The sequence below is a fragment of the Lutra lutra genome, chromosome 11 (assembly GCF_902655055.1).
Source record: "Lutra lutra chromosome 11, mLutLut1.2, whole genome shotgun sequence".
In the NCBI taxonomy this organism is placed as follows: domain Eukaryota; kingdom Metazoa; phylum Chordata; class Mammalia; order Carnivora; family Mustelidae; genus Lutra; species Lutra lutra.
The window spans coordinates 87971568-88093463 of record NC_062288.1 but is presented as its reverse complement, the minus strand read 5'-3'; the positions used below and the strand labels follow the sequence as shown (position 1 = coordinate 88093463).

General features: G+C 46.4%; 1 pseudogene; it reads left to right on the top strand.

Annotated features, from left to right (window-relative positions):
- Nucleotides 1-332: 332 nt before the first annotated feature.
- LOC125080527 (protein LZIC-like) lies at nt 333-71077 on the top strand (annotated as a pseudogene).
- The last annotated feature ends 50819 nt before the right edge of the window (nt 71078-121896 follow it).

Sequence of the window (121896 nt, the reverse complement as noted above, 5' to 3'; positions counted from 1 at the left end):
AGGGTCGTCATCGTCGCCTCTCGTTCCTTTGATCACGGACCCTAACAGCCTCTTCGTAAGAGACAGCCCCTACCAGTCAGTTTGGTTTCTGATGCCGGCACGAAATAAAGCTTTGCTTGACTTTCGCTTTGCATCAGTCTCGTTCCTTTGATCACGCCATGAGTGGACTCACCGGAGCGGCATCATTCTGGGGAGTGGCCCCAACCAGGGAGTGGCCTTGCCGGAGCAGCCTCATTCTGGGGAGTGGCCCTGTCCGGGGAGCGGCCTCGTCCTGGGAGCAGCCTCTTCTTGGGAGCAGCCTCGTCCAGAGCGGCCTCGTTGGGAGCAGCGTCATGGGGAGCAGAGTCTGCGTCATCAGGGCTGTCATCCTCGTCGTCGTCGCCTCTTCGTCGTTGGGAGCGACCTCCTCGGCAAGCGGCCTCGTCCTGGGAGCGGCCTCGTCTGGAGTGGCCTCGTCTGGGGAGCAGCCTCGTCCAGAGCGGCCTTCTTGGGAGTGGCCTTGTCGAGGTAGTCGTCATCTCTTCATAAGAGACGGCCCCTACCAGTCGGTTTAATTTTCGATGCTTGGCGCGAAATAAAGCTTTGCTTGACTTTCGCTTTGCATCAGTCTCGTTCCTTTGATCATGGACCCTAAAACTGAGTACTGATGTTAATGATGGAATTACTCTCTTGAAATCCACATCTATGTGTGGGTAATATCACAAAGGGGAAGTCACTTTGCTTGGTAATGACTGAACACTGCTCTTTGCTCCTTTAGACATTTATATTTTAGGTGTCCAGAGTCTTCTGAGCTCTAGACTCAAGTCCTTAAAATAGGAGAAAAGGCTTCTGACAGAAAAGGCAGCCCATCTATCAGGTTCTGCCAGGAGCTCAGAGCTGGGAACCAGGAGCTAGACTGAAGCCAGCATGTAAGCTATTGGCTCTGTTTTCTAATCCCATCGTGGAGGCCTGGAGAGGCAAGGCAAATGAGCTGTCCCCAGCCCTGGGCCAGCTGGGGCCAGGAGAGGAGAAGGCAGGAGGCTGATGCCAGCTGCCCTTTGCTGTCCTTCAAGGCTCAGGGACCGTACTCAGACAAGTACTTGGCTCGTGGTCAAAGATTTTGTGTGTTCTGAGTGCGAAAGACAGTCTCAGCGATGCAGTTGGTAAGCCAGAGATTCCAGAACTTAGGGACATTCTGAAGGTTTGTGGAAACATTCAAGCAGCCTGTGTGTCATAGCCAGCCCATCCTGGACACTCCAGGATGTTTGTTCATCCTTTACACCAAACTCATTTCTCACCAGATTTGTCTTTGACCCCATGGTTCCTGGAGGAGTTCCTGGTAGCAGGGACCAGCATCTGCCAGTTACCTTCAGAAGTGAGCTCAGAAGCCCAAAAGGAGATTTCCTCTTGAGAATTGTGCCTTCTTTGGGCATAATTAGGTTCTGTGTTTGGACTTGCAGAGCTGGATGGGGGACAGTCTGTTTCTTTGGATGACTATACCAATTGGAGAGAAACCAAGTACCCTTCCTGACCCCAGGCAGCAAGATTGGGATAAGAGGTGTTCTGCACATCGCAGGAGTCCTTCTGGCAGAAGAACATTAGGGAAAGAGAATTATTAGAATTAATGTTTAAGATTCCGACATCCAGACAGGATCTCACACTCAGAATGTTCTGGCCCACCATGAAAGTAGACAGCAAGGGAGAAGTGCATCAGAGAGTGATTTATCTCCCTCCCCAAGAAGCCTGCAAAGCATCACAATGCTTATCTCTTCTAGGTGGATCTGGGGCACTAAGACTTCCAGATTCCAAGATGGCCCCACACTTCTGGCCCAGGACAAAGAACTGTGCCAGAGGCCCTAGGGTTTGAGCACTGACTATCCTGTTAAACCTTACCAGCTGTATGCTCCCCGAGGGCTACTTCTCTTCTTACAAAGGGAAAGAATTAAAGACTCCCCTTTCAGCCAAAAACCATGGAGCCAGAGACTCTGCCCCGGCTACTTGTGCCCCTGAGGCAATCCCACTCTCCTGTCAGAAGCTGCCTGGCAAGGGGTCAGGAATAGATGTGACAGACTGGGATTACCAGGATCTAGATGTAGATAGAAGGCCAGGAAGGGCAGCGCAACAGGGCAGGAAGCATCTGGATGGTTCCTGCCTCCCCCAACGGCTTCAGGGGAGGGAGGGGTTTATCCTGTCTGGTCTCAGATAGCAGAGCTCTCCTCATGAGCTCCAAGGATCTGATGCAGAGCTGTCAGCCACAGCAGCACCGAGAAGAACAAGAAGCAGGCCTGGGGGGAAGAAGTGGAAGCCCATCTCAGGAGTGGGGTACTGATTCAGGGCTTAAATAGATCAGTGGGAGGAGGTCAGTAATGGGACCAAGGAATAAAGTCAGCATGAGAGCAGAAAGAGCTACTTGATGCTGGGTGCTGGGTTGGGGAACTCTTAGCATAAGATCAAGATGGGGTAACTTAATAGCCAAACACAGTACCAATGGTAAAAACAGGGCTTCATTCTTCTAGCATTCAGCAGCCTTGCCATGCTCTGGAGATACAGGTAAATGAGACCATTCCCTGCCTACCAAGGAACTCACATCACAGCAGGGTCGGGGAAGACATCTTTGTGAACTGGTCATCCTAACAGAGTTACTGGAGTGTGGGGCACAACCACAGAGTATGAGCATTAGAACAGAGATAAGTGGGGAGGGGCGTTGGCTCTCAAGGGGAGCCAGGACCAAGTCAGGGGGTGACTGACGCTACAGTAGGTCTCAGCCTGTGGCTAAATGCCCACCCCTCGGTTGGCAGAGCCACCAAGACTAGGCAATGTGAGCGGCCCTTCCCCAAAAGAAACCTGGGGTTCCAGAGCCCAGAGGAGGGGATGGACTCTTGGGTGGCCAAAAATGAATTGAGAGCATGCCTTCAGTGTTTAGGCTGGGGAGTGACATAAACACATGTACAGTTTAGAGCAGAGGGTCACCAAACATTGTCTACAGAGGGCCGGAGAGTAAATATTTTCAGCCTTGTGGGCCATACATATGGTTTCTGCTGTATCTCTTCAACTTGGCAGCTGTAGCACGAAAGCAGACAGACAGTATATATATACGAATGGGCGAGGCTGCCCTCGGTAGAACTGTATTTATAAACAGAGGCGGTGAGCCAGCCTGGGTGCTCTCAGCCAAGGACACCCCGAGGGATGCCATTTAGTGTAGAAGAGAGGTCCAGGAGGGGAGACAAAGAAAGCAAAGAGAACACACACGAAACCATTGTCTCCATGAAAATGTGCCCTGTGGGGTTTCTAGCTGAGTGCAGCCTATTGGAGAAAATTCCCAATCTCTCTCTCTCCCCTTGGGATAAAACTACCCCAAGGTAAATAGTCCCTTTATAAACTTCATTTTTGTGAACAATAAATTCAGCTTCCCCTTGCATTTAACTTGTTTCTTAATTGTTGGTTTCTGTAGGGGGCTCTATTTGTTTTCTAGGGGGTTCTATTTGTTTTCTATCTTTCAGAGGCTTTTCATTCTGGCAAAGGCAGCAGCAATCGTCCTCCCCCCCCCCCCCGCCCCCGGCAGGAAGCCAGCAGCGAACTGACTTTCTCCCCCTACCCCCTATTATTATACTGGAACCATGGGTTTCCCAGTGTGGGACACCTGTATTTATCCGAGTCCATTTTTAAAAATACTAACATGACCACCTCCTCGCTTTGTGAGCTGCTGTCTTGCTCACTGCTGGCAACCCTGAGAACCTTCCTCCGTACTGCGTCTTAGTCATTCCGCAGCTCAGCCAAAGAGAAGGCACGGGGGACTCGGAGGCAGCGTGTACGATCGTAGCAAGGCAAAAACCTAGCCCCTCTTTTGTAATAACCTCTTCGGGATGAGGCAATGCGCTGTGAATTAGTGTGTTCCAGGCCTGGAGTGGTAACATATGGTGTATCTCTGCTCATTCTACATTAAATCCTGACATTTTGCAGCTGTCAAGATAAAGCTGTTTATATGAGTAACATTGTAGTTTGTTTATAGGGAAATAATGTGTAGCAAGTTATGATTAATCAAGGTGTCTGAAATCTGCTGGAGGCTTCTAAATAGATTTGTTTTCACTGATGGGCTTTCTGGCTCTTAAATCAGGGGTTTAGTAGCCCCCCAACCCTCTTTACACCTCACACCCTTCTTGGTCCTGTCCCCTGCGGTCTTGTCCCCTATGAGGCCAGGCCACGGTTGCAGAAGCAAAAGAGTGGGGACATTGCCCAGAATGAGGAGACAGAACATAGTCGCCTTCATTTCCAAACTCCAGGAAGCTCGTTAAAGAGCTGACATCGCTTCATTCCTGTATTTCTGTGTTGAGAACCCAAGTCTCGGATTGGATAGTCACCTGAAGAACTGTCAGCAGGTGACTGTGTCTCCAGGGAAACACAGAGTGCATTTACCTTCGGTTTTCCTGGGTCCCAGGGGTCCTGGGGCCTGCAGACATGGCAAATTTGAGGAGTCTCACCTTCTAGAGGTTATGTGAACTCCTTACATCTGTGGTTCCAGTTCCAATGTCCTCTTTGGAAGAGAACTGGTTAAAACCCCAGGCTCCTGAAAGTGACTCGGATGCGTCACCTTGCTGAGCTGTTGTTCCAACGCAAGAATCCTTCAACTAGGCTGACAGCCTGTGTCAGGCCACCGTCTGATCTGTATGACTGCGGGGAGGGTCAGATGCCAGGAGGGAAACTACCTTCGGGTCCCAGGCTCCAGCTGCCCTGGTTTGGCCCTCTGCAATAACTAGGGGCTGGCTAATGGTTTTCCCAAATGACAAACCCTCAGATCTTGTCTACCACCACCTCCTCTGCAGGCCAAACTTCACAGCCCCCCAGCGCTGCATACAGTGCCTAGCTCCCCTCTACCCTGGCCACACTCCCCCAACACCAGCTGGCTGGTCTTTATGCACCCAGAAATGTGGGCTCCAGAGTGGACCCACCTCAGTGTCTGAGATGACTGGAAGCCCCAACTGAGCTCTCTTGCTCCATTCCCAAGGCTCCACATGGAGTGTGGTCTGAGGCCAGTGGGAGCAAGAGAGTCTCAGAACAGTGACCATCATCACTATTGGCGCTGACATTTCTAGAAGCTTCTTAACATTTCCAAAGGACCTTCCCTTTGTTCAGGTAAGAATATTTCTCCCCAAATATCATCTTTATGTTAGAGGACCTCTTAGGTGTATACTTATGCTGTGCTTTTGAGCCAAATGTGCAGCTATTCCTCCAAAGTCAGTGCACGCACAGATGCGTGGTTGCGTGCACACAAGCGCATAGCCTCCATGCTGAGCGGCAAGCCATCCCTGTCCCACTGCTGGCCAGGCGGAGAGGTGGGCAGTCAGCCCCCACCAGAGGGGCACACAGAAACCCAGGACACTGTGGCGGTGGCTTCATCCACAGACCAGAAGCTGCACAAGCACAGATACATAGTCCTAGCAACACTTGGGGTGCAGCGCCGAGGACCAGCTGCCTTTTTGGCCATGGAGGCAGAACCAGCAGTAGTTGCAAGAAGAGGAAGTGAGTGACAGTGGCATCACAGCCCTGCTGCAGCCCTCGCCTTCTTGGGCGTGCAGAAGGCAGCTGGCAGGAAGGCAGGCAGGAAGAGAGGCAAGGAATTTGCTGCCTGTGAGAGCAGGGTGACGCCATGGCTTCAGAGGGGACCCTGAGTCATCCCCCAACTCATTTTCAGCAGAAAGCTTTCCTTCCTCCAAATCACTTGTAGCTCCAATGTACTTCTAGAAGTGTCCACTGGGAATGCTTACAGAAAAGAGCAGACAGCTCAGGCTGGAATCTTAGGAGATGCCCCAGTTCAGAACAGAGGGGAGGAAATGAAGCCACTGGTGGAGTCTGAGTAGGACTGGGCCAAAGGGCAGAAGGAGAACAATTTCAAGGCGTACTCAGTCCAGAGATGTGGGTTCGCTGACCTGGCCAGGGTCCAGCAGTTGACCTTGCTTTGGGAAATACTGAGTTTAGCATCACCAAACTTCCTCCTGGGGTTAGGAGAGTCCCCTCGCTGGTTCAGAGGTTACTTCATCTCCTGAACTGAAGATCTCAAAGATCCCCTCCAGTATCACCATGCGGCAGAGAGAGAAGCACCGAGGCGCCTGTTCCATGGGTGACAGAACACAGGAAGGACAAGGAAAGGGCAGAGGGCGCAGAGCCAGGGATGAAGGCTGCGGGATCACCACAGAAGGTGGTGCCTTCGGAAAACAAGGGGAACAAAGAACTGAATCCAATCAGGAACCTGGCACTCTCCCACCACCAACCCCCATCACCCCCTCCACCCCCTCTGCTCCTGTAGAGACAGCAGAGGGAGCCTCTTGTCGGAAATGAATATCGCAGTTAATCAAAGCTGAACCGCCCCTGCCCCTGTGAGTGATCAGTGCTCGGAGCAGAGTGGGCAGCTGGATAGACGGAGGGGAGGCAACCCCTCCCCCAGCACAGTCCACCTGCAAGTGGGGGTGCCACGGGGGGCACTGCAGGGGAAGCACAAAGCCAATTTCTTCCCATAAAAAATGATTCAAGGTGAAAAACCGTTTACTGCACATTAGGATCCACGGTTGGGCCATTTGTATGTTTTACTGGGATGGTTATGTCACTAAACGAAGCCTGAAAAATCCATCATGGGCAGGGAACCTGATGGTGGCACAGGCAGGGGAGGGGAGTGGGGGGATGAGGTGGCTGGGGGAAAGAGGAGGAATGGGAAGGGAGAGATATTGGTGTTTTGGGGGACTCATGTCCAAGCCGTGTCCCAGGTCCCCCGGGTTCACATCAAAGGGCCTGGTGGATCCCCCATCAGCTCCACAGTTACTGTTCTTCCTAAACAGGAAACTCAGAGCTTCTCTCTACCCTAGTCCCTCCTGGCTAGTTCTGGGGATGCACTGATCTACCACTTCGGACTCAACGAGAGACTTTGAGTTAAATGCCTATGTACTAGGGGGGGGGGGACCCTGTAATCCCCATCACCCATCAGGACCCTCCCTCTCCATCCTTTGAGCCATGACCAAACCATGCCTGTGGCTGGAAAAAGAAGTGACTAAGAAGACCCTGAAAGTTGGGGGGCGGGGATCGAAGGAGTGGAAAACGGCAGGAAGAAAGTGTAGGAATCCCATTTGAGTGACTGCATTTAATCAGACGCTCTGTCAATGAGTCACAGGGCCAGCCACCTAAGATGCCGGTTCCAACTTTAATTGTCCACTTGTACTTCTCCCCTTGCCTCTGACCAATGTCTGGCTTTAGCATACTGACCAGAAATTGGGGACCTTCCTGGCCTCAACGTACCACCAACCCTCTGCTATGTATGACCCTTGGATTCCAGAGCCAGATGGGCCAAGAGAATGTCATACTGCAGTCCTTCCTTATCCAGGTGAGAAACCAAGGCTGGTACTAGAGCCCTGTCCTCCTAATTCCCAGCCCAGCCTCCCACACCTCACTGCTGCCCCAGGGCCAATTTTGCAAGTGCAAGGGAGCCCCAGATCACTAAGAGCCATCTTCCCTGACCACCCAAGGTGCAGCCCACTCCATGGGAGTCACAAGCAGCCAGGGCACTTGCTAGAAAGCAAACCATTCTCATCCCAGCCTCCTGGTCCACCATCTCACTTTCCCCTTCCATAATACGTAATCCCCCCGCGGCACACCGAACTGAGAGATAAGGATGCAAACTGCACAGGCGTCCCCAGGGCCTGCGGGAAAAGGGCAGGGAGGGCACTGGACACGGGGCGGGTAGATGGGCTGCTGAGACAGCTGCCCCAACCCGAACCACAGACAGTCGTGAGGAGGATGGAGGACAAGATGGAGCAAACAGTCGTCGAAGGTCCTTGACCACCACTGGAAACAGTGTGCAGCCGCCAAGTGGACTGGCACGAGGCTGGGTTTTGCTACAAGTTCATCTAGGGACAAATCAGACACCGAGTTTTCACAGAATCGACTCAGCTGTCCGATTCATCCTTCCAGGTGAAGGCAATAGAGGCCGGAAGAAAAAAGTCCCATGCATCAGACGGGTAGCGAAGATGTTGTGTGTCATGTCCTGACACCTGCAATTTCCTGCGCAGTGAGAGTGAGTCAGGAATTTCCCCAGGACCTGAGCCCAAGGGTAGATGGTCCACAGCAAAGGAGCGGCCTCCCTGTGCCTGGAAGACAGCCCGGGATGGCGGCAGTCGCGCAAACTCTGGCGCCAGGAGGCCTGGGTTCTGCTCCCTCTTCTGCCACTTTCCAGATGTATAACCTTGAGCGACTTCATTAACTTCTCTCTGACTCACTTCTTCCGACTGTAACATGGGAGAGTAAGAGCACCCGCCCTGCAAGGCTGTCTAAGGGTGTCATCGATTCTTGTGTGCAAGCGTTTCCGACGGTGGCGGGCACGTGAAGTGCTCTAGGAGTGCTAGATGAAACACGTGAGTTTGTTGTGAGCCAAGGAAACCGGGCCCTGAGACAAAAGGCAGAAGTTCTCAAATGAGAACTACTCTGCAGGTGAAATGAGGGGTCGGGGAAGGGGCCACTCTGCCCGCACCCACAGTGACGGACACCGATGTCCTCACTGGTGTCGGCATCTGGCCTGCCTTGCCTGTGACATGAGTTCCTAAGACAGGCCTCTTATTTTCTTATTCAATTTCAAGATAAAATTAGGGCTGTGTCCCTTAGGGGAAAAATGTGGCCCCCCCCGCAACAAGAAATTCCCTAGAGGAAGCCTGTTAAAACCACATATTTAAAGGGACATCAATATTTTTCTGACAGAGTATTAGTCGCAATAAATAAATTGCCAAATCGGGCTGCAAACTAGCAGAACTGCTTGGTATGTAAGTGACAGTTCACATCTCACAGGAAATAGCAGTGACAGCTGAACATGTCACCAAAGACACGGCCTCGATTGCTCAGTGTGTGAGGGACTCCTTCTGGGAGATCGCGGTAGGCCAGGGCCGATGACAGCCAGGGCAGGGGACAGCCAAGCTGGAAAGGTGGGCTGTGCACTGCAGAACAGCCTATGGCCTAGGGTGCTGTGGCCAGGAGTCCAGGGATGGGAGCTGTGGGGACAGATGGGGGCCTTCTACGCCTGGTATCAATGAGCCAGAAGTTGACCTGAGTGGGGAGGCAGACAGGACATAATTTACCTCTTGTGGGGACTGATGGTGTTTGCACATCAGGTGGACATTCAGGCCACGTAGTGGAAGTGATGTGGGAGAATCCCAGAAACAAGAGCAAAGCCCAGGGAAAACAACTAGCCAAGGGGGTCAGGAGGCTGGGGCACGGACATAGAGCCCAAATTCTGCCCTAGGGACTGGTTAAGGGAGGAAAAGGAATAGGGAGGAAGACTAGGCACAAGATACCCAGATGGGAGACCAGTGAGGACTGGATAAGGAAGCCACTATTTTCAGTGGTCTACATCCAGCCCAAGGGACATGGCAGGAATGGGAGGGGAGAGAAGGGGGTGAGATCGGTACAGCAGGGGGATTCCAAACCCTTCCAGGCAGCAGAGAAAGGTCAGAATGATCAGGGCTGGGATGGTTGGAGACGGAGAAAGACTGTCAGCTACAGTGGTAGAACCCTTGAGTCTTGGAGCTTCTGCCAAATTTTCAGAGTGGGCTAATAGGGAGCCATCATCATAGCTTTAAGCCTGTCTTTAGCTTTAAAAGGATGCCCCAGAAGCATCTGTGTTTTAGAAATGAGGAAGTCAACCCGGAGATGCAGAAATCCGGCCAAAGCCAGACATGCCTGACACAGCAGGAAGAAAACAGGTAGAGGTGCACAAACACTAGAACTCGATGGGAAGACAGCAACGAAGCAGGTGTGCACCACCCAACTTGGACAGACAGCCCAGGGCACCTGCAAAGGGCCGGTTATATCATATCAACTTAGCAAGAGGGCACTAGACTACTCAGCTGACCCCTTGGTCCATAAATCTTGCTTATACAAATTGTTTAAAAGTATGCTGTGGACACAAAACTTATTCATGGACTTTTGGGTGGAAGAGAGACTGGGAACACCGATTAGAGAGTGCAGGGGGCTGTCCCTTGGTATGTTATGTATTTCTTTTGTGTTCTCATTTTTCACAATAATCATACGTTCCTTTCATCATAAAAGGACATATTAAAACAGAATGTGTTATGGGAAGACACACAGTACCTTTTGAAGTAACTTCTGGAAAGCTTATGTAAGAGTAGGTTGATGAGGTTTTCCGGTGGCCTCGCACCCCTGCAGGAGCTATGGGACCAGAAGGGAGAGAATTCTTAATAGGAGGTTGCAGTGGACCGCATGCTCCCTGCCCCTGGCCTCCTGCCTTACACCAAGAATTAGGTATTTGCACCCTTGCTAGAAAGTAACCTTTTGCCCATTCTGACCCTAGAACCAGCCTCTCCCCCTCAGAAAGGGGGAAAAACTATGACCTATGATGGGACTGGCAGGCTTCAGGCCCAGGCAGCTGCTCTTCTGTGCCTGGGAGAACGCATGTATTAAAAATCACATGTAAGGGGCGCCTGGGTGGCTCAGTGGGTTAAGCCTCTGCCTTCGGCTCAGGTCATGATCTCAGGGTCCCGGGATCAAGCCCCACGTTGGGCTCTCTGCTCAGCGGGGAGCCTGCTTCCTCCTCTCTCTCTGCCTGTCTCTCTGCTTACTTGTGATCTCTGTCTGTGAAATAAATTTTATGTAAAAATTTAAAAAAAAAATCACATGTACCTTGGCCTCTCTCTGTCTGACTCCTGCATTATCTTTGCTCTCCCCCACTCAACACCCCCTAGAGCAGCCCCCCATCTAGAGTTGGGGGAAATACTTGGGTCTTTAAGGGTCCAATGTCCTTTCCCTAATCCTGCTTTACTAGCAATGAGGCTGTTTGGTTTTTTTTTAATTTTTATCTGACTTCTGGTCTATTTCTGAAAGGATTCAGAACCCATGGAGGGACATGATTAAATGCCATATTTCTCATCCCTCAAAAACAAAAACAAAAACACCATTAAAACAGGTTGGCAAAGAAAGCTTCTGATTGGAGGAAAAGTGTCAGAAGGATTTATTACAAGTAACAACATCAACAGGAGAACAACTGATACTGTGATAAAATAAAGTCATATAGATTTGGTCTTCATATACTATTTTTGGCATCCAGCTCCTAAAACCCTTGGAATTTCATAAGTGAGGAGAGAGATCAAGGTGTCTTTTGTTATGTTAATGAGGTGACTTTTGGAAAGCCTCTAGATAACCAAAGGATGGGGAGCCTGTTGCCAGGGGAACCAACCCTGTGATTAGAGAGATGGAACTTTCAGTACTACCGACACCCCCCGCAACCTCCAAGGAGGATGAGGGGTTGAAGACTCAGTTCAATGATTTAATCGATAATGCCTAAGTAATGAGGCCTCTGTAAAAAAAAAAAAAAAAGAGGAGGGGTCTGGAGAGCTTCTGGGCTGGTGAGCACGTGGAGATTCAGGGAGAACAACTTACCTGGGAAGAACACAGCAGCTCTGAGCCCCTTCCCATACCTTGTCCCATGCTGTCCCTGAGTTATATCCTTTCATAATACACCAGCAATATCATAAATAAAAAGCTGTGAGTTTTGGGAGCTTGTTCTCTCAAATCAAAAAAGGAATCTTGGAAACCTCTGGTTTATAAGCAGTGGGTCAGAAACACAGGTGATAGCCTGCACCTTCAATGGCCTTCTCAGCCTTGTGGGACTGAGCCCCTACCCTGTGGGATCAGATGCCATCTCCAGGCAGCGTCAAAACTGAGTTGAACTGGGGGACACCCAACTGGGGTCCAAGAATTGCGTGGTGTGAGGAAAAACCCACATGGATCAGAATCAGTGAACAGAACCATTACTAACATTTACTTATTGAGTATTTACCAGAGGCCAGGCCCTGTGCTAAGTACTTCATGTGTTGTTTCTAATTCTTAACACAACTTGCTGGAAGAGGACCACGAGACTGAGCAGTGCCCAGGTGGGACTTGTTCCAGCAGAGCTGAGATTCACACCTAGGCTGACTTCTCAGGCCACCTTCTTAAACACCACCCAGTATGGTGGCTGATTTCACACTTTCCTTGTGACAGGGCAGTAGGTCTGCATCCCAGGCTGGTTGGACGGACAGCCAGTACAGGTAGGGGTCCTGACAGGGCAATGTTCAGGTCAGCAGCAGAAGGTAGAGAGGGACAAGGCCAGGCCAAATAAAGACCAAGAAATGTGTCCAGATGGCCACATGGCTGGGGGTGACGATCGGGGCAGTCTGGGGAGCAGGGCAGGCCTGGGCCATGATCCCCCAGAGATCTGCACAGATGCGGTCCCTCGGGAGGGAGGTCTACAGGAATCCCTCAGGTATCCCTCGGCCTTGAAGCTTAGGCTCATCCTCTTGGCCCCCCTTGGCCCTACTGCCAAGGGGCAGTAAAATCACGGACATTCACACTGCAAGGAACCTGAGGAAGTCATTCAACTCTCTGGTTCTAGGGATGAGCAAATGGGCCTAGAAAGGTGAACAAACTGCCAACAGCCACACCAATTGGGGAGAGAAACCCAAGAGTTCTGAGTCCCCTTCCCAGTGCTCCTTCCACAGTACCACCTTAAGGCTTCGCATTCTGCCACAGAAATGTGGAAAAATTTAGGAAACATCAACTTTGGGGTGGGCACTGGGATAAACTGGAACTTGTGAAAAGCCCAGCATTGACTTCCAGTCTCAACTACAGACTTCCAGTGAGCTTCATGAGGTTGTAGCCATGTTGTGAGAAACCCCAAGCATGTGCTCAGCTCTTTGGACTGGTAAACACAGCTCTTAAACCCTGTAGGTTGTAAACAGATGACTGCAAATGTGACAAATACAGGATTGGTTTTCTATATCAAGAGCTGCTCCTAATTTATACACTCCATAATGGTCAACATTCTGTATCTCCAGAAACATCTATTCTAGCAGCTCAAGATAGGATCTTACCTCCCTCTCCTCACCACCGCTCCCAAACACACAGCCCTTGTACTGCAAGAGTTCAATAGTCTTTCCAAGATCACAGAGCAAGCCAAGGGCAGGACAGATAGAGAAGAACGTCACATCCCGACTTCCCCTGTCTCTAGTGCTGAACTCCTCTCACGTTACCTCGCCTTGCACAGACTTCTGTCATTAGAGGAGAAAAGGTCATTCATAAGTTATGAAGGGTGGCTTCATGAGTCACTGGAATAAGGCACACACATGGGCCTCATCCTTGCGGAGGCCCAGTATAGATGGATAGGGATGCAAAGACAGAGTTTCAGGAAGTTAAGAGTGTCTGCAGGCCAGGCAGTACTGATTTAACAAAGGGTCTATTTGCAAAGATAGAAGACCCCAAACTCTGCCCCTCCCATCATGCAAGCCTCCCTGCTGTTCTTTTAATAGAAGCATTTTCCCTGCCTTCCTCCCTTCCCTCCAAAAAGCCTCACAAATATGTTGTGTGAAATATCAGAACTAATTAGACCAAATGGTGTTCATATCTGTCACTGGTTTTTCAGGGGGAGAGCAGGCTGTGTCGTGGAGGCAAATTTTGTTAACTAATTAAGGACGATTTTTAGGGGAGAGTGTCATGTTCCTGTGGGAAAGAGGGGTGGGACTATTGGAGAGGGCTCTTGGATGGGTCGAGGATGGAGACAAAGGACACAGTGACAGCCAGGTGACCTGGAAGGTGATGTGGGAGAGATGGATGGGGCTGAGTTAGCCCTGGGGGCAGCCTGTTCCAGAGTTGTTCATACAGTCAAAAGAGGGTGACACTGTTTGCACACAAGTGAAAGCATATTTACCACAGCAGTGAAAAAAAATCCATAGGAAAGAGGAGGTAGTTTATCCCAAGTTGGTACTTAGCAGTTGTTGCCACTGCTGCTCTTACACAACCAAGAGCAAAAACCATGTCCTAGCTTGTTTATAGTCTCCTGCTCTCAGCACAAGTGAGGTGGCGTTGGTAGTCATCCCCAAATTTTGGGACTGGAACACAGTAGTGTAAGAAGAGAACGCATTTATGTGAACCTAGTTTGTGCTGGAGACAAACTAAGATCCTTTGCTATTTTTTTCTCATTGAGGAATATCTAAATAGAAGTAAAAGAAAAGAGAACAGGAGGACGTCAAATCAGAAGACGAGAAGACAAGTGGCACTTCGAGCTGCCTTCATACATTCAAAATACTACCATGTGAAAAAGGGAATGAATTCATTCCAGGAGCTAAAACTAGGACTCAGGGATAGAAGATACCAGGAGAAGGACTTTGATCCAAAATAAGGAAGAACTTTTTCACAATTAGAACTCTCCCAGAAATGAAGCAGTGGGAAGCGGGCTGGAGGTGGCCCGCACGCTCCTGGGTGGTCGAGCCAAGCTGCCCACGGTCAGAGCCACTTGGGAAAATTCCTGCCAGAAGACTTGGACTCGGCATCTCCTGAAACATGGGCTCCCGTGAGCCTGCAGATGTGTGGCCGGAACACGCTGTATTACAGTCGTGCGCCAGCGAGATGATGTTCCCTAGGAAGGCACAGGGCTAAGGCCCAGCGAAAGTCTTTGACACCCTCTTCACAGGCAAGTCTTTAAAAATGCAAGGAGTGTAGGAGCACCTGGGTGACACAGCCAGTGAAGCATCTGCCTCTTCACTCCAGCTCAGGCCATGATCTTCAGGTTGTGAGATCGAGCCCCGTGTCCACACACCGTGTGGAGCTACTTAAGATTCTCTCCCTCTGTCCCTCCTCTTTCTCTATCTCTCTCCCTCTCAAAGAAAAAAAAAAATTTTTACTTAAAAAAAATGCAGAGGATAAACAGGAATCCTTCAGGAAAAATCAGGGTGTGGTGTGGCCCAGGCATACGGTGGGGTACCAGTGCCTGGGGACCCCACTTGAAGAGCTCTTCCACAGTCTCATTCCCCACAGCACCCAGACTTACAAGGCTGGGTAGCCCACGACCAGAAAGACACATTTTGTTCAGCTGGTGCTCAGCCCCACAGTGGTGCCGACAGCATCCTTACCCATCCCTCGGCCACTGCCCGGCCCGCAGCCTCCGGCCCGGAGTGACCGCTGATGAGGTCTGCACAGAGCAGCAGGGGGACTGAAGGTGCTCAGGAAGCAGATGGTGGGGGTGGGGGTACCCAGAGCACAACAGGTGGACCCTTCCCTAGACTGGATTCCGATGCTCCCTCTGCCCCTCCCCGGTGACATGGGCACGTTTCTTGACCTTTCTGGCCTCTGCTTGCTCTTAAAAGGGGGTGATGTCATGACTTAGTTCATGGGCTTGTTGTGAGGATTCTGAATCAGCACAGTGGACAAATGCGAACACACCAGACGCACAGCGCCATGGGAGCAGCCAGGTGTGGGAGGGCACTCGGCACTCTGCCCTCCAAAATGACACCACTGCCCTCGGAGGGGAGCAAACAGAGAGGCCAAAGCGGTCTTGGGTCACAGGAAGGCCTCTATCAAGGGACTGAGACATCACGCATAAAGCACTAAGCCAAGAGTGGGGATGGTTCCAGCAAAGCAAATTTCAAAGGAAAACAAAACCAATCAGGGAGTGATAGTAGAAAGAGAAGAGCAAAATGTTCCCTGGGGATTGGGGGACTGTCTGCATACTGTGTCTAGAACTGCTGTCCTTGCTCCAGAGGCCATGGGGCTGTGCTGCCGGAGGCTGCCAGGGAGCCCTCCTCCAGCAGCCAGGCCCCTCCCCGACCCCATGCAGTCATCCCTGGGCTTCCCCGCCAGCCTAAGGACTTCTGAGCATCTCCAAGATAGACGCCGCAGCTCATGGAAGGGATGAGGGAATTGAGCCGGGCAGCCTGGGCTTGCTCAGAGTCCCAGCCTGAGTGTGTGTTGGGCTTGGGACCAGCACTCCCCCTACAGCCCCCCACCCCTGCTGTCAGCAGGTTCCGCAGCCATGGCTCCTCTCTGCCTGCCTGTCTGCTCCACAGGCATCCCCTTTGCTGGTCCACGAACACTGCCCCTGCTCTTTGGCTCGGCTTACTTTAATATACACATAGATTACAGCTACATTAAAGAAGCCTGAAAATACCAAAGCAGAACTAAAGCAATTATTATAATGCAGCCTTAACAGCAGCTGTAATGAGACAGAATTAAAAATGTGCCAGCATAATCACAATTCACTGTTCCCAACGACCTTCCAGAGCTGCTTTCATTTGGAAAGTAACATCCAGTCCTGAACTGTCAGATGGAAAGGAAAAATTCAATTGTGCCTCCCAGCGTGGCCGGGTCCCTGGCTACCAGGAGATCTGGCTCTTCCACATGAAGACATCTGATCCCTGGCTGAAGCTACGTGGTATTACCCATCGGCTTAGTGGGGGGCAGAGGGAAGGGACACAGGGGCTGGGTGTTCCTTCCATGGCACGCAGGCTGGCTCGGGCCTCTCCCCGCCATTTGTCACCAGGCCCGCCCGTTCCACACTGGAGCAAATTCAAGTCTGAGCAGCCTCGCGCCTGCTCAGTGCAGGCGCTCCTGCTGCAGACAATGACAGCCCACATGACTCCAGTGAATCCCACAATAACCCTGAGAGGCAAGTTCCATCACTTCCCCTATGTGACAACCAAGGAAGCAGAGACTTGGAGAAGTGGCCGTTCAAAACCACATCCCATGGGGGCCAGAGCCACCGCTCAAATCCTTGTCTTCGGATCCCAGAGCACAAATCCTCACCCTGACTTTAGAAAGCTGATCTCCTAACAGAGGAGCAAAGGAGAAGCCTGCTTGGATCGACCCTAAGTTACCTTATTCTGATGGGAGAGACAAGCCCGGCGTGGGGCTGGGTGGTGGGGGACGGTGGGTGGTTAGGGTGAAGCGTGGGAGGAGACACAAAGCACACCTAGCCGGAGAGGCTTCCTCAAGGAGCCATTTCTGACAGAAGCGTCGCGCATCCATGGAACAGCAGCATTTCCTCGTTGGTCCTCCCGGGGTTCTGTGCGGGAGGGCAGAAATAAGAAGGCAGAGAGCCAGAAGCTAGAGCAGCCAGTGAGGAAAGACGCAGAGAAGGTACAGGCTTCTGTCCTCCAGGATGCTCAGGAGAAAACACTCCAGCTCATTGACTCTGCCAAGCCTGCCTGCAGCCGAATTCAGCTTTCTGGAGCCTTCCGCAAAGCCAAACCTGACCTTATCCTTCAGAGCATGCTAGTTTACTCAAGAGTCAGACATGGGGACATTCAGACTGAAATGGGGAAGTTACCTGGCTCTTCATTTGTGCTTGGTTTTCACAGAACTGCCTTCACCGCCTTCTATAATTGTGATATGGGTGTCATCTTGTCTCACTGGACCAGGAGCAGGCACGGCAGGGGGAAAGAGGGTGAGGTGCCATCCCTTAGCTTCCTCCCAATGCGGCGGCTCAGGGGGCAGTCAGCCTTCCTTCTTTTCCCCAGGACCAGGCATCTGGAGCCCTACAGCTCTGATGCAGGGGAAGGTGCCCTGAGGACTCTGGTTCTGGAAGCCCGACTTCTGACACATTTCACAGACGTTGAGAGCTCAGGAGGACTCTCTCTAGCTGGCCTTGTCTTCTGGGGAGGGTCTTGAGCTCCAGGCTGCAAGCTTTCCACGGGCCCCCTCCCCACTCCACTTTAATTAAGATTAGGAGCTACAATTTCCCCACCTGTGGCAAGCAGTGGAAACAAAGCACTTGACGGTTTGACAACAATCACGTATGGGGTCAGAGGCACCTCCAGGAGCCCAGATCCAAAAGGTCATTATAAAAGTGAGCTATTTGCCGTACCAAGGTTACGGGGCAGCTCACCCTGTGTTCCACGTGAGGCGGCTTCCGAATCCAGCCACACATGCTGGCCTCACTACGTGTCTTTGCTATGAAAACCATTAAGAGAAGCCACCTCCAGCTCTTCCCTAGGAGCCAGCAGTCCCTCTGTGGAAGTCCTCCCTTCCCCATCCCCATTTTATGACCGAGCAATGCGTGGGTAGTAATTTGATTCAAACCAAGTAGGACCACATGCGTAGTTACTACTAGTGCAGAACTACCTGGGAGGGAGGATGTGAGGAAGGTGGGAGGGTGGTACCCCCAGTCCTGGGGGCTGGAGGGGGCTCCTTCTTCCCTGGCCTCCCAAGTAAGAGGTCCCGGGGACCATAGCCATGGCTGTGAGGTGGGTCCCCACCTCAACTTCTAGCTCAAGCTGAGCTTTTTCAGAAGCCTGGGAACTTGGGAACACAAACATAGATGGATAAGGTAATGAGGGGGTCGGGGAAGAAGATGGAGACATTGCTGAGTTTTTGCTGAACAAATTGCTGAATTGGTTTTTTTGGTCTATAGTTTCCACCATAGAAAATGGAGCTCACCTTCTAGAGGTGAGAGGGTCCTAACTGCGGCGGTGAGTGGAGGCGTCTGGGAAGAGCACCATGACTTCCACCCAGCACGGCCAACTGTGGCAAGTCAGAGCCATGAGATCGACGGAACACACGACCTGCTGTGACCCACCTTGCTCCATGGAAATCATATGAAAACCCCAAGGTTCTTAGATGAAAAAAGATTTTCAAGCACTGGCTGGTTTGAGGAACATGAGACCAAAATAAGCCCTACACAATAGGGTTTAGGTTTCTGATACTTTGGGAGAAGATGCAATGCTAGGGAACAGATAAACAAGCCCAGCATTTGGAAGGCCTGCCATAAGCGGGGAGCTGGGGTGCCTCCTGTTCCACCCACCTCTACTGGCCTCCACTGGTTTACCGGAGTAGGTGCGGGCAGTGCTGCCAGCACCCCCTCCTCCCACCCCCAGGCGCTAATGAGATGCAGGGAGGGGTCTGCAGGCCCGATGGAGTGGCTTGCAATTTTTGTTGCTGTTGTTTTGAATATGTCTTTCTCTAGTGCTCTGCCAACAGCTTGTTAGCACATGGCTCTGCAGAGTGAGAAGGCTTTAGATGGTAGGATGCCCTGGCCCATGTGGGGGTCTGCAGGCCATTTGTCTGCACGGTCCCCAAACAGATGCCCTAGAGCCTCTCCAGCAAGCCACTGGCACTCGGACACCAGGACACCCCTGGCCCCATGTACAGGGAGCCAGATCTGAAAGCCCATCCCCCACCAAAGTTTCTTTTCCCATCTGGCTTGCAAAGGTGTGAATGGATTTGACAAAGGATGAGGAAGGAGGGAAAAGGAGAGAAATCAACTGCACCCCCAACTAGCATATCACCATCATCACCACACACACACACACACACACACACACACACACACACACACAACTTCCAAGAGCAGTCAGACATCTGCCAAAGTAGGCTAGGGCCCAAGCACTAAGTCCCCAAGGGCAACTGGACCAAGCTTCCCCACGATGGGGTGCAGTGGATACAGAGGGTAAGGAGATTCAGACTGAGGTCCCAGCTCTGTGGTGGGCTAGCTGACCTGAGACCAGTCTCTTCCTCTCTCCGGATTTCAGTGTCCTTCTCCCCACCATTATTGATGTCCGAGCTTTTCTAGAAGAACACCAGGATTGTACCACGCCACCTCTCACCTAATCCCCAGGCCCACTCCAGAGCCATCAATTCACAGAAGGCCCAACAGCGTGGGCATGTGATACAGATTTGAGGAGCAGAGAAAAGCACACAGGCCTTTATAGGGATGAGACCGCTGACCTTAGCCCCCGGCACTAACACTTCCAGTTGCCCAAACCCTGGGGTCCATGCTGCAAGTACTTTCTCCCTTTGTTTATAAAGTCCCCAAATACAGGGGCGCCTGGGTGGCTCAGTGGGTTAAGTCGCTGCCTTCGGCTCAGGTCATGATCTTGGGGTCCTGGGATCGAGCCCCGCATCGGGCTCTCTGCTTAGCAGGGAGCCTGCTTTCTCCTCTCTCTCTTCCTGCCTCTCTGCCTGCTTGTGATCTCTCTCTGTCAAATAAATAAATAAAATTTAAAAAAAAAAAAAGTCCCCAAATACATATTTCTGTGTCTCAAACAAGCTGAAATTGACTTGTTACTTACTTCCTGGGGCCTCCCTCATGCGGGACCTATCTAAAGCCGTATATTCCGTATCCAGAACCCATTTCTGGATCACTTCACCCAGATCCATCTCTGCCTCGTCCGGACTCAAAGTGCTTGCTGTTTGGACTTCTCAGCTGACACTCATCGTATGCTGCCTCATACTGGATTTGACTCTGTTTCCCCTCAGCTAGACTATTCTGTTTGTTGCAAGGTAATGTGTGTCATTCTGAATTAATGTGGAAGGTTTGGTTGTTTTTTGTTTTTTACCTTAAATATTTTTAATCCACTATTTATTGTAATGCCTCCATTTTGTTTAGGTTAGTATTTTCATAGTATGCCCTTCTTGATCACTGCTACTTTCAAACTTTCTGTATCTGTCTGATAGAGTTGTGAATGGATTTAACGAAGGATGAGGAAGGAGGGGAAGGAAAGAAACTAACTCCACTCCTCCCACTAGCACATCAACCTCACCACCAACACACACACTCACACGCACAAACGCACACACACACACACACACAAATATTCATATTACATAGGCAGCAAGATACCTGCCGAAATAGAATATGGTCAAACCACTAAGGTTAAAAAAAAAAAATTATGTGTTGGCTATGTCTTATACATTGCACAATTTAGACCCAAAGTTAGAAATTCTGTCTTTAAAAAGGCAAGGTTGGGGCGCCTGAGTGGCTCAGTTGGTTGGGCAGCTGCCTTCAGCTCAGGTCATGATCCTGAAGTCCTGGAATCAAGTCCCACATCAGGCTCCCTGCTCAGAGGGGAATGTGCTTCCCCCTCTGACATCTCCCCTCTCATGCTTGCTCTCTCTCATTCTCTCTCTCTCTCAAAAAATAAATAAATAAATGAAATATTTTAAAATAAGTAAAAAATAAATTTTTTAAAAGGCAAGGTTAATTGTTATTTATCATGATTTCTATTTATGGGATTGCTATTTTAATTCACTTCTAAAATCTTGGTTTGTGTTTGATCACTGTTTAAAGAGACACTCACTGTTCAGTGAGTCACCCAGGCCTCCCTATGTCTTACTGAGTAGACCAAGAAGGCAAGGCTCTGAGCTCGTAACCCGGCTCACTTCTCAGGGTTGTGTTCACGTAAAGAAATCTGGGAGAACAGGTGATGTCTCCCTTTGGGACACAGCGCATGCTCACTGCCTGCTCAGAGAGGAGTCCCCAAGCAAGGTGCTCCCGAGCTGCAACACACACTCACAGCACGTGCAACACCCCCACTGGGACCTCTCTGCTTCACCTTCTGCGGGCCACAGGGGCAACGATGAGCTGAAGCACACATGATTCTCATGATGGTTGCTGTGTGTGAATTGTTTTTTTAAGATTTATTGTTAGTAGGGGGCAAGGAGCAGAGGGAGAGAATTCTCAAGCCGACTCCCCACTGACTGTGGGGCCCGATTCAGGGCTCAATCCCAGGACCCCGAGATCACGACCTGAGCCGAAATCAGGAGCCGGCCACCTAACCAACTGAGCCACCCAGATGCCCCACTGTGTGCAAATCTTAAAGTCCTTCGTCTCTGATCTGAGATTCTCATGTCTTCCAACAGCATCCACAAAATAGCAACAGGCTAACTTGTTTGCATGTAGGTAGGATAAATCAAATCCCAGCCCCTTCACAGAACTGGTAATAACTACCATGGTTATTTCCTCCTTACTTCTTCCTATCACGCCTCCTATGGGAGTGATTCTGCTTTCTTTATTCCTTTTTAGCCTCTATGCTTTGGAAGTTGTGCATTATATTTCTTTTAGTGGTTATTCCTAAATAACCACTTCTTTAAAAGTTCAGTGTAAAAATGTTTAAAGTCAATCACTGCCTCTGTCCCCCTTTAGAACAGTAAGACACTTTCCCACCACACCTCCACTCCCATCCCCCACTCCTTACTGTCATCCAATAGTTCATGGTCACCTTGTTTGTAGTCCACTTTTCGTTACTGTCAATTTTGTAGTCAGTACTTATTTACAGTTACCAAAAAGTTTATCTTTTTGTGGCTATTTTTCTCACCACTGCTTCTGGCTTTCTACTCCTTCCATCTGGTTCCGTTGCCATCTCACTGAGTTACATTCTTTCGTTGTTCTTACCACTGGGATCTGTGGATAATAAATTCTCTTGGGCTTTGTTTGTGTTAAAAACTCCTTTCCCTTCATTTTTAAATGGTGGTTTGCTCTGGATCTGAATTTTAAGGTTCTAGTTGTCCTACAGCAATGTGAAGATACATCTCTCATTCTCTATTTTTGCCAGTGATAAGTCGGCTTTTACTTCGATTGTCATTCCTTTGTGTAATCTGACTTTTAGCTGTAAGTTTTTTAAATTTTTCTATTTTTTATTTTCTGTAGTGTATCTGCAATATGTCAAGATGTATATCTGTCTGTATTTATTATTCCTGGGACCTAATATTCTTCAATTTAAGAATTTAAATGTTCCTTTCATTCTGAAAAATTCTCTTCCAATATATTTCCAACTATTATCTCCTTCATGTATTCTCCATTCTCTCCTCTGGCACTTGACTAGATGTATTTTGACTATATATCTATTAACTCTCTTCCATATTTTCCATTTCAAATTCTAGGTGATAATCTTGATGTATCTTCCAGATCACTAATTCTCTCTTTGGCCAAATATATACTACCACAGTATACATACATGCATACATACATACACTACTACTATTATACTACTAATGTCTAATATTCTACTTTATACATCTAATAGATTTTTATAGTAATGATACAATTTTTATTTCTAGAAACCCTCTCTGTCTCCTTTTCAGATCTGTTTCTCTCGCTCTGCCCTGGTTCTTATAATTTTTGTCCCTCCTTCTATGTTTTTAAATAATTTAAATATACTCATCATAGTTTATTTAAGATTATTTCCCCTCGATCTTGGAATGCTAATTATCCAGGTTGCTGCTTCTTCTAAGTGTCCCTCTTCATAGCCTGTAGCTTTTCATGGATTCTACTTTTTTACTGTGAGTTCTTTGGTGGCATTTGTTTCCTTAGGTAATTTTATGTCCTTGGTATATAAATGGTAGCATCATCTGTCTACATAATACTGTATGTTTGCCTTTACAAGCACCCCACTGGTTTTAGCAGTTCTGAACTCATATGCATATTACTTTCTAAGTGTTACTTCTGTGGTGTAAATTTGTACACATAGTGAAGGCTTGGGTTTCCAATTTCTGGCATATGACTGTCTTCCATCTAAGGCACTGGTAGATGGCAAACTTTATTGAAACTTGCCCAAACAGATCTGCTGAGTTTTTTTTACTGCCTTCAGAAGCTCTCAATTTATGCCAGAAGTCCTCTATCACGTTCTCCCAATCTGAACCCCTAAGGCCTATGTCTGAGCCTTAACCTCCTTTGGACTATCATGGTCTCAGCTCACAAGCAACACTTGGGCTTTGAGTTCCTGCCTCATAAGTGCCACTGGGAGTTTCTGCAATTGAATTTATTTTTGTTATATGCAGATTTATATATGCATGGATGGAAGAAACACCTTTCCATATCCTCTCGGTCTGCCATATTGGTTGGAAGTCCTCCATTACCTTCTCCCCAACGAACAGCAGGAAGCATGTTTCATCTTTCTGTGCACGCCTCCACTGTAGAGCAGGCCCAGAATACACACAGAGTTAGAGCTCAAAAAGGGCTTCTAACAGTCTCAGGGGCTGACAATGGAGGCTTTGTTAACTGGATCACAGTACAACCATACAATGGAATATGGTGCAGCCATTTTAAAAGAAAAATGTGTGATATGGAAAAATACTGTCAATAACATTTTTAAGTGCAAGAGACAGATTTAGAGACTAGTATGCACTGTTCTATCGTCTAGAAAACAGACTAGAAGAAAATAACACCAAAATGTTACCACCAGTTTTGTCCCTAGACAGTGAGAGTATGGGCCATTTTTATTTTCTTGTTTTGATTTATATTTCCTGTAGTTGACACTGATTTCTTATATAATAAGTGTGATGCACATGAATTTAAGTTAAAAGCTGGTAAAACTCCAAATGCCAAATAAATAGGCAATCTGAGATGCACCCTTGGGTTCCTCCCTCCCTAGACCCTTTATGGGCTTACATCGTCTCAGAGGAGTGTCCATAGGACATCCACATGCTGGTGGGGGAGGTGGCTGCTTTCTGAGCAATTCACAAGTGCTCTGACTTCGCCCTGTCACTGGAGAGGGTTCTTGAGCATTGAGCACTGGCCTTCCCCAGACTAGCAGCTGCCCACTGGTCCTCTGCCATGATGCCTCTTTGGCCCATGTTCCCACGGTAGCCCTTGAGGGAGAATGACCCAAGGGCACTCCACAACTACTCTCTCTCTTCAGTTTCTACTCCCACCCTAATTATACCACACCCCCACATGCTCCCTGGGGTACAAGTGCCGTGCTAGGTAGCTGGGTCTGGCAGGGCTTCTGACAGCACCACAGGCCCTTACACAAACCTGCCTCCTCCAACCCCCTGGGCTCTTCCTCATTAACCCATGTTCTTTCCTTCTTCCAGTTTTGTTCTGGACCTCCCTACCCTGTCCTCCCATCAGACCTTGATGGGAAGCTCTATATTCTATCCTTAACAGATCTCCATGGCTTTGAACTTTAGGAAGCAGGGACTGAAGTATCTGTCATCCCTCCCCAGAAGGCCCTCTGTGCTCCTTTAGAAAATTAAGTCAACTTCTCCAGTGATCAGCTTTTCCAATTCCAGTCACAGTATCCTTGCTTGGGTCACAGAAGTGTTTTTATACCCTGCCTGCAGAAAGTTGGCTTCCTAGCCTCCATACAACCACCCAATAAGAAGGCAAATCAGGTAGCCCTATGATAGATAAATGACAGCATTTCATATATATGTATATATATATACACATATATATGAATTATTTATATATCTATAACTTTATAAAGTCATTAACATAATAAAGGACTCTAACTTAACTAACCAGCATAAGAATTTGTATGGAACCAGAAGAGACCCCGAATTGCTAAGGAAATGTTGAAACAAACAAACAAACAAACAAACAAACTTGGAGCATCACATTGCCTGATTTCAAGCTTCATTACAAAGCTGTGATCACCAGGACAGCATGGTTGGTACTGGCACAAAAACAGACACATAGACCAGTGGAACAGAGTAGAGAGTCCAGATATGGACCCTCAACTCTATGGTCAAATAATCTTTGACAAAGCAGGAAAAAATATATAGTGGAAAAATGACAGTCTCTTCAACAACTGGTGCTGGGAAAATTGGACAGCTATGGTGTAGAAGAATAAAACTCAACCATTCTCTTACACCATACACAAAGATAAAATCAAAATGGATAAAAGACCTCAATGTGAGGCAGCAATCTATCAAAATCCTAGAGGAGAACATAGGAGTAACCTCTTTGACATCAGCCACAGCAACTTCTTTCAAGATATGTCTCCAAAAGCAAAGGAAACAAAAGCCAAAGTGAACTTGGGACTTCATCAAGATCAAAAGCTTCTGCAGAGCAAAGGAAACAGTCAACAAAACAAAGAGACAACACACAGAATGGCAGAAGATATTCGCAAATGACACTACAGACAAAGGGCTGTTATCCAAGATCTATAAAGAACTCCTCAAACTCAACACACACAAAACAGATAATCACATCAAAAAAGTCAGCAGAGGACATGAACAGACACTTCTCCAAAGAAGACATACAAATGGCTAACAGACACATGAAAAAATGTTCATCATCATTAGCCATCAGGGAGATTCAAATGAAAACTACATTGAGATGTCACCTTACACCCGTTAGAATGGCCAAAATCAACAAGACAGTAAACAACAAGTGTAGGAGAGGAAGTGGAGAAAGGGGAACCCTCTTCCACTGTTGGTGGGAATGCAAGTTGGTGCAGCCACTTTGGAAAACAATGTGAAGACTCCTTAAGAAATTAAAAATAGAGCTTCCTTATGACCCTGCAATTGCACTACTGGGTATTTACCCGAGAGATACTGATGTAGTGAAAAGAAGGGCCATCTGTACCCCAATGTTCATAGCAGCAATGGCCAGGGTCGCCAAACTGTGGAAAGAACCAAGATGCCCTTCAACAGATGAATGGATAAAGAAGATATGGTCCATATATACAATGGAGTATTATGCCTCCATCAGAACGGATGAATACCCAACTTTTGTATCAACATGGACAGGACTGGAGATTATGCTGAGTGAAATGAGTCAGGCAGAGAGATATGGTTTCACTTACTTATGGAGCATAAGGAGTAACATGGAGGACATGGGGAGATGGAAAAGAGAAGTAAGTTGGGGGAAATTGGAGAGGGGGACAAACCATGAGAGACTGTGGACTCTGAGAAACAAACAGGGTTTTGGAGGGGAGGGGGTGGGGAGTTGGGTGAGCCTTGTGGTGGGTATTATGGAGGGCACGTATCGCATGGAGCACTGGGTGTAGCGCATCAACAATGAATTCTGGAACACTGAAAAGAAACAAAACATAACAAAACAAAACAAAAGAATTTGTACAGAGTCCTGTGGATGAGGCTGGGATTGTAGAATGCACAACCCATGACCCAGGAGAGAAGCCCAGTGGTGTTGAGGCTCCACCCTGGGACCTCCCACCAGCCCTAATCTAGGGGAGGCTAATGAGTTATGTCGAAATTAGTAGTTTAGATTCTCCCTGTAGCAAGGTCCTTCTTTTCCTGGCTCCATTTTTGGCTGTTTTTGTTCTCTGAAGCATCCTTCAGGCAGAAATCAATTAGTAGTAGGGGTAAGGACCACAGGAAGGACTGAGAAAAGAGATCTATGGGAAGCCCTGGAGTCCCTTTGTCTGAGGACTCATTTTCCCCGTACCTCTCTCCATTTTGCTCTCCTCCCACTCCTCCTCCTGCCTCTGGAAGTCAGGGAGGGGCAGACACTAAGCAGGTGGCTCTGGCTGGTGCTTTCATTGGTGGCAGGTTGGGCAGGAAGATGCTTGTCAGCATACGGGCCAAGGGAACACATGGCCCTGAGTTCCTGGGGACAGGAGGGGAACAGGCAGGAGCAGATGAACTGCTAAGCAACAGGGTTGATAATTTCAGCCAGGGAACTTTCCAGCGATAAGAAATAAGGGAAGGCAGCCAGTGGGGGAGCATGGGAAGGGAAGCTGAGGGACTCGGTCACCCATCTCTGCACAGTGAGATCTCTGTTTATTTTCTTGTAAAAATAAAACACTATTCTCTGTAGGAAGCTTTTGCTTTTCCCCACTTGCAAAGCTGAAAACAAAAGAAAACTATCAACACATGCCTTCACCACCATCCCTACCACCCTCCCCCAGAGGAAAAAGTTCCTCACACTCACATTCAAATGATTTCTGAGCTTCAGGAGGTGCAAGGACTGAACTTAAACACAGAATCAATATACAGGGAATGGAGCTGTTTGTTGGGGGGGGGGGGGGAGTTAAAAATAGCTCAGAAGGAAATATACCACAGTGTTAATAGCATTTGCTTCTAGGTAATGGGAAGATGGGTGATTTTTCCCTCCTTCTTCATACTCTTCCATACCTTTCATGCTTTTATGATGTGCATGTGTTGTTTTCCAACTTTTAAAAGCTATTTTAAAAACACAGACAAAAGCAACACTGATTAGTGAAAAGTGGAACACCTGTGGACTACTGGTATTTCCAGAACCTACCATGTGGCAGAATCTAGGGTTGATCTTTAAGCCTGTTATTTGAATTGACCACCACAAGCATCCAGTGATATTGACTGTACCCTTTGTACAGATGAGGAAACAGACTGGGGAAGTTAAGTAGTTTGCCTAAAGCTACATAGTGGTGACTGGCAAACTGACCCTCAGAAGCCTCCATCCGCTAAAATAACAGGCACCCAGCACAGAGCCAGCAAAGGTCTGCCCCAAGCTAAGTCATTTCTGCCACCTCTGGCCGGGGATCCTGGATAAGGCATTCCTACCCTGAGCCCCTGCACAGACCATAGAGACAGGGCAGCATGGGTCTGCAGTGGGGCAGTTGCTCTGTCTGTTCTCCCCCCAACCCCCACCCCAGTCCCTTAGCCCCCACGCTGGGTTGTCCTGGGCCTTTCTGAAAATCCACCACTTGCCACTCTGATGTTCACCAGATCTTAATTTCCTAGTGCCAGGAAGATCAAGTTCATGTGGCCAATCTCAGAAGCAGTATTTCTCTCTCTTATATAAGAGCCGATGACTCTGTTTCTACTTTGTCCCTTTCCCCAGCACCAGCCCCAGGCCAATAATCGTGGGGATAAGAAACAATATGCAACGACTCTGGCTCAGTCCCATATCTGTTTACATACTGGGTGCAGTGCACAGCTCATTTCCCCTCCAACGGAGCCCTGCACCTAAGCCACAGCAGCCCTCTCCTCCCTGGCTTCTTAGAGTCAAGCCCAGGACTCAAGTTCCCAGCTGCCAAATGAGGAGCAGCTATAGAATAAGAGTGGGAGTGGGCAGCTGCCCGCAGGACAGGACAGACCTTTGAGCGCAATACCTTGGTGGGGTAACATGCCATTATACTGGAATACAGGAACCCCGTCACTGAGGATGGGTCAGGGTGAGGAGGCTGCCTAGTTGTTGGGCAGTAGGAGTCTGAGTTTTTGCAATCCATTAGGGTACTGATCCTGAGTACATGGTTGTCAAGAACCATGAAGGGTGTGAGCTCAGTGTTACCCCACTTAGAGCTAGCAAGTCAGCCTGCCATGGATTCAGGTTCCATGGAATCCAGTTCCATGGATTCTGTCAGGAGACATGAGACTCGTCGGTCAGAGACAAAGGACTGTTGCTCGCAGCAGTAACAGTAGCCAGAGTGTCAGCACTGTCCTCACACCCCAGTTTCCACAGGGCAACATAAAGAGGAGACTTATGTGATTGATACCTGCAACTCAGGGGGTCGAGTTACAGGAGAAGAACCTAGAAGCTTAGGGAACTCAAATCTATTATAACAAGTGTAAGCTTGCTGGCCCTTTGTCCTGAAGGGAGACGTACTCTCGTATTAACTAGAGAGTAAATAGTACTGCCTTCTGCCCTGGAAGGAAAAACTATCTCTACCTGCCAAAGAGGTTTACTATACAAAAATCATTAAACAGCCCAGAACAAAAGCAGTCAGTGCTTCTCACAAGATGTACAGAAACACAAGAGACATGTTAAGAACTATCTCTTCATAACAGTTACACAGTGCCTGGTTTCAGGGAAAATCACTACCAGTGAGGTCAATAAATAGTACTGGGGGCTGACAGAACACAGAGAAGCTAAAATGTAATCCAGATATGCAAATATAAAGCCAAACATCGACCTACAGGTGTAGTGTTTACCATCGGTGTCTGATAACCAGGCAGTGCCCAACAAGTATGAACGTCAGTAAGAATGGGTCAGATAAACCTTTCAAGGGTTACACTTGACCACAAAGCTTATATATATACTAGATCACTTGATGTGGTCCCACAGTGAGGCTTATTCATTTTCCTCTCTCTTTTCTTCAGATTAGATGGTTTCTGTTGATTTCTTTTCAAGTTCAATAACACTTTCTTCTCTAACTCCAATCTAAAGCACTTATTATACTTTTTAGTTCTAATCTTTCTATTGGATTCTTTTCCTTCTTTTTTCTTTTTCATTTCTCTTCTAAGATCCCCCATCTGTTCATGTTAACCCTATTTTATGTCAGGGTCTTATACATATTTGTAATAGCCGTGTTAAAAATCTTGTGGCTAATTCCAATATCTGAGTCATCTTTGGTTATTTTTCTTTGGACTGTTTTTTCTCTTGACTGTGGGTCATATTTTCCTGCTTCTTCTACATCTAATAATTTTTTTATTCTACTCTGGGCCTCTCAAATGATGAGTTGCAGAGACTCTGCATTCTTCTTTCTTCCTCAGAGGAGTACTGATTTTCATTTCAGCAGGCAGTTAAATTTGACGAGACTCAGACTCCAAATTCGGTCTCTCCTTGTGGCGGGCAACACCTGAAATCTCTGCTCAGTTCTTCAACCTTCCAGCTTTGCTTTTTGCTGTGCTCTTTGGATGCCCAACTCAGAGGGTCATCTAAGGGTTTAGCCAAAGCTTATAAATGCACTTGAGAGTCCTCTTCCTCTGGCCCCTTTCTAAGATTTCCACCCTCAATTTTTAGTTATTCTGGCTACCCTAAACTTTGTCTCCTAACTCAGGGGTTCCCAGCTTTCTGCTTGAGTTCCAGCTGTCCCAACTACTCCATCTGGGACAGCATAATACTGATTATTTACATAAGATAGTTACCCAGAAGTGGAATTGCTGAATCAAATGGTGTGCACATATTTTTTTAAAGTTTTTGACTCATTTTTCAATATCAACCAGTAATCCTCCAGAAGGAGTACACCAACTCACCCTAAAGCAGCTGAATATGACAGTATACTTCCCACCCCCCCCCCAGCCTGCTAACACTGACCATAGTTGGTGTTTTTTTTCCATCTTTAAAAAATTTTTATTGATGAATAACAATACTTAGGCTTAATGAGAGTATCTTCCTTTACCCAGGGAGTTGAATATTTTTCATATATTTACCATAGTAAATGTCTTTTTAAAGTACTTGTTTATTTCCTTTGCTTTTTCAATTAAGATGACGCATCTTTTATTTAAAAATTAACTTGAAGAGCTCTTTCTATAGTATCTGCATCCTTTGTTTGACATGAATGTTACAAAAATGTTTTTCAGTTTATTATTTGCATCTTTATTTGTTGATGACATTTTCACACACACAGTATGTTTATGTCATCAAATTTATTAGTCATCTTCTGCATGGTTTCTGCCTTTAGAATTACACTTACAAACTCACTCTGCACCCTTAGATTATATAATCATATCAATGTTTTCTCTTAGGCCATTTACTTTACATTGAAATCTTTAATCCATCTGGGATTTATTATGATAAATTATGCAAGACAAAAATCTTATCACACACACGAAAGTATTATACATACATTTGGGACTGTTTCTGCATTTTCACTGAAATCCAGTGATCTGTTGAACTATCAGTGTTACTTACTATTACCATCTTCTAATTTTTTTGGCTGAATAATGCATTTTAACATGCGGTGTTACATTCCAAGAATGACATTGACAAACCAGAAAGCATTTAAATGTGGAGTTTGAAAAATACTTCATGTGATAAATATTTTAAAAACTTGGAATGTTTTACTTTGAGAAGAGAGGATTCACTGCCTGTCAAAAAGCAGGAATTCAGTAAGTAACCTAAGGGGGTTAGGGTATAGTCATTTCCCAAATAGTTAAAGATCCACTATATAGATTAGAATAGATCTGGATGACTCTAGAGGAAGGAACCAAGGCTAATAGGTGGAAACTAACAGAGGAAACTTCGCCTCAACATGGTCTTTCCTGACAATGGGGCTGTTCAGCAGGAGAACAGGCTGTCTTGGAGGGGGGGGGGGGTCAGAGGGGAGGGCTCCTGTTCACCGAAAAAGTTAAAGAACAGTTAACTAATTTTTCAAGGATGTAATAAAAGCAGCATTTACAACAAATAAGGGTCTGGGCTACTTGAAGGACATTCAAACTCTTAAAATCCTAGTGTCTATGATCTTATTTAAAAAAAAAAACAAAACAAAACAAAACAAAAAAATCCCACTGTCATAACTTAAAGGAAACCAAGCCTCAATAACTAGGAAACCAGCAGTGAGGGATCCCTAAGGCAGTAGGGCTGAACCACTGTTTTCTAAAACCTTAGAAGCTCTGGTCCATTTCTTCTTTGTCTAGGGGGTGGTGGGTGCAGGGCTGGGGCCGGGCTGCAGGATATAAAACATAGAGAAATTTAATAGGTCCCCACAAAGCCCTCTTTTTTGTTTACAGTTGGAGGCGTAACACAGGGTGTCTTGGGCACAAAGGGGTACTTCCCCCAAAAATGAGGAAAAAAGTGGCCCAAGAATCTTGGGATCTCATTTTCATCTTCTGCAGACATCAAAGCACTAAGCAAAGGTATATTCTGTCCCCTCTTCACCTCCATGAGATGTGAAGAAGAGAACTCTCCTTTAATTCCTTGGGAAAATATTCTGAGGTCCCAAGAGCTATCCTATTCAAATACAGTGATTTCATCTATTATTTATCCCATGGCTTGGGGAGAGGAGGTGTCTCAGCCATGCTGAGAGGCAGAGCTTTGAAGCAGCCCTCTTTGGGCTGGTTTCCCTGGAAAGTAAGCAGTAGCCCAGAACACAAGGGCAGGGTTGTCATCTCTCTGGGGCTGGCATCCCTGAGTAGGACATCTCATAGCTGAGGACATTGGCTCCTCAAGTGTCCAGTCATCTAAGCACTCCGGCTATAGTCTTCTGAAGACCTACAGTTCTGATTTCATTAAAGGCACTGGTAGAGGATAAAGTACCATATGCCATCAACTGTCCACCCCTCAGGGTAAAGATAAACACTTAGTGAGCATGAGACATGAGGCAGAATGTGGGCAGTACAAGGTGCCACAAACTACTAAGATGGACATAATTCAGCATTAAAATACAAAGAGAAAAGTTTATGGGGCTTATAAACAGAATGTTGAGTAGAAAAAAGCCAAACACAAAAGTTTTTGTATTAATCAATTTATGTGACATTTAAAACAAACACATTTATGGTGTTAGAAATCAAGATAATGGTTATCTGGGGATGGGTGGGGCAAGTGCCTGGGACACATGGCGGCTTCTGGGCTGCCATTCATATCTGTTTCTTTTTTTTTTTTTTTAATTTTCTTTTTAAAGATTTTATTTATTTATTTGACACTCAGAGATCACAAGTAGGCAGAGAGGCAGGCAGAGAGAGAGGAGGAAGCAGGCTCCCCGCCGAGCAGAGAACGAGATGCGGGGCTCGATCCCAGGACCCTGGGATTATGACCTGAGCCGAAGGCAGAGGCTTTAACCCACTGAGCCACTCAGGCACCCCCATTTCTGTTTCTTAAACCAAGTCCTCAGTTTGTGAAAATTCATTGAGTTTTACATTTTTTATTTATATACTCTTCTTTATATATTACACTTCAATAAAACATTCCAACCAAGAGGAAGGTGGTAACTTGGCCCTTCTCAGTCCTGTTCGGAGGACTCCCACAGGTTTATGCCATTTGATTCTCCCAACATCCATGTGTGAAGTAGGTTAGGCCTTCTTCCTCCCTCCAATGAAGTGTGGTGGAGGCACGGAGAAAGGATGGGACAGACTCAGGTGGCCGACAAGTCACCTCAACTCTTCGTTTTCCAGACTTGAACCTTAGGCTCAAGTTCTCACTAAGTATTTACTATCTAGAGAGCAAAGTAATAACCCCCAAAACCCAAGAAGAAGAGAGCTAGGATTTAGACCCTCTTTGGGCTTAGAAACTGGAATTCATGACCCCAAGGAGAATTTGCAAGTCAGGGAAGAGTCCAAGTGCTCCCAGAGCCCCAGTGGGTCCCTCGTTACTCAGAGACTGATTCCTAGTGGGCTCTGTGCAACACTGGAAACTTGTCTTGGGGATTCTCTATCACCAGACCATAGGGCTCCCTCCACCTAGAGCCATGGCTGCCTCACAGACTCTTCCAAGCCAGAGTAGGGGAGAGGGGTGGGGGAAGACATGCAGAAAACGCAGGTGGCCTGTCCCAATTCAGATACTTAATCAGATCAGTTAAGCAGAAACATGGCCTCAGACAAAATTAAATTATGGTTTCTTCATGCCCTAGTGGAAAGTTCATTGCCCAAGGCTTCAGGAAACTGTGCCAGTTACTGGCTCTGCCATTAAGTATCTGTTCTAATCTCTCTGGGCTTCGTTTTCTTCGTCTGTAAAATGAGAAATTTAGAAGACATTTTCTCTACATCCCTTTTAGCCCAGAATTAGGACCTAAAATGCTGGGACTTAAATTTCTGCCAGGAAAAAAACTGTAACCCCATATTTGAGTACAGGACTTTGAGACTGAGTTTAAGTCTTAATTCAGACTGTAAAGCTTTACATTCTCTTTGGAGTCTCCATTTCCTAGACCATAATAAAGGAAAAAGAACACTCCTAGGGATTGTTGCCAAGACTCAATGAGTTGATGCGTGATTCTCAAACTTGACCTTGCTACAGAATCACAATGGGGTCGGGGGGCTTATTAAACCCCCGGCTGGGCCTTCCTCCCAGTACCTTTGACTTATCAGGCCTGGAGTGGAGGCCAGAAGTTGTATTTCAGTCACATTTCCAGGTGACACTGATGCTTTTGGTCCCAGGGTCATACTTCAAGGACACCTGAGTTACTGTATTTAGAAGTTCATAATAGGGTATGAATCTAAAATGTTTTGACTTGATGCAGATGGGAAATGTTTCCTCAGTGCTGACATACAGCCATATAGATGATACATGTCTGTATCTGACAGGCAGCTGGAGTGTAAACCAAATGTCCCCAAGCTCCACCAGCCTATGGATTCCTTTGGGACAGTATAAGCACTGATAACCAAATCTACTGTCTCATAGCCCTGAGCTATAAATTCAGGAGCAAATATTTGGGGGACTCTCCACATGTCTATACCTGGGTCTCATGTTCTTCTACAAGGTTCTTTCCTTGTTGATGCTCCTCCTCTCATGCACCCCAAACCACTCAGTGGTAGTCTCTTGTCACAGCTATTCTTGCTGGCATATTCTGGAAGATGTTGCTTTCCTGGCCAAGAGCTGCTTCCCCACAATACTGCTGCTTCGAAACCCTAAAGGTGCCAAACAAGGGCTGCACTCCCTTCAGCCCTCCCAGAGAGATTATTTCCTCACAGAAAAACAAGAATGGCTTTCTCTTCCACCCGACCCCCCTTGTCACGGAGTCCTACTGTAGCACATTTGTGCCCTAAAGATCTCATTGCAGAGAACATGCCCCTTTCATTTCACAGGGCAGCAATTCCAAGCCTCTCTGCCAATGAAGTTGAAACCAGGTGACCAGTTCTGCCATTATTTTTTTTTTTTACTTTTCTTCTTTAAATTCAATTAATTAACATATAGAATATAATTAGTTTCAGAGATAGAGATCAGTGATTCATCAGTCTTATGTAACACCCAATGCTCATTTACATCGCTTTCCCTCCTTAGTGCCCATCCTCCAGTTATCCTCTCTCTCCCTCCCCCCCAGCACCCCTCAGTTTGTTTCCTATGATTAAGAGTCTCTTATGATTCGTCTCCCTCTCTGATTTCGTCTTGTTTCCTTTTTCCCTCTCTTCTTCCCCTATGATCCTGTGTTTTGTTTCTTAAATTCCAAATGTAAGTGAAATCATGATAACTGTCTCTCTCTGACGGACTTATTTCGCTTAGCATAACACCCTCTAGGGGGAAATGTGTGTGCAACTTCTGGGTCAAATCACCAAAGAGGGGCTGTGAGTTCTCCGCGCCCTTTGTTCCTTCCCCAGGGACGTCACATGTACCAGAGCACAGCAGAGGCAAGTGACCTGTATTCCCAAGTCGTTTTCTAGAGGGGAGCAGCCTTGGAGACATGCCGCCAACCCTGACTTAGTGAGAAATAAACCTTTATGTGTTCAACCACTGAGATCTTTGCCCTCAGCACAATTTAGCTTAAACCTGACACAAAGTTCCTTTAGCTTTGTTTGGACCTCTAAGGCCCAGCCAAAAAACTGGCAAGAGGCTGCAGAACAGATACCCTAAAGCCTTTCTCATCTCCAAATCTTTCCCATTTTCCCCCTAATGCATTTCTCTCTTAATCTACATAAATATCACCTGCAGAGAGTCCCAGAGCAGCCATGTCATGAAGCCTATTATTGCCCAGGAGACCAATCAAAATTTAATTTCCAGTTGGAGCTGGTTGGTGGTGGTGGTAATGCTAGTGGTGATGGGGGGGGGGGCGTGTCAGAGAGAATTTGGATTTTTTTGGGCAAAGGGGGTACAGCACCAACTCAGAAACCATTCCTCAGAATACGATGCTACCAGGTAGACCTGAAGACGGTCTGTATAGGAGAGAATCGCCTTTCCGGCAGGGAGACTGTATGGCCTTTTTCAGGGGACAATCTTACCAGAGCTATAAAAACATGTTGGTTTCCCTCCATCTTCAGTAACAAAGCAAAAGGGAACATTGGAACTTCTTATGTACTTAATTTCAGTATCCCCCAGTGGGAATGCTCTTATTATCTTGCTGAGATTCTGGCAAATGTGCATGGATCCGATTCTTGCTTCCCCCCCACCCACCACCCAATTGCTGGGCAAAAAAATATATCTGATTAGGCAAATCATTAGCCTGGTGGTCACACCAGCAGCGAATGGTCTTCAGAGTAAAGACAGAAAAGAATGCACGGCCCAAGAGGTAAAATGTAAATGAAGGGAAACTGTGGCTAGCCTGAGCTCTACGACCCAGTGGGCATGGCAATGGGGCCAGGATAGAGAGGTCAGAAGGCAGTACACATCTTCCAGAGTTTGGGCCTAACCATGGGTGGGCAAGTTCAGAATTCCGGAAGTGGGTGACAGAGAGATCGTCATAGTTGGGTCATACCTCTGCTCAATCATTCAAAGTCAATGAAGGCAGCAGCATCCGTAAGACAGATATAAAAGAACTGCTAACAAGTTTTACCTTGGGAATAGAAACTATTCAACATATAATAATGCTTCACTTTTGTAAAGTAGTTTTCTTCCTTTAAAAAATTTTTTTGCTTGTCCTTATGGTATCTTATCCTTAGAGCCACCATTATCTGGTAGATACAGTAAGCTGAGGAGCAAAAATAAGAACTAATATTTACCTGGCCTCCAACATTACCAGTAACCATGCATAGGACAAATGAACTCATTTAAGCGCTCTTTGTTTTTGTAAGAAATATTATCTCTAGTTGTAAAGGAAGAAAGTAGGTCTCCAAGAAGATCACTTGCCCACTATCATCGAGGCAGTAACAGTGTTACCCAGATTCCAAACTAAGTACATGTGACCTCAAAGCTCATCCTCTTTCCATGGACTTCATTGTGTTTGTTGACCAACGTCACAGAGCAATAGACAATGGAATCAGGCCCAGGGGCAGTTTCTGCCAATACCCAACACCTGGTTCTGAGCTCCATGTGACACGCCATAACTGTCAACATCTCACTATAGGGGCACCTGGGTGGCTCAGTGGATTAAGCCTCTGCCTTTGGCTCAGGTCATGATCTTAGGGTCCTGGGATCGAGCCCTGCATCAGGTTCTCTGCTCAGCGGGGAGACTGCTTCTCCCCTCTCTCTTTGCCTGCCTCTCTGCCTACTTGTGATCTCTGTCTGTCAAATAAATAAATAAAATCTTTTAAAAAAATAAAAAATAAAAAAATAAATCTCACTATAAACAAAACAGGCCCATTCAGTGTCACCCAGAAAATGCTCATAGTGCCAGAGAGTGGAGGGAAAGCCCTCCGCCCACCTCCCACCACGTCCCCACCCTCTCCCAGTGCCTGGTGGGCTCCAAGGCACACAACAAAGACATTTAAAGAGCAGTTATATAAAAGTGCATGCAAGGACCCAAACGTGAACATTATACCAATGACACCCTTCTATAATGCTGTTCAACTCGGAAATGGTAGGCGTGGTGAGTAAAGTGAAGGGTTTGCACCCTGATTATTACCCAAGTTCATTTTAGATGGTTTTCAGAATAAAATAGTATATGAAATAAGATTAGAAAAAAAAAGCACTCAAAAGATCAGGTACATGGAGACTATTAAGCACCTCAGATGAGTTAATTATCAATGTTGAGCCCAAAATTTAGCTGCATTTCCCAACAGGTAAAACATGGTTCTCACTACCTAATGAAGATAATTTTTATTATAATTTTTTAATTTTTTTATAAACATATAATGTATTATTAGCCCCAGGGGTACAGGTCTGTGAATCGCCAGGCTTACACAATAGCACATACCCTCCCTAATGTCCATAACCCAACCAACCTCTCCCTACTCCCCTCCCCTCGGCAACCCTCAGTTTGTTTTGTGAGATTAAGAGTCTCTTATGGTTTGTCTCCCTCCCGATCCCATCTTGTTTCCTAATGAAGATAATTTTTTATGTATTTTGTAGTTTGGGGTTTTTATTTAAATTCCACTTAGTTAACATGCAGTGTAAGATTAGTTCCAGGTGTAGAATTTAGTGTTTTATCACTTACTTTCCACACCCAGTGCTCATCACAGGTGCCCTCTTTAATACCCATCGTGGAGCTAGTCCATCCCCTGCCCACGTCCCCTCCAGCAACCCTCAGTGTGTTCTCTGTCGTTAAGAGTCTCTTACGGTTTGTTTCCTAACCCTTCTCTTTTTTCCCCCTCCCGTATGTTCATCTGTTTTGTCTCCTAAATTCCACATATGAGTGAGATCATATGGTATTTGTCTTTCTCTGACTTAATTTCACTTAGCGTCATACATTCCAGCTCCATCCATGTTGCTGCAAATGGCAAGATTTTGTTCTTTTTTATAGCTGAGTAATATTCCTCTGTGTGTGTGTGTGTGTGTGTGTGTGTGTGTGTGTGTGTACCACATATTTATCCAGTTTTCAATCAATGGACATCTGGGCTCTCTCCACTGTTTGGCTATTGTTGATAGTGCTGCTATAAATATTGGGGTAAACCTGTCCCTGCAAATCAAAATTTTTGTATCCTTTGGGTAAATAACATGGTAGTGCAATTGCTGAATCACAGGGTAGCTCTATTTTTGACTTTTTGAGGAATCTCCACACGGTCTTCCAGAGTGGCTACACCAGCTTGTATTCCCACCAAGAGTGTAAGAGGGTTCCCCTTTCTCCGCATCCTCACCAACATCTGTTGTTTCCTGAGTTGTTAATTTTAGCCATTCTGACATAATAATTTTTTAAATAATTAACAGTTTTTAAAAACTCTGTGTGTGTGTGTGTGTGTGTGTGCGTGTGATGTCACTGAAATGTTCCCTGTGGTTATTCATATGGAAGAGACATATAGTATAGTATTTCTTTCCTCCCTCTCTTCTTTCTTGCTATCTTGCTTTCCTTTGCTTTCTCTCTTCCTTCCTTCCTTTCTTCTCTTCTTCCTTCTCCTCTTTCTCTTCTTTCTTTGGTTTATGAAATACAGAACAGTACAGAATAGTATAGAATAATATGTACCCACTCAACACCCACAGGTAATTTATGCTATATTTTCCAAAAGAAGATAAATGTAACAATTTTAGAGGAAAACAATGGAAGCTGCTTCTCTTCTTGATCACAATTCATTTCCTATTCTCTGACCCACAGGTGCAATCACTATCATCAATTTAGTGTATATTTGTTCAGTCTTGTTTTTAGATTTTTAAATATAAATATAAGTAAATATATCTATACATAATATGTGTAAGTCTCATGTAAATGGTATATGTAACTGGTTTTATGTAAATGGTATCACTGAACACAGCATTCTGCAACTTGTATTTTCCACTCAACATTATGCATCTGATACCTATCTACGTTGACATACACAGATCTAGTTAATTCATTTTGCCTCCTAAATAATATTTCATTATATGACCATAGCACAGTTTATTTATCCCTTCATCCATCCCTACTGGACATACTTGTTTCCAATCTTTTAGCATTATGATAAAAAATTCTATGGATACTCATGTATGACTGCTTGTACACATCTTGCAGAATTTTTCTTTGGGATATATACCTAGACATGGAACTGTATATCTATTTCAAATTTTCCTAGGTTGCATACAACAGAATTCACTTGGGTTGGCATAAACAAAAAATGGCTTAACTGAAGATTAAATGGCTTATTTGAATTTTTGCAAGACAAGAAAAGTAGACTGGAACAATATTGCCAAGGATGTCCCTCTCTGGAGAAATACTTCAGTATACCACAGAACTGTTCTAATAGAAACACCAAAGTTGTTGCTTAGAGCCCATGACTCTTTGGTCTAGAACATCCAAATATTTGAGTTCAGCCACCCCAGAAGAACCAGACGTCCTTCTGTCATCATTCTGTAATGAACGTTTCCTTTATCAAATATCAAGGACCTATATATGGTTGGATCTGTGTTTGGTCTCCTATGTTCTATTAATATATTTGTCTGTTCCTATACCAATACTACACTGACTTAATCATCATGTCTTTATAATATATCTCTTTTTTTAGTGACTCAAATCCCCTCTTGTTCAGAATTATTTTGACTATTTTTGTACATTTATTCATATGAACTTTAGAATCAACATGTCAACTATGAAGATAAATCATGTTGAAATTTTTATTATATGTGCATTGAATTTACAGCCTAACTTTGGGAGAACTGATATCTTTATAATAAAAACTTCCCATCCATCAACATGTTCTATCTCAGCTTATTCAATTCTCCCTACAGTACTTAAATTTTTATAATACTTATTTTATTATAATTATTCACATGTACTTTCCAGGTTTTCTTGCCATTCTGAATTGCAGCTTTTTCAAATTTAACTTTGTGATTTGGTCAATACTGATGTGCAGAATGTAATAAGCCTGGATATGCTGATCTTTTACCCAGCAAACCTGACTTTAAAAAACTACTGATAATTTCTCCATCTGTCATTTGGGTTTTTTGTAGAAGCAATCAAATAATGTGTAAATGACAACTACATCTCTAACTTTTCATTTCTTATCCTCTCATTTGATTTTTGTGTTTAATTGCTTTTGTTAAACACAACCTTAACACAATGTTCACACTTGCGATGATTGTTAGTGGACATTCTTGCTTTCTTCTTTCTTTAAATCAGAGTGTTTCTAAACTTTTGTGATTAATTATGGTATTTGCTATGAGTAATAGATACAATTATTAGATGAAGAGACTACTCTTAACTTGCTAAGAGATCATGTTTTAGTCACAAATGAGTGCTGAGTTTTATCAAATCCTTTTCCTACATCTATCAAGATGATTGATTTTGCGGTACCTGGGTGGCTCAGTCATTAAGGGTCTGCCTTCTGCTCAAGTCATGATCCCAGGGTTCTAGGATTGAGCCCCACATTTGGCTCCCTACTCTGTGGGAAGCCTGCTTCTCCCTTTCCCACTCCCCCTGCTTGTGTTCCCTCTCTCACTGTGTCTCTACCAAAAAAATAAATAAAATCTTTAAAAAAAAAAGAAAGAAAAAGATGATCAAATTTTTTCCCCCTCATTTTATCTCTGAAGTAAACAAACTGACTAACCCTAACCCAGGACAGAATCAGATGATCAGATGATCAGACCTGGAAGCATCTGAGATATGATCCAGTGTTCTCAATGAGACTGTGGCCTGCAGGGCTGGGAAAACTTGGATGGTTCAGGACTGTCCTACCTATTACAGGAAGGCTAGCAAGCCTGGTCTTCACTCTTTAGAAGCAAGATGCACACTCTAAGTTATCTGGAAGTCAAAAACTGTCCCCACATAGTTGCAAAGGTCACCAGAGGTTCCACCACGTAACTTTGACACCACAAAGATCCAGAGTGGTCCAGAGGTCTGCAGGGCTTGCCCAACCCTGAGTTACCAAGTTCTTCCTATGGCTTCACTTTATGATTTTATTTATTTATTTGACAGACAGAGATCACAAGTAGGCAGAGAGGCAGGCAGAGAGAGAGAGGTGGAGGCAGGCTCCCCACGGAGCAGAGAGCCCGATGCGGGGCTCGATCCCAGGACACTGGGATCATGACCTGAGCCGAAGGCAGAGGCTTAACCCACTGAGCCACCCAGGCGCCCCACTATGGCTTCACTTTAGAGCAGTTCTGACTCCTCCCTGCTGTGAAATCTCCACTCCCATGCCCCCAACCCTTGCTGAAGAGCTGTCAGGTTGTTCAGGATCCTTCTAATTACCTTTGATCCTGCCCTAAGTGATCCTTCTGGAGATCCCTATTTTTGCTCATGGTAAATAATTCTAAAGACTCATCTCTTCTCTCTTCTCCTCCTTGGCTCTCTTCTCTGGAGAGTCATACCTGACCTGCCACGAACCAGCCCTGTCAGTCCCACTTCTCAGATACAGTGGATTTCAGCAGTTAAGACAGGAAAGAAAGTGACTTCTCGAGATTGAAGATCCAGAGGTGCTGCTTGCATTCTGCCCCCTCACTTAGCCACGAGCCTTCCGGTGAGAGCAGTGCATCCGACAGTTCCACGCTGTCTCCCCACCTCGGGCACACACACACAATCCCAACAACCACCGGGGGGCTCTGCCCAGGCTTCTTCAAGCCCAACCTTTTCTGAGTGTTGAGGAAGCAGCCTGTGGCCTCTTGGGAAGAACAGATGCAGAAGTGAGTCCTTACCATACATCCTTACCTTCCAAACCACCGCAGCAGGGGAACAGGAAGCTCTGGGCCAGGGAGGCAGAAGAGGGAGGGGGACTAGTGGTCATGGCAGGGGTGGGCAGACCCAGTTCTGCCCAGAGAACAGACTTTATTGCCTTCCCGTTGGAAAGAAAAGTCAAAGCAGCCAGTTCCACCTTGGGCCATGGGAGCTCACCAGGAGTCTCATGAAGTCATTTTGAATAGCCTGCCCAACCCAAACAGTACATGTATATCAGAAGCTTTCCTTGCCTCAGGGCATTAGCACGCATTCAAACACTTCCTGAGTATCCACTCTGTGTTCCAAGGTTAAGAACCCCATTCCCATGCTCGAGCACTCCCCAGTCAGCTGGGGAGAAATACAGGAACATGACTCTGGGAGTGGATGTGCAGGGCCCCAGCAGAGGTCCACGCACCATCAACAGAAGGCAGTGACCACTGCCAAGGGAGGGCTGGGAAGGTTTCATGGAGTGCTGCCCCATCCCTCTGTCTGAGGCCTGTCTGGGGAACAGGCAGGCAGGCATAGCCCATCCCAGCAGATGCCACAGGTGGGTGGCACCTAGTCCACAGCTCCCCCATTCCCACTTTCTTCTGCTTCTCAGGAAGACTTCTGCCCCAGCGACCCCAAGGCTCTGGACTCTACCCTCAGTTAATAAGCATCCAAGGAACGAGGGGGAGGGAACATCAAGATACCACCAAAGATGCCTGCACTAGGGAAAGAGGGGTGTGTACAAACCTGGAGGGCTGGCTCAGCAATGGAGGGCCGGCTGGAGGTGGATCCTGAGTCCAATATGGGCTTCTTTTGGTTCTCGAAGGACGTACATTTCAATCACCGGTGCAAGCAACTGGAAGACATATTAGAAATCATTATTCAAATGCTTCGATATGAAATCTGCCATAACAATTTCCTAAGTTTCAATTGTCTAAATTTTTGATAGTCATGAAATAAATAAAGGTTGTCAGTTATGAAGAGAGAAAACAAGAGAATGTCTAAACCCCTTCATAATTTCCCTCGATGGACAGCATGAGACTGAGGGCGTTCTTCTCCTGCCACTTACTAGCTGTGTGACCTCGTGCAAATAACCTAACCTCCCCGAGCCCTCTGCTCATCTGTAAAATGAGGACAAGGTCATATGCCATGCATGACTGTGGTAAGAACAAAAACAATGTGCACTTGGCGGGTATTTAATAAATGGTAGCTAGTACTGTTATTCCTAGGAGCTCAGAAGCAGGAAGATAGCTCCTGTGACTACTTTCTAAGAATAACTTCTCAGCCAGAGCTGTAGTTCAGACCAACCCTAGCAAGGATGACATTACAGAGTAAATAAAAACAGGACTCAGTTAATGGAAGAGTTGCCAGGTCAATAAGGCAGAGGGGAAAGTTACTATCAGTTTCTGTATTAAGGAATAAGGAACTCTTAGGGGGAAATTCCAGGAAATGCAGCTTTTCCATTTATCCATCCATCATCCATCCATCCATCCATCCACCCATCCACCCACCCATCCATCCATCCATCCATCCACCCCAGTAAAGAAATGGGAGCAAGAACACTCAAATGCCATGGGTTCCTGAATGTCAAAACCATGCCCCACCCCAAAGGACATGGACAAGAAAGTCAACAAAGATGAAATTCAGATGGCCTGTTAACAAACTCTAAATGTTTATTTGGTTTTATGAACAACTGAAGACTCATAAAACAAAAATCATACCATTTTCCCCACTAACTCTGTGGCAATGGTTTTAAAATGTAAAATCTCTGGGTTTATAAGGGTGCTAGGAAATGGTCGCTCTTAAGAGTGGTGCCGGGAATCCAACATGAAGTAGGCTTCCCAGCGGATAGGAAGAGGGGTTGGGGGTGGCCTAGCTGTAGAGCAAGGATGGGATCCATCCGTGTGCCGTCTGCCTCTGCCCCAAACAAATGTTCCAACTCCAGGAAAATGTGTATCTGCTTTGACCTCTCTGCTTCATTTCTAGAAATCTGCCCTTGCAAATAATAATGGCAGGTATAAAACATATAGCTAGAAAGATGTTCCTCACAGCTTTGTGAATAAAATTTAAAAGCTAGAAACAACCTACGAGCCAGCAATGGGCACTTGGCCAAGGTGGCCGCGTGACACAGAAGCTTCCAGACTTGGGAGCCAGAAAGAATGCAGGGGGGTTCAAGCTCCAGCTCTTCTGCTCACTCCCTGTGCAACCTTGGGCAAAATGTTGTCTAAAAATTTACTTTCTTATTTATAAAAGGTGGATAGTAATAGGATTTACCTCAGAGAGCTCTAGTAAAGAATAAATTAGATGATGCGTGCGAAGTATAGCCCATAGGAAGCACTTTATAAATATTTGCTATTATTAAATAAATTACGCTATAACCATATGATGAAATTCACTGCAGCCATAAAAAAGATGTAGAAAACTATCCAATGACTCTGGGAAATGTTTATGGGTATTGTTAAGTGTAGGAAGTAGGTTATTTACAGTATGATATCTAGTTTTGCTAAAAATATATTTTTCCAGAAGGAGAAAAGTGAAATAATTTACCTCAAAACGCTAACCATAGTTATTTCTCAGTGATGGGATGACAAGAGATTTTTGTTTTCTCATTTAGGCTTTCTTGTATTTGCCAACTTTTCCTCAAAAGGGGGGTAGAAAGAGGGCATCAGCAGTAATGTGACTCTGCTTGCTATCTATTTTTTATGGCAAAGACGGACAATAATTGATTTTACGCCTTAAAGACATTCTAGGAAACCACAGAGAATGATGACTACAAAACTCCTAACAAAATGTCCGTGCCCTACACCATTTTGGGGAGGGAACATCCAAAGAAACCTCCTAACCCGGAGGATGACAAGTTCCCGAGCCTGTGCGACCCGTGGGGCCTCACTGAGTCTGTGGGTCCCACCCCTGGGCCCCTCACAGGAAACAGGTGGGAAGAGGGGAAGGGGTGGAAAGCAGAGGGGAGGGGAGGTATCCTCCTTCAGTCTGCACACCCTCCCCCCAACCTCCCCGTGGATCTTGTCATCTTTGCTGCTGTTTTTCATTCAACCTGCCCAGGGGCCACCATTTTACCACTGTGTAAAGTTTTCATGTGTTGTCCTTGGCTATTGGATCCCCCAGGGCAAAGTAAATACCCCAGAATTCCCCCATAGCTAACTTGGGCCCAGTGCACAGGCCCAAGGCAGGACTAGCTATTTCCTGGCCACGTCCCTTCCAGGTCAGGCCAGAGCAAGGAGGGGGAGGAAGAAAGGACAAAGGGCAAGAAAGGAGTGGTGAGCACATCCTTTCCTCTGAGCAAAGGAGGCAGAAGGTGAGTCTGAGGCCTGAGATCAAGTCAGCTGGCTTTCACTCCTCCCCCAAATCTACCCCTAATCCCCCAAGTAAGCAGCGCTTTTCCAAAACCACAGAAAATGGAGGCCAGTGGCTATGGACGGCATGCATGAGCGGCATCCGGGATTTTGCTTCTTCGGGCTGCAAGCCGTGGGTAGGTGGAGAGTCCTGCTCATCGCCAAGGGGGCCATCACCCGCAGCATCACTGCTGCACTGCTACCCTTGCGGAGCTCCTCCAGTCGTGCTCAGAAGGTATTCGTGGAGCCACAGTGGCTTTCCAGCTACTAGCAATTACTCTCCAGCTCTCTCCTGGGTATTTGCACACTCTGGGATGGCTTTCTGAACTGGTTAACCCCTGAGAGGCTGCACCCGAACAACTGTTTAGGGTAAGAGAACTAGCTTTCCTCCCCTGTCTACAAAACAAAAATGACAGGAGTCCCTGCTGACTTGCCAAGCCCACAGGACCCTTGCTGAGGAGTGAACAGGGTCATCCCCGAAAGACTGGAAAGCCCCCTGGAAAAGAGGGATTTTAACACAGAGAGAGGTTTGAAGCCCAATATTGTCTGACTGCAAAGCCCTGTTCTTAGCTACTCCGTTCTACCATCTTGGGAGCAAACGTGACTTGCAGATCGAGCTGGCAGCTACAAACCGGGAGCTCCTAACTGATATGAATTGGAATTAACATTCCTTAATTGGAACGTTACAGCTCCAGCCCTAAATTTTCCAGCTTTCCCCACCTTCAAAGGCCAAAGTGTCCCCTTCTGTACCGTCCCTACTTGAGACCTTTGACGCCCACCTGCCTGATCCTCACCATTTTTTTATTTCAGGGGAAAAGCGGCAGGTGATGCCATTTGGCGTTACAGGAGCAAAAGTGAAAAGGCACGGAGAGGAGAGCGGCATGGAGGCTAGTGGCAGCCATTCCCACCGGGGGAGAAACCCATCGCTCTTTCCCACTGGCCCCACCTCCCTTCCAGCATTGGCGGGAAAGCACAGCAGACACTACCGCATCCCACCCTTGACTCCTGGGAGACTCCCTCTTCTGGGTGGGAGCTGTGTCTCCTGTTTCTGAGAGCTTAAGGCATCTTGGAATGCCAAATGGTAACGGCGGGACCTGAGCGGCCCTACCCGGCGTACCCCAGGCCCCGGTCAGAAGCTGTGTTTGCCCAACTGAGTTAGGACCTGTTGGTCACCAGTTAGGCTATAAATACACGGAAAGTGGGAAGAAACTCCTCAGGCAGGAACACAGAAAAGAGGCTGCAGGCAGAGCACCAGGTGCCTGGAGACCTCCCTGGAGCCAAACACACACACACACACACACACACACACACACACACCCATCGCCACAAGGGTCCCTGTCTCTGCTCCAGGGAGATTTTTTTTTTTTTTTTTTTAAAGATTTTATTTATTTATTTGACAGAGAGATCACAAGCAGGCAGAGAGGCAGGCAGAGAGAGAGGAGGAAGCAGGCTCCCTGCTGAGCAGAGAGCCCGATGCGGGGCTCGATCCCAGGACTCCGAGATCATGACCTGAGCCGAAGGCAGCGGCTTAACCCACTGAGCCACCCAGGCGCCCCAAAGGGAGATTTTTTTCAGGAATCAGGCTGCACTGCTGTAAACACCGTGATGAGGTAACACGGGGTGCACAAGCGGATGCAGCTCAGGGCGAGGGCGAGACTGGTGGATGGGTGGGGACCCGCTATTCGGCATGTTGGATTCAGGGTGTTGGCAAATTCGATACTCAAGCAAGCTCCCCTCCCTCGGGAACCCCATCGCAGATTCCCTGTTGTCAGGAGAGGGATTTCCCGTCATCCTCCCTTCCTCTTGTCAACTGCTGGCACTGCCTGAGCTGGAAGGCAGGCTGACAAGGTTAAGGGGAGAGAAGATCTGATATGCTATCACGCTTCTCAGGTCCATGACAGGCAGGCTTGTGTGGAGTGGGCCCATGGCTTTCCTCCGCTCCCCTCCCCAAATAACCCTCCGGTGTGCCAATCAGAAAGGAAGATAAGAAGCTGACTCTGAGTCCTGCTCCCAGCGCCTAAACCCGAGGCAATTATTTACGGGAGCTCCGCAGAGTTGCTCAGCCTCAAGCCTGGGGCCTCGTCAGCACGTGGTACTGCGGAAGCACCACGTGGAAACTCCTCTGGCAGTGGGGACAGCCCTCAGCAGGGACGGGAGCGGCTCTCCCACGCACCCTGTGTATGGTGCTGGGCACCAGAACTTGACAATGACAGCCATTGGGAGAGCCACACCCACCACTGGCTGCAAGACAGACCCGCCCCTGCAGGTGGGGGCACCGGAGGCCCCCCAGGAGAAGTCCATGCCTCCACTCCAGGTCACTTAGGGCCACTTGACTTAGGGTCACTTGACTTAGGGTCAAGCTGCAAATTCTTTACTGCGGCTCCACAGTGAGGTAAGGACAGAAACCAAGCCTGTGTTTTGAGACTTTTATAGCAATAGAGTAATTTAATAGGTTTATTCTAGTAGTAAAAGGAGGACTCGTACTTGCATATCTTTTTATTTCATTTTCCCAGAAATGTATTCTAAGGAATACATTTTTAAAGAAAAATATAGATTTTATAAAAATATCATTCTGCAAGAAACTGTCAAAGAAAAACCCTGTTCCTTCATCCTAGAGAGTTTGAGAAGCATAGGTCTAGATATAGGTCCCTGCTCCGAGCATACAGCCTCGAAGCCCCAGGCCCCTGCCTACCTGCTGTCTTCTAGGAGTGCTGAGAGACCGCAAGAGTGGAGAGAGAAGAGAGAGGAAAGAGACAGACAGTCTGGCCTACAGGGCAAGTCTTCCTCCCAGTGTAGCCTGCTCCCCCTGAGCCCAGACAGCCATTAAGGTGGCGCAGCAAATCCAGTCCTTTCTGGCACTGAAATTATGGCTACAGGGCAAGTCAAAATTAAGGCAATACACTGGAGGCAAGGCTCTTCTGGGTGGCTACCCAGATAGCCCAAAGCAAGGCAGTGCACCTGCCCTGAAAACACTCGTCCTCAGCAGCAGCCCCTCCTGTGTGAGGCCTGGCTGCCCCAGTGCCCCTCGCCACTACCCTTCCAGCCTGCAGGTTCTTGCCTTTTGAAGAAGGCAGGCCGATTGGGACGCAAACCCCTGCCCATAACTCCAGCTGAGTAAGACCTCCCAAGAAAAATCTTTCAGCCCAAGCAGAATACCTAGTGACTAAAAATGAAAGCACTGTGGTCCCACCTACTTGAGCTGAGTCCCAACTCCTCCACCCCTCCCTATGCGACTTCCGGCCTACCGCTCCCTCTGTCTCCATCCACGGAGTGGACATAACAATACCTAGTATCTACCGAACGTGTGTCCTGTATGCCAGATGTTGGCCATATGCTTTACCTCGGAAAAAAAAAAAAAATCTCAGAATAACCATATAAGATAGATACATCTCTTCCTAGTCTTCAGGTGCGGAAACCGGTGTAGAGAGGCTAAGAACTTGCCACAATCCCCCAGTGAGTAAAAGCCAGGACTCTGGGTTCTGCAGTCCTGTCCCCAGAGTTCCCGGAGCTGGGTCATTACAGGACACCACCCCAGCACCACCACTTGACTCAAAGGACTCCTGCAGGGATAAAATAATGCACTTCTCACTGTACTTTTCTAAATACGGGTTGCTATCACTTTCGAAAGGATTTTCCAAGGGCTGCTTGAGGCCTCTGAATGTCCCTGGCTTCAAGGCTACCACCTAGGGCAGCAAAAGCTTTAGCGAGCTCCAGAAGGAACCAAGCCAGGGCCTCCTTGGCAGGTAGCCCAGCCCACACACCCTTTCACAGTCCAGGGTCTCCTATAAATATGCCAACAGCAAATCAAAGGCTCCGAAGCAAATCTCAGTAGTTACTCAATTTCAGGCTCTGAAGCATTTTCAGCCCTGCACTCACATCCAAGTTCTTCCACATTCCCCCCATCCATCCACCACATCCTTCTAAATGTGGAGCCCCTCCCTGCCAAAGACCAGAGATGCCGACTGTGAAAAGAGGGGAGCAGGACCAAAGGGTAGGGAAGACATTTGAGGAGGTTGTCTGACCGTCCATAAATATTTATGATGAGCTGATGAGTCTGCCTTGGAGCCAGGACTCTTGCCAGGGCCTCCCCTGGAGGGTTTTTAGTGCAGGACTGGGGAAAGCTGAATACCAACTTCTTGCCCCGCCGTGCCCTTGAAAACCTCAGACCCATGCTAATGAGCACATTCTGTTGAAGGTCAGTGTGCCAGGCAAGGTGTCCTCGGTACGTCTAAGCTGTATGTCATACCACCACGTAGGTATTAGTATTCTCTCTGTACAGATCAGGAGACCGAGGCCAGAGAAGCTAAGCAGCTGGCCTAAGGTGATGCGGTCAGCAGGTGGAGGAGCCGGGATACGTCCCCGCTGTGATGAGCATCCAAGCTTTCTTCCTCCAAGAGGACTTCCCCTTTGGGTGCCCTCCCTCTGGGCAGGATCCCGGATCTCTACTAGGTCTGGTTGCCTCCCCTCCTTCCCTCTACTCTGGGCTCCAAGAAGGGCTTCACTCTACCACCAGCATCACAAATGATCCCTCGTGAATTTGAGTTTCCACACCACCCCGCCAGGGGCTGGATGTGTGCTCTCTTTACCTGCCCCTCTTTGGCTCTTATTAGTTTTACTTCCAAGGTGGTGCCTTTGAGAGAAAAAGACAATCTCATTGATTGGGTGGATGCAGAGTGGCTGGAGCTCCTGCTTATTGGTGCTTAACCACCTTCCAATTTATAGGAGGAACTCATGTCAAAGCTTCTATTGGACACACCGTCAGCACAGCTTTGTTCCAGGCTTATGGGTTTCTGGAAACACAGAGCAAGAAAGTGCCATATCCCTTGTCCCCCAAAGGGCAGTGATGGGTATGTCAGAGCCACAGTCTAAGCCTCTGAGTGACTATGTCCCATGTCCATGATGGCACAATGCCACCACTACCAGAATTCTCTAGGGTGCTTGCTTGTTAAAACATGCATTCTTGGGCCCCAGCCCACCCTCTAAATAATAATGCAGCCTGCAGTGGAGTCCAGGAACATCCCCAGGCTTCCAGATGATTCTGACATTTACAGAAATTGTACAATCTTTGACTTAGAGTGCCGGTTTCAGAAGCAGGACCATCTGGATTCAAACCCTAACTTTGGGCAAGTTGCCTAACCTCCTCAGCCTTCAGTTCTCTTCTATTGTAAAATAAGAACAGTCCCTGACTCTTAAGACATCAGGAACAGACAGAGAGAAAGTGCTTACTTGGTGAAAGCTGAGGAGTTCATCTAAGTTTGTCAACTTCCATCCCACCATCCACAACCTGAATATAGTGCCCCGATGTGGTAGGCAAGGCTCAGACACCTGTTGGATTTTGCTCCCACAAACGAAGTGGAATTGAGAAAACTCGTCGATTAAGAGCATTACAGGTGAAGGGCAGTGATTAGAGAGGCAAACTCGTTCTCATTCTAAGCAATCAACCCACAGAGAAGTGGTGGGCATCTGCCATAAGTCCAGCAACACCGAGCAACCATGGTTCTTAGCCACTGCAACTTGAATTGTGCTTGAGGAGATGAGAAAAAACATACAAGTTCAAATAAAGTAAGAATTAACTAAAAGAACAAGACAATCATCAAAAGATGCTCCCCACTGTTTTATTCATCTAGCGTGTACATTCATTAATTGCCTATTATGTGCCATGGACTACTAGAGATAACAAAGTTGAATAACACAGTCCCTGCCTCAAGATATTTAAAGTTCAGAAAAGGAGACAAATCAGCAAACAGGATGAGCAAATCAACGTTCATGATTAATTTACTTTCTTCTGGCTATGCATATTGGAAAAGGTTAAGTCTCACAGTGTCCAAAATACTTCATTCAGAGCCCAGGAGATCAGTCCTAATATTTGAGGAAGGCATCTGAGGTCTGGCTCCCTATCTCCAAGAATGCAGAGCTTCAGACTCTATGTCTAGAGACAAATATACCAAGTAGATCACTGTCAAAGCAGTAAGGGCAGACAGCTTTGAAACTCTTATCTAAAGATAGCTATGAAGTGTGAAAACACAAGTAAATCTGTTCTAAACAGTTAACCACAATCCAAGATAGGGGGAATAGAGCACATGCCCAACCAACCTTTAATAACCCCAATATCATAAGGCAGTAGACAGTTTGGAGGGAATCCAATCACATCCACACTTTGTGCAAACCCACGGCTTAGCTCCTTGAGGGGAGGAATAGCATCTGTTTGTTCACTGCTATATCACCCATGCCCACCAGAGAAGTGTCTAACGAACGTTCACTGAGTGACTGAATGATGCTAACTGCCCAGATGGGAGAATGCAAAAGGCCCAATATGCAGCCCACTGTCAGTGGATCAGTAGCAAACAGCCATTTTTATTTTTTTTAATATTATTTTTAGTTTTAGAGAGACAGAAAAAGAGAGCAAGTGGGGGAGGAAGGGCAGGAGGAAAGGGAAAGAGAGAATCTTAAGCAGCCTCCACGCCCAGCGCAGAGCCCAAAGCAGAGCTTGATCTCACAACCCTGAGATCATGACCAGAGCCAAAATCAAGAGTGAGATGCTTAACCGGCTAAGTTACCCAGGTGCCCCAACAGACAGCCCTTTTTCAAGTCCAGACATCTCAGGGCTCTGGACCTGTGTATTCAACTGTCTCTTTGTCATCTCCTCTGAGATGTCTGGAAGTCACCTCAAACTCCAAGGGGATGAACCTGTCCTCCTTTTTCTTGCATGTGCTTCCTTACAGCTCCATATCTCAGTGAATGCCGCCACCCTCTGTCTCGTCCCATCTGCCAGAAACCAAGGACAGCGCATTTCACAGCCCTGTCCTAACTCCTTATCACCCATCCACCCCCTCAGTGCTTTCTATTTACTTCCTGAAATCCTCTCAAATCTGTCCCCTGCCATTACTCTAATCCAAACAAGCATCTTTCTCTGGAACTAACACAGTTCCCCCCAGCTCATCTGCCCACATCTGCCATCCCTAGCATGTCCCCGTCTCACTCCCACTCCACCTGCAACACCCGTTCTTCCCATCTGCACGTGGTTAACTCCTCATCCAGAACACCTCAGACCTGTCCTCTCCTTCCAAACTTGGGTAGAGCCCATTTGCCTTGAATCTAACATACTTCTCTTTCTTACCATTTGTCACCACTGCAATTCTTTTTATGGCCACTGTCCAAAGGCCAATGATATTCATGCCACTGGTAACCATCAGGATGGTAGAATGGACACAGTTCCCATAGTAGGGACTCCGTTTAAGCAAAAGTTCTGTGAAGAGAGGGAGAGAGACAACAGACCTTTGGTTCTACAGAAGTCTTCAGGGTTATGAAAAGAGTAAACCTCTGCGCAATGGACTGCTTGGCTTATGGGAGGCGACTGTGACCCAGAAGGTACAGGTTGAAATGCTCACAACACCTGGGTGGGTTGCACGAGGAGAGAAGGGGGCTGGGTGACAAGAGAAGAGTGGGGACCGGAAAGCCTGACCGGCCTGGGAGCAGCTCCAGTCAGAAACCCAGGGCTCAAAGGAACATAGTTTGAAAGTCATTGTCCCATTCATCCCCCAAGGAGTAACACTCAAAATCAGCTCTCAAAGGCCAAGCCAACAGGATGGAGACCCCCTCACACCATGAAACTGGATATCCTCAAAAGCCACCACCAGCCATCCTCTACACACACTAGCTGGGGGACTACTGCTGGGAATGGGGGTGGGGAGAGCCCCAGATGGAAGTTTTGGGCAGGACCCAGAGGGTGCCCACTTTAGGAAGTGGGAGTTCACAGCAGAGGGAAAGGGGTGAGACTCTAAACTGCTTGTTATCTGGACGTCCTACAGGCACCCCAAGTCCCCTGTAGTCCTGACTGGTCCCCTCTGTGCGCCCAAAGCCCTCCCTGTCCTCTTTCCTTTCCATACCTGAGGATGGCATCACACCTAGTTACCAAGTAAGACTCTTGACAAGACGCACTGAAATAATCACCCAATCACCAAGATACAAATTCCGCACCTTGCTATATCCCAAATCCATTGCCTTTTCTCTGTCCTGCCAGAACCTTAGTTCAAGCCACCATCCCTTTCCCTAGATGACTGCTTTCACTGTGCAGATCACTCCTCTTCCTCTCTTCTCACCCCAAATCTAACCCCGCCATGCTGCCGGAGCAATCTTCCAAAAGCCTAAATCAGATCTGACCATGACCTCACCTCTGGCACATCGCAGAAGGCACCCCATGTGGCAGCCTGACAGGACTGCATGGGGAGGTCCAGGCTCCCTCTTGGCATCCATGACACCACACCTGCTGTTCCACCTGCCTGTAGGTCCCTTCCCCACCTCCTCAGCAGCATGATAATCCCTGCTGGTCCCTGGAGCTCCAATGAGGTGTCCGATCCTGCAGAAAGTCCTTTTTTATTCCCTCCTCCCTCTTTACTCTCCCAGCTTCCTTCTTTATCCCCTTCGCATACTGTCATGCATTACTTATCCTATGGTCCTGGAATGCTCTCTTCGGGCACCTCTCACCTTAGACCATGAGCCACTCTAAGGCAGTGACCGTGTTTCAGACACACACTGGAAGCCCAGCACCAAGCACCAAGTACTGAACAAACGACTGGAACATTCTAGCCTCCACCTTGAGCCCAGGGTTGGCTGTTTCCAGTCTGTCTCTCGGCACACATGGCTGATTTTTAGCATTCGTAGTTTATCTCCCAGTGAAATTTGATGCCAGCTGTGGTCACCTGTTTGATTGCTCTCTGAGCTCTGCCTTTAACTAGAAATTAATTTGGATTATTTAAGCTTTCCTTGCCCACCGGAGAAACTCTGGCTGGGTAAATCCAAAGCTGCCGGCGATTTTTCTTTTTCCGTTTAATCTTTTCCCCTCATGCGCCAACTCTAATTTTGTGCTTTCTGGCTCCCCCCACCCCCCGGTGCTTATTTTTAATCTGCTGTCTCTGACCCCTCTCAAACGCTGATTCACCGTGGATCACCATCTTCCCACCTGCTCATCTCTGGGAAACTGAGACCAGCCCTGCTCAGGGGCTCAGCTGTATCACATAGGAAGTCTGGAGCAACTCTGAGAACAGACAGCAGAAGGGAGAAGTCCTGAACCCCACAGCCTAGACTGTGCCTCACTGCCCAGAAGGGTCAGGGACTTTAAAGGCCAATTCTTCAGCTAGCAGCTCTGTTAGCAATGAGGACACAGAGCACAATGAGGAGGCCAGGATGGGCACAGAAACTGGCACTCACCGAGGCCCATTTCTGGTAAAATCGCATCCAGCCCCACCTGGGGTCGCCTAATGGTCTGTGCGTTTCTGTGCCTGACAGGGGTACTTTCACTTTCCGGCAGACCGAGAACCCTGTTTCATTAATACATCCTTCCCCCCAGTCTTAGTTTCGATCAACCCCCTGTCCTTCTCCCTTGGCAAGAAGCCATTCCCACCTCACACAGGCTCCAAAAGCAAAACTGGCACCTGTCTGTTGCAAAACCCTAAAGGAGGGCTGGGGGGAGGGCATGGGACTGAAAACCTGCCAGGAACTTCAGGGAAATTAAGAAAAAAAGGCATAAGTTGTTCAAGGTACTCCTGCCAAAGGCACACAGGAACTGAGCAGGGGAGCCACCGACTCCAGGTTTTGTACAAACAGCAAATGGTTTTGTACATGAGGCCCATGGCCTCCACTATATCACCCTGCAGAAAGTTCCAGAAAATTGTCGGTTCTTATCTGGGGGAGAAAATTCTGCATCAGATCAGAACTCCCTGCCTTGAGTAACTGGCAGCGGTAAGGATTCCAGAGGAAATCACGTGCGGCTACACTTGGTGACGTCACAAAGCTCTCCTCAGCACCTCTCTGGGCATTGCGCTGTCCTCAACACAAAGCAAGCCTGCTCTCACGAAGCTTACGGTCCCGTGGGGATGATGGCAGAGGCATGAAGAGAAGTGTGAACCCTGAAATTCATGTAGGACATCGATCCGTTCAACCACATTTCTAGGTGTGAGCTTATATAATATCCTTTTGAGTCCATAAAAAAGAAACCATCAGACAAATCAGCCCCCCTGTCATTTTAACTAAAGCACCTCAACCAGTTTTGGATCTGAAAATAGAGAAGTTCTGGCTTCATGCTTTTCTAGAAGTATGCAAGGCAGTGTGCAATTTACCTTTGGTGGAACTAGCAAAAATAGTTACGATTTGTGAATTCTCCTTTTATTTAGATTTAAAAGTGAGAAATCCATTTATTCCAAATTCATTATCCACAACAGATAGAATTTGCCCCTTGCTCCAATCTAGCTTTAAATGCCACAGAAAATCATAGAGGAGATATGTAAACTACATTGACCATGAGCTCACATGTAGCAGGAAACTGCAGAGAAAAGGGTCTCTCCTTGCTTGCTGATACAAAAGTCACACCACGAGGGATGCCTGGATGGCTCAGTCGGTTAAGTGTCTGCCTAGGGCTCAAGTCCTGATCCCAGGACCCTAGGATTTAGCCCCATTATCAGGCTTCCTGCTCAGCAGGAAGGCTGCTTCTTCCTCTCCCTCTGTTGCTACTCCCCCTGCTTGTGCTCTCTCTCTGTCAAATAAATGAATAAAATCTTTAAAAACAAGAACAAAAGTCACTATGATTGTGTACAAACCCGACTACAAGGCAAGGCTCTAATTAGTCCTCGTTCTCCCCACAAAGCTACAAGACCGGCAAATAAACCCCTCCAGCAAACCGTGCCAGAAGGAGTAGAAGCTCAGAGATAACAATGCTAGCAGGAATTTGTACCTGTGATGTAGTCCCTCATATTTTCTTTTAAAATGCTCGTCTCTCCTGTCTTCCTGCTCTTCATCCCTTCTCATCTCCAGCATCTAACTTTTTTGGGCAAAAAAAGGGCATTCCTCCAAGAGGATAGACCAGTGTACCCAAAAGGGGGTGAAAACTGGTGGCCTTGATTTGGCAACTCTTACTATGTGTTTAGAATGTTCACACATTTGGACTCCAAAATAATACTTTTAGGAACTGACCCACAGGAAATAGTCAACAATGAGGATACCTTTGTATGTGCAAATATTGTTCTGAATAATTTATTTTTTTAAGGATTTTATTCATTTATTTGCCGACAGAGATCACAAGTAGGCAGAGAAGCAGGCAGAGAGAGAGGGGGAAGCAGGCTCCCTGCTGAGCAGAGAGCCCAATGCGGGGCTTGATCCCAGGACCCTGAGATCATGACCTCAGCCGAAGGCAGAGGCTTTAACCCACTGAGCCACCCAGGCGCCCCTTGAATAATTTAAAATTGGAAAACAACTTACTTAAATCTTCATAAATGTGGGCTTTAAGTCAACTCTGATAAGCCTGTACATCAAATTGAAAGTAACGCAGAAGCGATACAAGAAAAGATGAACACTTTTGACTATATAAAAATATGAACATTGTCTATGGAAAAAAAAAAAACATTTACAATATCAAAGACAAACAGGTAAATTATCTGCAGCATATATGATATAATTTATTTGACATAAAAAGAACTCTTTAAAATCAATAAGAAAAGAACAACCCAATTTTAAAAAGGCCAATAACCGTGTGGAAAGATGTTCAGTCTCACACAAAGAAATGTAAACTATATTAGCAGCTAGATTCAATTTTTCATCTATATTATAGGCAAAGCCCCCCCCCCAAAAAAAACACATTTTTTTTAATCGTTCTCATTCATTTTTGGTGGAATTGTAAAGCTGAGGGACAGTCTCATAATCTACCAACATCTTAAATCCTGGAATATTTCCACTGTAGGAATTTATCCTTGTATATATACTTGTACGGGCACATAAAAACATGTAGGGAATTTACAGCAGTGCTGTTTGTAATACCAAAAACCTGGAACAATATAACAAATAAGGAATGGTACTTCCAGAATGTGCCACACAATGGACTATGACCGGCTGTTCCACAGAACAAGGTAGCTCTACATACACTGACATGGAAAATGATGCCCAAGATACGTTGGTATACTGACTGCTGAATGACTACAGAACAATGGAGAATATTAATTAAGAATAGTCTGATCTGTGAGGTACATATATATTTTTTTCACATAAAAATAGAAAATGTCTTGAAAGACACAAAAGAAATATACATAGTGGCAACTTCCAAAGGTTAGAACTTGAGGGGAACAGGGATTTTATACTTTATTTTATATCATTCTGAACTGTTTGATTTTTTTCTTTCAATGATTACTCTTGTAATTAAAAAAAAAAAAACTTGAGCCATTAACTGAAACATTATTAAAAACCTACTCTATTACTGGAATTGTGTAGACACTCGGGATGCAGTGGTGAATGGATAGACATTACTTCGCAAGTAGTAAATAATAATGTGAAGTGAAAGGGATTATTGCAAGCGGATGAGGGGAGACTACAGTAATGGCAAGAGTGCGCCTGCCTGAAGTCAAGCAGAACTTTTATAAGGAAGAGTAAAGAACTGGAGCGGGGTGGGGTGGGGGGGCGGGGAAGAGGAGACAATGAGCAAAGGGTGTGATCAGATGGTTGATGAGGGACTGATTTTCATTGTGGTCAGCCTATTTGCAAGAGGGTTGTGAAGGAGAGACTCCAAAGTCCATTGCTGGCTCAGACTGAGCATGGGTCAAAATTCAAGGTTCGGGGTGTGGAGGGAGAAGTGGAGAAAAAGCCTACCTAAAGTTAGGCCAAGACAAGTGAGTATTTTGTCCACATTCCTCAGGAGCAAAGAGCGGAGCTAATCATTAGGAGACAAAGAATGGGAATCTGGTGGGTCCATGTCCATTAAGTCCTAGGTAAACAGGGGGTTACCCTGAGTCTTATCCAGCTCATACTGGATAGGCTGGTTCTTTGCAGTAAGCATTTACAGGAACACAAAGGAGTGGGGGATTTCTTGCCCACTGCTGTTTTCCAAGGAACAGGGCTCAGGTAGGATTTGACCTTGTCAAAGACGATCACAACCCTTGAAGAGCTTTAATTCTTGAGGACTTAATAATTAAGTGATCAAATAATTAAATAAACAAAAGTTGCAGAACTGTCATCAAATGCTTTCAGAGACAAATGACTCCTGGCCCCCCAGTGAGGACCTATAAGAATACTGTTAGTTCCTTAGCTTTGCAGTTTCAAAAATTCATCTGTATCTGCCCAGGACCAGACTGAAAGATCAGTGTAACAGAACAGATGGCACTGAAATGGACCCAATTATGTACAAAGATGTAAGATTCATTACAGCTCAATGAGGGAAAGCAAGGATTACCCAATAAATGGTGTTGGGACAATTAACTAGCAATTTGGAGAAACAGTAATTTTCAAATCTCACTTTATATTATGCACTAAAACAAATTCCAATTGAGTGGAAGAGTTAAACATGGGTTTTTTAAAACATCAAAATCTCAGAAAAATAGAACTGAATATTTTCCAAACCTCTAAAGGAAAGAGAACTTTATAGGCTCAGAAGCAACATAAAGAATAAAAAGAAAAAAAAGAGTAAGATCTCTAAGTTTGACTGCCAAAAAAAGTAACGTATTAAAGCAAATGGCAAACAAAAAATATTGTAACAAAGAGGCACTATATTTAGTATTTAAGACCTCGTGTATATGGGTCAGAAACAAATTAAGACTCTAAAAGATAGGGCAAAAGACACTCACAAAGGAAGTTATGTAACTAGCAAACAAGGATTTGAAACGTTCAGTTCCCAGAGAATAAAAAATATAAATTAAAACTCTAAGTTACCATTTCCCTCTGTTAAGTTAGCATAAATTGAAAAATAATACCCCTGGGACTTCTGTTTCTGGTGAGGATGTAGAAAGGGACAAGTGACTGATAAACCTGCCTTAGCCAGGAGAACTAGCTGAGGAAGCCACAAAACTGCAGTTTTCAAAACCATCAGAGTGCTCAGGATGGAAAAGAAACCTAAATAAACTAAACTACAGAAATGACAAGGTCTTCCTAACATAGAAGAGATCCCTGGCTGCTTTTATCTATGAAATGTCAGGAAGAAGAGGGATCTGCCATAAACCCAGGTAAAGAAATTTTGGCCCAACACGTAACAACACCTAATAGGTCTATGTGAGCTCCTGCAACAGATCAGAATTCTGAGAACCCCAGTCACAGAGCAAGTGTACACCCACCCACATGCCAAAACTTTCACACAGGTCTTCCTCAAGCACACAGGTAACAGACCCAAGGCAAAAGGCAAGATCGAACCCAGAGGATTCCCTTGAGGCAGGCGGTATGTTTCCCAAGACAAGACCCACTGAAGACTGGGAGTAAGACAGAGAGCTGGGAAACCCCTTCAAAGGACCCAGGGCCTCCCCCAAGTGCAGCACAGTGGCCTTCCTAGACACAGAATGGGGCAGAAGATGAGGAGGGGCCTCTTGAGTTGCAGAATCCTGGGGGAAGGACCTAAAACTCAAGCCGGCAGCTGGCTACCAAGCAGAAAGACAGAAAGCCACCCATGGTCTAAAGAGCTGGCAACAGAGCTGCGAAGCCTAAAAAGATCTCTTGAGTCTCACTGGTGCTCAGGGCCCAAGCCCTAATGGAGAGAGTCTTGACATCATTCTCAAAACACCTGACCAGTGATGAATGGAAGGGATCTGAAGATTAAATGCGTCCATACCCTGCTCAGACAGAGCTTCGATGGTCTCCATCCTTCACATTAGCAGTCTCGGAGAAGGGACATAACCTTTCCTATGGGTAAATATTCTTTATATCAGTCTCTAGTGATCTTTACACACAACATCCAACATAAATAAAGAATTAAGAGACCAAAAGATACGAGCCCAGAGATGGCGCAGATGTTAGAATGATCTAGACAGTGACAGCGGAATAAACAAAGTAAGGATGTATGAACGACTGGGAAATTTGGAGAGAGATGGAAACCATAAAAAAGAACCAAATGGGCATGTTATTAATTCCTTAAAAGACCACTAATTCTGTTTAAAACAAAAATTATAACAATGAATTAAGAGTTTAGAGCATATATAATTCATTATTACAGTTTTCATTTTTATGAAGTCCAGAACAGGCAAAAGAATTTTCTTGAGTAATGAAAATATTCTATAATGGGGGAAGGGTTTAAAGGTATATATAATTATCAAACCCCATCAAACTGATTTCTTAAAATATGGGCCTTTCATGTCATACCACTTATACCTCAATAAAAACAATTTTTAATCATATCTTAGGCTGCTGAGGGCATAGTGAAACCAATACTCCTATAAACTGGACAATGGTTTTGGGAAGCATTTGGGCAATATTAATCAAGAATTACTGAACATCCAAACATTTTAACTCAACAATTTCACTTAGGCAAAAATACTCTTAAGAACTAATTCAACAAAAAGTAACATACACAGTAACGTAATGCACAGTATTTTTGTAATAGGGTAATCGGGAGCACTTTGAAATCCAACACTGGATAATAATTTAACAATGTGCAATAAATATATATTTTAGCCACGGAAATTATATCATCATTGGCCTGCCTGGGTGGCGCAGTCAGTTAAGCATCCGACTTTTAATTTCTGCTCAGATCGCGATCTCAGAATGGTGAAATTGGAGCCCAAGCCCCGCACTGGGCTCCATGTTCAGTGTGGAGTCTGCTCAAGTTTCTCTCTCCCTCTCCCTCTGCACCCCACCCCCTGCACACCCTCTCTCTCCCTAAAATAAATAAATCTTTATTTTAAAATTAAACTATCATAACTATATAACAAGCTGAAGACATGTTTATGCTGTAAGCCTTCATGTCCTTGAAAAAACTCACACATGAGAAAAGCACTGGAAAGGGAGAAACTGTAATGCTAAGTCATTCTTATGTTGGGCATGTGGAAATATTTTTTTCTTTGCAGCTTGGTTATCAGCATCTTGATATTTTTCTTTCCTTTAAAATGTTTTCAGTTTTTTTAGCTTTCCTTTTTTTTCTTCCTATCTTCACAATATTACATTTTCCTATCCAGGAATAAGGTTTTTTTCTGCAGTGATTCTCTTATCATTTACATCCTTCCATCATTTTCTTTGTTTAAATTGCTTTTTTATTGCACGGGAAACCCATGATTACATTTTCATGATTTCTTCTGTATATAAAAGGACCTCAGTTTTGCCCAGCAGTTTTTAGCTTCTAGAAAATAAATGGGAAGAGACTTCATTTGTGAATATAACAAATTAACAAATGGGATGGGCCTTCCCAATGACCCAAATGCTTGCACCTACCAGAAGGAATCATGATATAGAGCTAAACTCTACACTGATTAACATAAAACATTAAATCTATTTACTTGGAAAGCATCTGAAAAGACTAGCAGTGGTTAGTCTCTGGGTAGTGAGATAAGGTGAAACTGCTTTTTCTCTGTCTGCTTTTCCTACAGTGAATCTGTATTATTTTGTGACAAAAAAGAAATGGTAAACTTAGATCCCAATTTCAGGCTCAAGCCCTCCTGAAGCTCTGGACACGAGCCTGATCCAACTCAAGGTGGGAAATGCAGCCAGAAGCTTCCCCACCAGCGGTTCTTCCAGCCATCCATGCTCCACTTCCTGTCCCTTGACCTTGCACCCATCAGTCACACTGTCCACACGCCTCCCTGCCCCACCCACGGGAAGTAAGAGCAGGAAGCAGGGACCCTCAGTCTGGTCTCTCTTGGTTCCTGGACTCCTTGGTGTCACTTAGGCAGCTAGAGCAATAGCTACACCTACATTCCCTCCCCGAGTCCCCAGCACCAGAGCCTGCTAAGCCATCCTAGCTGTGGTTCATGCCAGACCTTTATTAACCGTGACAAGGGCTTGGAAAGCCTGAGAGACATCCTAATTTCCCTGTCTCCCTGTAGAAGCAAATAGAGTTAAGGGAGGCTGTGGAGGGTGGAATGGTGGCAGATGCATCCCTGGAGAGCCCAGCTCCAGCCTTCCTGGCCGGCTTGCGTCTCCCCCTCTCGGCTCAGATCTCCTCTCAGGAGCCTGGCCAAGCCTGCTGAAGGATTGCTGAGGAGGTGACTACAAATCGAAATGAACATCCAGCTGTAAAGAATTCAGAGAGGTGATGAATAGCTTCATGGGGCCCTGGCATATTGCTGACAGCAAAGAAGTCTCTCCCCATCCACCCCTGAGTAAATTAGAGAGACACCCTTCGTCCCTCCCTCTTCCTGACCCTCACAGTGCTCAGAAGAAGGAAGCGTGACCACACCTAATGAGGAGGGGTGAGGAACAGCCCAAATTAGAGGGAACCTCATTAGAATATATCTCCTCATAGCTATTCAATCACTAATTGACTTTTCCTCCTCACTTTAATTTTGACGCTGGTGTCTTGATTAATTAACTCTGTCACCAAAGCCCCAGGGTGTCACAGAAGGACTCACCAGGAGTTTATCTTGCTACATTCTGGCCAATTTGACAGATAGGCTCTCCCTGACCAGCTCCATGGGTAATGGCCTGAGCCTATTGTGGTCCCTTGAGCCCTAGAGGGAACGGAGAACTGTTGGCCACAGGGCCCAGCCAGCAGGAAGAGAATCAGAAGGCCTACACTGTTGCTTTCCTTCTCTGACAGCATAATAAATTTCCTTCTCTCCATCTGCATTCTCATACGGAACTTCGTAGTTCATCACGGACACCATGGGCAGTGGGAGAACTGGAACACAAGTGTTGCTTCTGGATAAGCCTTCTGGGAAATCATTTGGTCACTCATTCATTCCTTCACAGAAGTATTTAACTTTTCACTGGCCTGTGCTGGACTTTGTGAGGAAGGAAGGGGTCCAAAGAAGTCTAAGTTATGGGCCCTGCCAATGAGACATTTATCATTTTAGTTGAAGAACTGTAACGTTCTCTTATAAAAACAGAGGCCAAGATTTGATGTTCAGAGAAAACCCCAGGTGGCAAAATCAATCGTCCTGGCTATCTCAGCCATGGGTCCCCCCTCACTTCCTGGACCTCTTGGTATATTTCAAGTGTCCAATGAGTAACCGCCACGGGGAGCCACCAGCAGGGGGAGCTTTGGCAGGAGAAATTAAAAAGTCAAAGTTCTCTTCCTCTGTGTGGCTTTCTCCATTCTCCCTCCTGGACTGGAGGCATTAGGTCTCAGCAGACAGCATTTGAGGGAAGGGAAGCTCTCTTTTCATCCCCTCCTCAGCCCACCCTGCAGAAGAGGAAGACTGACCCAGACTCAGCTACAGCGCTCTACCCTACAGGTGGGCTGGGGGTCTGCTCCTGGTCCGCACAGCACCGGGAGCTTTTAGGCATCTTCTTTTTTCTTTCTCTTTTCTCTTCAGCTTGGTGACAGAAGCGGCATACTGCCCTGGGGCTCACTGTTCTTGAGCACACCACCCATCCTGCCCTCTTCTCTCTCCTTTCCAAGAGGAAAAGAAAGAAGATTCCTGACCAGGGATTGTCTTTTCCTATGGTATTCAGTGTGAGGAGGAGGAGAAAGCAAAAGCCACAGCTGCTTCTGTTTCCTCTGGCCTAATTTACAAAACTCACCTTATTGTGGCTCAGGGCCCACCCTCACTAGCATTTAGGTGTTATTTTCCCTTTACAAGTTTCATCACATGCATCTTTCTCTAGGAGACTCCTAGGGAGGAATGCTGTGATCTTGGGCAGAATACGCCTTTTCCAGGGTCCCCTGTCCAAAGACCATCCTTGAGTGCCTGATACATATGGAAAGCCAACAAGGCCAAGTCATCCCCACAATGTGCCTCCTGCAGAGGGCCTGGTCCTGGTAGTATTTTTAAGGCTCTACCCTAAAGAACTCCCTTGTCATGTGCTCATATCTGACACGGACTTTCCCAGATTGCCCGGCTTCTCATATCTCCTATTTTCACTCTTGACCTATTTTTACCCTACTTTGGCAACCAATAATAATATCCTCTGCTTTAAAATAAAATAAAAAATCCTAATGGTTTTCTATACTGTAATCGAATCTCCTCACCACAGTCTACATGGAAGGTTGCACTGCTGATCTCAACTCCTGCTGCTCCTCTCCATGGCAGGTCTGTGCATCCCCACCCCTGATGGCATCACTTTTGGCCACGTAACTTGCTTTGGCCAGTGGAAGGGGCCCATCCACTTCCATGCAGAACCTGTAAGGATCACGTGATCCTGTACCTTCTCTCTTCCCTCTGTGAAAATACAAGAAATGTCCCAGGTAGGAGCTGTCCCATCTACCAGAGTTCTGGAGTGAAGATTTGCAGCCCATCCGTTATAGACATGTAGTATGAGTGATAAATAACCATCTTTACTAGATGCTATTGAGATTTGAGGGTTCTTTGTTACCATTCAGAGGAGCCTCATCTGACTGACATATTCTATGGTGCGATCCAACCCCTGATCACTTCTCCAATTTCATCTCCTACCTTCCCTTCCTTCACCCACTACATTGCAAGCGCCCTGGCCTTCTTTCTCTTCCTTGGACATGCCATGTGTGTTCTCACCTCAAAGCCTTTGCACAATACAGATTCCTCTGCTGGGACTGCTTTTCCCTGAGGTCTTCACATGGCTGGCCCTTCTTCATTATTCAGATCTTGGTTTGAATCCTAGCTTGTTAAGAAATGCCTGCCCTGAACCCTATCTAATGGAGTCCCCCAGCTATTCTCTGTCATGTTATCCTGTTTTATTTTGCATCTGTCCACTAGTTTGTTATTTGTTTTCCCTCCTCGGGAATGAGCACTTCATGAAAATAGAGATCTTGTCCATCACAGTCACTGCCGTATCTCCAGACACTACAAGGTTACCAGACACATAACATACACTCAGTAATATTTGTGTCATGAATAAGTAAAAGTCTCTCCCAAACTTTAAACCCAGTTTCAACTGCCAACTGGACTCCTCTTCCCAGAATTCATGACTCCAGAGACCCAAAGCGGAATTCATAGTTCTGTCCCCTCTTCTCTTACCCCAACCTTGTCCTCATCTTATTCCTGATTAATGACTCCATCCCTCACCTTATCCCCCCAACCAGACTCCTCAAGTACTTTTCCACACCTCCCCTACACTCATTTCCTCCCTTTCCAATCAGTCACCAGGCTGATTCTCTTTTTTAAATCTTTCTCTAATCTACTTCATCCTCATCCCTACGCACCTGCCCTCACTTAGGCCCTCATCATCCGTTGCCTGGATTATCACAATCTTTGCAGAACAGGGTTCCCTGTTTCCAATTCTCTCCCCTCCCATCTGTGCTGCACACTGCCACCAGAATTATCTTTCTAAAATCTGATAATGTCACTCCCCTGTTTAGAAGGATTTAAAAGGAGCTTCAGGATAAAGTTTAACTCCTCAGAGGCCACGAGATACCTTTGCCTTCTGGCACCTGCCACTTTGCCAGTATGTCTGCCACTCATGGCCGGACACCTCACCCCATTCGACCACACTGAGCCAGGGTAGCAGATCCAACATGTACTTGCATTTTCTGCTCCCTCTCCCTGGAATGCCCTTCCCCCCTTCGCCTCCCCAAACTCACACTAAGGAACATGCACATATGCACACACTCCCATCAGGACCCACCTACTGAGAGTGAGAGAGCAGCCTTCTCTGCTGCTCTCCCTCTCAGTGCTGTGTGTAGCCTCTCCCCACCCTCCTCACCCTCCTCCTGAAAACAAGAAAATAGCTCTAATGATGTGCCTGATGCAAACCTCTCTTACAAGATCACATGGCACCATATGCTCTTCGGGTACAGGTTCATCTATGCGCTTCTCAAGCGCTGAACAAGCAGCCTTTCTCCTCTGAGTGCCCAATACTTCACACAGCATGTCCTTCCCCATGGACACATAGCATGTGCTCAATAATCTCGTTCCAGCGACTAGATGGACAGATGGTATTAGGTATAGGAGAGAAAATAATAGATGGACTAATTACATTACCAACCGGAGTCTGCATGATACGACCAGGAAAAGAAAGCAGATGACAGTAGAATCAACTCTTAGTTTCAGTTCTGCCATAATAAAGCTACCCTACAAAGTGGATACATGCCCGGAGTAACAGGAAGAGGATCCCAGGATTGAAGGAGCCCTTAGCTCCGGACCTCACCAGTACGCTGACCTCCAATATGACTCTTAAACTCCCTGTCCCGGGAGTCCTCATTTACTGCTTATGTAGCTTTCTCCCACCTGTATATTATAAGAAAGGGCTTTCCTAATGCTCTTCCCATTGTGCAGATTCTGAAAAAGGAAAAGGATGTCCCCAAACCACACAACTGGTAATCAGCAAAGTAGAACTTCAACTAGGAGTCTCTGAGTCTAAGCTGCGTGTCCTCCTCACCCAGCTGGGCCATCTTCCCCTCCAAAGAGAGCATCAGAAAGTGGATTATCTCTGTTACCACCACCTCTAAAACGCTTTAGGGCCAATACTTTCTCCCATGCAGCTGTCTAGAATCACTTCCCACACCTAACCTCTCACTGTCCCAAGCCCCTATTAGGGCCCATTAGGGCCCAGTCTCTGGAGAGTGGGCCGGGACCCCTGGCTCTTCCCCCCGGAAATGGGGGCTCCCCTCCAATGGGGAGCAGCACGATCCTCAGCAGGGCCACTCAGAAGCCAGGCTGTCATTTTAGAAGATTTGGGTTCCAACTAAATACTATTCGCGACTCAAAATAACCCCTCCAGTCTCCCTGGTTATTTCTTAAATGGAGTTCTTAACAGTAATGATGGCACCTGTGGGGGAGGAAAAAGAAAGGATTTAGGCTGAGAGTTGGTTTCATGTCACCTAAAAGGATTATTTTATACCATCAGAAAGATAATTCCCCTCCTACTGGGGGAGGATGGATTAGGTCTTTACTTCAGTTGGCACTTTATGAAAAGATTATTTAAAGATTATAGGACAAAATGGATACATTTGACAACATCTGCTAGGGCTGGGGTTTTTGGCTGCCTGAGAAACAATTGTTAATTTATACAATTAATAGATTGCTCACAGTGGTGCTAATCTAGAGGCCGTCTGCCCATAAATGTCCACACACTCAGGTTGTGGAGTTTTCTTTCCCATCTCCCCACTGATTTTTGATGAAGAATGATACAAAATGCCACTGCCTCCATGAAGTCTTCCCTGATCTCTCCACTTGGAAGTGGACACTCTTGCCTCCGGACTCCTTCCCCTCTTTGAAGGTATTATCACCATGCCACTTAGTGCAGGGGACCACCCTCTCCTCCGGGACCAGAAACTTCTTGCACACATCATTACTCAGGCCCCATAAAGCTGTTGCATACCTTAGGTGGGGAGAAATGTAAATGCTTCTCTGTGCTCCCAGCCATTCCCCCAGGCAGTATAGGGAAGGAAGGTCTTAGAGGCCTCCAGGGGTCAGGAGGGCACCAGTGTTGCTGGGGTGGGGTTCTGTGGCCCTGAATCTCACCATCTTGTTATTCACAGCTTTGGGGCTGAGGAGCACAGGCTAGGACCTGCCACCCTGAGGGGCCTCTAGAAAGCACTGCGGCCCAGAGCATCTTGGTCAGACATGCCAGATCTCAGGCAGCTCGGCTATTTCTGGTGGGGCAGTCATGAGAAAAGTACTTAGGAAAAGTACAGAGGATCCTGGATTACTTGTCTGAAAAGCCTTTGGGCATGATGTGACAGAAGCAAGTCTGCTTTACTCAGAGTGGAAAGCTGTCTCCTCAATCCCCAGAAATCTGTGAATGGCACCTATATGCCTTCACAGCATGGCCATCCCCAATGGCGACCCACTCTTTAAGCTTCTCCCCGTCACGGCCCTTTGGCCCACGCCAAACTAAAGCCAACCCTAACACTCGTGCCTCAAACTCTTCCCTGCCTCCCAGAAAGAGTTACTTCTGCCTGGACTGCCTCCCCTCAGCCCTTCCCTGCCCCATGAATTTCTCCTCCACCGGTTTAGACTCTGCTCAGATGTCAGCTCCTCTGTGAAGCCTTCCCTGATGCCTAGTATATATTATCTGAGACATAGAGAAGCAAAAATCACCGTTTCTGAAAACATTCACTAATAAGTGGCCACTCGTAATAAATACTACTCAACAACTACTGAGTGCCCATTACATGCCAGGCATGGATCTCCATACTTGGAATACAGCAGTGAGCAAAACACACAAATATGCCCATGCTCGTAGCCTTACACTCTAGCAAGGGGCAGCGGGTATCCATACACGACAAGCACGTGACAAGTAAATTATATAACATGTTAGAGGTTGGCTAAGTGTGTGCAAAAAGGAAAAAGTAGAGAAGGGTAAAAGGGACAGAGAGAGTGGAGGGGGACAGGAGAAAGGGTGGACGAAAGGGGGCTATTGGACAGGCCAGTTTTAGGAACTCAAGAGAAGGAAGGAGGGAAGCAGAGGAGGAGAGCAGGCTACAAGGAGTGTCCGATAAACAGCCAGAAATGAGGCCAGAGTGGAAGCCAGGTGGAGAGGCCGTGTTGAGGAGGAGGGAGAGATCATCCCTGTCTACATTGCTATTATGGAAGCAAGATGCATGCTCAGAGTCACAAGTCAGCAACACGGAGGGCAGAGGTGGGTTTTACAAGAGCAGGTTTGGTGGGCAGACTGAAGTGAACCGGAGAGAGTAGGGAAACGAGAATGTGGAGGTAGCAGGTGTAGACAACCTGCTTGAGGTTTGCTGCAAAGGGGAGCAAAGACAAGGGACATGGGCAGGAGCGGAAAGGCACATGGAAGAAAATAACAAAGGGCAAAGCACCAGGGCCACAGGCGAGGGGAACTTTTGCTAGAGTGGAGGGGACAGGCAGAACGAGTGCACACGTGCACAGGCCATGGAAAGTCCTGACTCCCTGCAAAACTGCAGTCCCATCCATATTCACCAAGCTCGGGACCTGGGCCCTCTGTTCAAATGTATTCATTTATTCATTCATTCCACGGATTTTCACTGAACACCCTCTACATGCTTGGTTGGTTCTAGGCACTCCCCAGTACACAGTGCAGACAGGCCAATGATCTCTGCTCTCCTCCTAAGTTCCTAAGTTCAAGAGACTCAAAAGACAAGGACATTTAACATCCCCTATAATAAAAGTTCTGATAAATGTTCACATTATGTCATTATTATAGCCTTCATCAAGATGTATCACCATGGTCTATCCCCTACACTGACAGCCATTTTCTTTATAATATTTATAACTCCAGCACCTAACAGAGTTTCTGACATAGAGAAGGGACTTTTGAGATGCTTGTTGAATGAATACGTGAAACCTGAAAGATGAGAGAAAATCCTCATTTCAGGTTCCTCCATAACATTGACTGACGTGAGTTACCAAGCATACCCTCTGAAAACAAAATATCCCTGTGACATCTAACACCTTTGGACAAAACAGTGATTCACAATGAAGTATGAAGCAGTATCCTTGGATACTTTTAACAACCAGCTCAGATGGGCCATCCCTTATTGACTGGACTTCTCCATGGAGCAGGACGGGATGGAGATGTGGGTGAGATGCTTTGGAAACTGAGGTACCACCAGGCAAGAGAAGACAAGATGTCCTGGCCCAGTGGTTGGTCCTGCTTCAGCATGGTGACATCAAATACCCCTGGAGGGGACATGGGGGTGGGACACCAGAAGGGGTTCAGAGGGTGAACAGAGTTTGTAAAAGGGCTCCTTAGTTTGAGGACACTTGGAACTCCTGTGGCTGACAGTCCCAAGCTCCATCCCCAGCCATTTCCAGGTGGCAAGAAACAAAGTGTCTTAATTCTAAATTGGTGTTTCTGATTATTTTAATTAGTAGGCTTACTATGTCTGATTAATTCTTTGCCCTTCCAAACTTCCCATCAGTACATATATTTGGCACCATGCAAAAGCCACTGGCCTTTCAATGACTTGTGCTCTGTGTGTCTGGAGACAGGCAATCACGGAAGAACAAGCCAGAAAACAATTATTCGAAGGAGTAAGAAGTAAGCTGGTACTTGATCTTATTACTTCTGACCAATTTCTTGCTTTCTATTTAAGAATAAGAGTTCTAAATAATTTTTTTAAGATTTATTTGACAGAGAGAGAGAGAGAGATCACAAGTAGCAGAAGAGAGGGGAAGCAGATCCCCTGCTGAGCAGAGCGCCCCATGCGGGGCTCGATCCCAGGACCCTGAGACCATGTCCTGAGCCGAAGGCAGAGGCTTAACCTACTGAGCCACCCAGGCACCCCAAGAGTTCTAAATAGTTTAAGTGAAATGGAGTCATTTTAAAATTGTACCTTCTGGGAAGTGCTCCCACCAGGAGTGTCCACCAGGCTAGAACCCACAGCCAACTCCACCCTCAATAGTTTGAACTTCGAGCCTCTTGTAGCCCTGATGAACAATTTCACCTTCCTCAAGTTCAAGACACTTGAAACGTCAATGGTAGGAGTTTCATGCACTTTGGGACCAGTCAGCACTGGATACTAAGAGACAAGAGAGGAACTTGATGTATATGAATAGGAAGAAAACTCTGGAGCAACTAAGCCACTTTAATGATGTCACTGAAGAAAATCATGTCTGGAAATACGACTCCGGTAGACGAGCCAAGTGGAATGCAACTGCCATCCAGCAGCTGTCAGCCAGGCCATTAAGACCCCACACATCATCAGATTACTTACAAAGAAATGGTCGGGTCGGCTCCAGACAAGGGGAGTGGAGATGGATGGAGATCTCATGGTAGGGAAGCTGGAAAGAGGCCTGAACGCCCAACAGAAAGTGGAGATACTAAGTGCTCTCGGGACACTTGGAGAAAAGCTGACTGCGATGATGAGGCCCTATTATCAGCAAATGCAGGTCTCTCCTCAGCCAGTCTGAGAAAGTCTCTACAGACCTTGGCTCTGGAGGCAAACTTCTGGCACTGACAAGTTTTGATGTTGGACAAACAAAAAAATGACATGGCATGGAAGCTTGGGACATTCTCACTATATGCGGCATTTCTCTTCTAGGGATTCTGAATCATTGCTAAGAAATCAAGAGACCCTAGAAATGCATTGATAACCTAAAAAAAGGTGACTGAAGAACACTGTTGTGGCTTCGGGTTATACCCTTCATCATGGTGCTTTGTGATCCTAGACTTGTTGGGATGATGGACACATGGGACCTTGTTTGTTATGTCTCTCATGTTTGAGAGAGAGAACAGGAAACAGCTTCTCTGCCTGTTTTTATCAAGCCTCCTTGTTTTTAAGTGTTGATAGTCAATGAAAAGAGAACTAGAAATTAAAATTAAAATTAAAAAAATAAATTGAACCTTCTATAATTTTTTATGGCTGAATATTATCATGCTATATGAGTAGACCTTGTTCTGTTTATCCATCCATTAGTGGATACTTGGGTTTTTTCCAGCTCTTGGTTGCTGTGGACATGGGGGCACAAGGCTGTGTTCGAGTCCCTGCTTTCATTTCTTTTGGACACATACGTATAAGTGGAATTACTGAATTCATACAGTGGGTTCTACTGACCTTTGGAGAAACTGCGAGAGTGTTTCCTAAAGTGGCCGCACGATTTTATACCCCACCACCGAGGCATCGGGGTTCCCCCTTCCCACATTCTCACCAACACGTGGTTTCCTGCTGCTGGTGCTGTTGACTTCATAGTCACACTATGGGGTGATGCAGGATCTCACTGTGCTTTTGATTGTGGTTCCCTGATGACGAATGCTGTTGGGCACCTTTGCAGAGCTGTAAATCAGTAACAGCTACCTGTTCAGCTTCCTCTGGGACTCGGTGATGGCGGCACATGACACCGGGAATGTGAATGGACTTGGTAATGCTCAATGCAAGTTATTACTAAGATGATGCTTCCACACGAGCCACTGATGTGTGACTTTTACTCGGAGGTTCGGGTGCTTCTGAACCCGAAGAGCAGTACTGCACGGGGCATCCGGCCGGTAAGAGATGGCAGACGTCTTGTTCCTGTGGGCCAGTCCTAGCCACTCCCATGACTTCAACCACTGAGGGGTAAATTCTCGTAACAGCCTTGCACACGTGTTTCTAGTCACTGAGGGGGGGCTGTCGTCTGAATGTTACCCCCCTCTTTCCTGCTGTGTGGAATGCAATTGGGTCTAAAAAAGATTTTGACCTTCTTTTCCAGGCATATCTATGTGTGGATTTGACCTCGTGGTTTTATTTATTTTTTTAAAGATTTACTTGTATATTTTAGAAAGAGAGAGAGAGAAAAATTGAGAGAGCACAAGTGGGGGGGAGGGGCAAAAGGAGAGGGAGAGGGACAAGCAGACTCCCCGCTGAGCACGGAGCCTGACACAGGGCTCACAACCCTGAGATCATGACCTGAGCCAAAATCAAGAGTCAGATGCTTAACCTACTGAGCCACCCAGGCACCCCTGACCTTGTGGTGTTAAATGATCTTAAACCACCATTAGCAATCTGACACTCTGACCATGGGACCTGAAAATTATTTTATATTCTGGCTTTGAGGTCATACAAACAGTAGTGACTCAAATTTCACTGACCAGAGTTTATTCAGAAGCTCAGAACACTGTCAAATGCCCCTAGGCAAGTGTTTCTAGAAATTCAGACCCAAGGAATCATCCACCAGGTATCCCATGCCCCCAGAGCCCTCATGGTGCTCTGACTGAAGTAAAAATGGGGAGAACATCTCTCTCGTCCACTCTGAATACCTGGGGACCCAAGCAGGGCTGTGAGTACTGTGACCTCACAGAGTCCGTGGAGATAACTGTCCCGAGGACTTCCGTCCATGCCACAGGCTGCAGACCTCAGTCTGTGGGTCAGGAGGAGCGGACCCCAAGCTGTCTGCCTCCACCTCATCTGGCTCCTCACCCTTACACCCATTCTGCTGTGCCAGGTATGGCTCCCACCTCACTTCCACCCTGCACTGACCTGTCAGGGATACTACACAGTGCAGTACCAAAGCCAAGGTCACGGGCTTTGGAGTCAACACAACCGGGGTTTCAGTGACAACAGCACTAATTACACATGGCAGCCTTGGCCATAGGGCTTCCCCTCATAAGCTTCCACTTCCCCAGACACTAACCAGGGATAAGGAGACCTTCTTTCAGAGTTGTTACGAGAATTAAGGGGTTTAGGGGAGCAGCTGGTGCGGGGCATGGCTCAATTGATGTCAACTTACCTTTTTTTTATATATTTTTTTTCTTACAGTTGTTTCATGCCTAAATCTGACCAATTCTCATCCCTCTCACCATGAATATCTCAGACTCAGTCCCCACCACCTCTTGCCACATTGTTCTAAGAGCCTGCTTACGTTTGCTCCTGCTTCCCCACGGTGAACTTGCACAGCACAGAAGGAAGGCGTCTTTCCAAATGTGAGTCGGATTATGCGTACTTAAAACTCCCAACATCAGGATAAAGCCAACCTGCTCTCCACAGCCCCTGCCTCTCCCTGCCGCAGCTCTTCATCCTCCTCCTACCCTCCCCACCCTCTGCCCAGCCTCTGTGGCCACCTCACTTTTCCCAGGCACACTACAACCTGTCCTGCCTCGTGGCCTTTTCCTTGGTATTCCTGCCACTGGGACGGATGTCCCTATCACTTCAGTGTCTGTTCAGATATACCACTATGTCCTTCCTAGTTCACCTTATCTACCCTAGATGCCCTTTCCCCAGTGGCACTCCCTAGTCCCTTGCCCTGCTTTAATTTCTTCACTGTCTTTGCTATGATCTGAAGGTCTGTCTCCCTCCCACAAAAGCTGGTGTTGAAATTCTAATGCCCACTGTGATGGTATCAGAAAGTGGGACCTTTGAGAGGTACTTGGTCATCAGGACGGCGGAGCCCTCATGAACAGAACTAGTGTTCTTACGAAAGAGGCCCCCAAGAGTCTCTTGCACTTCCTGGCCTGTGAGGACACAGCAAGAAGTCAAGAGTCTCCAACCAAGGAGAGGGCCTTGGCCCAAACCCTACCATGCAGGCACCGTACTCTTGGACTTCCGGCCTCTAGAACGCCAAGAAATAAATCTCTGTGGTCCCTCTGCCAACCAGTCTGTGGCCTGTTATTATGGCAGCTCGAACAGACTAAGAAAGTACTGATCACTATATGAAATTATACCGGTTGTGCATTTATTTAATGCATGGTATTTATTTTGTGCAAAATTAATATCATGCATATTCATTTTATGCAATTTTAATTTAATGCATAAAATAATACCCTCCTAACAGTTCCTATCTCTTTACTGTGTTTTATTCGTCTGAATAGCACTTACCACCCGGGTGTTACTCATTTATGTATTTTGCCTACTGTAGTCTGTCTGTCTCATTAGAATATAAACTCCCTAAGGGCAGGAATCTTGACAGTGCCTGGCAGTGCCAGGTATGGAGTCGGCCTGCAGTAAATATATGTTGAATCAGTGAATAAGTATGTCTCCTTTCTGAAACACAAGTTGCCTCTCCGGATCCAGTGAAGAAGGAAGCCTCCGTACCCCTCTCCGCATCCCACCTCTCACTGTGTAGGAGGCATGTCTAGTTTGGAAGGCCTCCCTAGTCTCTGGGCACCAGCAATGCAGATTTATTTCAAGTCGACACAAGCCATGATGGAGCAGCTGGTGAGAAAATTCAGGGCTTGTTCACTGCTCTGGGTTCATGGTCATCAGACAAGGGCCGGCCATGTGGCCATGCAGTGTCCCTGAGGGGCCTCTGAGGGGACAGCAGCCCAGGCTAGCATCCCTTTCCTGGCATCAAGAGAGCAGACTGCCATGAGAAGGGAGGAGCCTTGACAAAGTGGCCGGGTATCTCTCTGGGTTCGAGACCAGAGTGTCCAGGGCTCCCCCTCCGCCCTGCGGCTGCTCATGGACTTGCGCTAGGCTCTCGTCTTTGAGTGTGCCCAGGACTGTGGCCTTAACTCCTGGCCCCATTCAGCCCCTTCATCTTCTGCATCCTGAGCTCCCGACACAACACACTCTCAGCCAGCATAACTCACACAAATTGCTACTTTTGCATGTCTGTGTGTGTGGTAAAATGTACCTAAGGTTGATCATTTGAGCCATTTTAAGTGTACAGTTGAGTGGCATTAAGTACATTTGAGAACTTGGCCCTTCAGCCTCCTCTGGTTCAGGCAATAACATCTTTATTGACACAAGCCTGCCTTCCCCTGGGCGTCCTTCTTCCACCCTGGTCACTCTTCAGTCTTCTTTGTAAGCATCTCATAACCTGACCCTCACACGTTAGCATTTCCCAGGGCTTAGCCTCCTGCTCTGGTCCTCACATGCTCATAGGTGATTACATGCGTTCTCACTGGTATTACCAAAATTAATATTAAAAAATTACTGGCATTACGATCATAATTTGGTGACCCCCAAATTTAGATCTGCAACCCACAGCGGTCCTCTGAGTTCCAGACGCACATACACAACCACCTCCTGAAAATGTCCCCTGGGATAGCTCATGGGCATCTCATTGTTAATAAAATTGACACTCAATCCTCGATTTTTCCCCTCAAATCTTCACACTCCTCCATCTCTATAAATGGTACCACTATCCACATAACTGTTTAAGTAAGGACAGGAGGACACCTCCTTAATTATAATCTCTCTCTGCCTCCAATTCAATCCATTACCAAGTCCTGCTGTTTTCGTTTCTCCCTCCAAAGTATTTCTTGACTCCATCCACCTCTCTTTCATTTGCTTCCTAATATGTGATTCATCCCAAGCCCGGCTTTCACCTGGAGGGTATCCTCGCCCGGTGTTCTTGCTCCCGGTCCTCCACATCTACAGTCTATTATCTCTGCAGAAATTAGGTCAGGGGGCATGCCTCCTCCCTAAAACCTTTAATAGCTTCTCATTATTCCTCAAATAAAACACAAATGTCTCATCATGACCAATAAATCCTAGATGATCTGGGCCTTGCCTAATGTTCCCAGCTCATCCTGTGGCTGTCTCCCCCCGCCACTACACTCTAGCCACCCGGCCTCCTTCTTCCCTTGAAGATACAGAATTCTCTACTTCATGGCCTTTGATTATACTCAGCCCTTTCCCCAGAGATACATACATTCACCCACTTTTCCCCTGGCTGCCTCCTCCTCCTCCTTCAGAACTCATTTACATGTTATGGCTTTAGAGAGGTTTCCCTGACCATCCTAATTAGCTACATTTTCTACCTCTGCATTCTGGTAATTTCTTTCTTAGCATGTATTATAATTTGTGCTCAGTTGATCATTTGAAAATACTTTTTACACCTTCTTTGTGTCAGACACTAAGGTAGGCCCAGGGGATGTAGCTGTAAACAAAATCAGATACAGCCCATACTCTAATAGAGCTTTTACTGGAGTAAAGAAAACATATATAAATTTCTTTTTAAAAAATCACAACTGTGAGCGTATAATACAAAGTGGCATGAGTACTACAAAGAAATTTGTCTCTTTTAAAATTTTATTTTTATCTATTTATTTGTTTGAAAGAGAGAGAGAGAGAGACAAAGAGCATGCATGAGCAGGGGGGAGGGGCAGAGGGAGAAGCGGGCTCCCCACTGAGCAGGGAGCTCGATGCAGGACTCAATCCCAGGACCCTGGGATCATGACCTGAGCCAAGGGCAGACGCTTAGCCAACTGAGCCACCCAGGTGCCCAGAAAGCTCTATTTCAGAATATAATTAAAAAGCCAGCCCTGTACTAGAATGTCGGAGGCTCCAGCTGGCATCTGAGGGACTAGCAGGGGTTAACCAGGCAAAGGGAGGAGAGGAGCTTTCCAGGCAGAAGGAAAAACTGATGCAAAGATCTTTCAGCAAGGCAGAGCAGAATTCTAGGAAGGTCAGGGCAGCAGTGGCAGAGAATGAAGCAGAGAGGTGCATGATGTCAGGAAGCTAGCCAGGAAACACCATGTCCGGGCCTCATAGGCCAAACTAAGGAACATGGCTTAATCCCGGAGGAAAAGCAAGCTGTTCAAGGTTGTAAGTAGGAGGTGGGTTAGAGGTCAGGACTCACATGATGGCATCTGCTTCTGCACAAGATCACTCTAACCACAGTACTTGGTGAGGTCATGGAAGAGCAGAGAGGCCAGTAGGGAACTTCGGGGCTAGCCTGAGGAGCCATGATGACAGCAGGCTCAGGGGCTGGCAGATATGGGGAGAAGCGGACACACTGGGAGGAGATTCAGAAATCAAATTGATAGGAATTTATGGTGGATTTGATAGACATAACGAAGGAGAAGAAGTCTCAAGGAAAACTCGATTTCTGACTTAGTGGACTGCAGGATCACTCACTGAAACAGAGAACACCAAAAATGAAAAACAGAAAATTAGACATGAACTGGGCAGGGGCTCCCAGAGGGAAGGGAGCATGAGTTGGTCCTAACCTGTTGAGTCTGAGATATCTCTGGGAAAAGGAAATGGAAATATGGTAAGATTGAGAGAAGCAGGGGTATCACATGCTTGGGTCAAGAGCCAGCAAAGGATGTGAGCGGAAGCTCTAACTTAAAGACTCACTGATGTGTAGACAAAGAACTGGATATTCGTGTCTCCCCAAAATTCATATACTGAAATCCTAAACCCCAATAAGGCCTTTGGGAGGTGATTAGCTCATAGCGCAGAGCCCTCGTGAATAGGAATAGTGGCCTTATATTCAAGGTGAACTCCATTGTTTTGAGTCAGGGGAACTGAGAAGGTGAGGTTTATCTTTGTAAGAGTCTGTGGGAGGAGAAAGTTTTGGGTGCAGATCACTACCTCGATTCCAGTCTGTTAAGCTGGAGGTGCCTAAATCCTAGGGTAAGGTGTTCCAAAGAGAGTCAGTTCTGGAGGTAGGAAATGTTGAGCCATCAGCACATGGGTGGTACTTAAATAGATGATATTTAAAGCCAATGGGATTAGATGAGGTCACCTTGAGTGTAAGGGTTAAAAAAAAAAGAAAAGGTCTGAGCATGAGGCCCTGGGACATCTCCAGGTTTAGAGGGCAAGAAGATGGGAGAGGCCAGAGAAGGAGACTGAGAAGAAAGGACCAGCGAGGAAAAAGGAGAGCGGAAAGAAAGGGGTTGCCCCAGAAGCCAAAAGAAGAAAACACTTCAAGGTGGAGAGACGTAACCACCAAATTAAGTTAAGCTGATAGGGGAACCTGGGTGCCTCAGTTGGTTAAGCATCTGTCTTCAGCTCAAATCATAATCTCAGGGTCATTAGATCAAGCCCCACATTGTGGGAGGGGGGCAGTCTCTGCTCAGCAGGGAACCTGCTTCTCCCTCTGCCTCTGCCTGTCACTCCCCCTGCTTGTTCTCTCTCTCTCTCTCTTTCTAATGAATAAATAAATAATCTTTTAAAAACAATAAATGCAGCTGATAGGTCCAGTTAGATGACAACTAAAGAATATGGCCACTGGACATAGTGCGGACATAGTGCGGACATCACCGTGGACACAGTGTAGACATCACTGTGGACATAGTGTAGACATCACTGTGGACATAGTGTGGACATCACTGTTGACCTTGAGAAGATTCGTTTGCACAGTAACCCACAGAGGAGAAAAATGGGAACTAGTGGGTATAGACAACTTTTCTAGGAATTTCACTGTAAACCAAAGAAGATAATGGAGTGATAGCTGGAAAGGAGAGTGAGGCCTAAAACAGACTTGAAGGTTTTTTAAATGGAGCAGTGCAACATAAATGAACATGGATGGGAATGGTCAGCAAGATAGAGAAACAAAATGAATACAGTGAGTACAAATGAGTAATTCAGGACCAAAGGATGAGAGCTGCTATAGTACTGTTCTTGAGTAGGAGAGGGGAAGGGAGCAAGTCCTCAGGTGGTAGGGCTGGTGTACGGCTGGCAGAGACCCATAATGTGGGAAATAAGACAGCAATGTGGGTTGGTAGGTCCATATGTGGGTGGAAGCTTTTGCAAATTCTCTGCCAAGGGTGTTCATTTTCTCAGTGAAATGCGAAAAAAGAGCATCAGTGGTGAGTAAAGGAGGGATGGGGAGAAGGGGGACTGAGAAGAGAGAAGGAAACATAAAACGGTCATCTGAGAGAGGGAGGGCAAATGGACCAGGAGGTACAGGGTAACTGCTAGGAAATGTCAGGGCTCCACGAAGTTTAGTGATCAAATATTTATCGTGACCTTGAAGATTAGGAGTTTTAAATCACTGCTCTTGAAGGTGGGGCAGATTCAGATGATGCCAATGTCTAGGCTGTACTTGCAGACGTGGGTGATTGAGATGAAAGAGGATATTCAGTATTGTGGTTTTGCTTACTGGTTCATCTGCTGGGCAGGGAATAAGCCCCTTCTTTACCATTGTGTGCAGTGCCTGCTTCACTGAGCACCTGTCACAAGTAGGTGCTCAGCAAACATTTGATAAAATACAAATATTTTACAAAGAACAAAATATTATAAAATACAATATTTACAAAGAACAAAAACACTGCACATATTACATTCTGCTCTCTCCTCCTCCCCGCCCTCTGTTCTTCATTTTCTCAAGCTACTAGGGAGCTCAATACCACATTTAAAACCGATCTGCTGGGGCGCCTGGGTGGCTCAGTGGGTTAAGCCGCTGCCTTCGGCTCAGGTCATGATCTCAGGGTCCTGGGATCGAGTCCCGCATCGGGCTCTCTGCTCGGCAGGGAGCCTGCTTCCCTCTCTCTCTCTCTGCCTGCCTCTCTGTCTACTTGTGATCTCTCTCTGTCAATAAATAAATAAAATCTTAAAAAAAAAAAAAACCGAATCTGCTTCTCTGGGTGGATAACAGCAGTTCCTCAGAGAAGCCAAGGACCTAGCTTAGGTATAAAGTTAGGAAAGAGGCTATTTATTCACACCAGTCACTTCTTTTATGGTAACACAAAACTTTTATAGGACGTTTATGATTAAAGCATATTCACAACGATCCTCCCCTCTCATCTTCAGAATGACCCCGAGAGGCAGGTGCCAGGGACGGCATCATCCCACTTCACAGGCAAGGGTGGAGGAAGTACTTTTCCTGGTTCACACCACCAGGTGAAGGCAGAGCAGGAGTTAAATCTGCCCACCTCCCACCCTGGGCTGCACTGGCTGTTTACCTTGGAAGCTGGCAGGACTTTGCTGCCTCTTAGGACCCCACTGCCCTTTGAATTCTGATCTCTCTCTAGTATCTGCTCCCATAATCTCTTTTTCTCCTCTTTCCAGCCTCCCTCCCAGGGATATGGCTCAGGCTTGGGAATGGGGGTTGGGAAATAAGACCTCAGGGATGCAGCCTGAAGACAAATTGGCAGAACATGTGCCCATATGACATTCAGCAGCTCCAAACCCAGTCAGTCACTTCTCAAGGTTCTCTACAAGAGGTGGATCTCCTGGGCTTGCATCCTTGGTCACCTTGCCCCAGCACCCCACCCCTCCAAAGGGTGTGGGTAAATGCTGACATCGCTTCCTTTCCTGGAATCCCACTCTAAACACTGCTTCCCACTTACTGTTGCGAGCAGTGTGCGGGGGGGCATGGGATTAAATACCAGGCGTATTACAACTTTATTCTTTTACACTGAAAACATGGCAAAATGGCACTTGCCCCATTTTTTACACATGAGGAAGCTGACGCATGAGAAGGTTATAACTTGCCAATGTCAACCAGCAAGTAACTGGCAGGTCTGAGACTGGACCCCATGTCTAGACCCAAAGTCGTTGCTTTAACAGCTGTTATACAATCTCTCAGTCCCTTGCTGAAGAGCAAGACACCCAAAACAACTTCCGTCAAAATTTTCATGTTAGCTGAGGGAAATTGGAAAGGGAGGTGAACATGAGAGACTATGGACCCTGAAAACAACCTGAGGGTTTTGAAGGGGTGGGGCGTGGGAGGTTGGGAGAACCAGGTGGGGGTATTGGGGAGGGCACGGATTGCATGGAGCACTGGGTGTGGTGCAAAAAAAATGAATACTGTTACGCTGAAAAGAAAAAAAAAGTTAGTAATCCCATCCAAAAAAAATTTTTTTTTCCATGTTAATTATTGTTTCCTCCCCTCCCCTTCCTGCAGAGCCTGTTTTCTCTTAGGTGAGAGGCAGGCAGGTGATGTCTCAATCCAGCCTTGACAGGGGAACAGATCTACATATGAATGGTGGGTCCTGCCTGGAGATAGACCAATGAAGGGCTAATTCCTGCCATTGGGGGGTAGAAGGAAGAAAGGGAGAAAGGAGGGAAGTTAGGAACCACACCTATGGTCCAGGACCCCAGTAAGGGAGGTAGAAAACACTGGCAGGGATGGACACTCCCACAGTCCCTTTCTCCAATGAGTTCCCCATCACTGTACTTCCCCAAATTACCCACTGGAGTGACATATTTATGGCTCGCCATCCCAACCAGATCTTAGTGGTGACCATTATGACAAAGTATTCCACTTTCTCTAATTGGTTTTGTCCTGGCACCATGGCCACCTGCAGGATTCTTTCCAAGAGAGGCCACCATTCCAAAACTGAACTGTCAAAGACCAGAGTCCTGAGAGAATAAGGAAGGAGTGGTAAGTCTCACAGGCTTACCTGGAGACTCCCTGCTGGGTCCATGAGGCAGTTCTAAGCTCTCCCCTGGCGCAAAGGTAGGGAGCAAGTCTACTGAAATCACATTTTGCTCACTATCCCTCAAGATATACATTTCTATGGGCGGGGGGGGGGGTGGAGATCACATCATCTTTAGAGCAAACACATAAATTTGATTCCTTTTCCTATGAAACTTAAGCCACGTGACCTCAAATTGCATTTTATTTTCCAGAATTTTCTATATTTCTGAAGATTTCTGCAATAACACTGCATTACATGTATAATGGGGATGGGTATTAAACTTTCATTTGTTTTTTCAGGGACAAGCTGGAAATAAGATGCCCGAGAAGGTAATGAAGTGGCTGGTGTGCAGTAAGAAAGATGTGGGCTTTCGCAGAAATGCCTCTCCCAGGTTGGAATCCTTCTCGCTGGTGCGTCTAAAAGTCATAAGCACAGATGCTGCGGTAGCGGTTTGGATCATTAGTGGGATGTGCTGGGGGACTGCTCTATGCTCAGAGCTGGCAGGAAAGATATTGGGCTGGTCCTGGGGAGCCAGGAAGAGCAATTCCACTCATCTCAGGCTACTTAGTAAGGAAAGAATTAACCCACACCGGGAGCCAGCCTACCAAGAAGTGAATTAGTCCTTTCCTTGCCCTCAAAACTCTGCTAAGAAGTTACTTTTCCTTTCAAGGGGAGTGGTGGATTTCTAGGCATCACAAGGCAATCTCACTGTATTTAAAGAACACATATGTTCTCAAAAAGTTGTTTTCAGCAAATTAAATTTTCATATACCAAATCCTACTTTCCCATACCTTTTTTATTATCAAAATAAGTAAACTTCTTGAGAGAATACAGTCAATCCGCCCTTGGGAATATGACACAAGGTGAAAGGCAGCACACTTGTTTTTTGAAACAGGAGTGTTTTTTAATAAGCCGCTCAAAATAAGGTACATGTGATAAAAATTTCTCAAAATAAATTATAAAATATGAATGTAAGGAGACAGCAGTATCTGTCCCCTTGGCCAGCAGCTTCATGGTCCAGAGAAAACCCATAATGATAGCTGAGCTGAATAAAAGAGACTTTTGTTCTCCAGTCTTTTAGTCTCTAGAACAGTCTTCTTTAAAAGAAAAAAAAGATCCAGTGTTTGAATATTCAGCTCTTATCTCTCAGCTCCAAACTTACTCTCTGTTCTATGCTTTGTGATAAGGGTGCCTGGGCTCCCAAAGCTACCTTCCCTGCTTAGCCAGCTAGATCCTCAATAGACTAGGAGACAGGGATGCTAGAAGGACTCTGGGTAGCTGCAGGAGGAAGTAGGACCTGACCCTACTTGTCCGCCTCCTGATCCTATCACTGTCTCACCAGCAGAGCTTCTCCATTCTGGAAGTGGCAGCTTGGTTCCAATTCCAGTTTTCTCCACATTCCCAGAATGAGCCTCACTGTGCTCCCTTATTTGCAATGGCATATTGGAGCCAGCTCGCTCAAGAGAATTTCAAGAATTTTGCAAGCTAATTTAAGCATGATTATTATTAAAAATTAAATTCCATAAACTTACTGTATTAGTCAGAGCTGTATTGTTAGAGCTGTAGTAACAAGGCACTGCAAAGTGGGTGCTTTAAGCAGCAGAAGTTTCTTTTCTCACAGTCCTAGGGGCCAGAAGTCTAAGATCAAGGTGTCTTCAGTATTGGTTCTTTCTGAGGGCTGGGAGGAAGAATCCGTGTATGTCCCCTAGCTGCTGGTGGTTTGCTGGCAATCTTTGGCATTCCTTGTCTTAGAGAAGAATCACTCCAGTGTCTGCCTTTATGTTCATGTGGTATTCTCCCTGTGGTCATGTATGTCTCCAAACTTCCCCTTAGAAGGACACTAGTCATTACTGGATTACAGTTCATCCTACTGACCTCATTTTAACTTGATTACCTCTGTAGAGACCCAGTCTCTAAATAAGGTCAATTCTGAGATACTGGAGGTAAGAACTCCAAAATACATTGCTGGGGGCGGGACATAATTCAATCAGTAACATAATAAACAAATTATAGAAATCTGGAGACAGACAGTGGTTGCCAGGGGCTACAGAAGGGGAATGACAGTGTGACTATGAAGGGGCAGCAAGAGGGAGTTTCTTTGCGATGATGGGCGAGTTTCATATCTAGATTGTGGTGGTGGTGGTTATACAAATCTCTATAGGTGATAAAATGTCATAAAATATATACAAAGACATAAAAAATTAGTAAATGCAAAACTGGTCCAGGTCTATAATCAAATTAATCATATCATGCCAATCTATTTCCTGGGTTTAATGATGTACCAATGTCACTACTGGGGAAAGCTGGAATATGCCACAATTGGTACAGGGGTACTGTTTTTGCAATTCCCTATAAGTCTGTAATTATTTCAAATAAAAAGGCATTTAAAAACAAAAACAGTTTGTTTCTCAGAGTCCACAGTCTCTCATGATTTGTCTCCCCTCCAATTTCCCCCAACTCACTTCTCTCTCCATCTCCCAATGTCCTCCGTGTTATTCCTTGTGCTCCACGAGTAAGTGAAACCATATGACAATTGACTCTGTCTGCTTGACTTACTCCACTCAGCATAATCTCTTCCAGTCCCATCCATGTGATACAAAAGTTGGGTATTCATCCTTTCTGATGGAGGCATAATACTCCATAGTGTATATGGACCAATCTTCCTTATCCATTCGTCCACTGAAGGGCATCTTGGTTCTTTCCACAGTTGGTGACCGTGGCCATTGCTGCTATGAACATTGGGGTACAGATAGCCCCTTCTTTCCTACATCAGTATCTTTCAGGTAATACCCAGTAGAGCAATTGCAGGGTGATAGGGAAGCTCTATTTTTAATTTCTTAAGGAATCTCCACACTGTTTTCCAACAGTGGCTGCACTAACTTGCATTGCCACCAACAGTGGAAGGGGGTTCCCCTTTCTTCACATCCCTCACCAACACTTGTTGTTTACTGTCTTATTGATTTTGGCCATTGTAACTGGTTGTAAGGTGGTATCTCATGTGGTTTTCATTTGAATCTCCCTGATAGCTAACGATGACGAACATTTTTTCATGGCTCTGTTAGACATTTGTATGTCTTCTTTGGAGAAGTGTCTGTCATGTATTCTGTCCATTTTTGACATGATTAACTGTTTTGGTGTGTGTTGAGTTTGAGAAGTTCTTTTATAGATCTTGGATAACAGCCCTTTGTCTGTAGTGTCATTTGTGAATATCTTCTGCCATTCTGTTGTTGCCTCTTTGTTTTGTTGACTGTTTCCTTTGCTGTGCAGAAGCTTTTAATCTTGATGAAGTCCCAAAAGTTCATTTTCACTTTTGTTTCCTTCTTTGGAGACATATCTTGAAAGAAGTTGCTGTGGCTGATGTCGAAGAGGTTACTGCCTATGTTCTCCTCTAGGATTTCGATAGATTGCTGCCTCACGTGAGGTCTTCTATCATTTTGGGTTTATCTTTGTGTACGGTGTAAGAGAATGGTAGAATTTCATTCTTCTACACATAGCTGTCCCAATTTTCCCAGCACCATTTATGAAGAGACTGTCTTTTTTCCACTGTATATTTTTTCCTGCCTTTGTCAAAGATTAGTTGATCATAGAGTTGAGGGTCCACATCTGGGCTCTCTACTCTGTTCCACTGGTCTATGTGTCTGTTTTTGTGCCAGTACCATGCTGTCTTGGTGATCACAGCTTTGTAGTAAAGCCTGAAATCAGGCAACGTGATGCCCCCAGTTTGTTTTTCTTTTTCAACATTTCCTTAGCAATTCGGGGTCTCTTCTAGTTCCATACAAATACGAGTTTGTTCCAGCTCTTTGAAAAATGATGGTGGAATTTTGATCGGGATGTTATTGAAAGTATAGATGCTCTAGGCAGTATAGACATTTTAACAATGTTTATTCTTCTGATCCATGAGCATGGAATGGTCTTCCATCTTTTTGTGTTTTCTTCAATTTCTTTCATGAGTGTTTTGTAGTTCCTTGAGTACAGATCCTTTACCTCTTTGGTTAGGTTTATTCCCAGGTATCTTATGGTTCTTGGTGCTATGGTAAACGGAATTGATTCTCTAATTTCCCTTTCTATATTTCATTGTTAGTGTATAAGAAAGCAACTGATTTCTGTGCATTGATTTTGTATCCTGCCACATTACTGAATTGCTGTATGAGTTCTAAGTAGTTTGGGGGTGGAGTCTTTTGGGTTTTCCATATAAAGTATCATGTCATCTGTGCAGTTTGGCCAGGGTGGGGATTGGGTGAGCCTGGTGGTGGGTATTATGGAGGCACGTATTGCATGGCGCACTGGGTGTGGGTGCATAAACAATGAATTCTGGAACACTGAAAAGAAATAAAAACAACAACAGAAACAAAAAAAACAACTATTCCAATTAAACCTGGGCAGAGGACCTGCAGAGACATTTCTCCAAAGAAGACATCCAGATGGCCAACAGACATATGAGAAGATGCTCAACATCCCTCATCATCAGGGAAAACCACAATGAGAAATCACCTCACACCTATCTGAATGGCTAGTGTCAACAAGACAAGAAATAACAAGTGTTGGTGAGGCTGTAGAGAAAAGGAAGCCTTTGTGCACTGTTGGTGGTCCAACTATTCTGGAAAACAGTACACAGATTCCTCAAAAAAAAAAAAAAAAAAAAAAAAAAAAAAAAAACAGAAAGAAAGAAAGAATTGAAATACCCTATGACCCATTAATTCCACTATTGGGTATTTACCTAAAAAAACAAAAACACTAAAGATATATACACACCTACATTTATTTATTCCAGCATTATTTACAGCAGCCAGATCGGAAGCAACTGCAATGTCCACTAAAAGATGAATGGATAAAATCTATATAATATATACATTCAATGGAACAGTATTCAACCATAAAAACAGCGAGATCCTGCCACTCAAGACAACATGGATAGACCTTGAAAGTATTATGCTGATGTGAAATAAGTCAGACAGCAAATATATGATTTCACTTACATATGAAACCTAAAACCAAAACAAATGAAAATAAAACAGAAACAGACGAGTAAATACAGAGATCACCAACCTGGTGATTGCCAGGGAGGGGAGGAGAGGGATGAGAAAAAATGAGTGAAGTAGAGAGGGGAGGAACAGATTTTCCAGGTATGGATGAATGAGCCATGGGAATAAGAGGCATGGCACAGGGAACAGAGTCCCGTGATGCCGTAGTCATGTTGTATGGGGACAGATGGCAGCCTACACTTGTTGAGCACAGCCGAACTTACAGAGTTGTTGAATACCGTCATACACCTGAAACTCATGTCACATTGTGTGGTAACTCTACTTTGATAAAAGAAAATAACAGAATTTTTAAAAACAAAAACACTTTGAGAACCAACAAAGGTAATTGGGTACCCCCAAACTCATTACTTCCTAAATCTTTGCATTATGCTGTCTCCTGTGCTCTGGGGGCCCAGCCCTGCAGATCCCTACTTCCCAATTCTTAGCCTCTTCCCTCGTTGCCCCAGCCATGGAGATGGCAGCTGTTTTCAACAGTTATTACAACTCTGCGCTACCTCAATGTTCCCTTCTTGCCTTCAGTTCTCTAACACCTGCTTAAGTAAATCCTTATATTAAATTCTCTCTGTTAATTATGTTTGTTTTCCAGACCGATATAAACAGTCAACACAAATGTTCTCCAAATGATGCAAATGGTTCACACGATGGTAGAAGATGAAGCATTTTCATTTCCCAAAACTATAAAGGCCCAGCCTACATGCCTCTTCTGATTATCCTAGGATTTTATTTTGGAAAATGGCATTCCCAAAGGATGCTGGGAGGCAGAGTTTGCGTGACCCTGAAGGTAGCACAGCAACCACTGTCTCAAGAGCCCAGGACACACAAGATTATAAAGCAATCTCAGAGATAATGCTTGTTTTAAAAAATTAATAATGATTTTCTTTCTGATTATAAAGGTCATCTATGCTGCACTGTACATTACAGAGAGTATAAATAAATACACAATCCCCACATCCAGAGAGAGATCACTTTTAGTATTTTTATGTGCTTTCTTCTGTAATTCTTGTGATATGTAATATAAACAATTTGTATCTGTCTATAAATACATAGCTTTTAAATATGTAAAAGCAGATTGGGTTCATTTATAGTTACCGCTACATTTTGAAGCTAATTATCAATCACTCTTCTTCCCTTTGATGAATAAATATTGGCTTTAGGTAAGGATTCTGGCAGGGAAAGCTGGGAGAACATGGCTGGGGTTTGTGGACAAAGAAGACTTCTACTTCTCATCCCATGCCCCCCCCCAGTCTTTGGAATGGGCTTCCTAAGGCCAACCCTTCCCCAGTTAGCTGCCCCTGGATGATTTGTTGCTTCGAACTCTCTGATCTCCAGAGGCAGGTGCAGAGCAAGATCTCAGAGGCACAACTGGCCCCACCTCCCACGCACACACTTCCACCTATCCAGGTCTGTCCGCTGGGGAGCAGCTACTGGACCCTCACACTCCCCCAAAGGAGGAATTAGGAGCAGTGCAATCTGAGAGCATTTATCTCACCAGCAAAGTAAATCATTCCTTCTCTCATGCAGAGAAGCAAATGAGAAAAAACAGGGAGAGAAAAGCTGAATGCATTTTCCTGCCAAACTTCTTCTTGAAAACACAAGGTCCAAGGAATAGGAAAAACCTCACATGCAGTGTTTGAAGCACAATTTTTTCAGGCCACTGTTGTTTGGTGAGCCTATCCCTCATCAAAATGTCTTCAAAACCATGATTTTATAGCTTCTGGGGTTTCTTTTTCTTATTATAAAAACAATATAGAGTCATTGTAGAAGTTTCAGAAATCCAGGCAAGCTCCAAGAAGAAAATGAGAAGCACAGTTAATCCCATGATCCAAAATAACTACTGCTAGCATCTTGGCATGAATCATTCTTCGTACTATGCTTTACTTTTTTAAGAGAATTACACAGCATATATTGTTTTGTAACATGTTTTTCATTTAATAGACCTAAAACACCTTTACGTATTTTCCCACTTGTCTGTTGCTATATAACAAAGCACACCAAAACTTCATGGTTTAAAATAATTTAATTTTGCTCGCAGTTTTGTGGATCAGGGCCCGACCACATTCCAGGAGATGAGAAATAGGCTCCATCCCTCCAAGGTCGTACAGCAGAAGAACATGCAGGATGGAAGATGGCCGTCTTAGGGAAATACAATATGCTGCATGTTATTAAAGATTCTTCTTCATAACAATGGCGGAATAATATGTATTTTTTAACGTGTCATCCTTGATTTAATGAGATCATCACTGATTTAATTTTTGCAGATTTTAGAAACAGTATGAATAAATACCTCCATGATGAACATTCCTGTACAAAAAACTTAATCCACACCTCTCAAATTTTTGTTAGGTTAGAGGTGGAATTACTGGGTGATAGAGTTAAAGCTGCTTGATATAACTGGCTAAATCAATTCCCAGTAAAACTCTAATTTAGATCCACTTCACTTCGAAATATTTTGCTCCCTGAAAGAAAAATAGGCCCATCAGTACTTTTCTTTAAAAATACAGCTAACTATGTTCATCTATTATTTTTCCAGGTATTTTTCAGTTGTGAAAATGACTCCCACTGAAATTTGTGCTGAAGATTAATTCAACCTATTAATAGGTTGGGAATGAACTGCCTCTCTTCAATATTCAGTCTTCTGGTCTGGAAGTTTTGTATTCTGCTCTTCCTTTATCTTCATCAGTGGAAACTTACTCATTATTGAATCATTCCTAGAGTGTTAAACCTTTGTAATTGTTTTAGGTAGGACTGTGTTCTCTATAATATATTTAAACTGATTATCAATGTTAAAATGGGAAAGTGCTTATTCTGTATATTTGTTCATAGTCACCCATCTTTCCAATTTATTATTAGTTCTGATGGTTTGTGGTCTGATTCTTTTAGGTTTTCTGGGTAGACAATTATATTAACTGCATGCAGCAGCAATTTTTATTTCCTTTCTGGTCACCCATCTTACTTCTGTTTCCTGTTTTTTTGTGTTGGCTAGAATATCCAGAATAGTATTAATTAATTAATATAGTGACAAGGTATTTTTATCTCATTTCTGATTTTGACTAGAATACATCTGGTGTTTCCTTTTAATTATATATGCCATTGTTTAATATAAATATTCTTTATCACTTAAAGAATCCTCTATTTCTAGTTTACTATACCTGTTCATTCATAATTGGTACAGAACTTTCCTGATATGCTTTCTAGACATTTACCGAGATGATGGAGATTGTCTCTTTAGGCTGACTGATATAATCTTCTATTTCCTAATATTAAATGATTTTTGTATTCCCAGAATTACCCAAGAGAATCACCATAAAGTGCCTTCTTTACTTGCTGAAACTGATTTGTGAGCACTTCAGAAATTCTGCTTCTACATAGAGTGAGAATGGTTAGTAACTTTCTATTTTATAATACGTCTCTCGAAGTCTGTAGGGATATGCTTGTTTTGTAGAGTGAATGTGTAAGTTTTAATATTTTTTCTACTCTGGAATAGTTGAATGGCAGTGGGATTATTGCTCCTTTATTTTTTTTAAAGATTGTATTATTTATTGATAGAGATCACAAGTAGCAGAGAGGCAGGCGAGAGAGGAGGAAGCAGGCTCCCTGCTGAGCAGAAAGCCGGATCAGGGCTCCATCCCAGGACCCTGGGACATGACCTGAGCCGAATGCAGAGGCTTTAACCCACTGAGCCACCCAGGCATCCCTATTTGCTCCTTTAAAAATTAAAGCAAAATCACCTAAAGGCAGAGCATATTTAGGGGCTCCTTCTTTTTCTTCTTGTTAATCAAATCAGATTATCTATTTTGTGTGTTGTTGGATCAGTCTTATTCATTTCAGGTAGTTTTTAACACATTAGCATAAAGTTATTTTAATTATCATTTGAAATTATTGTATCTGCTATACATCTCCTTTCTCGTGTGCATTTTACCTCTGCATTTTCTCTTGCCAACATCCTGTCGCCACAAATTGTCTATTTTGTGATTTATTTACATGCATTCTTGTATTTGTCTACTATTTTTGTTTGAAAAAAGAATTTTTAAAATATTTTTAAGTGCTGAGTTCCTTATGTCTGATTGACTGTTTTTCCAGTTTAACTAGAAAAATAGTCAACTATTTTTTCTAGTTTCTTCAGTTTATTAATTAATCTTATTGTTCTTGTTTAATTTTTTTAAAAAGCATTTTTAAAGCTATGCCTATGCCTTGAATTAACAGTGTTGACTGTATCCCACAAATGTAAGATAATGTTTTTACTTTTGAACTGTTGCACACTGAAAATGTCCTCTCTCACTTAGTAATTTTGGGGGAAGTATTTTTAAATTTCCAAGTACTTGAAGTGTTTTTTTGTGACCTCCTAGATGATTTCATTATGGTAAGAAAATATGGCCTATACCATGTCTGCTTTTGTTATTTGTTGATGTTTATTCTATGATCTAATGCCATATATTTTTTATGTTGTCACCACACCCCAGAGAGCAGGAGAAGATGAGGAAAGCTCCCTCCCACCAAAGTATAAGCTCATTTAAGTCTGCCCATACTCCTCCACTCCTGTCCCCTCTTTAGTGCCCATCCTAGAAAGGAAAGCAGAAATACAGGAATAAACGTGAATGAGTAAACATCCCAAATACCTTGGGCTAAGTTATTAGGGCAGACTCACATTATTACTGTTATGAAAATAGTGCATAACTATTCTATCCTTCTATTCTATTCTACTATTCTTCTATTCTACTCCTCTGCATGGCCTCAACTCTGAGGAAATGATAAGGACAGAGAGAGCAATGGACTACAAGATCAATATGAACCCTTGAACAGAGCACCAGGGATGTGAGCATCGGGATCTCCCTTCTCTTAGCTTCCTGAGTATCCAGGATTTTCCTTCCAAGCAGGAGTCCTTGGAGATGTAGTAAGAGATATATGCTTTGTATATGTTAGAACCGTAACTTCTACCGAATTCAGAAGAAACAGGCTGGTACCACTCAAAACACTGTATAGACTATGTGGATTTTATATGACATTTTTAGAGCCAAGCCATTTTCTTCCTCTTTGTGACATGTTGCTATTTTCTCACACAGACTCTTCCCTAGACCATCCTCCAAGATGGAGCTAAGTAGACCACACAGAATCTACCCTCTTTAGTGGTTAATTCGTTGACCTGTGGGTTTTCTTACCCAGGATAGTCTGAAGATGGTATAGACTTCTTTCTTATAAGACAGCACACATGCACGCCCCCCAAAACCAATATCTAGAGACAAGGTGCAATGTCTCTAGCTAGGTACACTTCCAGTAAAGGTACACTTCCAGGAAAGGGCTGAGTTAAGGGAAGAAAGGACCTAGACCTCACAAGAGCTCCAAGATCTGATAGAAGGACGACCTGTTTAGTGTTTGACTGAGACCCAGCTCGAAGACATGACCCTGGAAGGATGGTGCGCCATCCACCCCGCAAGGTACATACATGCCTTAAATAATGATCACTGTGTGGGGCTCTTGAGGTGCTGCTGGGTGCTGCAGAGGACTATGGCGAGAGATGCATATATGACCGCTTTTGCCAGCCTTCTTTCATTGTTAAGCAGAAACACATTTTTGGAGGTTCTTATTTTGCCCCTTTGGAAGTCAAAATTTTCTCCATCCTTTCCCTGCTTTGTTTGATTGAGATAATTTGAGGCCTCTACTAATGTGTTTTCTTCAGACAGAATTTACATTTGCTTCCGGCAGGAGACGTGGGGCATTACCAATCCTAGATTGCATCGACTCAAACAGGGACTGAGGTGACCCAAAGCTGGTTTCAGTGCCCGCCAGGGACAGACTAGTCCTGCTTCATGTTATTCCAATGATGCAACCACTCATGGTCTTCATCTAGATCGTGGGGTTCTAGCAGAGCCTCCCACCCCTGACAGGCGCCTAGTTCCCTAAGTCTGCCAGAAGTTCCGCTCAGCATCTTAGCCCTCAGCCACGTCGACTGGATTGGTCATTCACAGGAGGAAACTGGCCAGAAGATCCAGGTTCACCTCACTGGGTTTCCCTCTTCTCAAACAACACGGCCCAATAATTCTTCATTGACTTGTGATTTCTCAGATTTTTTCAAACAGATTTTTAAAGACATATTTTGTCTAGCTTTTCTAGTAATCCTCAACAGGAGAATGGGGCTGAACTGTGAAATTCAACCCCTAGTGGAAACAACGCTGTGTTGGCTGTCCCAGCTGCGAGAAGTATAAAACGAGAGAGACTACAGGAAGGGTGCGCCTCCCGGCTGAGTCAGATACATTTTTTTTCTTTTAGGATTTTATTTCTTTACTTGAGACAGAGAGAGCATGAAATGAGGGATGGGCAGAGAGAGAGGGAGAAGCAGACTCCTTGCTGAGCGGGAAACCAGATGCAGGACTTGATCCCAGGACGCTGAGATCATGACCTGAGCCAAAGGCAGACACTTAGCTGACCGAGCTACCCGGCACCCCTGAGTCAGATACCTTAGGCGATAACCTCTCCCAACACTCCACACCTAGTCCTCATTCTATCCCATCAGCCAGAAGTTAGTCACGTGGTTACATATGGCACCAAAGTGAGGGCAGAAAATGCAGGCCATTCTCATGGCATATCACCACACTAAGTAAAACCTGGGTTTGTTTCAATGGAAAAAAGAGAAGAAAGGATTTGGGGCACGCAACATGGTCTCTGTTACATTCCTCATATAAACGGGAATAATATTAATACCTAACTTATAAATTGATTAAAGGACATATATAAAATGCAGGTAAATCTCTTAGTACAGTGCCTGGGACATGATGAACAGCCAATAAGTGTAGCAACAGTACTATTTTACATAGTGTAGTAATCTGAATACAATAGATTATTACATGAAAAGGAACAATCTTTCAAACTAGCTCTCTCCACTTTTCCCCACAGTCACCTAAAGCCTCTTAAAAACTCAGTCAGATGAACTTGGGGATAAAATCCCTATTATCGTTGCTTTGTTCCAAATTGTTATTTGCTTGATTTCTAACAGCTGATTATAGATGTAGCCCATGGTAGGTATAAAACTCATGTAAGTTTCCCTTATAATTCTGCTCTGGACTTTCTTGGATTGTCCATATTCTTACATATTTTCATCCTTTTCAATCTAACAAATGTACAAATAAATGTGGGGGCTTTCTGTACCTTCATAAGACCCATAGTTCAGGACAAAGCCATCTGTCAGACCAACGTCCTGATTTTTAGCTGCGCAAATGTAGGTGGTCACTGTGGTCGATGACAGCTTCTGTATGATATTTGGAAATACTCTGACAGTTCTCCGCTCTTGTTTCTACTTCTTTTGAAAACCACACTCAGAGTGTCTTATCCATACAATAAGGGATAAATTATGGAGGTCACAGAATTTTCACTCCAACATCCACAACAACACAACACAGACTCTCACATCTACCTTCTTCCAGGGATCAGATAGAAGTGAGTGTGTGTGTCTGTGTGTGTGAGGGAGTGTGTCTGTGTGTGTGAGGGAGGGTGTCTGTGTGTGTGAGTGTGCCAGTGTGTGAGTGAGGGAGTGTGTCGGTCTGGTGTGTCTGTGTGTTAGTGTGCCAGTGTGTGAGTGAGGGTGTGTGTCAGTGTGTGTGTGTGTTCGTGTGTGAGTGAGGGAGTGTGTCAGAGTTGCATCTGCGTGTGTCCGTGTGGGAGTGAGGGAGTGTGTCAGTGTTGTGTGTGTGTGTGTCCATGTGTGAGTGAGGGAGTGTGGCGTAGTTGCATCTGTGTGAGTGTGTCAGTGTGTGAGTGAGGGAGTGTGTCAATGTATGTGTGTGAGTGTGTCAGTGTGTGAGTGAGGGAGTGTGTCGGTGTTGTGTGTGTATGTGTGTGTGTACTAGAACCCCGGCATGGCAACAGTATCACTGTTGGTGATTATGAGAAGGGGAAAAATTACTGGAGTGACACAAATTACTAATTACTCTATTATGCAGTGAGAAGAATAAGAAGCTGGAAGTTGTTTCAGCAAATTCTATTTTTAAGCAAATAATTGTTGGATTTCCAATGCTCTAAATTAAGTAATTCTCCTCAAGACCTTCCTTAAGTCTCCCTCTTTGAACTCCAAGGGCTGGCAAAGAATTACAGCTGGCTCTGGGATGGGCTTCAGATTTCGTTTGTAATTATTTTTTTTCCAAACATGCTATCCTCAAAATGAGATATCTTCAGAGGTGTTTTTCTTCCCCAGTAATTAGGGGTGGTCTTACTGAGTCATTCATAGCTTTCCCTCCCATTCTATAGGAGGTGGCATTGAGTAATATAAAGATATTTGGGGGAGGAAAAAAAAAAAACTTGGAACCAAGTTTAAGACGAGGCATTGCCTCCTCCCTGACTTTGTGACCTTGGCTTTGCGCATAACCTTCACCCACACTGAAGAAGGGAGATAGTATATATACTGTAACACTTTTTTTTTTTAAAGATTTTATTTATTTATTTGACAGAGAGAGATCACAAGTAGACGGAGAGGAAGGCAGAGAGAGAGAGAGAGAGAGGGAAGCAGGCTTCCTGCTGAGCAGAGAGCCCGATGTGGGACTCAATCCCAGGACCCTGAGATCATGACCTGAGCCGAAGGCAGCGGCTTAACCCACTGAGCCACCCAGGCACCCCTACTGTAACACTTTTTAAACTGAGATGCACCATCCATACAATGTGTTGTTATTAAGATGGCCAAGAATGGCAACAGCAAGATAGCAGCATAATCAGAATTATAATAATAGCTCACATTTTTTAGGACGTTTTGAGGATTTAGCATGTGCTTGGCACTGGTCTAAGTGCTTTGTAAGCACTAATTCATTCAGCATTCAGACACAGGTACTAGCGTGTCCACATTCTACTCATCAGCTACAGAGAAGATGAGTAACTCTCCCAACATCATGGAGCGTGGGAGAGGCAGAGCCAGGTTCAAACCCAGACACCCTGGATCTAGAGTCTGCACCACTGCCTGCCTGGGCTGGAAGGGATAACTGGACCAGGCCTGAGCACATTGGCCCCATCCTCTGGCCCTCTGCTTTTCAACCACAAGCTCAGATACCCTGAGGCACCACAAAGATGTTCTTCTGCAGTGACAGTTACAAAAATGGCCAATCTTCCCCAGAAGTAACCAAGATGGCGAGAGCATGGAGGGACTTGTATAAACAAATTGTGGGGATGCAGGGTAGAAATGGGCACTGGGCTGGAGGGTATACACAGGAGCCCGGGGCTGCTCATTGCCCCCAATCCACCATCAACCCCCTGCAAGAGGGATAGTCTTTGGGACAATTTACCTCACCTTCTTAGCTCATCTGGTCACCAGTAGAATCTGAGAGGATGGGTGCATTATAAGATTTGCTCAGGGAGGGCAGGGAGGAGAAAGACCAAGAAGCCCACACAGGCATGCTGTGAGGGTAGGCAAGCCATCGGTGGGCAGCTCTGAAGATGACCTGTATGAAATGAGATGACTTTAGGGGACGGCAGAGACAGCCTGTGTCCCCTTCGGGGTCCTGTCTCTGTCATATTACATGATCCCTTTAACGAGAGGTGGTAGGGAGTACAGAGGCTGGCTTGTACATGAACCTAGGGTCGTGGAAGGCTCTGTGGAGAGGACAAAGGGGAGAGCTCAGCTGTGAACAGAGGGCCTGGGTCTGTGGATGGCCTTGGCAAGTTGGGTATGTCAATGAACTACAAGCTAGAGATGATGAGGCCCAGCCTGGCTCACCACACATGGCAGCCACAAGCAAACAACCAAGACAATATACTTTGTCAACAGCCCCAGGAACCCCAGGGAAGATGCCGACCAAGAGGGACCCCCTGGGCCCCAGTGCCTGGACCCTGGCACACAGCATTTCTGCCATGCCAGACTTCAACTCAGCTAGCAACTTTGAAGCTTGAAGGACAGAACGAGGAACCACATAAGCAAAGCATGGTATACATGTATCACATTGCTTGGACCCCAACGTCAAGGGAGCCGAAACCACATAATGCTCCAGCCTCTGCAACCTCTGGCAATTTGATCTCAGTCAAGGACAACATTAAAGAGAAGAGGTGTTCCCGGACTCCAGGCAGCTCAAAATCTTGGCCAGATTGGCAAATATTTCAGCGGGAAGCTAGCAAAACTGATGCCAACTTAAATGAGTCTCCTCTGTGGCTCTGCAGGGGTCTATGTTTGCTCTGCACTATTTCCCACTGCCATGCGCAGAAAAGAGAATGTTCCAGTGCCGCCTCCGTGCAGGCTTAAGTTAGCAAGCGCCTGCAAGGGAGGAGGGCCACACATGGAAAGAGGTGCTCTGGGGCACAATTGTGTAGGTAAAACTGGGAAACCCCGGCAGAGTTGGGGGAGCATTCTCAGGCTGGAAGGCCATTAGGAGCTTGCATTTCTGCACCATTGTGAGGCCCTCAGCAGAGCAGCAAAGCCCAGACTGTCAAGATGTGTGTGCACACAGCAAAGTAGCTTCCCATCTCTGAGCCCTCAATGGCTCATGTACAAAATTAATATAATGAATTGAATCCTGACCCTAGCCCAGATTCCCAAATTCCTCTGGGCTGGGCAAGGAACACTATATCCAGGTTACATGGTGGTCGAGCAGGCAATGCCTGTGGCATACCCTAGTAAGTAGGACGTGCTCAGTCATCCCTGGTACCTGTGTCTGTCTCTGCCCAGACCAACCAGTTCTTTCAAAGATTGTTTCCAGTGCTCGCTTCGGCAGCACATATACAAAGATTGTTTCCAATCAGTAACTGAATAGCTGACTCTTAACGTGGTCAAGATACCCTAGAGGGAGGGGGTGTGCTTTGACCGTAGCTTCTTTGGAGAGTCTTAACCTCAAGGGAGTGCTTGCTGCTGGGTGGGTGGGCATGCAGGGGACTGAGCACAGGAGGTCCTGGAATCTTTTTCTGTGCCTCTGACTTCCTTCCTTAGTCTCAGGAATGAGGCCCAAAGGACAAAGGAGGAAGGACAAGGAGGGTAAGGAGTCAGTGGGCTCTGGGAGCCACGAGAGATTAGCATCAAGCACCTGGGGACTGAGACCTCAAAGGGCTTCTCAGCAGAGTCTCTGTCCTAAAGCCCAGCATGTGCAGACAGCCCTAGCTGGGGATTGTGGAGGGCAGTCGGTGGGCAGGCACCCAAGGGCAGGGGAGGGAGACGGGTAAGGAATTTGACCCCGACAGAATTTCAAGGATCCTCCCCACCATGTCTCAGAGCACCTCCACTTCCCACAGTTCAGTGCACGCTGTTTAAAAGGTAGCCCCTTGGAGAAAACTAGCAAATCAAAGGGAGTGGGGAGACCAGAGGGTAGAGGAGCAGAGGACTAGAGCTCATATACATAACACAATGATGTCTTTAAATGATAAGAGCATAGGTGAGAAGTCATCAGGTGGCCACATGTATTTATGTAGTGTCTGTCCTCAGCCACAGGGTCTTCGGCGGCAGGCGTCTACAACCCCGGCACCAGCACAGGAACTGGAGCACAGTAGGTAGCACCAGAAAACCTTTTCAAAGAATGAGTGAGAGCACCTGGGTGGCTCAGTCAGTTAAGCGTCTGACTCTTGGTTTCTGCTTGGGTCATGATCTCAGGGTCATGGGATGGAGCAGTGCATCAGGCTCTGCACTTGGCAGGGAGTCTGCTTGAGATTCTCTCTCTCTCTCTCTCTGCCCTTCCCCATGCTCATTCGCATGCTCTCTCTACTCTCTCTCAAATAAATCTAAGAAAGAAAGAGTGAACACAAGAAGAGGTGCCTTGGCCCATGGTGGGCTGCATGCAGTCATTAGCTGCGTGGAAGAGGCAGGAGGTAGAGCAGATGTGGGGCAAGTCAGATGGCAGCAGCCCCTCTCACCTCTTTCCTTCCTCCCAGTTTCTTCTGCTTACCACTTTCCCTTACTCACCTGCCTAAAACACAACTTCATCCTGTTTCTCCCTGCTGGAGAACCTTCCACAGCTCCCTGATTCTCATGATATCTCACGGGTCCCACCTCAGAGTCTGAACATGATCCTGAAGCTTATGGGATATTAATGAGGGAAATGAACACTTTGGCAGACATTTGATTTATCCACATATTTTATAGGAATACACCATCTCTTAGGGTTAGCAGTATGTAATAGGCTTGCTGAAGAATATCCAGAAAAGTGTCTTTGGGCATTCTGTGCTCAAAGAAAGGATTTCCCCTTCTCTACTTAAGATTAATTTTTAATTTCAAGAAACAAGTTTTATGAAAGACAATTCATTTTTACAGATGACTAAGAATATTAAGACTAAGAGTGGCCCCCACCAGAGCTAGGAAGTAGCCACCTGCCCTTTCACAGGCCCTCTGGATCCCCTCACCCTCATACACCCCCCATGCTGCCCCATCTCTCCCTCCCTCCCCAGCCCACAACAAAACTCTTCCTTCTCTGTCAAACTTGGACATGTCCTTGGTGTTCACAATTCTCAACACCCCCCACAGAATGTGGGCAGACTGCTTGTGTCTCGTGGCCTCCATGACCTCATTTGTGAAATGACTACAACAAACCTATCTGAATCCAAATCTTGCCCCCAACCTTAGCGCTAAGTTTGCTCCAAACAGATCGATGAACGAATATCAGAATTTTGTGATAAGTAAGCCATATAAAGCATCTGACACACTCAAGACATAGAAGTATCAATCATTTTTTGTTCCTTTGTCCTCCCCTGCTCGGATCACAGGCAAAAAGGTCAGTTTATCTCAGGTTGGACTCAGTGTTTGTTGGGAAGGGAGGGGGTAGGGTCCTAAAAGTAATTGCTCACCTAAGGAGATGTTCAAGTAAACTGTGGTAGGTCTGCTTATGGACTATCATGCCTAACAGTCCACTTAAATACATATCTCCAGAAAAGAGAGAACATTTATGGTACACCTGCAAAAGTATCAAGGACTTTTTGTACTTTTTTTTTTTCAGCTAATCCTCCTAAGAGTTGTGAAAGTGGTTTTTAATTCCATTTAACAGATGAGAAAAGTGAGGTTTGCAGAAGTCCGGTGTATCTCATTTAAATAACTACTTCCAGCCAGGTTCATTTAGAATAAAAAGAGTGAGGATACATGTATATATGTGTACCAGTGCCCTTTTGATGACCCTTGGGTCACAAACAGGAAGTCACCATCAACTCTGTCTTTTCATTGGTTGGTTGTAAGACTTAAAACAAATATACTTCCCCTCTCTGGGGACCTCAGGGTTACTTTTTTTTTTTTTTTAATATATATTTTTTTATTTTCAGCATCACAGTATTCCTTGTTTTTGTGCCACACCCAGTGCTCCATGCAATCCATGCCCTCTCCAATACCCACCACCTGGTTCCCCCAACCTCCCACCCTCCGCTGCTTCAAACCCCTCAGATTGTTTTTCAGAGTCCACAGTCTCTCATGGTTCACCTCCCCTTCCAATTTCCCTCAACTCCCTTCTCCTCTCCATTTCCCTATGTCCTCTATGTTATTTGTTATGCTCCACAAATAAGTGAAACCATATGATAATTGACTCTCTCTGCTTAACTTATTTCACTCAGCATAATCTCTTCCAGTCCCGTCCATGTTGCTACAAAAGTTGGGTATTCATCCGTTCTGATGGAGGCATAATACTCCATAGTGTATATGGACCACATCTTCCTTATCCATTTGTCCGTTGAAGGGCATCTTGGTTCTTTCCACAGTTTGGCGACCGTGGCCATTGCTGCTATAAACATTGGGGTACAGATGGCCCTTCTTTTCACTACATCTGTATCTTTGTGATAAATACCCAGTAGTGCAATGGCAGGGTCATAGGGAAGCTCTATTTTCAGGGTTACTTTTTGTTTGTTTTTCAAACCTGTAAAATGGAGTTAGAAGTAAGCAGGGATGGAGCTTGGAGCAAGGGCGGGGGGCAACATCAGATCAATGAGCTCCCTATCAGCACCCACCTTTTACAGATGTTCTGCAAGACTTCCCCTAATTTTTACACAAATCACATTTCTCATTTCCAGAACTGATTTCTCAAAAGCCATCAGCCAAATCAGGCCGCAAGCTGTATTTCCCAGCTTTGCAGTCCATACCTTCATTTGTAACCAATGCTGCCAAGTTCATCTGGTACTTAGCTGGTCAGGGCTCACTGCCTTCTCACCCTAAGGACAGTGATAAACATTGGGAAAGGAAATAAAAAAAAAAAAAAAAGAACGCCATGGCATGCTAGAGCCAGGAGGCACTTCAGGGACCATCTCTAATCCCCTCACTTTACAGGGGAGGAGTTGGGTACTGAAGGAGTTGAGGGACTCATCCAAGCTCCATCAGCAAAACACAGTGCCCAAACAGTGGCTTCTAGGCATCTACAGACTAACCATGGGTCACAGTTTCATGGGAATTAGATGGATCAGTAGGCAGTAGGGATTGAATGTAGTAGGCTACAGGCACAGGGGTTGTCAAGAAAGAAATGCTCAGGGTGACAGAGGACTGTCTCCTGAAATACATGTGTTGTGAAGCAGGCATTGAAGTGTGTGACAACCATGGGAAAGAACCTGCCCAAAGACTCTGAAACATAGTCATGTCTCAAAGGTTGTAGCACAAATCGTATTTGTGGCTAGTTGGCTCTGACTATATCTGATCCCCATTTCCTTATAAAAAGATTTCCTAATATTTTTCTCTGGGCACAGGAACACCCAGAATAAAAACTATGTTTCTCAGGCTCCCTTGCAGGTGGTTATGGCCAAATGACTAAGCTTCGACCAATGAGATATAAGATGGCTTCCATCCAGGAAGTGTCTGTAAAGGAATGACTATGCCTTTCTCTCTTCCTTGTTCAGCCAACTCTAGTGCAGATATGATGGTTGGATCCTGAGCAGACGTCCTGGACCATGAGATGGCACACTAAGATGGCAGAGCAGCTGGTTTTGGACTGCCTATCTGCATGGTACGTGCTGGATAGCACTTTGTACAACCACACCCTGAACACCCTTGTTAATCACTATCTTGAGAATGTAGGGATCCTATCTTCCCTTATATTCCCCTCAAGCAGAAGGTGCAGAAGAACATGTTGTTCAGCACTCAAGGTCAAGGGCGCTGGGGGTGGCCAACCCGGAGCATCTCCCTTCTAATGAAGAATTTCAAGTTGGCAGGCCCTGATCTCTTTGGAACTCCGGCCACGTGAGGAGGAGAAGGTGAGGTTGCTATGCCATAAAAGCTTACTGCGTGTAGATCCCAGCAGTGGATGCTTTGTCCAGTCAGGAACTCCTGGACCCCCTGTGCATAAGTTTTCCCAATAAACTATATCTGGATTCCTATCTCCGGTCTTTTCTTTGGCTTCACTAAACCATTACCCACCTTTGGCTTAGAGTGTGCTGGGATTGACTATACACTATCCTCAACTTCTTTACAATAGAACTTCTATCTTGTTTAACTCACTTATATTTGTCCTTTTTTTCTCTCCATAATGGAATCTATTTCTAGCTAAAACAGAAGTGGAAGAGAAATAAATTCAGAAGCCCCTAAAAATATCCAGATATAAAGAATGGGAAGCTGGCCTTGCAGAGAGTTAAAGTGAATTGAGAAGAATTCTGACATGGACATGCTGGTCGATCAAGGGAATGTTCTAGGGAGACTAGTGGTCCTCAAATTTGATTGTGCATCAGAATCACCCAGAGAGCTTCTTAAACCATGGACTGCTGGCCCCACCCCAGTTTCCAATTCAGTTAGTTTGGGAGATGGAGCCTGAAAACTTGAATGTCTAATGAGTTACCAGGATGCTGATGCTGCTGGCTCAGGGGACTCCATTTTGAGAACCATTGTTCTAGACTTTTCAAAAACACACAACCAAACTCCATTTGGGTGGGTCCAGCTTTGCATCTTGAACATGGAGTTTGATGATTTTCATCTGCTCTCAAAAATCCAGGAATGTGGGGAGCCAGGAGAGGGCCTGAGCAACAGCTTGGCCAAGCTGAGCATCCAGCAAAGAGATTTGTGATGCAAATGATTTACTGGTGTTCAGCTGGGAGCAGAAGGGATTTCAATATGGTGAGCCAAATCGAATTCATTACCTGACAATTAGCTCTAAATTAATGCAAGACTGTGCCGCCTGAATGTGCTCTAAGGAAAAGGGTCCCTGACAGCTTGAGATGGGCAGGAAGAGACATTGATCTTAGCTGGATGCAGTGATGCTGTCTTACCAGTTTCCCAGTGTACCTGAAGCTTAGAGAAGGACCAGTGCCCGCTTGCAGGCCCTCTCCAATCCCACTCCCTCCAGATTGAGCCCTGAGGGACCCCAACTCAAGCTCATCCAGAATGGACCTGGTCTCTCAATGCCCTTGCACCACCGGGTTTGTTTTTCCAAAGGCTGCCTCGGGCTTGCTCCCAGGCCGGCTGTGGGTGCTTCAGCAATGAGACACTCAGGATGAAGCTCATTATGTTTTGGAGGAGCAAATGGTTAGCATTGTAGGAGTGTATCTGATTTCCTCGATGGAAGCTGCAAACCCCTGAAGGATAGGCATTATTGTCCTTCTTTCTTTTTTTTTTTAAGATTTATTTATTTATTTGACAGAGAGAGAAATCACAAGTAGGCAGAAGTAGGCAGAGAGGCAGGCAGAGAGGGAGAAGCAGGCTCCCTGCTGGGCAGAGAGCCCGATGTGGGGCTCGATCCCAGGACCCTGGGATCATGACCCGAGCTGAAGGCAGAGGCTTAACCCACTGAGCCACCCAGGCGCCCCTGTCCTTATTTCTTTAATTATCTCCCTATTCTTTCCCTCCCCTCCCCTTCCCTCTCTGCTTTTACTATGGGTCCCCTGGAACAGCTCACACAAGGATACAACCACAACCACAAAAAACGATGGCCTGTGGACTGAGCATTTTAGCACTTTTCATTTATTTATTCATTAAACGTGTGCCAGGATACGGATCGCGTTGGCCTCTGACCACGTAAAACTCAAAGCCTTACACCCACAGTGTAAGAGACATGCAAGCAAGGAGTTAAAAAAGCAGACAGGGATGTCATATGGTCCTAAAGGCCTGCGTCGAAGGGAGCTGGGGCCTAGGGCACTCTGCACACCACTCTGTTTGCCCACAGAAACATCCTACAAGCATCTCTGCTCATGATGTGAACCCTTCCTCTTCCTCCCAGTACAGTCCTCAGCCCTGCCTACAGGTGTGAACAGGTTATTGTCCAAGGATATTCTCCTGAGTTCTAGCATGCCCCCAAATCTTCAGGATCACTGCCTCTGAAAAGTCAAGGTAAACAAGGTAAATGAAACTAAGCAGAGACAGGCACACCAAGGAGCTAGCTCCGCCCCTCCTCCCTTTTACTTCCCCTTCCTGAAAGCCTGACCAAAGCTCCTTCCAGCGGGGTGTGTACTTCCCGGTGTTGCCTATGACAAGTTCAGAAGCTTCATATTTGCATCCCTGATACACCTCATTTAAAGTATTTAACTGTGGGGCACCTGGGTGGCTCAGTCAATTAGCGTCCAACTCTAGATTTCCACTCAGGTCGTGATCTCGGGGTCATGAGCCCCACTTGGGGCTCCATGCTCAGCCTGAAGTCTGCTTGTCCCTCTCCCCCTGCTCCTCCCCCTGCTCACTTTCTCTCACTCTCTCTCTCTCTCAAATAAATAAATAAATAAATATCTTCTAAAAAATTAAAGTATTTAACCATTACTGTTTCCCTTCTGGTGTGAACTCTGCAGAACTGTCATTCAGAATAAGGAGAACCAAGCCTATGTCCAGCCTTGGCCATACTCTCTCCAAACAATAATTACTTTAAATGATTTGTGGGCTGCATGTGGGATTTAAAAAAAATTAAGAGGTGTCAAATTACATGTGCATATTCTTTTACAAAAATCCTTTGACTTCCATTACCTGTTTTCTTTCTTTTTCTTTTTAAAAATGTTTTAACTTTATTGAGGAATAACTGACAAACATAATTATAAAGATTCAAAGTGTACAATGGGATGATTTGATCTACATACATGTTAGGGAGTGATTACTAAGATCAAGATAATTAACACATCTGTTACCTCACATAGTTAATGTGTGTGTGTGTGTGCATGTGTGCATGAGAGAGAGAGACATAAAGGCTTAAGACCTACCCTCAGCAAGTTTCACAGGTGTATAATATCACACTATTTATGATAGTCAACAGGCTCTACATCAGATCACAGAACAACTTCTACTTATAACTGGAAGTTTCTACCCTTTGACCTAGATCACTCATTTCCTACCTTCCCCCCAGCCCTTGGCAACCACTATTCTACTCTCTGTTTCTATGAAATTGGCTTTTTTTTAAATAAAGATTCCACATACAAGTGATATCATATGGGATTTGCCTTTCTTTGTCCATAACCTTATTTAATTCCCCTAATCCCTCTTGGAGTCCTCTCCATATTACAGAAGAACCATCATCAGTCACAGAACCAAGCCCTCCACACCGCCTGACCCTCTGCCAGGTGCTCTTCCCACACCACACACTCCTTGTCACCTGCAGGGAACAGCACACACACAACACGGCTCATAAACCACACATGTGCTTCCGCGTGTCACCCTCACCTTCCACCCACTCCGCCACCACGGTCTTCACCCCCACTTGAACCCATGGATCAAAACTGCCACCACAGAGAATAAAAAATGTTGGGACAACATGACGCGCTCAGGTTAGCATCTGTATGGGGTAGTGTTCACCAGAGAAACAGAACCAACAGATGTGTGTGTGAGTGCATTTAAGGAACTGGCCCATGTCACTGTGGGGCCAGTAAGCAGAAAGTCTATAAAGCAGCCTGCAAACTCGAGCAGAATTTGATGCTGCCATCTTGAGGCAGAATTTCTTCTTCTCAGGGAAACATATTTTTATTCCTAACATCTTCAACTGATTGGATGAGGCCCGCCCACATTATGGAGGGTAACCTCCGTAGTCGTTAAGTTTACATAGTGACCACATTCACAAAATGCCTTCACAGCAACACCTCGGTTAGTGTTTCGTCAAATAACTGGGTATGACAGCCTCATCAAGATGAGCCACAGAGCTATCCCATCCTCTAAAATGCTGTCTCTCGTGTCTGGAAGGTCTGAGCTAGAAGAGCTTTGGGAAAACAAAAGGGCCTCATCTCAAAAAACCCAAAGATGGAGTACAAAAAGAGAAGAATCTCCCTTTCTGTGACTCAAGGGGAAGGGGACTACTTCCGTCCCATCCAAACAAGAATGTGACAAGGGGGTTCCTGCGGGGAGGGCAGTCCAGATAAAACCCGTCCCACAGCACTGCCCACCGCCGCTGCCGCCTCCCCCTCCCATGCGAACTGCTTCCCTCACGGCAGATACAGAGAAGATGGAAGAAACACCGGCTGCCAAAGAGGCTCCAAGACCCCAGAGCCGCTCACTAATCTAGGTCCCTTCCAACCCTGGAGCACCAGTGAGCAAAGGCGCCACACTGTCACTCACCCACCAGGATTGATTTTTCTTGATTAACTTATTCCACACATTTGATAAATAATACCCTCCCTGTTCTAGTGCTTTCCTTTGACTCCATTTATTAACAACATTCAAGATTTTTCTTCTCCCATGATGGGTACTAAAGGCACAAAACTCAAATGAATCACGCTGAGGCGAGGTCTCCAGCCAGCCGTGGCCCGGTGCCAGGCAGTGACACTTTATTTGTCAAGGGCTGACTGAGGAAGTACTGGTTTCATGGAAAGAGTTCTGGTTCTGGAGTCAGGGCTGAGGTCTTCCTAGAGCCGCCTTGGCCTCTGCATGGCCTTGAGCAAGTGTATCATCTCCATGAGCCCTGGCATGAAGACCCTCTGCAAACGGGGTTTTCCCACCTAGAAAATGAGAATTGCTAAGAGGTCCGTAGTGTGGAAAAGCAGCTTTCTAGTGTAGAATGCTGCACGGATCTAGGCCAAGCCACTTCCCCACTGTCCTGAGCCTTGTCACCCACCAGTCCTCAGGCAGCCCCAACTCAGGGGCCCGTTTCAGTTACCGTGGCTGCGTCCACACCATCACGCATGCATTTGCATTAAAAAAAACCACCACTTCATCGTGTTCACGGATTCTGTTGGTCAGGAATTCAAGAAGTGTGCAGTAAGCACATCTGAGGCCTCAGCCAGAAAGAGTCTAAGAGCAGAGGGGCTCAGGGACCGGATGCTGGGATCACTGGGGTCCTGTTCACTCACACGTCTGGCTGTCGGCCAGGCCTCACCTGCAAGGGCCAGAATGCCTAACTGCGCACGGCCTCTGCAGGGACTGCTTGGGACCCCTCACAGTACGGTGGCCTGGTTCCAACAGCAAGTGTCTCGAAGGGGCCAGGTGGGAGATAGGCTGCCTTTTATGACCTGGCCTCTAGAGTCACATAGCATCACTTCAGGTGTAATCACACATCGGCTCAGATCCATGGGGAGGCCTCCAGCTCTAGCCGGAAAGTTCCCTTGTAAGAATGGCACCTGGGATGGGAGATACTGTTGCAGCCATTTTTAGGAAAGTCAATCTGCCAGAAGGTCTGAGTCACACGATGAATGAACAAGCTAGCAAGTTAGAATTGTGGACCAGAAATGAAACTAGACAGATGTTGTACCCCTCCTGACTCCAGGTGTCCACGGAGACAAACACAACTTGTACCCATGTCAGGAAACCCAGCCAGTGCCAAGTTCAGAGCAGGACGTGTCCAGGAGGGTGGAGGGCAGACTGCACACCTGCCCTTTCCTCCCACCCCTGACCTCTCTGCCTCCCCCAAGGCCTGAGCTAGTCTTGGCATTTATACCTCCCTATTTTCCAGAATAATCTCAGCCTCCCATTTATAGGCATTGCTTCCCAGGGTATTTGCCCTGTACTCTCGCTTCTTAACATGTGTTCCACCGAGATCAACACTGGCATTACCCGGGAGCTTTTCAGAAATACAGAATCTCTGACCACACCTTAGACCTGTGGAATAAGAGCCTGCATTTCAACAAGATCCCCAAGTGATTCTAATGCTTCTTACAGCTGGAACAGCACCAGAGGAGGGGAAAGAGAACTTGATTTGAAAAACCCATATAAATGGGTTTCAATTCTGGCTTTGTCCACTTATTAGCTGGGCAAACTCGGGCAAATTATTTTTCCTCTCTAAGCTTCAGTTTCCCTAATAATTGGGTGTCACAGAAGAATGGGGAATGAGTGTGTATGTGTGTGAGAGAGAGAGAGAGAGAGACTCCCAGGACTGGCAGCCCTTTCAAGTTCAACTCCAAGGACAGTCAGCCTTCCCCCACCCCAGCTTGGCTCAGATTGCTCCCTACTTCTCCTTTCTGCCGTAAGGTCCATCAGGAGACAGCAGGAGTCTGGCTGCATGGTCAGAACTACAGGGAGATGGAAAGAGAGACATCCCTTCAGGAGCCACCAAAGAATAAGGCCCAGGGAGCCCCCTCCTTGAGAGATGGGAGGTGCTCAGGGGGTCTGCTCTCCCAGGGAGATGTTATTTATCTCTCTAATAGACACTGTTTATCACCCACTTGCAGGAGTTCTGGCTGGGGCCTCCATCACCCTTCAGATTCTAGAAATTAGGTCAGTCCCTCCAGAACTTACTCGCACTGGGCAACCTGCCTGGTACGGGCAGCAAAGGGGCCCTGCCAGGGACAGGGGCTCAGGGAGGATTCAGAGAACCCAGTGTCTGCACCCAAGGATGGTCACTGAGCTCCTCCCACTGCCACTGCCCAGGCCTGCCAGGCTCCAAGTATGTGTGTTGGGAAGTATGGGGAGTGGGGGGCAGTGTTACATAGAAATCATACATCAGTACCATCCTGGAAAGCAGATGATGGACTGCTAAAAATGTTAACAAGATAATAAAATATCAGTATCCCTAAGCCTTTATTTAAAATATGCACCAAAATGATTCCATCCTTCCCTCACACTACAAGCTTTCAAATGAAGTTTAAAAAAAAAATTATAAGTGCAGATCAGTTTTTACTCTATCAGTACTGATCACTGAAAGTTCTTCCTCAGATCTAACTTAAGTCTTACTACTGTATGTAACTCGCCACTGACTGCCCAGCACCATGAGCACAATAACTTCTCAGCAAGGACACAGTGGGTTATGGTTCTGGAAGGCTATCCCCCGAGGGGGCAGAAAAATCTCTCCATATCTTTTGATTTTCATTCTTTAGGGTCAGGTCCAGGCGTGTTAAGGGTCTTGCTAAGCCCAGCCAGCCTCCTCCCCAACCTAGAGTCTAGACAATCAGCAATGCTCAGAATGACCTTCAGAGGTGGATGCAGCACTGTGGGGCCGTTTGATATCTTTTTTCCCAAAGGAAATTGGCATGGAGGCTACCTAGTGAAGTAGAAGTAAAAACGAGGGAAATACTAGACCACAGAGATCAGGGACTTTCTAGAAGGTATATATTATAGAAAATGATTCTGCTACTAATTGGCAGGTTGACCAAGCTTCAATTTCACTTCCGGACTTTGGCCTTTATGTCAACATCTAACGGGTCTGTCTGTTAGCCGTCCTCTATGGTTCAGAGGGTCAAATCTTTGCAATTCTACAGACACTGTCCTCTACATTTATTAAAATATTTGAGGACATTCCAACTGAGTGTGCAAGCACTATGTAAATGTTAGTAACAATAATTCATAGCAGAGCCACAGGAACTGAGCATCCTGGGAGGTCACCCAACGGTCCTTGAAGTAGGGACACAGAGGTCCAAGCTCGGCCTTCTCTGACTCACTGTCAGGCTGCGGGCCAAGTCCCCTCCCCACCCCAGGCCAGTGAGAGGAACCCATCATCCCCGCCTCCCATCTGATGGAGACACGCCAGAGACCAACGGACGAAATGAGCTCTGGGTGCTCTCAGCGGGACATGACGGCAGCGGATGCCCCGTGGGGGGACCAGGCCTCCTCTGCTCCATCTGGCTGATCCACAGCCACACAGCTGGTTAATACCGATGAGTTCTGGTGCGTGGGTCCTCACAGAGGTATGTAAGGGCCAGATTCCCTGGCTAGACTAGGGGAAGCCCATCTTCACAGGAAGGGCTTGCTCTGGGCACTTGCAAAGCAGGGCCTGGCTTTGGATTTAAAGGCAAGGTTGAAGGGGTCTCTGATAGTGCGGTGGGAGCGCTCAGGTCCCATCTGTCTCTAGGCAATTTAGAGAGCTTGTTAAACTTTCATCCCAGACTGAGAGCTGATTGTTGGCTACAGTATGAGCAGGCTACAATGACTGGCTGAGGGGGTCAGTGTCCATGACCCGTGGCTGACCAGGTCCCCTCCTTCCTTGTCCAGAACTGCCTCCACCTTCCCGCCAATTCTTCCCTACCTTCTGTCCTAACTTCACGGCTCAGTGTCAGTTCCTCTGAAGAGTGCTATCTAACCTTCCAACATGCCAAAGTCACCTGTCCATTCATACGCATGTACCCATAAGAGAGTGTCCTCTTCCTTCTAGGAACCTCCATCAGAGGCAGAGGGGGACAAGGAAAGAACAGGAGGGGAAGTCTGCATGGCTAGGGACCCTGCGTGAGGGTGGCTGGGAGAAGAAAGAAGAAGAAATCACAGCAGACCCAAAGAGGTGGTGCTTAAGACAGACAGGGACATTTGCAAGATGATATGTGCTCTCCATAGATGTCAGATCGGGCAGTTGGGTATCTGCCCAAGGACCCAGCTCCTGGGAGCTTTCCTAAGAGAGGGTATAAATTATGTCATTTCACATGCTGCATACATGTGCACTGTGTGGTACAAGAAGAAAGTTCACGCTGACCACTAAAAGAGTTCCTGTACAGGATATGCCCACAGAAGTTTCCAGAACCCCAACCTTCCCACCTGACCTGCCTCACACTCCAGCGTATGTGCTCTGTGTTCTCCCCACCACCACCCCTCCCCCAACCAAAACATCCAGCCCTGAGTATTCCGGCTCACTTTTCATCTGTAGCTCTCCCTGGGGACTTTCTTCCAGGGGGCTCTGTTAGAGCAAGCTCATGTATACAATAAACGGAGTCACTCAGCAGCAGCTGGCGAATGTTTTCAATGAGTTGGAAAATCAGGTTGAATGTATCATGAAATATGGTGCTTACACCGAAGCCCAGACATGTGGGCTAAGTGCTTTGTGATTAGGCCTGCCTTTACCCATTCCCATCAGCCCCTTTGCCTCGCCCCTCCGCCTCTCCTTCTCCAGAGTTTTTAAAGTTAAAATCTGCCTAAGTGTTTTATTAATATCTTGAAAGCGATGCTTCTTCAGGTAAACGGTCCTTTGCCTTGGGGCCCCGTGTGATCTTTTGCTCACAGCAGGTGTACTGACTCGTGCACAGGCATGACTTCAGGAGTGCGTCCCTGTGTGTGCAGGAGCTGAATAAATGTTTATTGACAATGCGAGTATCACTGTGCTTGCATTTTTTTTGTTGCGTGCATGTTTGTGCGTCATACACAGCTTGGCCTCCAAAGCTGGATGTGCTCTATTTTCAGTTTCTGAGTGTCTTCAGATGTTCTATTCTGTCCAAATACACGGACAGACAGGACATTCAGATTGCCACCAAGTACACTTACTTAAAAGTAGAGAGCCTCCTCCCTCAGCACCACCCCCTCACAGCTTCAAGACTTGAGCATGGGAAGGTCAAGTCTTTAAAGGTCAGCCCCCGACTTACAAGCAGGTGCAAACGAATTCCAGTGCATTCTTGCTCCTCTGCCCCCCTCCTAAGTGGTGTCTCCCCTCCCAGCCTCCTCCTCCTTCGTTTTCCCTTCTCCGAAGAGCCAGATGTCAGACATGCTTGACGAGGGTCTGCACGGCATGGACATGAGAATGAAGAGGGCCAAAGAAACCATCTCCAGCCTTTCGTTTCATGGGCCAACTGAGTCTCAGAGCTGCTTAGAGAATTCCCCTATATGCCCAGGAAAGGTAATAGAGAGCCAAAACCAGAGCCTGGGTTTCCCCAGCCTTTTCCACAACTCTGCCCTGGGTGGAGGAAAACCATCTCATGGGCTCTTCCCCAGTCCCAACTCAAGCCCCGCCCATGTCAGAGCGCCTGGATAAAGTGAGTGTGGTCCATCAGTATCACCAGCGAGTGAAATGAGTCTAGCATCCAACCTTGCCTAACAGTCAACCACATGCTTTCCAGGATTTAAGGACTTTGTAGGGATCCTTTCTCCGGTGGGAAGGAAGGAGTGGGAGCTAAAACAAAAGAACATCAATCCTGCTGCCATTGGACCTCTCATGAGACTTAACGGGGGCAACCTTGGTCTACACATGGCCCCAGCTCGGGCATGTGGCCATCAGAGAGTCTGCATCAGCATAACCCACAGAAAGAAATGAGGAGATGCAGGTACAGAATCCCAGCTTTTAGACCTACAAGGGATTGAAGAAATGACCCTCTAATACAATCCCTCATGTGGGGCAGGAACTCAGCACACAGAGGCTCAGTGACATGCCTGAGGTCACACAAATAGGTGTGTGACCTATCCTAATCCAGTCAATGCTTTGCATTTCTAGAGCATCCTTCTGTTTGCAAATCCTTCCCATCCTTTCCCACTTAGCGTTGGGCCTAATGAGACTCCCATGAGAGCGATGCTGGGCAAGACCGTAAGTTCGAGCTGCTCGCAGATAAAGACACTATTCGAGATGAGTCACCCACATTGCCTGCGGTGTCTCCACAAGCCCAGCTCAGCTGTCTCTCCTCTTTCCACCACACCCTACCATTCCTCTGCTTCACTGGAGATGGAGCAGATGTCAGAGACACGTAGAGGGAGGAAGCAGGGACACATAGGTGTGGCCAGGCTTTTCAGTCTGCCTAGGATTTTACACACACACACACACACACACACACACACAGCACTGCTCTCCCCTGTCTCCTGCGGCCAGCCCCTAAAAAGCCAGACTGACCAAGGTGCTGCTGCCGCCGAATAGGATTCTTCTCCAAAGTCAGGAGCGCCCTCTGCTGTTAGCATGGAGAATTGCAGGGCCCCAGCTGGGGTTCAGCGATTGTCCTTTGAAAACCTGAGCACCTGGCCTGCATCCTGCCAAGGAAAGGACTTACAGAAAAGGGTCAATAGAAATGGAACCAAGAGCCCTTCCTTTCCCTAGGGGTCTTAGCTGAGTCTCTCCTCTGAGGACTCAAATGGGGAGGGTGTGGGAATCTGGGAGGAGAAAGTATAGGGGCTTCCTTAGTTCTTTGGGAGAGAACCCTTTCATTTGGGATTTAAGGCAAAGGTCAAAGGCCTCGCCCCCTCTCCCCTTTGTCCTCTCTATGTATTTCCAGAAGCTCCTCTCAGTTCAGAGACTGAGCTGTGCCAATGGAGTGAATGGCCCAATAAGGACCCCCTAGGAGCCACAGCACCTGTAAAAATTTTTACTGTCACTTTACCAGCCCAAAAGTTAAAAATGTTCACTTTGGCAACTCTGTGCCTGGGCCAAAGCACCGTGTATCTGCAGGAGGAGTACAGGACTAGGAAACGTGAGATCTACTTACTACTTATCTTTATGCCTGTTTCCTCACCTGCCAAACGGGCCTTAAAATCCCTGCCCCACAGCTCAGAGCCACGTCCTGGGAAATCCAGTTACATAACAGGTATGTTGCAGCAGTAACTGATGGTGACTGTGTCACCCTCCTCAGTTTTCCTTCTCAAGAATGGGCAGCCATGGTAGAAAGGTGTGAACACAGCCGAGGCCTTCTCTGTGCTTCTTTCCTGGCTGGACTCCAACGCTGAAATGTCAATGGATGAATCCATCTTAGCTCCTGACAATATCACCAGACTCCCACCTTCAGGCAAAGCATTCTTAAGGTTGTATAAATAAAAATGCTTTTTGTGGGACTGCGGGTGTGGGCAACACAGTCAAGGAAAATCAGGCGATCCCCTTATGCATCAGCAAGCACTGGGGGACACTGGGGACATTGCCTCAACCAGGCTCCAGAGAATCTAGAAGGGCTAGGTGAGGAGAGTGCTGCTCAAGAAAGGCAGGAAGAAGGGTCAAGGTCCTAGGGACAGCACAAGGGCCTTGACAGCACAAGGAGTAGGGTCATAGGGGAAAGGACACCTTTTAGAACTTTCCAGGGCTCAGCCCTGAGTTGGCTTCACCTGGCACACAGGTCAGGAGTGTAGGCTTCAGCGAGAACTAGCTTCAAGGTGGAATTCCTTCTGTCCCTTGTGCCTGGCCCAGTCGCTGAACCTTCACTGACCTCATCCATACACTGGAGCCATTACACCAGCCTCGAAGCAGGTAAACAGTCTCATCAGCAAGCAGCATGTGGCAAGTGTGCACAAATTATTATTGTTATCATTACTGGCGTTATCCCTGTCATATCTTACGATGACATATCTTATTTTCTGCATGACGTTCCTTTATTTGAATTTCAGTTTTCTCATCAACAAAAATGAGGATGAACTCTGTCCCTTCGTAGTGCCCAGGGCTGTGGTGCGGAGAGGGAGAGAGGTATCCCAGGTGCATCTGCGGAGGAAGGTTCCAGAGGGACCCAAAATGCTATTATTGAAGGCTAAATGTTCCGTGGCGAAAAGCTGCTGTAGCAATCTTTGCATCCACTTGATTTGAATGGGCACATTACTGTAATGTCCCAGTGCTGCAGTCAGCACGGGAAGGTTGAGCTATTTGTAACCACGAGACGCATGAGCAGCATAAAGATCAAATGGTGGAGGGAAGCTCATCTGGCTTACCTGAGAACACAGGGCTATTTGCTTTGAACACGACTGGAATTGATCCATGGCCACCTGCCTCGGACAGCACTGCCCAGGGCTTCCGTAGGGAGGGCAGGAGAGACGAGGTGGGGACAGGGACGAGGTGGGGATGAGGGGACGAGGTGGGGACAGGGAGGTGGGGACAAAGGCAGGCAGACATGCACCCTGGTTGGACACCAGGAGAGAGAAAGAGAGGGAGAGAATCCAGCTAGGATTCCAACTCCAGTGCCATTATGGACACTGAAAGTCCAGTCTTCCACCTGTTGCTCTGAGAACACCATCGGCCCTCCACAAAGCTTCCCAGACCCCCTCAGATCTGGATTGAGTACCTCATCCTGGATTCAAGCTGTTCGGTGAGCAGCCCCAGGCTATTTCTCTCCCCACTCTGGGACAGGAGACCCCAAGGCAGCAGGTCTCCAAGGTTCAACTAGCATGGGAGGGTAGTGGGGGGTGATGGACTGGACTGGACTCAGGAGGTGGTGGGAGGTAGAAACAAGACAGGCAGGACAGAAACGTGTCGAGACCCTCCCAAATGTCCCCTCAAGCCTCAGGCTGCCTTTTAGTTACACTGAGCCCTTGCCCACCAGGCAGTCCCTTTGTAATCCACTGGCTCCTCCAGCTTCCCCTATCAACACCTCCCTTGATGTCCACTTGAAACTGTCTCCAGTATGGACAGGGGGCTGGGAGGAACATCATCTGGCCTAAATCTAAGTTCCCACAGGATGACCAGACTCCCCTTGGTTTTATCTTAGAATAAGAGTAGTTATCGATGCACTCCAAATTCCCAATCGCCCCCAGTGTTCTAACCTTCTCAACCACGCCCCCTCTTCCAACCCCACACATGGTGCCCATCCCTACTCACACTCAGGGCTCCAGGCTTCATCTCTCAACTTAGTGTCCCTTTGCCCTCCAAGCTAGCAAGGCCTGTGCCCTCCCGCAGTGACATTCTGATAGTCACCTCCTTCTCCCCTCCCCTGCACCCTATCACACTAAGACCTGCCTCCTCACCCATCCCCACCAGATTTGCTGCTTCATTTCACCCCTTCCTTTTCTTGTGGCAAAATATACAGAACATGATTCTTATCATTTTAATTACTGGTACATATATGATTTGGCAGCATGAAGTACAATCACGGTGTTTTCCACTATCTGTACGCGAAAATCTGTCATCATACCCAGCATGAAGTCTATACCACTCCCTGGACCCCCATCTCCTGTAACCACTATTCTACTCTCTCTATGAATTTGTCTATTCTAGATGCTTCATACAAGTGGAATCATACGGCATGTATCATTCTGTGCCAGGCTTGTTTCAAGGAACATAATTTTTTCAAGGTCCACTCACGTTGGAGCATATGTCAAATGTTCGTTCCTTTTTATGGCTGAATAATATTCCATTACATGCTCATGCCACATTTTCCTTTTCCATCCATCTGTCAGTGGACAGTGGGCTGCTTCTACCTCTTGGCTCTTGTGAACAATGTTGCTACAAACATGGATACACAAATATCTGTTTCCCATTCCCTGGGGTATCACCTAGGAGCAGAATTGCTGGGTCATATGGTAGTTCTCTGTTTAACTTTTTGAAGAACTGCTAAATCATTATTCCCAGGCACCAAACCATCTGATATTCCCACCAGCAACACACAAGGATTCCAATTTCCCCACATCCTCATCAACGTTTGTTATCTTCAGGTTTTTTATTATAACAATCCTAGCAGGCATTCAGCAGTTTCATTCCACTTTAACTCCTCGTCAACACCCAAGATACTGTAGTTCTGTCTGATGAGGGTCCTAATCTTACAGCACATTAGATATACAAAATTTAGTTCCACTGAAAGCTCCCAAAGGGTAGGAACTGTGCATGATTCCCTGAAGGCCGCCATCTTGGTTTCCACACACCACTAGGCGGTGCCTAAGGGAGGCATTCAGTAGGTATGATGACTGTTTTGCTCATGGCTTCTGCCTTAGGTCCCAGAGTCCAGCTGTGTCAGCCCATCCCAATGACAGAAGCTGGGATACCAGAGGACTCAAAGACAGTTTTCAATGAATACGGAGAAAAAGACTAAACAAGGATTTAAAAACAACAAGCAGACAACCCTGAGGCTAAAAGGGCAGACCCCAAGAGAGCAAACGGGAAGAGGAGAGAGACTGATGGAGCGAACTAGTCACACAGTCAACTCTCAGGAAAGGCAGGCTCTGCCAGCTCCTTCTGCCTCACAGATCTGAGCTGGGAAACTGCAGATTCTGCTGCCGGCCTTCTGTCACCCTAACCCCAAAGGAGCTACAGCAAACTGAGGGAGTACGGTTTCCCCAGAGGCTCCTGCTGGGTCCAGAGGCAGCCTCAGGTGCCCCCAGGAACTCCAGCTCAGGCCCCAGCAAACTGGAGAATACAGCTGTTGTCATTGTCACTGGGGTCCTTCGGGGGTGCGGACTACTGCAGAGAGGGAGGGCATGGGAACAGGGCTACAGTGGGACCTGTGTGGTCTGGTTAATTAGTCAGTGGCTACGTCCCTGTTTCTTCTTGTTCAGACACCCATGGGAAAGGCCAAAGAGATACTCCAAAGCCCACTCCCCCCAGGGTGGGTTACGGGAGATATATGGAGAGAGACATGAGGAACATCAGCAGGACAAGAGAGGGAGCTGACAGCAGGCACGCATGGGGGCACAGGCGGGTCACACGCAAATCGACCGTGTGGGTCCAAATGGCCAAGCTTTCTCTCTCTGGGTCCTTCTCTCTTTCTCTCTCTCTCCATCTCTCTTCCAGTTACTATCAAAGCAAAATTTATGAAGGGCTCGAGGCACTGGATACTCCTTGTATTTCAATCTGACTTTTTGCAATCTCAAGTGAACAGCTGGGCTGCTTCTGCCTGTCAGGGAATTTAAATTGCAGATGGGACGGTGAGCCAGCCGCCTAGCACGGCCATAGCCCCGCTGGTGCACACCATCATTGCCTAGCAACGAGGCTGGGGAGAACTTTATGAAGCAGCCGAAAGTCCCACTCTGGAACATGCCCTTGACCCAAGGCACCTCGCAGGAACAAAGAGGGCATTTCCAGAGGGGAGACACAGCCAGGTAAGAGGTCTGCTCATGTTACCATGGGGGTCAAGGAATGCGGCCAGGGAACCTACCAGCCCTGCTCCCCGCAGCCGTCATCATTAGTGAATCTGTCTTTGACTCCGAATTCCCACTGGTCTCCAAAGGGCTTCTGACATTCCATTGTCTTGGAGATCGTTTGAAAACCAAAGATGCCTCCCTTTTTCTCTATGTGCTCCTCACACCACACATGCCAACAACGACTAGAGAGAGTGGGAATGACAAACGCAGACAAGCTAACGCTCACACCACAGGAGTACATACACACCATCCCATGCGTAGATAGGCTCTTGGGCTGCTGAAGACCTGACCACTGGCCAATGCCCACAGCAAGCTAGGAAGAAGAACAGACCCATTAAATCTGCTTCCATTTCAACCTCGCTGCTCCAGGATGGAATGTATATGATTATGGCCTTCAGCCATGATCATTGTGTTGACTCAGTAAAGTGTTTGCTGCACTTAGCATCCTGGGCTGAAAAGGGAAGAACACCCAAATGCACTTAAGATCGTAATCAAGGCATATGCTTCTACTTAAGTAACCAGCTCGGAGAATAAAATGTAAACAGTAGTGCATCTGTTTGGCAAAGTGAGCACATACTGGTGTTCCACCAATCTGAGGCCTAACATTTCGTCCACACACACTCATGGAGAGACAGTCCCACACGAGACCCCCCTCTCTAGCCTGTGTCCAGGAGATAGCTAATGTATTTACTGGCTTCCTATTATAGGTTGAACTGTCCCTCTCTCCAAAAAAAAGGGGGGGGGGTGGATGTTGAAGTCCCAACCCACCAGTACCTCAGAATGTGACCTTATTTAGAAACAGGGTCATCACAGGTGTAATTTGTTAGGATGGAGGCATCCTGGCATAGGGTGTCCAACAAGACTGGTGTCCTAACAAGATGGGGTGGCCAAAGGAGGACACAGAGACAGAAGGACAAAGCCACGTGAAGATAAAGGCAGTTTGGACTGATGCACCTACAAGCCAAGGAAAGTCAAGGATGGATGGCCACCACCAGGAGCCAGGAAAAGGCAAGGAAGGATTCCTCACTCCAGGTTTTGGAGGGAGTGTAGCCCTGCTGATACCTTGATTTTAGACTCCAGTCTCCAGAACTGGGAGACAACACAGTTCTGCTGTTTTCAGCCACCCAGTTTGCAGCCCAAGGAATTACAAAATTTGCTTTCCATTATTCTGTTGAGAGGGACCAGAAAGGCCCATTTGCTGACAGTGACAGCTTGGAGTGACATAGGAATGAGTCTGTACACGGGTCAGAGTGCGGGCCTTTTGGACGCAGAGGCTGGCGTGGAGCTTAAGGGCTTGAAAACCTTTGTGACATGGGCCAGAGACGTGGATGTTAACTTTCTGGCTAACTTGTGATTTTTTTCATTAAACATCTGTTCAGTAGATGATCTGTGGCCTTTAAGCATTCTGTAGGGGAGCGGTGCTTTTGGAAGTGCTGAGGCCAGTGGAGGGCCTCGTCTTCTTCAGACCTGTCCATCCCCCTCACTGGGCTCCCCTCAGATGCTGCTCAGTTCTGTCATTCAGCTTGGTCTGCTCCTCCAGGAGAGCGAACGTGCTCCAGGGCCGACACCATGCATGACCTTCGGCAGGTCCCACAGAGCGCTGTGAACATCATGGGTGCCCCGTAAATGTAGGGTGCACAGATGGATAAGGCAGAAAAACACAGAAATCATGCTCTGCACAAAGACTCTTAGTGAGCCACCAGTGGGACTAGCCCCCAAACGCACTTATTTCTGAATGCTTGTTACTGCTGTATTATCAGTACTCCCATTCAACGTGAAAGTAATTGTATCTTTTTCTTTTAACTCATGGAAGGTATGTTCACACTGGTGACCTTATGGAATTCCATGAGGTAGGTCCAGTGGGCGTGATGAGCCCTGCAGTCGGAGACTGAGACAAACATGGGATCCGAGCACCAGACTGGTCAGGAAGCTGGACATGGAAGCAATGAGAGTTGCTTCAGAGAAGATGGTTCTAAGCCCCCTCTCTAACCCCACCCTGCCTGAGTCTGCATGTTGCCAGCCTGATAAACGGAGGTATTTGTGCCTTCAGTGTTCTGCAGATGACTCTGGCCTCCTACCTCTCAGCTGTGGCAGACACAGGAAAGCAACACCCAGACCCCTCCTCCAGGGTCAGCAGACGCCCTCACAGTCAAAACCTCCTCCAACGTCAGCCTCAGCTAAGGGGACCAAGCAAGGCATGGACACCGAAGCCTGGGTCGTTTGTCTCCACAAGCAGTTCTCACTCCAGGATCCCTAGGCATCTGGGAACCCACATCATAGATTCAGTTCAATTTGTTTCTCTTCCCAACCCTAATTCCTCCCCCTCCCTCCACAGGGGTGCTAATCCCTAAAAATCATCTTAGAGCCCAAACTCCGCCCCAGCAGCTGTGTCCAGATGGTCCAAATGGCAAACCAATTCACTCCTCTGCAGCCTTTTTTAAATTGTGGTAAAACATACATAACATAAACTTTACCACTCTCACCTCCTTTAAGTGTACAGCTCGGTGGCAGTAAGTACACCCACATCCCTGTGGGACCATCACCTCCATCCATCTCCAGGTTTTCATCTTCCACAACTCAAACTCTGCCCGCATTGAACACTAACCCCTCACTTCTCCTCCCCTAGAAACCACCATCCGACCTTCTGTCTCTGTGAATGTGATGACACGAGGTGTCTGCGGAACTGGAATCATGCAGTGTTTGTCCTTCTGTGTCCTTCTGTGTCTGGCTCACATCACTTAGTGTGATGTCTCCAAAATTCATCCATGCTGTAGCAGGTGTCAGAACCCCTGTCCTTTTTAAGGCTGAAGGGTACTCCATTGTACGTATGCACCCCATTTAGTTCACCCATCCCTCCATCGCTGGATACTTGGGTTGCTCCCACCTTCAGCTATCATGAATCACTCTGTACATGTATGTTTTTCATCTCACACCAGCTCTCCCCCGCCCACCGATATACAAATGGGCCTTCCTAGCCCCTGTGAAAAGGACCAAGAGCTAAGAGGAATGGCAGGTATCTTCAGAACATTCTAGTCACAAGGTAAAAAGGGGTGATTGCTCCAGCCCCCCTCTGCCTCAAGGATGTTTAGCTGGCAGTGTCCTGGACAGAGGCACGGGTGCAGACAGACAAGGCAGTATTTGTTTTCCAAGGTGTGGAAGTAGGGTCCACAAGGTGCAAAGTGAGAAATGCTGGGAAAGCACAGGGGCAGCCCAGAAAGAGCTCATGTCCTCGGTCCTTTCTGGGCCATCTTCCCCCTGTAACACTGCCTGTGACATTCCCTGCGGAGGTGACAGGAGGTGAGCAAGGGGCTCCCCACCCTGCAGTTTGCCTTGCCCAGCACCCCCTATCCACACAGCCAGGGAGAGACTAAGGAAGACTGATCCATTCCAAACAATTATCCCTGAATAATTATCCCTTTCTAGAAAAGATGACTGAATGCGTTAACCCAAAATCTGGAATGGCTGATGTGTACCAGGCACAATGCTAGGCATATGCCACTTTGCCACTGAGATCCCCCTTCCACCAGCTGGGGAAACCACTGCCTGCATCTCCAAGTAGAAGGGGGCAGATTAACCCAACCAAGCACAGGGTAAGTGCCCAAGTAGGTGTCCTCTCCACGAGGTAGACTGTCCCTCACTACAGACCTCTCTGTTCCTTGCCTCTCAGGGCAATCCCCAATTTCTCTGCCCCATCCATTCATCCATTCAATTATTTCATAGCTGGCCTTTCATTTTCCAGGCACCAGGGGAGAAGAAAAGGTAAGAATGCCTGTCCAGGTGGGTAAGAGGAACCCTACAGACACACAGGATGAAAAATGTTGCTCGGTAATGAAGATCTGCTCTCATCTCAAAATTCAAGTGGAGCCTCTGGCCCAAGTCCAGGCATATAAGCACACACCTCCCCTGCCCATGTGGGGTCGGCGGTCAGCAGGTTTGAGAGTGCTACCTCTGGCTGCTCCCAGTCAGAAACCTCAGACTGATCAGCTCTGTTCAACCATCAACAGAGCAGTGGGCCAGCCCTGACCTTCAAAGAGGCTCTCCATTATGTCCCTAATACCCACCTCTGCACCAGGCCGCTCTGATGAAACCTCAGGGGCCACCCATCCAAGAAGGGGCTTGGCTGCCAGCTATCATCTCCAAAAGGAAGGGAAAATCCAAATTGAAGGCATTTGAGCTTCCCCTCTGTCCTGGAAATTCTGTTGCCTGTCACACGCCAGGCGTGATGTATAAGAATAATAAGGCCCCGTGAATTACCCATTAACTGCTGTCGGCAAATCACACGATTTCTTTTTTAATATTGCACATATCTGGCCCCTGGAAAATGATGATGCCATCCCCCCACCACAGCTAGATGATAAACAGGGTGGCACAGCCCCTCCCTCAGATCCATCTCTGGGCAAAGGCAAAGAAAGGAAGGAGAAGGAAGGAAGAACGCACATGTATGTTCCTGCATCTCAGGCTTCGTGCCTGTGCTCCCCCAGTTGCCTTGGCAGAGAAGGGGGTTTCACAAACTACCCTACCTGGGACCTCCCTCCAGCCAACTCTCATGGCTTTCTGGAGAGCACAGCTGCTGCATAAATGTCATGTGCTCA